At 41.6% G+C, this 125,458-nt stretch overlaps 3 protein-coding genes across 4 annotated transcripts in view; all 3 read left to right on the top strand.

Annotated features, from left to right (window-relative positions):
- Positions 1–4,327: 4,327 nt before the first annotated feature.
- Positions 4,328–65,269, top strand: LPGAT1 (lysophosphatidylglycerol acyltransferase 1). Of its 2 annotated transcripts, none has more exons than XM_084203466.1 (9): positions 4,328–4,425; positions 4,741–4,897; positions 5,301–5,568; positions 32,024–32,142; positions 37,240–37,335; positions 39,396–39,669; positions 48,287–48,413; positions 55,715–55,821; positions 59,276–65,269. In XM_084203466.1, exons 3-9 carry the CDS (start codon positions 5,331–5,333, stop codon positions 59,425–59,427), a joined length of 1,113 nt encoding a protein of 370 aa, XP_084059592.1. In that variant the 5' UTR covers positions 4,328–4,425; positions 4,741–4,897; positions 5,301–5,330; the 3' UTR covers positions 59,428–65,269. The 2 variants fall into 2 exon arrangements, with proteins under 2 accessions (XP_084059592.1, XP_084059593.1); XM_084203467.1 differs by having other exon boundaries at positions 4,423–4,554.
- A 27,749-nt stretch (positions 65,270–93,018) lies between these two features.
- Positions 93,019–100,693, top strand: NEK2 (NIMA related kinase 2; the record flags this gene model as incomplete). Its single annotated transcript, XM_084202354.1, has 9 exons — positions 93,019–93,114; positions 93,276–93,502; positions 94,543–94,780; positions 95,452–95,534; positions 95,785–95,911; positions 96,693–96,912; positions 97,859–97,913; positions 97,996–98,069; positions 100,470–100,693. 9 exons carry the CDS (start codon positions 93,019–93,021, stop codon positions 100,691–100,693), a joined length of 1,344 nt encoding a protein of 447 aa, XP_084058480.1.
- An 18,032-nt stretch (positions 100,694–118,725) lies between these two features.
- Positions 118,726–125,458, top strand: part of SLC30A1 (solute carrier family 30 member 1) — a 10,233-nt gene continuing 3,500 nt past the window's right edge. Inside the window, exons 1-2 of the mRNA XM_084203610.1 lie at positions 118,726–119,514; positions 122,910–125,458. The exon at positions 122,910–125,458 is cut by the window's right edge and continues 3,500 nt beyond it. Of these exons, the coding sequence (XP_084059736.1) occupies positions 118,881–119,514; positions 122,910–123,820 (1,545 nt within the window). The 5' untranslated portion in view covers positions 118,726–118,880 and the 3' untranslated portion in view covers positions 123,821–125,458. The remainder of the gene's footprint in view (positions 119,515–122,909) is intronic.

Below are 125,458 nucleotides of genomic sequence, written 5' to 3'. Positions count from 1 at the left end.
CCTGTGCTCTGCATGTTCCCATCTCTGTAGTTCCTCGTGGCAGTTTAGTCTTCTTCCATGTTTTCTATCATGCTCTCTTTTTAAAATAAAATTTTAGATAATTCCCCAAGTAGCCAGTTGTTTTTTTCTGAGAGCCTGGAAGCAGTAGTTGTTTTCTGCTCTGTAGAATTTCAGAGATTTCTCAGAAAATTTATTTTCTTGTCCTTGCTCTCTGTATGACACAGATTATGAGTTGTAAAAGGCCATTTTGTTTTTACTGTTATCAGCACATGAGTGCATCCTCCTTTCTGCTCCAACCATATGGCATTTGCAGCTTCCGTTTGCTGCAAGGAAAGCAAGCAGGGAGAGCTGCTTGAATCTGGTCGTGACAAATGAGCAGCTTTTGATTTGCCAATCTTTGACCCAGACTGAGGTTCAAAAGCATTCCAAAACTTGCTGTTTCCTAACTCCAGAAACCAATCCTTCAGCTGGCTGGCGTTTGCAGCTCCAAGCCTGGATTCCATCATGGCTGTGGCTCGAGGACTGCCTGGATGGCTGCGCTGCCATCTCCTCCTCCGGCTCCGCTCGCAGGCAGCCCTGACGCGACAGCCAAGCTGGAGTGCAAGGATGTGCCACGGAAGGGCAGAGTGTGACAATGACAGCAGCTCAGTCACTTCTGCAAGTGCACCCAGACATGGGACATGTTACCTGTGGGAACTCAGCACATCGTTCTGGATGTCCAGAGCTACCGAGAGAACCCTTGGGGGCTCAGAGGTCCTGGAATGTTGCCAAAAGCACCTGGTGGCTTGACTTTGATCCTTCTAGGGATGTGCCACCTGCATATGAGGATATGAGAATCACTGGGGTTTAAATGGTGTAAAAACAGTATATTTACAAGGTGAAACACAGGTTTTAAGGTTTTGGTACAGGGGGGTTATGGAGACAAGATGGAGGAAATTGGGCCTATGTCATGGTTCTTCTTTCTTCTTCTTGTCATCCACTTTCTGTGTGATGTTGGCACTTTTGGATAGGTTCTTGGTGAAGGTACACTTGCCAACAAGGGTGAAAGGTATTGGGGATAAAAGGTAAATAAGATTTCCATAGTTTTTGTTATAAAAAGACACGACTGCCCCGTGGGCGGTCAGAGTGCCTTTGGCTGCCTTGCTGGTCAGATCCCGGCTGGGCAGAGAGAAAACTTTGTAGATAAGAAATAATAAACAGCCTTGAAGACCAAAAATCAGAGTCCAGCCTCGTCCTTTGGAGCCCGATCTGAACGAACCATCCTACGCGTGTCTGGGCACAGACAGACCACAGCTGGCCCGGACAGGTACCTTCTTCAAAGGCTTTTGAGGGGTTTGTGGCTGACACCTGAGTGGAATCCTGCAGCCAGAGCTCAGGTCCACCCTGTGCAGTAAGCTGGGTGCTCCTCAGGATGATTGTTAAAGCAGCCACACAGAACAGATGTTTGTTCATTGCTGTGTAATATAACAGGTGTTTGTTTATCACTGTGTCACATTCACACCTCTAACATGCCTTCCCTTCTCACTGACAGAAACAAGCCCAGCCTTCTTTTGTGTTTTTGGCCTGTGGGTTTTTATGAAGGTAAGTGGGAGATAACTCCAATATTTATTTATCTGCTCCAGCAATCGTTGACATTGGTTAATGACCTAATTTAACCAATGTTCATATCCGTAGCTACCAGTTAATAACCACATTAAAATGTATTTTTACAATGATCAATAGTGACACCCCTGTCAGTATTTCTGTGATGCTGAAAAGAGGAAGTTATGAGGGGAGTATTCAGTCAAAAAACATGTAAACTTTAGAGAAATAATTAAAAAGGCCATAAAGTGAGAGCTGCTTATATTAATACTTTGCCCTTTTTTTGCATTTATAGTAGTAAAAAGACAAACTATGTATAATGAAATTTCATGAAGCTCAGAGATTGAGGAATGGCTTCCAGAAAATGGAATTTATTTTCTTAAAATCGAAACTAAAAATCACTTGTGATACTTCTGGGCTTCAGAGTTATTGACCTAATAAAAAATCACTGCTTTTAGTTGTCTCCTTCTTTTTGTTTGCAGTAATGGCACACATGTACCTTGGCACTTGAAAGGATTCTTCAGAGGCTCAGACTGGGTGGCACAGCTGGCTGCTCAAGAGCAGTGGGGTTATTTCATTGTGCACACTTCCTGGGAGTGGGCTGTCCACGGGAAGGCCAGGAAATGAGGAATAGGGGTGGGTCTTTGCTAGGAGCTCATTCAGCAGAATGCTAAACCACAGCTTCCTAAGCTCTAAGGCAGTCACTGACAAAGAATGAATGCTTTGTACAGCTGCTTCCCCATGTGCAATTCCTTTCTGCAGGATAAATTGCCTAATTCATTAGTTGTCTAACATCATTTCTGCAGTCCCTCATTGGATGCAGCAGGCTTCGGAATAGTGTTCCAAACTGTGCAGTGGGAATAAAATTAAGATATTTTAAATTTTCTAAAAAATTTATTATAATAAATATTTTTAATCTTGGAATGATACATAAACTAAGCTTTATTTTGCTGTTTGATGTAAAAAGCCCAAAATGTATCCTTAATAATGGCCTAAAAATTGTCCTTTTTCTACCTAAGAATTTTGGAGCAAAATTTTGCTGAGAGTTGTTGCCCAGAGTTGTTTCTATGAGATATATGGGAAAAAAAAAACCCCAAAGCAACATAAAACTCAAGTTCTACTGATGCTGGTAGCACTTCAGAACAGCTCAAGCTGACTGCATAATGATTACTGAGCACAACTGTCAGGTTCAACCTAGGAATAAAAATAACACAGGCAAAAAAACGCCCAGACTTGGAAACACTTATGCAAGATGTGTCCTTTTTGTCCAAAAGGTCAAAAGTTTAGTGTTGTTTTGTTTTGCTCAAATAGAATATGATGGTATTATTTGGTTGTTTGCATTTTTAAGTTCTCAAATTAAATTTATCTGCAATAACAACTTTGTTTGCTTCCTGGAATAGAGGTTGGGATTTAATTTTGTTGATGGTACAGTCATCTCCGAAGCCTCATTGTCTAGGAAACAGTAGACTAGCTTTACACATGGCATGGTTAGTATGTGAAACCGATATGTTTTTCAGTCCACATTTACAATTGGAACAATTTTTTTCCTTTTTCCAGCACAAAAGACCTTCTAGCACATCTCCTTCTTAAGGTGGTTTCAGCTGCTGCTCTTCCTTAAGAACGTGAGCAGAGTTGAAATCACTTGCAAGGCCATTCTGCTCACTGTAAGTGTTTGAACCCTTCAAGTAAGCAGAGGGAACAGCCTGGTCAGGCCAGAGAGAGTTGATGGAAGTCTGGCAGCGCTCTTCCATGGCCTCTTCAGGGGTTACCTCTAGAGAGGACAGGAGCAGACCTGTGTCTCACAGGCACAGCGAACAGACAACTGCATCACCACAAGGGAAGATGCAGTTACACAGAAGGCAAAACATCCTCACCCTGGAGTGCTTTTGTAAAGGTGCAGGCTCTCTGGATGGGGCTGTCAAGTCTCTGCCCTCAGCTGCTTCCGTGCTGGCATCAGCTGCCTCTGTAGGTTGGAGACCATCACAGAGTTGGTTTGGAGGTAGATGATGTTTGTGGCTGCTGGGGAGGGATGAGAGAGAAGGAAGAAGACTGGAGAAGTTGATCTATAAAAAGCACACACAAGGGACTTAGGACTTTAAGGACAAGACGAAGTGCACTGTTGCTGTCTGGGCCCAAAGGGTCTTTCTGGTGGTGCTGAGGGAACCTGTGGAGCGTCCTCTTCTACCTTCCCTGATGGCCCAACTTTACCAAAAAACAAGGGTGAGGGGGAGTCGTGGGGCCGAGCCATGCTGCTCCCTGCTCACAGAACCACAGTTACACGGGATGCACAGGACTGGTTATCCGACCCAGCTCCCTGCCCCGCACAGGACACCCCCAGGAATCACACCATGTGCCTGGGAGTGTTGTCCAAACACTTCTTGAGCTCTGCCAGGCTTGGTGCTGTGACCACTTCCCTGGGGAGCCTGTTCCAGTGCCCGAACACCCTCCGGGTGAAGAACCTTGTCATGATATCCATCTTAAACCTCCCCTGACACAAGTTCAGGCCATTCCCCGGCTCGTCCCGGTGTCGCCCCGCCCGGCTCCGGGATGGGCACAGGGAGCAGCCCCTGCCGGTGCCCCCTCCGCGGAGCGCGGGTGTTCGCGGGCCGGCCCGGGATGCGCTGCGGCATCCGTCCCGGTGTCTGTCTGTCCGTCTGTCTGCGTGTGTGTGCGAGTGAGAGCGGGAGGGTGCGGGGGCTGTGCGCTGCCCGGCGGGGGCGGCGCTCGCTGCAGCGCCAGCCCCGCTCCCGGGCGGTCACGGCGGACGCGGCGGGGGCGGGGAGCGCGGCCCCAGCGCCCGGCATGAACCCGCGGCGGGGGCTCGGAGGCGGCGGCGGTGCCGAGGTACGAACCTCCGCCCCCGGCAGGTGCAGGGTCCTCCCCCCGCCCGCGGCACCGCCTGCCCTAGCGGGGCCGGGGCTCGGCGCGGTCCCGCCCGCGGAGAGCCGAGCCGAGCCGGCAGGGAGGGGAAGGGTAAGCGAGGGGAGGGGAAGGGAACGGAAAGCAAAGCAGAGCAAAGCAGAGCAAAGCAAAGCGTGCCAGGCCCGGCCGCGGGCGCGGGAGAACCGAGGTGAACCCGCGGTCTGCGCCTGCCCGCCCGGCCCGGCGCTCCCGCCTCCCCCGCGCTCACGCCGCCCGCCCCCCTCTCTCCCTCCGCAGGGAGCCGCAGGGCGAGCAGCGCTGCCGCGGCCGGGCCAGCCACCTCCGGGTCCATGAGCCGCCGCCAGCCGCCGCCGCCAGCCCAGACCGCCGCCGCCGCCGGGCCCAGCTCCCCCAGCCCCGCCGCTTCCGCCGCCGCTCCGCCGCCCCGCCGGAGGTGAGTCCCGCGGCCGGGCCGCCGCCGCCCGCTGCCTCCCCGCCCCGCGGGCCCGGGCTCCTGTCAGCCGCGCCGGGGCGGGGGAGAGGCCGCCGGCCGCCGCCGTAGCGCCCGCCGCCTTTCCGGGGAGGGGGAGCTGGAGGGCGGCCGGGAGCACGCGTGTGCGCCCCGCCGGGAGTGCGGGCGGGCGTCCCCCGGAGCCCGGGCACGGAGGCGGCGCCGGCCGGAGGGTCCCGCCGGAGCCTTCGTGCCCCCGGGGCGGGGGTCGCTGCCTGCCCGGGGCCGGGGCCGGGCGGACACCCGCGCCTCGCCCCCTCGGGGAGCGCTCCCCGTGCCGCCGTGTTCTTGCTGTCCCCGCTCGGGGAGCGCTCCCTGTGCCACCTTGCTCTCCCTCTGCCCGCAGGACGGTCCCGCGCCCTCCGCTGTGAAGAGCATGGCCGTGACTCTAGAGCAGGCCCAGAAGCTGGGCTACACCTGCCTGAAAGCACTCCTCAGGTTCGCTTTTATGGTCGCCAATAACCTGGTTGCTATTCCGTCCTACGTCCTTTATTTAATTGTGCTGCAGCCTCTCCGAATATTGGACAGCAAAAGCTTCTGGTATATCGAAGGAGTGTTATTTAAATGGCTTTTAGCTATGGTGGCTTCCTGGGGCTGGTGGGCAGGATACACAGGTAAGAATGTCTTATTAATTTAAAACGTACTAATGTGTTAAAAGACTGTTTTCGTAAGGGGGGTATCTGAACGTAGTAGATACGCAGGATGTTCTTCCTTCAGTTGTCTTACACAGATGTGGTTTTGGGTTTAGATGCTGTGTACTGAAACATTTTTTAAGTTATAGCTAGAAACTTTCTATGTTTTAAGAGGTTTGCAGTCAGTATTTTGTGCTAGTGAAATGGGAAATATGACTTCTCCTTAGTATCTTGATCACATTATTTTTATCACGAAGAAGATACATCTCCTCAGAAGAGAGTTGATTTGTAGTGTGCGTGTAGCTAGTAGAACTAAACTTTTCTTATATTAAGTGTGTGCATCTCTAAATCATCTCCCCTTAGAAACATCAGGAGACGAGGCTAAGAAGTTTGACACGAAGCTCATGTCAGAAGAGTAGTTCTTCTGTTCCTTGCAACAGCGACTGTCTTTTCTGCCATCTCAGAAGGGAGGGAGGCAGAGGGAACCTCTTTCATTCAAGTAGTGATACGGAATATTTCTCAACCCTATGACTCTTCATTTACTGTTAGCAGGGCTAATTACAGTATCTGTAGGGTTTTTCCCTCTGCATGCTTGCTTTGTGGTTATTACTGAACTTGTTTTTGCTCGTTTAGTATTCATAGGCTCATCAAGGTGATGGACTGAACTGAAATATTAAGGAAGGCTCTGGTCTTGTCCTCGAATGCACTGATTTTCATCCTGGCTACTGCACTTCATGCAAAAAAACAGCCATCAGTTCTTTGTGTGAGCTTTGGAAAGGGAAGAAACGAATCTATTGAGCGCAAAGTATGAGCAGCCCTCCTAAAATTCTTTCCTTCTCTTCTGCCCAGGCTGCATCTGCAGGTCTTGTGTAAACAAGAAAAACAAGGAATGGCAGCAGACAGCTCTGGAGTCTGGTCAGACTCCTGATTAGTCAGAAAGTCAGTGTTGGCCCAGACGGAGTCTTGTTAGGCAACGAGAGCTGACGCCTCAGTGCCAGTGTGGCTTTTGGTACCCTGTCCTGTGCCTTTCCGAGATGCACAAAGGTTCTGTGGATACTCTAGGTGAGCTTCCCCTTCTTTTTAAGGACACGGTGGCAGCAGCAGCGAGCTAGACTCTGATCTGTCGGGCTAGAACTGTCGCAGCCTTGCACTGCTTCAAAACTGCCTTGCCTGGTACAGCTCAAGCTTATCCAGAGATGCTGTGTAAAGACCTTTTTATATGTTTGCTCATTAAAAGAAGTCCACATAGTGTTTGCAGTGGCAGGTATGCTTGTAAAAGTCTGCTTTACGTCGTAAAGCACAGAGGCCTTCCAGAAGGAAGGACTTTCAAGGTGTCTTGCGTATTATTAATTGGAAATGGGAAAGTTTACAGCCATAATGGTGATGTTAAAGTCATACAGCTCATGACCCCGAGGATTCACTGTGTGTACTGAATGTGCTGGTTAAAATTCATTGTCCCATGACAACTTTTGAAAGCCATTTCCTCAGGGTAGTTTTACTGCTGACTGCAGAACTGTGTGGTTTCTTTTGCCTATTGCTTGGAAGGTGGTCTTAGCATGATCTGCATAGCCTAGAATCTTCCTGAAGCATCTGTTAGTTGGTATTGCTAATGTATTTTGACAATTTGAAATCACTTGTTTTACAGTCTTGGAATGTCTTAGTATATTTGTTTGAAGTATTTACAGACTGCTATGCAGTAGTGTTTTATAGAGTAGTGTATGGGTAAGGAGGCCCTTCTTTTGCTTTTCACTATGAAGCATGGCTTTTGGGGAGGATTTTGGGCAAATGCTTGTATGAAAGTTTAGTTTAAATGCATTCTATTTGATACAAAGGCGTTAATGTGTTTTATGCTGAAATTATATGAATTAGCAAAACCAGCTTATTTCTTTGTCCTTTCTTTAACCTCATTAGTGCTCTCTTCCACTTGCAGAACAAACCTGGAAAGTGTGTTATTCTGGCTTCAACATATGCAGACAGAGTAATCTGGGTGTCTTTTTGCAGATTAATAGATTTATATAAATTTGCCACTAGGTTCCCTGTTATTTATACAGTATGACATAACTAACTCAGAACTGAAATACTGCTTTATTAGAGCTGCAATGATACGTCTGAAAGACATATTGCTGCAGAATTCTTCTGTTCTAAATTCCAAAAAACTAAGTCAAAGGTAGGCTTCAGTATGTCCTATCTTTGCAAAAGTAAATACAAGACAGTAGATATGCATGGGTTCATTGAAAATATTAAAGTTTTTTTCTTTTGAGTAGCAGAGTAGTTGGTGAAGGTTTTTCTGTTGGTTTGTTTGTCTTTAAGAGGGTAACCAGATAAATAAGTTTACTTGCCTTTTAGTTGGAGGGAGTGGTCTGCTTCAGTTGTGTTGCAAGTATGCTTTAGTTCTTTTGTTTACTTATTTTTTTCCCTTTCCAAGCTTGGGTCATCTCTTGGGTAAGAAGCGACATAAACAATTTGTAATTAACGACTTAAACTCAGCCTGCAGAATAGATTCAGGGCGGACTTTTTTGCTCCCGTAATTTGTGTGTAATGTGTAGGAGAAAGCTCAACACCAAATGAAGAGAATATGGTGAGTGCTAGCTTATCCTTCTGGGCTTTGCTGCTGTTGCATAATTGTTGGTATATTTTATTAAATATAGCTGGAAGAGCTGAGGAAGAGCTCCTGAATCACGTCTGCCCTTCTCTTCCTCACCCCTGTCTAAACATGGGGGTTTTTGTTAGGAACATTGAGGATTTATGATCACAGAAATTACCTGATCTGTGTCTGTATCAGTACCTCTGATCTGTGCTTTTTGATAAATGTAGCTGTTTCTGCTTGCAGATGCACTTGCTATTATGTAAAGAAATAGCATATGACTGGACAAGCACATTAAAGAACGGACTGAAAAAGAAATTGTAAAGGTCACTGTCCTCTCCCTAATCTTTTTCTTCTTAAGATGCAAGTATGAGAGAGAACTTGTGCATAATTGGTTTACTTTGATTTTTAAAGGGCAGAGTATGATAAATATCTGTGTTGTTCTCTTGAGCTCCATAGGGTTTCTTACAAAAATGAAACTGGGTATCTTTTTACGAGGAGTATACAGACAGTCTAGCAATGTTATTTGATTTTTATATGATTTCAGATAGGCCTTCTTATAACTCTCCTAAATCTCCTTATTTAAAGACATTTTTAAATAAATGTTTTGCTCTTGTAGGATCTGTTCATCCAGGGCACTTGGAATTTGCCTGTTAGTATGATTTGAAAGGCACCTTTGAATAATACTTCTGAATATTTTCCTGCATTTGTTGGAAGATGCATTCTAAAAAAAGCAAACTCAAGAGTGCTTGATCCTTTGTTGGCAAGTACCTTTTCCCCCTGTACTATAATTTGTCATTTAATATATGAGTACACCAGACAGCACTAAACAGTGTGGTAGATGGGAGGGAGATGGAGCATATCTGTGGTGGTGAATTTCTGACGATCTTTCGCTCACCTGCAAAACTAGTTTTAAAGCAATCATCTTAGAGATTTCATCTTCTTTGGTCCAGTATTGCAGACCAAGTGTAATATCCATGTAATAAATCACCAAAAATAGGACTGCTAGAGAGAAGCTTGCTTAATTAATTACATACAGATGAACTGTTTTGTTGCCTCTCCTGCAGTCAGCATGCAGGAGTCGGTAGGAGCCTGTGATGGTGTTGTTGCAGAATTGCAATGAGGAGGCTCTGGGACTCAGAGCAATCAGCTGGCAGTGCAGCCCTGACACTGGGGATGCTGATGTTCTGCTCCACGGTGCTCCACGCAGCTCATCCCACTGTAGGGAGCGGTGCTGGTGCCCAGCCTGCGCCTCTGGCTGCGGGTGGGGAGGGGCTGGCAGGGTGAGCATCCTCTGGCTGCAGCAATCAGCTCTTCCCCAAGCACCAGGGCAGAGAAGGCGTGGGCTCTGCAGGCTTGTGTGCACATGGGGAGGGGGTTTCTTCAGAGCTGTGCCTGGAGTATTTAATACTCCAGCAGCAAAGAGGACACCTTGACAAAGCCTTGCGTTTCAGCCTCTCGGTGACACACAGGGCAGTGTTGGATAGCTCAGTGGGCTGTGGGCAGGTGGAAGGGAGTAATACACCTGTTACCACACACTGAAAACTATTAGTGCTGTGACTGTGCTTGCTGGTATAATGATGCAGTGCTTAATTAAAAGTGGACCAGTCCTATGGTGTTACTGTGTCAGCCAGGATGGTGACTAATTTTAAAGAGTGTCTGTAAGAATTGTCAGGTTCTGTCAAGTGAAGAGAATTTCTCTTTCCTTCTCTGTTCAGCCAAGTAAAGAAAAGCTGAGATTGAGATTTTGATTTTTAGTTGTCCGCATCTCTTCTCCTCCCAAGTGATTTAGTTTTTATTGGCTGATTTATACATGTGATTAGAATGAGACCACTCTCTAATTTTTTCAGCAGTCATACCTTTTTTCCTTCTAATGCAAAATCTTGTTTCCGTTTTATCAGTCAACAGCCTTAATTCCTCTAATCGTCTAAGAATGCAAATATTTTTGTCTTCCGGAGCTGTGAAAGATACAGGTGGAGTTGCTGTGACAACACTTCCTTGGTGCAGACAACATGTGCTGTCTGTGCTGCTCCTCGTGACAGGTTGGCCCCTCTCATCGGGCAGGAAGTGCAGCAGAAGCTGAAGGACAGCAGATAACGTAAATTTTTTGTCCCATACAAGGCAGGCAGTGTTATTTCAGGAGACCTGTCTGTGCCTCTAACCCTGCCATTGGTTCTGCTCTCCTCAGTTCCTACAGAGTGATTTTTCACTGGCAGTATTTTGCTTTTGGGTCTGGTCACTACTCTGAGGACTGAGCAGGGAGAGGCACAGGGAAACAACTTCTGGTTTGAGGTCAGGCAGTGTATGAAATGGAGAAGGAAAATGGTTCTTAATAATGTTTTTTTAGAATGTGCAAAAGTACCTGATTTGACTCAGTGGATTTGGGTAGCAGTGTACTGCACATAAACTTCTGGTTTATGCTGGGGGTGTGCGTTGAGTTACCAGGCAGTCTCTGGCTTAAATGAAGCTTTCCTTGATGTGTAGGTTATGCTGAGATCAAGCAGGAATTTGTGCATTCATTATGGTGTTTGTAAGAGGAAGTTTGTGTTTACCTTTGGAGCTGTCTGGATAAGAAAAGGTCAGAGTTGGATGAGTTGGGGACATTGGAGCTGTTTCCACTGCGGCCTCAGAGCAAAGGCCCCTCTCAAAGGCAGCTTTGCGTAAGAGGAGGGAAGGTGTGCAGTGAACTTGGTGTCATCTTCTTTGTGCGTGTCATGTGTCTGTACAGAGTGCTGTACAAAGACCCTTGTCCTTTTCTGATGGCATGAGAAATCACATCAGAAAATCCCCATATCTCCTTTTTGGGGACATAGGTTACAGTTACCATACTTCTTTGTAGTTCATCTAATGCCAGCAAATGTAATCTAATGTGTCAGAAGCAGTAAAGCTTGTAATTCATTTTTCTATTGTATCATTTCACTGTAAAGGGTCATTCCAAAAGATTAGATAATGAAATATTCTCCGAGTTAATTTTTTTTTTTTTTTGGAAAGCTGCTGCCTCCTGGCACAAAGCTTAGAGTAAAAGCTCACACTATTGTTGTTTGTTGCTATTTATGTCCTTTTAAAATTTCTTGTTTGTTTGGGTTTTTTTTTCCTTTTTTCCCCCCTTTTTTTACAGCAGGTTAGTCTCTGTTCCTGTTTCACCTACTCTGGATAATACAAGAACTATTGCAAGCCTACCAAAGCATAGTAAAGATGAAATTATTGATGAGTACCTACACAGAAAGGTGTGATTCTATAATTTGGAGTCCAGCAATGGCTGTGGAATGCTTCTAAATTAGCTCATATGCTCATAGCCAAAGGAAAGTAAAGTTTTAGCAATTCTGGGTTCCGTTCCTCCTTATAGCTGTTTGCTATTTTTAGCATGTGTTTTTATCCCCCCTAATTCATTTGGGCCGTTGTTTTTAGCATATCTATTGACATTAGTCTTCTTACTTTTCCCTTCATTACTGAAGGGTTATGACTAAGAATACCTGAGAGATGTGTCTCTGTTCTCCTTACCTTTTCCTGTTCTTTTCCTTGATGGTAGGCTTTTAGGAACCATGTGAATTTATACAGGAAAGCTTTTGTCCAGCTCTGATTTGGCCAAGCATAATCTTAGAGAGCTAAATACTCTGTTCACAAATTCTTTGCAGTGAATTTTTTTTGCACTTGAACAGTGTCATCATGTGTATTGAAACATGTGAGAAATTATGCCTTTATGTCAAAGATGCGATTTCTCAGTCTCATTTAATGTAACTAAGGCATGGAAGTTTTGGAGATTTTCAAGAAAGCTGGAGGAAAAAAAATTGAATTTTTAATGTGGAGAAGAAAACTCTTTTTCTCTGAAGTTTTGTTCTGGGAAATTACTTTTTTAGAATGAGACTCAAACAGATTAACAGAATACATCACTTTCCCTTTTTCTGTCATGTGTGTGAGAGGGACAGAAAAGTCTTGCCAAAGGTTAGTTTGGCAAGGTTTGAAGGTGCTGAAAAATGGTAGAATTGTGCAACCCTAATTAGACTGGGTAGTTAGTAAATCCTTTATGGGATATAATCGTAGTGCTGTAACTCTGCAGGGTGAACTGAGCCAAAGTACAGCTCCAAGATATGCAATCTGCTGTGTGTGTTGGAGTGGGATGTAAACTCTGCTGCTGGGGATGACGCGCCAGATGCGGGACTGCGTAGGCACGGGATGGCCCTGCTCTTGCAGCCACGCAGCTCACATCATAGTCCAGCCACTTGTGTGTGCACTTACTGAAATAAATAAAGCTCATATATTTGCATTCCCCAAAATGTTCCATGACACCAATGGGGATTCTGTGTATGAGGCTGTTCTGTGTTTTTCCTCTCCTCCCACAAAGCATTTAGAGCAGAGAGTGCCACAGAGGAAAGCCAGTCCCAGCCTTTCAGACTCATCCTACCACTGCTTCAGTTTTATTGGCCAAATATTTAATGATGTGTGGTGGTCTGGATCACAGCCAGCTCTGGCCTCTGCTAAAACTACCCATCCAGCCTTTTTTTTGCTGGGTGACATAGAAGACAGAGTCCCTAACCCAGTTCCTTTTGTGGTTGAGAGAAGGTGCAAACAGCAGAGAGAAAGAGGAAGGAAATGCATCTTTTGATGGCAGCACCAGCTTTAGTGTATTTTTTAAACTGCTGCTTATGGCCTCAATTCAAGAGAGCAGTCCCATGCAGGATAGGGCTTTAGCATGTGAATGTCACTGAAGTAGATTTCTTCATCTTTTCTTACTATTTTCTTAACTGGTTGATGTTGTTTAGACTGGAACAATGCCTTCTGCCAAATTCTTTTAGAGAAGAAAACTAAGCCTAGGGTGAGAGCAGAGGGCTAGGATAAACTGAAAACTAGTTCATAAAGAAATAAGTTCTGGTGGTGGCTCTGGTGCAAGCTCAGCAATGGGGTTTCTCTCAAGTTTTATATGTGTACTATTTGAATTTGTCAGCTACAGAGACAGTTGTAGAAAACTTCAAAAGTACTTAAGCTGCATGAATAGCCAACACAATGCAGAAGTTGTTTGGTGCTGAACAATATAAAGTAATAAACATTTAAGTAAAGTAGCAGTTTAGGAAATAGATGAGTGTTGTGGTGGAGAGCTTAGGGAAAGTTTTGTCCCAGTGAACAACTATACCTTCTGTTAAAAAATTTGTAAAGAATAGAAATGGAGAATAATACTAAAAAAATATCAGTGGTTCACCTTCACAGTTCAGTAGTTTCATCTCAGTTGTTCTAAAGCTATTGAAGAATTAAGGCCTCTCTAAGAGGGTCACCAGCCTCGTTAGTGCAGGCTGAAATCAAACCAGAACTATTTCACTCACAACTGAACTCAAAGCAGAACCAAATTGGACAACTCAGTGATTCTGCTTCCTGGGCAGATTGGAAAAGATTCAATCTCCTTGACTCTGTGTAAAGGAGAAGGTAATTTTTAGTGTCCCCATTAAAAGGTAGAACATTGCAAGTCTATGAGATTTAATGAGACAGTAGTAGCTGGAGGTTATGTTTAATTTTTTCCTTAAATACTTCCATTATACCTTTTCACAAATGCCTTGCCAGATAATGCCAGTGGTGTTACTTCTTTTGATTCATACAACATAACCATAAAACTTCTTGTTTAAATGTTGCAGTTCTGAAGGGTAAGGAATTGTCCTTTTTTAAGGAGTTTATTAGTTCATAGCTTAGAGACTAACCTCAGTTTTGTAATTTAAGTAAAGGAGGAGAGGAAAGATTAATAGCTTTATTACAGCTTCTCACTTGTGTGGACCTAAAAATAGAAGTGGTGTTCTAAGAGCAAGGAGCAGAGCTGCTGCTGCTTGGGAGGACATGGGTTCAGGAAAGTTGACTCTTTAGGACAGTGCCATTAGTGCTTGTGGAATTGGGGCTTTTTTGGTGGCAAAAGGGAGGACTTTTTCTGACTTCTCTTAAAATTTAGTTTAATTTGTTTTCTAGCATCCCATAGTTACGAGCATCTGGAGTTTCTGTGAAAGTCCATAGTGTCTGTGTTTGCTTGCCAGAAATGGGGAAAAAAACCCCCCCATCAATATTAAGAACACATACTTTTGGTTAGTTTAAGCAGCAGTTGTGTTTGAGTGTGGTGTTTAAGGTGGGCCATCGAACACTATTTTAATGTAATTTTATGACTTGGGTATTTATTGCCCATGTAGATAAATGTGACCATGTTTAAGTATAGTTTCCTGATGAGATTAAGCTACTTGTTTAACAGCTATCCTTTCTCTCAGCTCTCCCACACTTCTGATTTGCTTCCTTGCAGATCTGTCTGCAATGACCAGATGGTTCAGATTTCAGGCATAATTGTGTTCTCGTGAGTTCTGTGGAAATTGACAGCTGAGCGGAGGAGAGAGACCTAAGTTTGTGCCTCAGCTGAGGGTGCTGCAGGCAGACTCAGCCATTGTATGTCTTGTTTGACATCTGCTGCTTGTTCAAACAGTGCATCAATGATTCAGGGTTTGCCACAGTGCCAGCATATCTTGTCCATCCCGTTGGGGAGAACGAGGTTAGACGGTGGGTTTTTGGGAAATCAGCATTTGTTACTCCTGCTTCTGCTGCAACACATTAACCTGGCAGTGGCAGATGGTGCTGGAAGCAGCATCCTTTCCTGTGGGGTTTAGTACACCTTGCTTATCATAGTATTTTAGATCCAAAAGGCATATGCAGAAAACTCTTTACTCTTAAGATTTGGAAGAAGGCTAACTGGTAAAAGAACTTAATATATTGAGCTTTTAATACCTTCTACTCTGTATTAAACAGAAGTTCATGTAGCCTCCTAAAAAGAGGACTGGAAGGACATCAACCTGACTGAAACTCCATCCTGATTTTGCCTAGGATAGTGTTAATTTTCCTCTTTAAACCACATCAAGATCACAAGAAAGAGCAGTCAGAGTCAAAGAAAAAGTCGTTGTGAATCTGACCGAGGGACATGTAGAAACATGAAGGTCAAGGTATATTTGAATATATTTGGGAAAACCAGGAAGAGAGCAGTGGTGTGGTCTGTAAGCAGCATGAGAGTCTGTCAGGAAGGGTTCTGTACCACTGTTGCACCACTCTTGAAGACATCACATTAGAAGAGTGGCCTCTTGAGTTTTGTACCCTGAACCTGTCCTATTTTGATATGCATAAATATATATAGATGGCCTGGCAAATCTCCAACTCCAATAGCTGCCAGTTTGCTTTCCAAATGCATTCTTCTTTCTTACCCATTTTTATTTCCTGTGGTTGTCTCTGGCATGAATTCAGTTGTTATTGCTCCTGTCAACAGCCTTACTTGGAAATAAATAAAACCATAGCCTGTGTATACATTAATAGAGAATGAAGGACCTGTGAGGTTCAGTTTACATTTATAAAAATGTTTCCAGATGCAGGCATAGTTAATATAAACATCTGTTAAATCTCTTGCATGGAGTGAGTGACATGAAAATGAACAAATGAATAATTTTTGTGTTTGGAACTCTTCTGTTTGTATTATCAAACCTAATACTTTGGTCTTCTAATGCAGTAACAGAGGAAGGGAATGGGACAACAGCAGGGTCTTTGCCTAGGTAATTCTGTTGTCTTGGTCAACACATCTCAAAACACTCAAGATCATTTGATGCCTGTCTTGGGCTTCTCAAATTTGATGTGATTTCTGCAGGCTGGAGGAGCGCTTCTCTTCCTCCTCTCTTTCAAAAAATACTGAAACATACCTTTTTTCCCCCTTTGTTGCTCACCTTCTCTGATTTAACATCCTACTGAACTTTAAAAGCTAAAATACAGGGCTGAGTTCATGTAACCATGAGTGGTGTCACTGTGTGTCACTCTCGGAAGGCAAAGGGTTGTTCTGGGTGGCTGCTGTGGGAAGGAACCCTAGGAGGTGGCCTCCTCCTTTCTTTTCCAGTCCCAATACCACCCTTTCCTGATACTTTGCAAGAACTGTGTGGTAAATCTGGCTGTCTGGTCACTCATTGGGTTTGAGCTGAGGCATTTTCTTTGAGCAAAATATGGAGGATTTGGTTGGGTAGGTAGAATTCTATGTTTGAATGGTACTGACCAAAGTTCTTACTCTGTAGGAGTGCTAGACTTCTGTAGCCTAATTTAAAAAAAATTTTTTTTTGCCTAGTTTTCTTTTTGTTTGAAGAAAAAGTCATTTGTAAGACTTCTGGCAAGAGTTTCAGGAGTAGAATAAGCCAAGGCACTAGTAGCCACATGTCATAAGAAGGTGCATTCAAAATGCTTACAGTGTCCATTCCTACCCACGGACTTAAAAATATTCTCATTAATCATTTCATTGTAAAGCAGAAGTTTGAGAATCATCATATCTTCTTTCATTTGTGGCACCCTTCTGTATTTGAAATGGAAAAGCTTATTTCCACAGTCTCTTTCACAGCTCTGTTGTTCAGCCTCTTTATGGGTGCTCTCTAGATAAACTGCTCTGCACTGAAGAAGTTTTTAACAACAGTCTGTTTTGTTTTTTTTTTTTTTTGTTCCCCAACATTCTTCTGCTGTCATTTTCACCGTTCTAAATCTATTGAAACTTTTTTTAATTTGAGCTGTGGAATTCTTCTTTAATGTAAGGAGTGAAAAGAGAGAGAAAAAGAGAAGCCTCAATTACTGTCATTGCAGTAGCATATTTCACAAATTGAGCCTGAGTATTTCATTGAAAAGTGCATCCAGTCCTGGTCTGTGCACCGAGGATGAAGGATAGGTGTTGGAATCATCCACGCAGAATGTTTCAGTAAATTTGTTTCTAGGGATCAACCATTTTACGTTGCTAAAAAGTACTGCTGAAGTACTTCTAAGTAGTGTCTGTTGGCCACAAATCCAAGGTACTTCTTGCAGTTGTCAGCAGGTGTAAGAGGATTATTTGTTTTGTAATAGTAACATATGCCAGAGAGCTAAACTTTTGGTAAAATTAGGAACTGTAAACTTTCTGCTGCTGCTTTCAGATACATCAGCTAGAATAATATAATGAGAGGGGCTATTTTTTCCTGCTAATTGCTTGATTTGTGATGGCCTGACTCTGCCATCAAAGGTATTACTTCTGATGTTATGATGGGCTTCTCCTTACTGTTAACCTGAATCCTGGCCACACACTTAAAAGTCGCTGAACTGGTATAGGATAACCTGGGGCAAATTTAATAAGAGGTTTTGTTCTCTTGAATCATTTGTTGTGTCATACCAACAAAAGTAATAATTAAGCTTCCAGCTAGAATTGGTATCATACACATTCCAGCATGCTTTTCAAACTTACTGTGGCCTCTTGTTTTAATAATGAAATTTGCATAAACAGAAACATAAAACGAAATATAGGAATTTGCTATTGTATTTATTTGTATCATTAGCTTCTAATTGGTTTATGATTAAATTATTTCATTAAATTTGTGGTAACTGAACATCATTTCCCCCAGCCTTTATAAAATCCATTATTTGGAAAAAATTACCCTGGTATCTAACAAGTCCAAGGGACAGTCTTTTCACAGTTCATGTTACAGCTTCCTTGTTGTAAAGACTGTTATTTTTAGATGAGAAGTTTTTTTAAGTCCTTGAAACATAACGAAGGAAACATTTAACACTTCTTTTAAAAGGTTTATCCTTTTTTCTTGCATCTGAATCCACTTATTTTGTGATGCTTTGCAGGCCTTTCATTTCAAAGTGTGCCCCTCCACGCTGCAGGTTGAGCACGTCCAGTGCCTGGGTGTGCTCTGTGGTGTATGGCCACACTATCCGCTGGAGCTGGAGGATGGCACAGAGCTGTGTGGGTGGAGAGGAGAGTAATGCTGCAGCTGTTGATTAGCAGCCAGTTTTATGGCTTGAGGATATTGATTTTCAGATTATGCTACATCTGCATTCTCAGTGTTCTTGTGATCATTCATGTGCTCAGTAGCCATTTTTGTTGTCCAGACTCGACTAAGTTGAAAAGATTTAAATGGTCAATATCCTTCAAGTGGAGACAAGCTCCTCAGTTCTGAGGTCACTGTGAAGAGACAACAAATAAATGCAGGGAAGAGCCTTTTGCCTTTCCCATGTTGTCTGTTTAACCAAGGTAATCTAAAAGGAAAGGGTTTTCCTGGCGCTGCTTCTGTGTGGTGATTGTTTGTACTGAACAGTGAGCTGGGCTGAAAAACATCGGCTGTATGACAAGGCATCATCATGTCTTCTTGTGGTAACGTAGGCAAGAACTGAAGAATATGAAGAGGTAACTGCAAGGTGTCATCTTGGTTTAGGTAAACAGAAGGTGATGATCAGAGCTAGGATATAGGGGTGGTCTTACCACAGGTAGAATCTTGACTTCCACTAATAGTATTGTTTTCTTGACTTGAACTTTCAGCCAGTGATTAAAGTCATGCAATTTGTTTCCCTGAGGAGGAAAAGCAGATTAAGACCTGCTTTTGTTTGTTTGTATTTAATCAATATGACTTATTTAAAGGATTTATGAAGTACCATGTTTTTCTGAGCCCAGCTTGATTTGAACACTGAGAAAATGGTTTCCTTTCTTAGTAGTATAATTAGTTTTTTTTTTAATGTAGTTTATATTTTGAAAAGCATGGTCTTAGTTCTTCACTGTTGTCACTCTGGCAGCTTTTCTTGCTGTGTATCCTTTTGCTGTAACCCTTCCCTGCATCTGATCCCAGTGGTGCAGTTCAGAGCTAAGCAGGTGAGTGCTTGGGGCTGATCAGGTCTTTTCACCATGCTATTAATGAGAGTTTCTCTGTAGGGAGAGATGAATGCAGACTCTCACTTGGAGTTCAGGCAAGTTCCATGTCTTGTATAAAGAAAAAGCAGTGTTTGCTCACTTCCAGTCTGATTGCAGTTTTCTGGTTCCTGTGTTTCATAAACCTCAAGGCACTTCAGAGATTTTCATGGGTACCAGAAAACCCTCGATGAGTTACCTCTCTAACTATTATGTAAGTGCTCTAGAATAGCTGTGTTTTATCAGTTTCCTATGAGAAATTGGGTTGCAAGAAAGGAGAAAGGAGTGACAGTTTCCTGCATTCTGCATGCATTTTACCTCAAAGAGCCTCTTGGGTAGTGCTCTGAAACGTTTGTAGTCCCAAATCATACAGTAATTTAAAACTTTCAGTGAAAAATGTGAATGAGGCTTACAACAAGTGTCTTTTCATTGCTGGCCGCCCTCTCCAGTCCCCCATGCAGGATGTAATAACTACATTTGGCTGAGTTCACCTGCTGTCCCCAGAAAGACTTGGGATAGCATGGCCTTGGGATATTTGTTGGAAAACCGCTGCATATGTCATGTCATTTCTGCAGGTATGTTTTTTGGGGAAAACATCTAAAAGCTTCAAGATGCCCTGGTTTCCTTGTTATTATCTTGGAAGCTCGCAATCTGCAAATCTTAAAAGGAGAGGAACTGGCCCTCTCTTCCTGGGCAGGTTCATTGCTATCTGCCACCAGTTACTTGCTCTTTAAAGCCCTGCTTTTAACTGGGCTTACTGGAGGATCTGGCCTAAGTGAGAGCAGAATTTTCTGTATGGCTGGAACTGCGGCTTTCCAAATACCTCAGCACTTCTTTTTTTTTCCTTCCCCCTAAAGAGTAAAACAGCAATTTTGCAGAACTTTGTAGTGGTAGAGCTTGCTCCTTCTTAAGTAGCAATGAAAATTTTGTGCAGTCTTTATCAGGATTTGATTTTGAGCACCTCAGCAGTTATGAGTGAATATACTTAAAGTTTCTGTAATAAATTCTTTCAAGTCTTATGTATTGCTCTCAGAAGCAACCAGGACTTGAATCTGTCCACTTCAAAAGCAGAAAAATCTAGTATGGATTCCATCCACCTATTTACCTATCTATGATAATACATGATTCTTATCTTTATTTCTTTATAGCCATCAGACTCTGCTCATGTTTTATTTTCTTTTTGGAACAGCATTACAGATTTTTCTCCAATGATTTATTTAAAGCCTTGTTTTTGCCTTGCAAGTGCATATTTTTTCAGTGAGTCTTCATCCAGTTTCCCCATTATTTACATTATTCTGGACTACACAGTGCAGGCCCTGTTTCTGTCATAGAGAGAAGAAAATTTGAGCCTAAACAGCGTGCACCTCTGCAGAAACAGCTGATCAGTTGAATGGGAGCTGTGGGAGTGCTGTCTTCCTGTACAGTGACTTGTTGATTATTAGTTTTGGCCAGCTTCTTCTAGGCTGGCCAGTTTACATCAGGATTTTCAGAGTGAACAGCTGAGGTTGCAAAGAAGGTTTCAGCCTTTCCCCCACTTTGAAAGACAGACTTCTCTGTCTGGAGAAGACAGACCTGCAATTTCACAAGTTATTTGTTCTGCATAGACCATTATCCTCATGGCATTTTTCACACATTTGGGTTGGATAGACTGCTTTTTAATGTTGATGACACAATCTGAGATGATCCCTTTGCTCTAGAGCCAAAAACCTTGGCTCTCTTTTCTGGGCATTGTCTCCCCCAGACCCTGACTGGGTTTTGTCTGCCTGCTTTAGCCCTGTATCTATTAGCTTTTTAAGGCTGTGTGATGTGTTAGGTGTACTTTCTGAGCCACCTTAGCAGTTGAGGCAAGTGCAGTACCTTATGAATGAGTCTTTTTGGCATCATGGGGAGTTTCAAATATGGGAAGACAAGCAGCAGGATCAGATTAGTAATGCATACCATTGCTAGTGACTCAAAAGGAAACCGTAGTAATGGTACTGTAGTTTTTGGTACTGCCTCTGGGTAATTTCTGCTGTCTAGTCAGTTGCTTCTGCAGAGACAGCTCAGGTTATTGCTGGGATGCAGTACTTTAACTGTGACAGGGGGTGTGCTTTCAGACTGCTCTCTTTGAGAGAAATTTTTTTCTTTGATTTGCTTTCCCCAAACAAATCAAAGCCCACTAAAAATTAAGCAGCTGTCCCTCCCTAAGTAGTGGCTCTATAACTCTGTGACACATGGCTACAAAAATTTTGTACCAAGGATGTTAAACTTTATTTTGTACATCAGCCTACAAAAAAGAGTGGGGAGGATGCAGTTTTTTCGCATGTTCTAAACACGTTCTTTAAAAGAACAAAACTCTACACTTGCTATGCTTTAGAGACCACAACGTGCCTAACAAGTTTGTTTCAGAAAGAAATTCACAGCAATTTTGAAGGTAACCTGGGTGACTCTACCTGATTGTGCTTTTCTTGTTGGGCCAACCAGACTTGCCCAGCAGGTCTTCTAGCGTGGCAAACCACTTTTCTGTAAGGATTCATCCTGGTTCAGCTGGTGCTTGCTGCCCCATCATGCAATCTTCTGATAGCCCTGATTGTGCTGGCTTGCCCCTTCTAGTTTTGTTTTTTTTCCACCAGCACAGACTGTGCATATGATGTTGCTGTGACTCTCTTCTGCTTCTCAAGTATAAGGGCAACTTAGGTAACTATTTTAGATAAATATCTAAGTAGATAAAGATAATGCAGGAAATAATTGGTCTTTCCACTTTACATGTTGGGGTTTTTTGTTTACTTGTTTTGTGTTTTTTTACTTGTTTACTTCCCACTTTGTTGTTGGGGTTTTTTGTTTACTCTTAAGTTTTGTGTTTGAGTAGGTGTCACTAGCTATATCTGAGTATTAAATAGGAATTTGAGTATCTTGCTGTTCCAGTAACTTAAAGTAGTTCAGTTTCAGTCTCGCTGCTTTCATGTTTGTCATGCAGACAAAACAGTCTCTATAGAGGAGTTCACTTTTCCATACTATAGCTAAAGAGAAAAATATCTAAACTAAGATCTTCAGATGAAGATATCAAGACTTCCTAGCAGTGAACACAATGGCTTATTCTGAATGGCTAAAATGCATTGTTGCCTCAAGCTCCTGGGGCTGGTCCCACTTTTTTTCCTGAGTTTGATTCATCTGGGATCATCATACTCTGCTTCTTTCATATTAAGATTTGAGCTGTCTTTCAGATTTATGTCTTTGCTGCAGTTCTGCAGCAGTAAGACAGAAAAACGTTGCCAGTTTTTATTTGCAATATGTGCTTTGTGATTGTAAAGGCTGGTCCTTCTCATGCTGCAGGATGAAGTTGTAGGTTTTGTTGTAGCTGCACATATCTACTAAGAGAGACTTCTGTTAACACTGTGTTTTTCCTCCTGGTACCAGGCTGTTAGAATTGTTTAGGTTGGAAAGGGCTTCTGAGGATCATTTAGCTCAAAGCCAGGTTAGTTGCACAGGTTGCACAAGTTCATGTCCTGTCAGGGTTTGAACACCCCCAGGAATGGACATTTCACAACCTCATTGTGCAACCTGGAAACTTACTGTAGTAAAGATGCTTTGGTGGTGTGGTGGTTGTGGGGTTTTTTTTGCCTTGTGTTGAAGTGGGGTATCCTATATTTTTTTATTTGTCCCTATTACCTCTCAACCTGTAACTGGACACTGCAGGGAAGAGTTTGGATAAGTCATCTTTACACTTCTCTGGGCCTCTATCAGGTACTGACACATGGGTATGATTTTCCCTCTGAAGCCTTTTGTTCTTCAGGGTGAACAGTCCCAGCTCCCTCAGCCTCTCCTCCTATAAAAGATGCTCTAGTCCCTTCATCATCTCAGTGGCTCTTTGTTGTGGTTTAGCCCCAGCCACCCCCCAAGCACCACACAGCTGCTGGATTGCTCCCCTGCTAGCAGGATCTGCAGAGAATTGAAAGTGAGAAAACCCATGGGTTTTCTGCAAAGGCAGTTTAATGGGGAAAGCAAAAGCTGGGCACACAAGCAAAGCAAAGCAAGGAAGTCTTTCTCCAGTTCCCCGTGGCAGCTGGGTGTTGAGCCATCCCTGGGAAAGCAGGGCTCCATCACACAAGAGTTTGCTGGGGAAGACAGGCTCCATCACTCCAAACATTCTGCTTCTTCCCTCTTCCCCCCACTTCATATACTGAGCATGAAGTCATATGGTATTTTCTGACCTGAACCCAGGAGGGAACAAGTTCTGTACTCATGCAGCAGATGGGTAATTTTTATAAGGTAACAGTAGTTTTTAAAGGGAAAATAAAGAGAAAAGTGCCATAGCACTTACATTCCTGTCAGTGTTTGCTGAGTCAGACCCTGTTTGTCAGCTCTGTTCCTGCTTGCTTAGTGGCACAGCAGTGGTGATGGGGCAGATGAGTATGGGTAAAGTACTATAGCAACCTGCTGGGTTCAAGTTATTAAAAATACAGAGCCTCAGCCAAATGCTATTTACTTGAAAGGGTGATAAGGGTAACAATAATAGGAAACTGTATTTGTAGCATATTTTCCTTACCCAGCGGCACTGGTATGTTTTTTTACCAGAGAAAACCAACACTCTTTCCTTCTCTCTTGGCCCTCTGTAGTACTTAACCTTTTGCAAAAAAGCGTGCTGGGAATGTTGTAGTGATGTTGTATTACAGAATTGCTGCTTTCAAAGTAACTTTTCTTTTTAATTCTAGAAAAGCCAGGCTGTTTTTCATAAAGCAGCCTTACAGATAGAGTTTTCTTTGTGATTAGGGTTTGGTTTGCATTGTAACCATAGTTAAATTACTGTCGTTTCAATATACAGTATACTGAAAAGGACTTCTTAGAAGTCAACTTAGGGTAGTCCAACATCAAATTTGCCTCTTGTTAAAAGCAGACATCAGTGTTACAGGTGAAACCCTGAAATTTTGACTCTTGCATTTTAAAACAATGGAAAAGTATTGTGTGGATTCAGTATTTAAAGTCACATGCTTAATTGGTGAGAATCCTTTTTCACTTGTAAAAATTATTCCTGTGGATAAAGAGACCAAAATACAGGACCCACAGCCTTGTCTGACAACAGGTCTAGTTAAGTAAGTGCTGACCTTTGTGATGGGAGGTAGTCTGTGGTGTTTCCATCATCTTCTTTGACCTTGGACTTGAATCACAAAGTGTAGAATGGTAAAAAGAAATTGTATGTCTTCGCTGTCTCTTAAAATTTTCAAATCCATACTCTCTGTTTAAGGAGGAATAAAGCATCTCTGGACCAAAATTCCATGGGACATTTTTTTCATACCATAGGTCTTGTGATCAGTGATTTTCAAATAAGGTTACTTCCATTGTGCAGTCTTAGTAAGGTGCAGGTCTTCTCTTTGCACTATGTAACAACTTAGCTGAGATCCTTCTATTCAGAACCTCATTGATATTTGATTTATGAAAATATGATTCTTTGCTTCCATCACTTACGGCATTACAGCTTTTCGGTCATCCCCAGCGTTTAGAGGCTTTTGACCAGGAAAAGGCAAAAGTTCACCTTTAGCTTACATCCTTTGTTTGGTTTATGGTAATCTTAAAGACAATCCTGTAAATTTTTTCTTTATTTCATGTTGGAAATAGACTTTTTTGAACGTAGGTTGACATTATTTCTTTCCACACTATAGCTGGGAATGACAAAAATGGTACAGGATATCAGCTTTGCACATAACCTGAAGTGGTGGCAGTTAATCTGAACATCTGCCTTTTTAGGACCTTGGTGACAGTGTGCTTCTAACTAGGTAATTTTTTGTGTGCGTACTTTTAAACTCGTCAGCTTTATTTTCTACTTTCAGGCCTGATTGTTTGATTGCAGTATCCCTTAATAACCTTTACTTGTGCTGATTTTTTAGTTTGAAATATTCTTTAATGGTGAGAAAACTTGCTAGACTACTCCACTGTTTTGCTTCTCCTTCTAGACTTCAAACAAACTATTTTTTTTCTCCTGGCCATTATACCATCTGCAATATGTCAGGTATTAAAGCTTTAGGATATTAGTTCGTGAATGCTGTGATGTTCTTCTGAGTGGTTAATGTATTTTATCTGTCACTGGGGAGGAATGTGCTGTTCAGCTCACTGCTTCTGCGAGTGCTGTGACTCATGAGCGCGAGGTGCTTCAAAAGGATTTCAGCACTCCATCTCCTTCTTCAGTCTTGCAGTTGCTTTTCTAAGAATAGAAGCAGCAAAACAGACAGCGGAGTTCCTTCTCAGCTGCTACAGTTCATTACTACTGTAGTCGTGAAAGCTGACATCAATCTTCACATCTCACAGTTCCTGTTTACCTGTGGGGCTACAAACACTGACTTGTACTGCTCCTTGGAAGCAGGCACCACCACCTACAGCTGGGCTTCCAATTTCGATGATCAGAACTATGAGATGTGGGACTTGGGTGCCTCTACATGTCAGGCAGTGTTGTGGGAGCAGCACGAAATAACTGAGACCTCCAGAACATGTGGAGGGTATGTCCAGTGCAAGACGTGTTCTTGTGATATAAGATATATTGGAGCTCTTCCTTAAATATCTGCTGGAGTCATAGCTTGTGTATTCTGACGGGATCTTTTAATTTTAAAAGTTTTCTCATCATATAAACTGCTTTCCTAATACAACTATGAAATGCTGAAGCTCTTGAAATGGTATTGCCAGTGCATAAGTCAGTGGAAGAAGTTTGCTTCCTTGAAGGTGAGCTAAGGTTTTGCTGATTATTGATTCTCATTCACATATAGGTAAAAGGAGCCCTCTCTTCAGCCACAAGCGTCATCTCTTGTGCCAGTGAATTATAGAACTCAAGTAAACTGTACCCTTGAGGTCTTGAATGTGCACTCCAGGAAAATTAAGTCAATCTTCAAAAGCAGTCATTGCTAGAGCCTATTTCCAAAAGGAACTGCTGTGCTTTAGGAAAAACCTGGTTCTTGGGTTGGTCAGAAAGGTGACAGAGCCAGGGCATCTCTGTTGTAGTTGTCTCCTGTTTTTAACACTTCTGACTGTTGGTTAATTGAATAAGAGGGTGTGTTGACTTAAGGGATAAATATTGTGATTACTGAAGTGTTCTTGTCTACAAAGCAGATCTGACTTTAAACTGCAGGAGGAGGGAACAGAAGCTAAGAAGAACAGAGAGCAAAAAGAAATTTGTGTTGTTTCGTACAATGAAGCATAGAGGTGTGCAGAATGGTTGGTCACAAAAAACCAAAGACTAGGACATCTTAAACCCAGCCTTGGCTTATTAACATATATTGTAAGAATAACCTCACTTTATTTGCAGCCTTCCCTTCTCCAGCTGCTGTTCCTACTCTGAATTTTCTATTTCAAGTGTTTTCTTCATTGAAATAAAGGGGAAAATTGTCAATGCAGTCAGTTTATCATCATAAAAATCTGAATCAAGTTATCTGTAAAGGATGCTCTTTTTGTTAGCAAAATGTGGTTTGAGATTGCGTGTTTACAACCTGAAGGTACTGTGGTAGCCTTGAAATCAACAAAACTTCTGTTAGGAAGGGTACATTCTTTAATAGAAGAAGGACAGTATATGAAGAGAAGCCATGTTGAATGAGATATGATATTGTATTTATGTTCTTTTCTTCCTTTTCTGTGCTGTATTTTTATTCATCATCTGTACCTCTTTTGTGTTATTAAAAACAAGATGTGAAGTCTTCCTTGGCAGTAGGAATTTTGGAAGGAATGGGTGGGATAAGAGGAGCTGTTTTTCTCTTTCAAGTAGTATATGTCTGATTTTATGTAGGTGTTTTTAAATATATTCTGACTCTAAAATATGTGCTCAATAAGTGTAAAGGATTAACTGTATGATAATTAGCTTAGTCCATTTTTTGTTGTCCTTTTTTTCACTGTAGACAACCATTCTCAGAGATAAATACCTTAACCTTTTTGGGAAGGTTAAAAAACATCTAAGTAGTATTTAACCTTTGGCATCACTTCTGGGATTTCATAATGCCAGCTATCAAAGAATCCCATCTATTAAGGAGAGACAAATGAGTTGAACAACTGTACATGTTTCCTCCAGTTGAAACATGCTTTGACGAGTCGTTTGTGAATAACAGTAAAGCAGGATTGCAACTTGCCAGACATAAATGCTTGACTAAGAGGGGAAATGTTTAAAACGCAGACACCTGATTGTCAGGCATTAGTCACTGCTCAATACATAACAATAACATTCTTTCTGGATAGCAAGGTGGCTTTTGAGGAAGACTGTTCCTCAGTAATGCTGTTTGTTTGTTGCTGAAGGTTTCCAAGCCATCTAACTAAAGGTGGTTCTGTTCAGTTCTAACAGTTGCCAGTCTGCAGCTTTGGGAACAAGTTTGCATGAAGTCTTGTGGCATGGATGCAAGTGATCAGAAGGGAAAATAAACTATGGATGGCTCTAAAAAGGCAGGGTCCTGTACCTGGGGAGGAATAACCCTGTGCACCAGCAGCACAGTCTGGGAGCTGACCTGCTGGAAAGCCGCTCTGTGAGAATGACCTGGAAGTCCTGGTGGACAGCAAGCTGTCTGTGAGCCAGCAGCACCTTGTGCCAAGAAGGACAGCGGTGTCCTGGGGTGCACTGGGGAGAGCATTGCCAGCAGGCTGAGGGTGGTGACCCTGCCCCTCAGTTCTGCTCTAGTGAGGCCACATCTGGAGTGCTGTGTATGGCTCTGGGCTCCTCAGTACGAGAGAGACATGGAGCTGCTGCGGCTGGTCCAGTGGAGGTCTGCAAAGATGATGCAGGGACTGGAGCATCTCTCTTAGGAGGAAAAGATGAGAGAAGTGACTGAGAGGGGACCTCATCAATCAGATTCTTAGGTGTCTGAAGGGAGATGTCAGAGGATGGGCCAGGCTCTGCTCAGTGGTGCCAGCCAATAGGACAAGGATGATGTGCAGAAACTGATGCATAGGAATTTCCACTTGAATATGAGGAAAAATTTCTTTACTGTGCAGTGACCAAGCACTGGAATAGGTTGTCCAGAGAGGCTGTGGAGAGTCTTCCTCCCTGGCGATATTCAAGAACTGGGTGGATGCAATCCTGTGCCATGTGCTCTGGGATGGCCTGCTAGAGCAGGGAGGCTGGGCTGCGTGAGTCACTGTGGTGCCTTCCAACCTTACCCATTCTGTGGAAAGTTCTGGAGTGAAAGTTCTTGACTTCTCGCAGTTTCTAGAGAAAGTTGTAAATATTGTGTGGACTCAAGTCTAAGTAGCAAATAAAGTGGATATCCAAATCAATTACATGTTTACATATATTGTAACTTTTAGGTGATTTCTGTTTCAGTAGTTGTGATTAGAATGCTAAAGGTGACTTCCCTGACCTTGCTGTAAAATGTCGGTCTTTAAAACTCAGTGCTTTTGGAAATAATAAATTAGGACTTAAGTTGTTATGAGGCCAAGGAGATCTATGCCAATTCTTAGGGGACACTGCAGTGAAACTATGGACTATAACAAAGAAGAGATGCTGAAAGTTTCAGAGCATTTTTTAAGTTTTAAAATACAGTATGTAGAATGAAGTTCATATTAATGTCTGGGCAGTTGCATAAATCAGTAGAGTGCCATTCTTCCAGGTATATTCAAAACTATAAAATAAATCTAGTGAATGGTTACTTAGGTTAGTAGTCCTTTGCTCAGCCTCGTGACATACTGTACATGAAGTGCTTGAATATTTATTCATAGCATCACTTGAATGCAGGCAGTTACATTAAGGACATGATTACAAAGTTGCCAAGTGTTCTGAGAACTTGCAATAACTAGTAAAAGTTCAGTAAAAATATGGAAAAAATTGTATTACTTTTGTTCTCTTCTTGGAGCTCTATAAGGATTAGCTCATAAAAAGCTAAGTCTGCAGCTCATTAAATGAAATATTTTCTTGACGTTGTACATCTTGCACTTCTTTTTATGAGAGAAGGATAAATATATCTGTCCTGGGGCTCATGTAATTGCAAGTAGATTTGTCTTCATCCTTTTCTAGTGAAGCCTTTTGCTCACAATCTGAAGTCGTAAGTGAAGTCTCTCTTTAAGCTAAATCACTTCTGTCTTGCCACATTAAAATGATTTCCTGCTCTTTACTCCCTTTATGTTATTTTACTATGTTAAACTGCATTTGTAGAAATCTAACTATTGTCAGGCTGTAGACACAGAACTGCTGTCTTAAAAAAATGTGCTCTGGCAATAGAAAGAAGCTGTGAGGGAAAGTTTGCTGGATCTCAGGACCCCAAGTAACAAATATTTGCCTTTGAGCTGTTTTTTGTCTTCTTACAGTGGAGCAAAGCAGTGTTGGTTCTGCTGCCATGCAGCTGAGGTTTTGATTTCAATGTTTCCAGCTGCAGTGGAGGAATGTAATAGTGCAAGTATTTCTTAAAGCAAAAGGTTCTCCTTTGTGTGGGGAGAAGACTGAAGACAAGCATTTATTCCCCTCATTGAATTTAAAGGGAACTTAAAATTCTAGAGATTTGAGAGTTTTTCTTCTTTATAAAACTGTAGTAGTGGCAGTGGTTTTTCTGCACCCTTCGTGGTTTGCTGTTCTCTTTTCAATCCTGAAATGCTCTGTGAAGGACTTGGACAAAGTGATTCTGTTCTCCTTGCTAATCAGGCCAATCAATTGACCATAAAGCGTTATTAAGCACAAGAGACAGCCTGCTTGCCTGAGGAGGAGGGACAGAGGGGAAGAAGCGAGAGGAAGGCCAGCTGGTACCCTGGGATTTAATAACCCACTACCTGTCGGCTGAGCTCTTGGCTTGGCTGCTTGATAGGTGTAATGAGTGGAGTAAACCAGTCTGAAAAATTAAATCAAACTTCATTTTTCTTCACCTTGTGTTTGGAGGGGGATCACAGAGCTCACCTTTTTCTTACTTAACAGCTGAAACCTGTTAGTGCATTGTGAACTGCTTGTTTGTTTCATGCCCTCTTGTATTTAACAACAGTAAGTGAAATAGGTAATGAGAGGTTTTTTCCTCTGTATTTCTTTGACTGGGCCTATCTGAAAGTTTCAAAGTCAGACATTTGTCTTCACCTAGAATGTTAAGTGTACCTTTTTATAGCAAATTGAGCTTCATAAGTTCTTCTCTTTAGTTGTTTCCAACTGTATGCTGCTTCTCATGGCTTGTGATTTTCAGTCATGACCTTCATTTTAATCCATTGTGAAGTTAGATTTCTGAATCATTTTTGAAGAGCTTCATTTTAAACTGTTCTGCAATTTAAATTATTAGTATTAAATTGCTGTGTTCCAGGGAAATATTTATAGTAAAGAAATGCATTTATTTTCTCTGAGTGATCTAGAAATAAAATAGTTTTATTTGGAAGCGATTAGCTACTTGTGAGAAATGTGATTTTGTAGATACTTGATATATTTAGTACTTAGTTTTTATTACTTTTAGAAAGCCACAGTTCAGTAAGACTATTGTATATTGGCTGCTTAATAGAAACACTGAAGTAATAATTTCAAAGTCAGTATGTGGTTGATTCATTTCCCTTTAAAACAATTCTCATTTCATCTTAATTTCTTGCTCTGTGGGATACTGCCATGGTGAGATATGTGAAACACTTGCTGAGGAAGGTGCATGTCAGCTAGGCTGCCACAGGCAAGCATTTTCCAAGGTTCATGGAGGGAGAGAGGACATCAGAGGGAGTGTGCACAGAGTGGGGAGGAGGGATAAAGGGGCTCTTCCAAGTTCATGGTGAGAAAAATAAGGAAAGATCTGTGTTTAGCTTTCCCAGGGAAAGGAAAGGAGATTGAACATGATGGAATGAATAGTCCTCTTCACTCTCATGTCTCTAGCCTGATTTTATCTACCAAATACAGCATTTTATTTTTTTATTTTGTGTTCAAGTCTCAATTCAGTACTAATTTTGGGTCTGTTAGGAAGTATTAAAGTGGCAATTTTTGAAAGTGTGATACTAATTGATTTCTTCAAGGACAGGGAAGCTATCATGTATTATTGCTTCTTGTCTTAAGTGCATAGTCTATTACCTTTGCATCAGTTAAGCCATCTATTAAAAGACAGTGAAGTAATTAGCCTGTGGTGAGAGTTTTTCACTGCCTGAAGAACTTTTAACAGTACAAAAGAGTCAGTAGTGCAGGTGAAATATTCTGTTTGTTGTCAGAACTGAAAATAATAGCCAGTAGGAACCACTGAAGGTACAGAACAAACACAGAAGTTTTGTCCTACATGCACGGGCAATGTATCTTATTTTTCTTTTGGAACTTCATAGAGCTCCCCTGCCTGTCTCCATCCTTTCCCTTAACCCTGCACTGCAGTGTCCATTATTGCAGTGTCCATCCCTCTCACTGAAGAAGGACAGACTGCATTCACCTGTCTCTTTGACCCAGAGGCAGCATTAGACATATTCTGGTCTTTATTTTACAGCACACGTTTCCTAGTTTCCCACCCTGTGTTCTTTGGGGGGCAGTCTTCTCTTTCTCCACTTACTTACTTCATGATGATGGAACTATCAATTTTAACCCTTCTTCCTTATCTCAGCATGGTTTTGATAGTCAGTGTAAGTGTTGGATGATAATCAACTGGATCTTCCTCCTGACATCATTCTTGCCACTGGAGCATTTGGTCTCTAAAGTATTAACTAATAGATTCTGTCATCTGAGCAGCATTTTCTGAACCCACTTCCTTGCCTTCAGCTAACTTGTTTAGATCTGAATGAATGAGTTTGTTTAACGTAGCATTGTAAACCTAATGATCCAAATACAGAGCTTTTGTTTTGCTTTTACTGGAGTAGAACAAAAATAGTGAGTGTAGAAATGAAAAAAACTTGCTAAGTTTAAAAAAAAACAAACAAGCCCAGCCAGCAAAACCCACAGCTGACAATATAATTTTCTTTTTAATCTAATGAGGTGAGATAGATGAATATGAAAGCTGGGTCAAAAAGCTTATGTAATTTTCAGACCCTAAATATAGAATGGTGTAATGACACAAAATGATCAATCTCTGTGCACATGTTCTGGTCGAGTATTTTTGTTTTGTTCTTATTCTGCACATGCAGTTTCAAACTAAGCTGGATACCCCCTGCTTGGAAAAACAGTCTTGCTAATATTCCTGCCTTATGCTATGTGCCAATATAAATTGACACGTAGCATGTAGGTTTCTTTATGATTATAGTCTGGGTGTGGGGTCGTTTTGTTGATAGAAAAATTTCCATGTTCTCATTGTTAAATTTACTTTTTTTTTTTTTTTTTTTAATAGTAGTGGAATGGGGTGATGATGTTAAAGCAGTGTCAGAAGATGAAGCCATGGTGCTGGTGAACCACCAAGCGACGGGTGACGTCTGCACTCTGATGATGTGCCTTCAGGATAAAGGCACGGTAGGCTACAGCCGGGGCAGGGGGTGGCTGCTGGGGGTGCTGGCTTCCCTGCTCACATCCCTGTGCAGCCCTCATGGCTCACCTGGGGCCCTTAACCCACCAGGTCATCTCAGGAGGGAGCTTTTGGTTTGGATTTGGTCCAGTGTGACGGCCAGGAGCTTGGAGCAGGTATAGACCCTGAAGGTTGTCTTTGGAGAAGGTGAGCTGTGAGCTGAGTCACTGTGCATCCAGTCAAGGTTAAGGCAGAGGGAAGCAGATCTCATCACAAGTAATCGTGTACTTGACTTTTTCCTCTCACCTCGTGCCTTTGTGCAACTCAAGCCAAGTTTGCTCTGACCAGCACAGGTCTAGCTTCTTGCTTATGACTACTCCAGCATGGAATTTTTCTCAAAGCTAGAGCAAGCCGTGTATGGGATTTTGGTAGGATGAGGGCATGCCCAAGTTAAGCTACCTAGCTAAGGTCAAAATTGCTTGAGGTCTTATTTCACAAGCCCTTAAGGATTTCTTGGTGAGAAGTGTGACTAATGTTAATTATTGCATGCATTGCTGTTCAGAAAATTCATATCTAAGGAGTGGAAACCAGAGTATAGGATCTAAACAGAAGATCAAATTTATGTACAAATCAGGAAGGAAGGGCATGTGTGCTTGATTAGGCTACAAAGGGTAGGAGGCATACCTGTCAAGCTGAAAAAATGCATTAGCTATATCTGTCTTAGTGTTGTCTTCTTTCTTAAGTGTCTTAGTGTTGCTTCCTTCATCATACCCTGAAGAAACAAGGAAACAAGAACTGTTTTTTGTTGCACCTGCACAATTTGTACTTGGCACTGTTTCTCTTAGTGCAAATTAATATAGTTAAGGCTACACTTCTTTATCAATGATTTACCATTTTTTTAAAGTTTTCTAGATTTTGCTTATTACAGTAAAGTTGACTAAAAAAAAACCCAAACCTATAAATTAAGAAGCTTTTTAAACAACCCCACCTCACAAAGTATGAAAATGGTACTCAAGATAGACCAGAGACCTTTTTTTCTTTCTACTCTAGTCTAGAGCAGGCTGTTGTAAAATACTTTTGATTGTTTTCATTTCTTTTAGCATTGAGGGAATTTGATATCTATGGTATTCTGTGCTGTACCCAAATGAGTAGAATGACAGAATAAAGTCTTTATTTTCCTTTAGATTGTACAGAGGACAATCTTGTGGTAAAGATATGACTGTGAGGGTGTAGTCCTGTGGATATGTATGGCATATGATCTTAACCACTGGTTTATAGATATAAATCTAAGTCATGCTTATCCCATTTGACACCACAGCTTAAGTGTTTCAGTTGAGACAAAGTCTCAGTGAATGTAGGAGATGCTAAAAATGAAGGAAGGCGTTGAGATCACAAATAATCTTCACCATGGAAATTATTAGGTTTGCATGTTTTCAGAAAAGCAGAAAATCCCTAAAATCACTATTTTTTCCCTTAAGTAGTTGCAGTCATTGCTCTTGGAATGTGCATGCCCACAGCTTAGTATGGCTTTGATGTTTTTAGCTAAAAAAGAAAACAATATGAGCTTCAATACATGTTTAAAATACAACATAAATAGTACAAGTGGCTGAAATAATGAGAAAGATCAGGATAGTTTATGTTTGCTAGAACTTGCTGGATCAGGTGCTTTTAAATAGCATGCTTCATATTTCTAAAGAGAATTGTCTTTACTTAGTGTGACTGTGAAAGTACTGGAGGGAAAAAAAAATAAACCTACCTGTCCAGAAACAATCATTGTACAGTATGCAAATGCCTAAATTAGTCAGCTTTCCTTCAAGCCAGTTTAAACTTAACATGGAGTCCTTCACAAGCTTGATACTGATCTATCAGCAAGATTGTAATTTTCAAGAATTTTTTTTTTTGTTTAGGAGTGTTAAGCTTATGCTAGTCCGGAACTTCTTTTCCTTGCTTTTACCAGCCAGTACAGACCAAAACCAGATGTAATCTGCAAGCACTGACAGTTTAATGCTGCTTTAAAATAAATGTTCATGCAAGACATCAGAAGTGTTCAATTTAAAGTTCTGGATTTTTCTATGCAGTGAGGCAAACTCATGAGACAGTCTTGTAACTTGACAGTGTTTCCCAAGGGTGGTGTCAGGATCCATGATGGTAATTTTTTCCAGTGTTTTATAAATCCTTATATACCAATGAGAGTGTAACCTATCTAAGTAAATTTAATTTCACAAAGCAGTAAGATAAAATACATGTGCTGAGATATTTCTGGTTTTTTAGATTCAGTTACATGACTAAGAAAAAAATGATCTCTCGTTAGAGAAGTGGAACTTCAGCTAAAAATTAGAATTTTAGTGGAAGGACTGAATTGGCATTGTTTGATTAATACATTATACCATAAAATAAGCCAAACAGCAAAATTTCAGGTGAACCAGAAGTGACCTAATTACACTTTATTATTAAAGTTTGAGAAATTATTCCAATTTCTTTGTGAAAGTAAGAGTTTAAAAAATTCAGTAAGTAAGTTGTGTTCTCATAAATATTGAAGGTTGTGTTTAACACAAAGAAGTAGGTTAAAATGCTGCTATTACTGCTTTCTGACTGGATTAGGACTGATAAATGTGGGGTTTTTTCTGATTTGGAGCAGAAAGCGGTGCCGGGAAGGGTGTAGTGGGGACAGAATCACAGAATTTCTAGGTTGGAAGGGACCTTTAGAAGTGCAGCCTGCAGTGGTTTTGCATGCAGATTTCAAGTTGTGCTTTCTCAGGTTTCATTGTTAAGTTACAGGTGCTTGAAAGACGAAAGTCAGTCTGTCCAGGTTGCTTTGTTATGAAATCTGTGTAGACTGAAGTGGGTCTGTGAAGAGAAGGCACCTAGATTTTTTTTTTTAATATAGTTGGTAAAAGCTCCTTCTAGCTTCTGAACTTAATTAACCAGGAAGCATGAAGGAAAAAGGACCTGAAGTGGTATCCAAAAGTTCTTTGAAGCCATCAATAACTATTAATTTGTGTTCAGAATACTTCTAAATGTCTTTGTTTAAGCCTCCTTGAAATGTAAGTGATAAGTGTTGCTTTATTCCTGAGGATACTAAGTACAGGAGTCACTCCATAGAAGAGTTACCAACAAAATTTTGCAGTATCCTCTATTCTGCCCTTGCTAGCAGAATAAAATGAATATCCATTAATGTCATTTGCCTTTTGACTGCAAACAAGACAGCTCTGTCCTATTCTTTGAACTGCTTTTTGATTTGGTATGTTAGTACGTGTATATATTATTTCATGCATAAAAATACTTTCTCTTTGTACTTCTTACCATTGCCTAGGCTTACAGGCAGATTTATGATCACTGGGCTCTGAAGTTTGTCTCTTTGTAGCCCACACACTGCAGATTGTGTGTGTCTCAGTTGTCATTTGGTGTCACTTATCTTTGACAAAATCTCATCACTCCTCAGAAAGATTGGGGAAGCTCAGGGATGCTACTTAGGTGCCACAGAGCTTCTAAAACAAGGTGAGATGGACTTCACTTTGAAGAGCAGTGATCAACTTGCAGGATAAATCTACCATTATCTAAAGAAAAAGACAGCATCAAGTGGTATGATAGGGGAGAAGCAGTAGCACTGCTGGGCAAGAGTTCCTCATCCAGGATTACCATGGAACATCTGGGACCAGTGTTGACTCCTCCAAAAGACAGGTTTTCTTTCCAGCAAAGCAGAGTATTAAGCTTGCTTATCTCCTCCAGTAAAATAGTTTATGTTGGTTTAACTTCTGCTTGGTACAATAGAAGGTAGTTGTCAAAATGCCAAAGTAGTAGATGAACTCTGGCAGGCCTGAGTACTGCTGCAGGCTAAGTCATCATTAGTGAAATTTTGGTGGTGTTTTTATCAAAGGATGTGGTTCCCTACACCAGCCTGTCCCCTTTGGGTGATGCATGGGCATGAGCTTATTGTAGTGCCTTGATGAGCAGTAACACCTCTGGGTGATGCTTTTTTGACTCTTGTCCTTAGGGCACACCCTTCCTTCCTGGCTTTTTTGCTTAAAGATTTTTCGTTTACTGAAATGGAAAGAATGTTAATGTCTGCAGAGAAGAATTTGGCTTTAAGATCCTCACTTTAGGTTAACACCGGCCTGGAGATCATTGTAGCATAAACGATTTCACCAATATTAGTCTCAAGTAAGACATGGAATCTAGGAGCTAATTTTTCTTTTGTCACTCACAAATACATTGTGTGCCTTTGGTCCTTTGGATGTGTAGCATCTAGTAAGGAATACCACTGGCAGACAGGAAGGGATAGTAGAGTGTTCTCTTTATTTCTTAGGCTGCTTTCTCCTGTGGTTGCCTCAAAGTGTGTGAGAAACATGCAAAGCAGAATGTGCTTGCATTATCATATGACCACCAGAGAAATGTCATAGTCCTTCATATTCTTTCTTGATAGTGGTAAATGGAAGAGTACAGTCTCACATGACTTCAGGTTCACTGAACTTGTGTCAGTTGTGATGTGGCCTCATAACCCAGGGAAGAGAAAAGGCAGCCTAGCCTATGACTGGGAACCTGTAAGAGACACTGGGTTTTCCAGTGTTGGGGAGCCACTTCCTACCTCTCTCAAAAACTACATGCAGGAGAGATAGAACAAAAAAACCTTGTGAGAAAAGAAGCTTTTCCCTTCTGTTGTTTACTTTGTTGGGAGTAATTCTCCTATTTTAAATCTCAAAGGACTGAACAGGTAAAGTAGCTGCTTTCACTGTTCTGTAAGAAGCGATGGTCAAGTGAATCGATCTGCTCAACCTTGCTGGTTTTGCTTTCCCACTGTGCTGCTTGACTGAGACTAGCAGCAGGCTTTGGTTAAATTCTCAGGGACACAAGTGGCTGCTCTGCTGTGGCTAATACTGTAGAACTGTATATTACGTAACAAAAAGGCAGCTCTTTAATCCTACTCTCGAGGGAGAAGAATAGCACCTGTGCTGTTTTATATTTTGGGCAGAAAGGACCTTATTCTATTTATTTGCTCGTTTTATTGCTGTTGTAAGAGTGACAAGAATGTGACCAGTATATACATCATTCATCATTCTCTGCACTTGATAATTCACTGATTTTTAAAACTGATTTTTACTTTTCAGGTTGTCCGTCAGATGATGTGGCTGATGGACCATATTTTTAAGTACACAAACTTTGGCATTGTCTCTCTAATCCATGGAGACTTCTTTATAAGACAGGTAAATGGAAACACATAATACTGCTTTGATTTATCCTTATATTGGCAACATCATGGTGTTATGGGACTTACTTAATCACCTTGTGGTTGGTTTGCACGATGAAATAGCTTTGCTGTGAAGTTTATATTTGAGGAGGTCTTTGTTCTGAAGCTACTTTATTTTCCAAGCTGTTTTTATTATTTGCATAGACAGAAATGATGATGGAATCCAGTTGTGAAGGGAGCCTATTAGGAGAGAGGTGTGCAAGCAAAATACATGGGCAGTTCTTTTTATCTCTGTTTCTGAGCACACCTCTCATGTTTCCTTAGTGACCTTGAAGCCATGCAGAGAGTCTGTCTCGTTAGGTCACTCTTCTGGCTGCAAAGTTTCAAATTAGGAAAGGCAGGACTGTCCCTTTTGATGGTGACATAGCAGTGGATCAATTTACGGTGGTGATGGACCTGTGTAAATCGTAATTAATTGGTTCTTGAAGGTTAATTATTATTTGAGCATTAGGAAAGATTGTCTGTTGAGCTCAACATCTGAAATATTAATGAATGAGACCTTCAGATTATTTCACACAGCTTGGGTAAGGTTTTTTGTTGTTTGGTGGCTGTTGATCAAACTGCACTCTCCAAGTAGAAACTCAGGAAGCCGATAATAAGCATGAACCTGTTTCCAGTTACATGAACTGCAATATCCATCATACATGTTTCTTTCCTCTCCTTATTCCTTTGTCTGGACATAAAATGTGTAGAGAGCCAGAGAGAATTAATGAATTTTCACATTGCAGAGAAGAAGTTAATTTACTCAGAATGAAATAAAGAAATACCTAATCAGAGCAGTACACAGCTGAAGTGAGATTCACTAGCACTAGAGGCATAGTTAGAAAACAAAGGTCTCTAGAGGCACACAGCTGTGTATTGTGAGAGGATGGATGGATGGAAGGAACAGGGTTGGATGCTTTGTAAAATATAAATCTGTTCCAATAGGTAGAATTTACAATATGCACGCTTTGAGGTACGCAAACCTTGTTAGTTACAATTTCTGAGTGTGGGGCTGCAATTAGAGTCACAAAACCAAACCATCACTGAGCTGCAAAAACTAAGGCTTTTCCTCAGTTTTGTAATGTGGCTGACATAGACAACATCACAGATACTATGATGTCATTGTGAGTCTAAAGATAAGCCAGTTAATGTTTCTAGGCTGTTAGCCTTTGGGTGTGGCAAAATACTTCATTTGAGTGAGTAATGGTCCTTTGCCTAGCTCTAGTAATATTTGGATGGTTATTGTTCACTGCTCTTTTCTTAACTGCTGTGCTATCCTGGAGTCCTGTGATCTGATAAGAAAGGACTGGCTTAACTAAGGACTTTTATTGCTTTATAATTGCATTAATATAAGCAGGTAGAGCCTTTTCCTTCCCTCTCTTGCTAAGTTGGAAGTAATTGCAATGGGGAGACTTAAATGTAGGAGAAGCACTTTCACAAAACTCACTTTTAGTAAAATACTGTCTTTCATTCAACCCCACGCATTCCCTCTTCCTTCCTCTAACCAAAAAACCCAACTAACCACAAAACAGTGCAATGTTTGTGGCAGTTTTGTTGACATTTCAGGGAATTAAAATCACCTCTGCTGAGGAGAGCTTTAATTTTGCCCTCCTGTGTCTTTTGAGTGATTTGACAAGGTCAATTTGAAACACTCAAAAATGCTAATTAATGTAAAGAGATTCCTCTGAAAATTTGGATAGCTTGGTGCATGCAGAGATGGGAAAAGGAAAGATTGTTCCTGAAGATATTTGTGCAGTAATTAAGGCAGTATCTTACTGTTCTTAAATGAAGTTGTCCTAATGCACCGAAGAGGAGCAATGAGCATGAGTGCAGTCTGTGGTTGTGCTGTGCTAACCCAGCTGAGGCCTGGTCTATAGGCTCCAGCAGGTGCTCCAAGGAGAACATTGCCTTTCATTGTCTCAGGGGCTTATTTTTAGCTCTGAAAAGAGAGGAAGCCTTAGAAGTATAATAATTATGTCTGATGTTTATCTCTTTTAAGCAATCATTTTATTTAGATAATGTTTATCCTTACAGGGGAGAGCACACCGTGACCAGCAGCTTGTGTTACTCAAAGATCATCTAGAAAAATATTACAGGAGCCGCAATAGGAAATGGATTGTTTTATTTCCAGAGGGTGGCTTTCTTAGGAAAAGAAGAGAAACAAGCCAGGCATTTGCCAAGAAAAACAATTTGCCATTTCTCAAGCATGTCACCCTGCCAAGAATTGGGGCAACACAAGTAATTCTGAAGACGCTTGTAGCGCCACAAGAAAATGGAATTCCATCAGGTGGAGATGCTGTGAGAAAAGGTAAAGATCACTTCACTCTATGGGTATTAAGCAAATTAAATGTCAGAGACTTGAGTTGAAAAAACATTGCATAGAATTGCTCTCTTAAAATATCAAATACATTGTAAAAATGTTTTCATAATTAGTTTTAGTCCTGCTGACTTTATTTTTGATATTGAGACCAAAAAAAAAAACCACCTTAGTTTTAATTTGATTTAGTTTGTGGTATGGCTGCATGAGTGCTTGGCTTGGCTCACAGGATGGGTGAAGCAGATACTGGAATAGGCACCCAGAGTGAGCAAGAAGGTGATCTACTCTTCAGGTAAGATTGAAGGTTTGCAGTGGTTTGTGACAGCCTGGAACTATAGTAAAAGTATTTCTGGAATATGCTAGCTGTGCTCATATTTTTATTCCAGGCTTTAGAAGTTTCTTTGTATCCACTGCTGTTTACTTCATTCCTCTTCTTGAACTGTTTTCCACTGAATTCAGGTTCTTCTGTTGTGTACAGATCTTTGTGTTGCCTGTCCCCATTGTTGCTGGAGTTAACTGTCACTGGTCACTAGATCTGAAGGATTGTTTTGGCTGTCATGTCAGAAGAGTTATGAGGGAGTAAGAATATTCCTGCAGCATTATTATTCTGGGATGCCTGAGCTATAGGAGAGGGTGTATATATACATACTGGGATATAAATAATGCCTGTAGTTCTGGGACGTGGTGCTTTAGTGTCTTGGTTTTTAAAATTAACTTCTTGGCATGTTCAAGAGCAGGGTTAGATCTTTCTTAACTCCCATCGATTTCTGTTACTTATTATAGAAACAGTGGTTTGGGGGTTGTGGTAGATTCTTATTGATGGGTGGGACTGGTGTTTCACAGCCAAATTTTGATAATCATTTAGCAATTTGAAATGAAGATCCTTACTAATGAAGCCACATAGGCAAAAGCTTTGGATTATTTTCTGTCTGAAGTTCAACTCTCAGGGTTAGCAAGAACCCTTGTACAGAAATTGCTTCCACATTTTCAGTTTTGAAGTTATATTGTCAACACAGGAAATAAATTGGGATTATGTTCTTGGAGAGGTGAAGGTATGATTTAAAATGAGCTGAAAAATCAAGCTGTGGAATGCACCTGAGTGTTTCCTGACAGGCTACATTCAGAAAAGAAAGGCTGAAGAAAGCTCTTGTCATAAAATATCTTGGGTTTAAAAGAGAGAAACTGAATACCCTGGTCCTTGTTAAAAAGTTGGGGTTTTTCTGAGGAGAAAAGTTTGCACTGTTCCTGTTCTATTTATTTCTGTCTTAAAAAGGTATGGAGAGGAAGAAGTTCCCCAAATTAATTAGAAGTTGTCTGGTTCTGGCAGGAGGTCAAAAGTGCTTGTCAAATAGCAATTTTATATTTTCCTGTTCTTAGGTTGCTACCAACTTAGCTGAACGTCAAATTTGGCTTTCTTTTTTTCCCTCTTTGAGTGGCATCATTCAGACTCTGGAGAAATGAGCATTTGATAGTAGTGGACCTAACTTGGTTGTAAAATAAAGGAATTCTCTCAGAAATAAAATGGAACCACATTGTCCATTCTACTCAAGAAAAGATAATTGGACAAAAATAGGAATGAAATGCGTGGGTTTAGCTGTCACTCTTTCATAGTAATAGACTTGAAAACATACTAAAAGGGATGAAAAAGAAAAGTGAAAGTAAATTTTATATGCTAGGGAAAAGTAGGATTTGATACATAGTGACACTGGGATATTTTATGTCCTCTCTTCTTTTAAGCTCACAAAAATATTTCCAGCATTGTAAAACTTCCCTTTCAGAGATGTATGAAATATTAGTTCTTGATTGTATCTTGTATAAAAGATTCTTCCTCTCATCTGTTGCTTTCTGAATGCTTTTATTGGTCTCTTACCATGTCAGAAAATGTTTGTTCAATTGAACAAAATATAGTTCTGTAAATTGCTATGGGTATATTATAAAGTTAGAAGTCTGACAAAGTTAGTGGATATCTTTACTTTTAATCTCTTCTATCTTTTCCCTTTTTTTAATTGCATGAAAACCCCACGTCAGTGAAATCAAGCTTCCTTCGTATTGAGGTGGCCATTGTTGAGCTGTGGGTGCTAGAGCCAGGTGTAGTGCATAGAGTAAAGGTTTTGCCCAGTGGCTGGCATAGAGACTGCCTGTAAACCTTTTGTACATTATAACTCTTCTCCTTTGCTTGGGAAGTGGTTTCTTTATCAGAAGCATCACACTTGAACTTCATGGTTTGCTGGACACATTTTTCATCTGCAGCACTTCTTGTGCTCTATTACTGTCTTAACAGTGTTCCTGGAGTCCTGGGTTGCCAAATTATTTAGCCTATTATAATAAGCTTTCTACTCCATCATTTATTATTCTCCCTGTGCTTTTGTTTCCACCAAGCTTTATACTCATGGTAATTCACCTTCCTCTCCCACATGATTTTAGTTCAATTGGTTTATAGATTAAGAGTTTTCTTCATCAAAAATTATGTCCCCTTCCTGTTGAGTTTCCTTGGTAGCTATTTTAATGTTGAGTCATGATACCCAATTCTGTTCTTGACTGCTGTCATTTTATTAGTATTAATTCATTTTAAATGATCCTTGTAGCTTTTATACTGTTGTAAATTTGATACTATTCTATTTTCTCAGCTGGAGAGATGTGTAAAACTGAAAATAGAAAATATGACAGAGGAAACTATAATAAAAGGTGGTTTGTCCTTAATGTACTGCTGTCACAGTTTGACACAAACCAAGTCAGATACAGTTGTTTGTTTGTGTCACACCCCAGCTCCTCAGCCCGGCTGGCTTTTGTATGCCACATGTCACCAAAGCTGTGGCCTTCAAGTTGTAGTTCAAGAATTGGGCTAATTGTAACTCAGTGCTACATCATCTGTCCTGTTCTAAGGTCTCTAATCTGATTTATGGCATCCCTTTGGTAGAGGTGGGTTTATGTTGAGAAGTACAAGGTTCAGTAACCTCCCCAAAAATTCATTCATCTTAATTATGATCTTAATATCCAATCTCCTCTTCAATTTATTTTTATGCTGGTAATGAACTTCTCACAGTTTAGGAGCTGATTCTTCCCCTGTAAAGTGACAGGAAGAGCAAATGTTCCTGAGCTAGACAATTAATACTGTTTGATAATTCTTGTACCTAAAATGATCAGTTCTTTATCAGGGGCTTTTCCAGGACAAGAAGCCTCTATTGTGTTAATTTTTTCTTCTTAACAGTTTTCTTTCATGTTTAAAAACCCAAGTACCAATCTTCATCAGAGTGAATTTTAACTTATTTCTGGTAAATACCAAATTAAGTTGCTGAAATGCTTATTGCTTTTGCTGCCTTTTGAAACTCTTGTTTAGTTTAACAAAATTATGTAATTGTGTTCCTAAATTAATAGAAGGATGGAAAAAGAAAGGAAAGGTAGTGCAGTAATTTGATAGCATGACCACTGTTGAAGCTGAATAATGTAGCAGAGGATGTAGGTAAGTGATGTCTGTCCCTGAAAAGAGAGTTTAAGGTACTTCTGATGTGTGATGAAAGCCTCCAGATGGGCCAGCACTGCTGCCAGCACCTGCATTCCAGAAGAAGGTTTTAGTGCAGAATAGAAAATAGGCAGTATAAAAACACTTGTGAGCAGCCATCATCACCCTAACCCAGCAGTGACCCAGGTGTGTGTTCACAGGGGTATTTTACAATTTTTTTGATTTTTTTTTAGCACAACACTTAGTCTTTGACGTGGTTGCAAATACGCTATTTTTCTTCAGTTGATAAGAATTGATTTTGTGAGTTTCAGAACTATCAAAATGTTCTAAATGCCAAAAGCTGACGATTCAAAGGAGTTTGGAGCTGTTGTTCTTCAAAGATGCACATTCCAGAGCTTGTTTTTGATGAAACTTGCTCTAGTGTGTTTTTTAAAGTCTGTTTTATTTTACCATGCAGCAATTTTTTGTCTGATAAGAGGTTACTATGAGCTTAGTTAGAGCCATACTGAAATCTTACCTTGTTGTTTTCAAATGCTGCGGAGTACATTCAGTTCTGACGCTGTTTCTCTCTGAGAAATTAAATTTTCACTTCTGCAGGGCTGTAAATTGAACTTCATAATTGATTTTTTTTAAAAGTCAAACTTTTTCATTCACTGTTAGCTGAGGAATGTGACTTGAATAACATGTGAGAAAGCTTTTGATTGTTGTTTTTTCTTTCCCCTGGAAAAAAGAATTCTTGTTTTGTTCCAGGTGGTTTGTTGCATCAAAATCTTGGAATGATGCATCATATGTTCAGTCTGAGAGTTAATCTTTGGAGAAAAAAGTTAATTCTGGGGTCAGTGATCCAGTTGATCACCCAAGGACAAGTAGAGAACAAGGGACAAGTTACAAGAATGGATTGCTGTGCAGGGAGAGCCAACAGCCTCTTTGTCTGCATTCACAGTGGTGCAAGTGTTCAGGAAACCACACCTGAATACTGGTGGATGCTAACAAATACTTTCTTTTCCAAGTGCAGGCTGCAGTCCTCAGGTCCACACTTGGCTGGTGCATTCTTTCCACAATGAATCCAGTCTGGCAGTGTGACACCATCCAGAGCTCAGCTGGAGGCAAGCTTTCCTCCTGAAATCTGTCTGTGATTTATTCTTTACCTCAGTGGCACTAAAACCATCTTCTGGAATGTGGGTGCTGGCAGCAGTGCTGGCCCATCTGTCCCGTCTGCTGGTGGGTTTGAGGGGCTCTGTACATCATCTGATCTGGTGTTCAGCATGAGTTGACCCCAGGAAATAGCAGCCCCAGAGAGGACAAAGAGGGGAAATGAAGAGAACCTCTGAACCCTCATAAATTTGTGATTGTAGACAGTCAAGTTGTCAGAGAATGACAGCTTGAGTGCAGTGAAGACTCTGATGATGAGTTGCTTCTAAGTAGGTAGGGAGCAACTTAATACCCATGAATCCATAGTGAAGAAAATAGTTGGGAAGATTTGCCTCTGCTAATGATTTGGAAAAAAGCCCAAAACCCTGAACAGCAAACAAGTTAGGAAGCTGTTTAAATTTTACTTTTGATTTTTTTTGGTCTAGGCCAGAAAGCTGCTGTTCCATGTGATTGGTCAGTTTTGTCTTAGCACTCATAAGGCAAGTATGTCCCATTAACACTAGGGTACCTCACTGCAGCGTGGTTTGGGTGCTGTTGTGGAGGGCAGGTGCCTCTGGGCATGTTCAGGAGGTTTATGTGCTCTTTTAAAAGAATCAGACTGTTAACATTTTCAAGCAGTTTGAAAAATCCATATCTTCCACTTGTGCTGGAAGTGGCAAGCAGACTGACACCACAGCAGAAAAACCAGTGCTTGGAGAGATCAGCTGAAGTGTGGTCTCTGCAGCAGCTTCTTCTGCTGAAGCCTCTGACAGTCAGGCTGCCCAGTCTTTCAGCAAGTACTAGAAATGAAAGATAAGAATGTCTTTGAGTGGTAGGCAGAAAGTTGGAAGAGTTTGGCTGTCAGAAAGGTGTGGCTGAGTTGGCCAAGCCAAGCTGGGTGAGAGGAGTTCTTTAGGAGTTCTTTAGGTATATGCAGCTCCCTGATTTCTCAGGTAGAAATGCCAGACCTGAGATTCACACCATGTTATAACTAATGCAGCAGGCTTTGGTTTGAGCTCCTGTTAATGTGCTCCATTTAAGAAATAATAGGGCTTATTCTTGGTCAGAGATCTGCTTACACCTGAAAGCAGCATCCTTGGAGATATTTAGGTACCACTCCTTTGTGTTTTGTGCAGTTGTCAGTTTCTTTTCCAGTTTCAGGATCTGTCAGAGTTCCTGGGCTTTAAAATAAATTTGCTTATGGGCAGGTTGCAATACAGTATAACCCTCCCCCCACAAAAAAAAATTACAAGATGTATTTCAAAATTAATTTTCCTAAATCCTTGGTGATGTAGGTTTTTTTGGCAGTCATATATCTTGGATGATTATGTAAGGCTTATTTTAAACCAGAGCATGCACAAATACTGTGATTTGAGAGCACGTGGAGGTAGCTGCACTAACACCTGCTTGCTCTAAAAGGAGGTCTGTAGAGGCTGATGTTGCTGTCAGAACTTTTTTTTCCTGGCCTGGGGTTTCTGGTGGGCTGTTTTTATCCCTCACCCTGCCCTGAAAAGGGTTGGAGGTGAGTTTGGAGCTGGACTGAAGAATCCAGTGCTACCGCAGCTCTCTCCACAAAAGCAGAAGGTAGGAAATCAGCACAGCAGAGAACTGCAGGAGTCTTTCCTTAATGAAGTGCAAACCATTATCCTCTGAAAGAACAGCTTTAAATATAGCTAATTATTGAATAAATTATTTTGAAACACTTTACTGTAAATAATTAGAAAATGTGCCCATATTCGTCTGGCACTTTTTCACTGCAATTAATGATCTTTGTTGCTTACTCACTTAGGCAATTTAACTTTGGCAATTTACTTGCCTTTATCCATTCTTGCTTTACATCTGGGAAAATAATAACTTGAATGACTTTGTTTCAAAATCTATTTCTAAATTAATACTTCTGTTGATTTAATATTAATTTCATATTGGCTCTTCTCTGATTCATTGCTACTTTTAAAATGAAGCACTCTGTAGTTAGTGCTTTTCTTAAGAGAGACTTGACAAGCACTCTGTCATGATGCTGGCAAGTCTGCAGCCTCCAGTTCTCATTTCATGTGTCTGTCAGGGCTCTAAAATACTGTATTTCCAGGAGGTAACACTGAATGTTTCAGCATGACCTATGCAGTTTGCCCTGGGTCAAGTTTTGGAATAGTGTGCTGCTAAGAACTCATAATCTAAATTTTAGGAAATGCTGTCTAGCCCTGTTGGAGTAGTGCATTTGTAATGAAGCAGTACAATTCCACTGATGAGCAGACACCAAGAAAACACTGTCTGCTTGTTAAAATAATTGATAGATACATGTGATAGCATTGCTGTAATTTTCACACTTAATTAAATTAAATGCAAATGAAATGAAATTAAATTAAATGCAGGTAGAAACTCGCAAGCCAGTCCTTGCATGCACATTCCAGCTGGAGTCAGTAACTGTGGCTGTCAGGGTGCTGCTCTGACTCAGTGCTGCACATTTCTGCAGGTGTGAGGTAGGTCTGTAAAATAAAATGAGAGTGGCTGCTCTGGGCAAGGCCACACGTCTAGCCCAGCATCTTGTCCATGTCTCCAGGTGGATTACAGAATGACAACACAGCAGACAAGCATCAAACTTCTCCCACATATTCTCCAAGCTTCTGACAGTTTCCTGTGTGGTGGGTTTCCCAAGCCAGGTGGGGATTCCTGCCTGGTTAGTTAACCCTCCATGGTTATTCAGTTCCCTCTTGATTCCAGCTCCTGCATCCTTACACCCTTTAGCTAGAAATTCCCAAAATTTTTTTCCCCCCCCTCTGCACAGAGAATCATTTTTCTGTTTGCTATGAAAACTTTTCCTCTAGGCTGAATTTTGAATGTCTGTTCTTGTATTGGGAAGGATGGTGAACAGTCAATCCCCATACATGTTCTTGGTGCTGACAATGTTCTTGTCAACCTCTGGTACATTTCTTTTGTAGACTTCTCAGCTGCAGGCTTGAAGAGTATTTTACTTTGTACTAAAAGCTAACACTTCTTACTTGCTCTTGCCTATGGGTGGCTGTTTCTGATTTTTAAATTCTTGGAGATACTGCCTGGTGATGTGTTGTGAGCATGTTTTACTGGTGTGTCAAGCAGTGAGCATTACTCTGCTGGCCTGGGCATAATGTGACCTCAAACACAAGACAGCTCCATAACAGAGAGAAAATTCACAGGCTAAACTCAAAGTGCCATCTTGGCAATGTGGCCTTCCTTCTTGGTTTGCTCTACAGATCTGCTGCTCTCCCTCTTAGCAGACCTGTGAATTGAAGACGTGCCAGAGAGGGGTCATTGATTTATGACCTGGACTGCTGCTGGTTTTAACTTATATTCAGATTTAATAGAGTCATGGAATATTCTTAGTTGGAAGGGACCCACAGATTTGATTGTCTTTACTCATCTTAATAGCAAATATTTTCACCTCCTTTGATCCTTTTTTCAGTTTATAAGTGAGCTGAGCAGCATATGAGCATGTACTGGTGTCAGCCTCTCCTGGAACCCTGTGGGTGCAGTATCTTCCCCACTGTGAAAACTGAGCAGCTTCTGTTCCTTGCTTTCTTGCCCTGAGTGCACCCTGAAAGTGATGCTTTTCTTCTTCATCCCACAACTCACATTTTTAAGAACCTTTGAGGGATCTGAATGGCTGCTGCTCCATCAGTGATCTTTTAGAAAGGCACAGGTGCACATGTGCTTGAAGTGCAGACCAAGAAGGTTGGATGTTTATTTTGGGATTTTTCCTTTTGGTGAATGGGGGGAAGCACCTGACCTTGGGGCCAAGATGTCCTGTGACTGTACTCAAACCTGGTGAGTAAACTTGTTCTTTGTACCACAGTATCTAAGGACAGCAGAAATAACCATGAAATAAAATCTAGGTCCAGCTGAAGTTTGTAAAGGTGTTTCTGTGCCTGTAATGAAATCTGGATTTGATTTTTGGTGGTCTTATTTGTGCCTCATACATCATGAAGTGATATAAAAATTGCATAACTCTCAAATAAGTGATATGGAATTTTCTTTTTTTCCTAGAGTGCAAATCCAAAGGCCTCCAGTGGGTGATAGATACAACCATTGCATATCCCAAAGCTGAACCCATAGACATCCAAACCTGGATTCTGGGCTACCGACAGCCAGCAGTGACACATGTACATTACAGGTAGGAAATGAAGCTGCTCCTCCTGCACTGAGCTCAAGTATTCACTAATCACTTGTGTCCTTTCAGGATAGGGGAAATCAGGAGCAGTGGGAGTGGTTTTTTTTTGTCTCACACAGGTGGGCAACTCATATTATTCAAACACAGTACTTTTTTTTTTTTTTAAAGTTTAGTGACTATTCTGTATCTTAGGACAGACATTTAAGTTTTGGACTCATGTCCTGTGGTTGAATGGAGTTTTGAGGAATATATCTGAAGGCTAGGTCATCTTTTTCACTTTAGTGTTAAGGTGCTGGTAAACCTAACTTGAATTTTTAAAATTTTGGTTTTTAGTAATGACAACTAAAAACAGTTAAAAATTACTGTTGTTAAGTAAACAGATTTCCTAACAAAATATTCTATTTAACTTTCTGACAAAGAAATGCCAGCTTTTTCACTCAAAGAATACTTTAAGTAGTTGAGCAAAGCAACTGGAAAAAGCAGCTTGAAAAAGTTGCAACTCTCATTGACAGCTGGGATGGGAGACTATTGAAACTTTTCTCCTCAGCAGTTCTTTGTCTGAAGAAGACCTAAACTGATGGAGAGAAGTTGAATTTTGCTTTTAGTTTACAGTGAATTCCAAGTCACTCCAGGAGTATGTTAACACTTTTCCTATACTAAGAAAGTTGTTGCATTTTATCCCAAAATCACAATATTTTGTCTTGCTCCTTCTGGATGGTTTGGAGTGCTTTTTTTACAGAAAGCTTTCAAGTATTCTTGTGTGGATCCCCTGGGTGGCAGTTCAAGTGGGAATGACCTTCACCATCATCACTGCTGTGTCAGTGCTGTGTGATGCAGAGTACAGGAGCTCCTTTCCACAGCCGTGTTTAAATCTGTCCTTACTTTTTATAGAAAGCTGCCTTCCAAGTTCCCTGAAGGTGAACATACTAATTTATAGTATGTTCATATACAACCCTCATTTATATAAGATAGCATTTTATCTGTTGTCCTTTATTCAGGTCACCTTAGTACTCCCTCAGATCTCTGATATAATTGCAAGTTGAATGTATTTAGAATTCTTCTGAAAAGTAGTTCCAAAAATACATTCTTTGAAAACAACAGTAAGTTAACGTAAGTTGAATTCATTTCCCGCTTCTAAATGTATATTGAGACCTATTTTTGATCACAAGCATAAATATGATACAGCCTTTTTTGCATTTAACTTGAATGTTTAAGTTCTTGTAGTACTGAAATTCTAAGAAAAATAGAATTCTTTGGGGGGGAGTGGGGGTGGGGTGGGGGGGTGGGGAGTGTAAGTTTGTTATTTTCTTCCAGAGGGTCTAAGTCACTGGGTTAGACAGGGGCAAGCCTCTCTGTTTCACTACTTTCTGTGTGTTTTTAATAACCTCTGTTTGTCATGGCTGACCTTGTAATAACAGTTGAAATGTGTCCCAAATGGAAAGCTGTGCATTATCTCTCCCTGGCCAAGCACAGGGTGTGGGGCTCTGAAATGAACCCAGAGTGTCTTGGGTTTGCCTGGGGCTCATTCTGTCTTCCAGTCCTGGTGGTTCTTGAGGCACATGGCCCCTGCACTCTGAGGTGGGTGCAATTGGGCACATGGATGTCCTCTGAAATTTTCTTTAAATGTACATCAAGTCTGTCTGCATTGGTGTTATACTTTCCGGCATTTAGTGCAAAATCTTGCTCATTTTTTGTAATTTGGAATGTCTTGGGAGATAACATTGGAAATAAATTTTGAGGGTAATTTTGAAATAACTGGAAAGAGAGCACAATAGTTTCTCATGTAGTTTCTTTCAACTGAGTTATAGGGGGCAAAAAAGCACCCCTTTGGAAAAAGCGAAGAATAGTTTTGTCCAAATGCCATCTGTGTTGTATGGAAGAAGAATCAGGATTTAAACATGCTTATTCCCTTTTAGAGTAGTCCAGAGCGAGGTATTGATGTATGACAGCAGTGGGGAAAAAAGGAACATTTTCTGTGCCTCTCAAACTGGAGCAGAAGAGACTGCAGAGCTGCTTTTGTTCTGGTGGCTCAGTCAGTCCCTTCTGCTGTGCCCCTGGATCACCACCTGTCTCTTTCTGCCTTACAGACTTTAAAATCTGGTGGTTGCCTTTTCTCATAGCCTGGGCCTTTGCTGCAGGATTATTTCTTTTTCATCCTGCTCAGGGAGCAACAGAAGAGAACACAACAAGAAGCCTTATGTTATAATTTTTTGGTGCTTTTCTAGCTGATGGAAGTGGCAGAGAAGGCTTGGTTTAATCCAGTAATCTTTTTTTTTTTTGAAAGCTCAATTTTGATAATGAGTTGAACCTTGCTTTTCAAACTTCTATTTTCAGTACAAATGACACAATTTTCAGAAGTTCATAATTAGGCTAAGCTGTGGCCTGATTTTCCTCAGAATGTCAAAAGAAACCTCCCTAGGAAAAAGAACAATTACCACATTTGGATCTATAAACAACAGGTGTGAGAACTTTACCCATGTATTGAATAGCTTTTTGACCCTGACTGACTTTTCTCATAACTTACTGGAAAGTGCTGCAAAACTCAGTTTGCTATCTAAAATACAATATTCAAGGAAAATACCTAATGAACTTCCTCCAGGCCAAATGGCCCTGGGATTTTGTGGGAGATGTCAATCCCTCTGGTGCAAAGCATGTCAAACTAGAGGCACCACTATAAGACCTGCCTTGTAATGAGTCTGATGGAAAGGTTTGTTTGCTCTTCTCAAATAGTTTAGGTTTATGCTTGGCTCATTGTGTGGTGTGTGTTGCCTGTAAATCCAGACTCACTACAATTCCACTCAGCAGAAAGAAGCTGAGTGGTTTGGTGACCATGTAGCAAGGCCATGGACTGGCTGCCATTCTCAGCTCCCACCATTTCTGTGCCGTGAGTAGAGTTTGGGGTTTGTTTCTTTTCTTTTTACACCAGGCACTTGTTTAGTTTGATTGGTTTGGTGTTTCTTAGCTGAACACCAAGTTTCCTCAGCAATAATTTTTTGTGTGCTGCAGTTCTGTTGGCAGAACCTGAGACTTGCAAATATGAAACACCCTGGCTGTGAAGGTGGCTCGGTGCTTAGCATCTCCTCAGTCAGGGATGGTTTGAGGCTGGGTTTTTTGCCTTGGTTTCCCTGCAGGGTTATGCCCTTGGATGCTCACATCCCACTGTGGGGCCGTGTGACAGTGACTGTCTGCAGCAGCCCTGACGTCAGAGCCAGCCTGAGTCAGCTCTGACGCAGGGCTGGCCGTGCATGGAAGTGTCACACAGGCTGCTCCCAGCTCTGCCGCCTTTCTTCCCCACACCAGCTTTTGTGCCGTGCCACTGCTGAAACCAGCTTTCAGCTGCTGAGGGAGTTCTATTTTTGAGTCTGCATTGATACAGATTTATTGAAATAAGCCAAGCTCCGAGCTATAAATAAGATGAAATGCATTGTGGTTGCTGAATGAATGTTGCAGAAGGGCATCCCGTTTGGCAGTGTATTTTAATGTACTTTTATACACAAGTAACTTATTTTTGGTCATGTCTGACATCTACCAACAGCCTCCACTGTCCTGGATTTATTTAGAGCCATTGAAGGAGCAAATATCATGACTTATATGGAGTAGCAAGTAATACAGGACTTCAGGGTAGGACAGGTGATAAAAGGCAGGTAGTACTTAAAGTGGTAGCCATAAATTTCAGAATTTAAGTACAGAATCAGCGGTTGTTTCTCCAGGAAGGACAAATTGAAAGAGATAAGTGTTTCTAAATATGCAATATTTCTGAAAATCCTTTGTGTCTTCTGAGAAACAGCCTATCAGTAGCTAATTCTCCACAATTCTCACATATACGAGCATGTCTTTGGCAGTTAGATCTCCTGGGTTTTAAAATCCTTTTTTTTTTTCCCCTGGACTGTCACTTATTCTAATATAATCTGGTTTGGGACATGGACACAAATCTGTGTAACAGTTTAAGAAGTGGCCATCCCTCAGTCAGGTACCAGACTGTCCCTGCAGCTGCTGTCACCTCGCAGCTGTCAGTAGGCACCTCCAGCTGCAGGGTTATGCTTCATTACTGGAAAAAGATTCTTTGCAGATTCCCATGGAAATGTGTCTTTACTTCCACCACCACTTTTCACTTCCCAGGGTGCAGCCTATGCTGCCACTGCTTTTAGCCCCTTTCCCACTTTTCCTGGGGACAGAAAATCAGCTGTTCCTGTAATAGAAAGCAAAAAAATGTATTTCCATTCTGCTTGAATTTTCTGGTCAGTTTCTTATCCAGTCCTATTAAATTCCTTTTTTTGCCACACCAGAAATAAAGATGCTCTTATTTTAGTGAATGTGAAGTTAGTTTTTCCCAAAAGCTGGAAAGATCCAAGTGCCCAGGAGAGACTCCAGGAGCTTCAGATGTTATATGTTGACCTTAATCCTTGCCTTGGCAGTTCTGTGCAATGGTATTTTATTCCCCTGAGGAGGTGAGCAAACTGTTTGCTTCTAATGGCATTACTGATCCTGCATACCCAAAGGTGGGGTAGAGCCAAGGTGATGCTCATGCCTGTTTACATATCTCACTGAAAACAAGGAACTTTTTTCTGCATCCTTTAACACTGGACCTGGCAGATGCCAGCATCCAGTGGTTGGGGATGACCCTGCTCCTGTCAGAGCAGTGGCTCTGTGCTGTTGTTTTGGATTGCCTGTGTGGGGAGTTTTGTAACAGTAGACTTGTTCACTCACCTTCCTGAACCCAGTCTCCTTCAAGAGAGTGTTCTTGTAAAACACAGATGCCAGCTGAGCCATCTGATGGGCAGAGAACCATGGCATTAGCAGTATGTTCAGTTTAAATATAGGGGGGGTTTAGCTTTGCCTTATTGAGTACAGAAAGGGCTTCTTTCCAGAGTTTGAGGATTTTTTTAAAAATATTTAATCTCTAATTTAGATCAGTCATTAGTAAGAATGTTCTGCTGGTAAAAATAACTCTGGATAATCTAAAAATACATTTGAAAATGCTTCTAAATTCACGAGCACTTACCTTTGCTGAGTTGTGGTAGTCAGTGTAGCATTACTGGAAAACCAGTTGTTTTTCAGTCTGGGTGTAGCAGTGGCTGCTTCTCAGACTTCAAAGCAGCAGAGTTTATCTCCAGAGATTCAAGCATTCTGGCAGCATTATTGATCCACACAAGAGCCTGGATGGATTCAAGCAGGGAAGTGGTGTGCAGTGGTTCCATTAGTCTCTCACAGTGCTGGTATCACCTGTGCTGCTTCACTGCTCCATTAAAGTGCCAGCTCAGAAATTGTTTTTAACAGGTGTCTTGCAAGATCCTGTGTTGTTTCCAGATTAGGAGGAATGTTCTTGACAAAACAGAGTTGTTATCCATTAGGTCAGGGAGAAGTGAAGGCAGAGGTGAAGAATATCTTACAGTCTACAATGGAGACTGCTTGTGAAGCCAGGTAACCCTACACTTCTGTCCTGAGGCAACACACGTTCTCTTAGTCGTGAACCCTCTTAAAACCTGTGTAAGCAAGCACCTGTCCTTTAAAAATACTCTGTGAAACACAATATTCAGTTGCTGAGCCTTTTATCTCTTTGCAGCAGATGAGCAGAAGAGAGTAAAAATAGTGCTTGGCAGCCCAGTTGTGTTTGGGGACACAGAGTAAGTCTTTCTTAGTGTTCTGCCCTCAACAAAATGGTCCTTGCTCTGTGGGTGTGTTTTTTACTTGCTGCTAGGTGGTTTAATTTTAACCTGCTGTACAGCATCTGGGCTTCAAGATAAAATAGTTCTTTATTGTTTGTCTTTGTTCCTGATATGCAGACTGAAAACTTGAGCTGATTACTGAAGCACCGTTTCATAACATTTGTCTTTGGGCAAAGACTTTCCTTCAAACTCTGTTTTATCTGAGATAACAGTTGCTAATTTCTGGTTACCAAGACTGGCTTTACTGGTGCATAAAGAACTCCACAGTGCCAGGAGGGCGTAGGTAGAGTTACTCCAAAGGCTACAGAGATAACTGAGTTCATGTTGATACCATAGTGTGTAAATAAAGTCGTCCATCTCCTTATATTGAAGTTGTCTCTGTATGCCAGAGCACTGTGATTTGTAATTCACTCCTTAGAGCAATGCTTGCTGCTTGACTCCCCCACTTCCAGCTTATTTTTGTCCATGCATCAGACTGAAAGGAGAAAGGACAAATGACAAATGAACAAAGCTGGCAAAGATGTTGAAAACTGTAACAGCAACAAAAGCATTCTTCAGAAGTGCCTTATTTTCTTATTCTGATGTTCCCAGATGATCGTGGTGTTACTTCCAATTCTTGGCAGTATGATTAGTTGAGAAAGACTGTTGAAAATGAGATGAAAATTCACTAATGAAAACAGAAGCATGGTGTAAATGAGAAGCTAAGTGGGAGGGAGCTCACCTGGAAAGAGAAATCTCCAGTAAAGGCCTTGCATTTCAGAGTGGGAATTTTTCAGGTCAGCCTGATACACAAATCTCTCCTGCACTGGCCTTCCAGTACAGCACAGTGGATGTCTGAGTTCCTGTATATATCAAAAGGCACTGAGGGCCTGCTAAGGAGGTTTCACAGTTACTGTAAGATTGGAAATACTGTTTTGAAATAATTTAGTGTGGTATGGTGGGTTATGTGGGAGTTTCAGGGTGTGTGTACCACAGTGAATTCTGCTCTGGGTGTCTGTTTTTCTAAGCCACCTAATATTCAGCATAGAAGTACCAAAATACTAGCAATTCTCCCGTTGGTGTTTTTAAAAGAGAGCAGCAATATTGAGTACAGGGTCAGTTTTCATTGTAAAATGTGCCTTGTAAATTTCAGAGAAAGCTGCCAGCATCCTTTGAAAAGCACAGAGGGCTTGTTTTCTGGGAAGTGGAAGAGCTGTTGGTGCTTAGTGATGTCATTATGTTCCTTCTGCCTGCTGAATTGTTTCTTCAAAACTGCGAATTAACTTTCTCATTTTTTTATTTCTTTCATTCCACTTGGTTTGTATTCTTTTTAGAGAATAGTAATATAGTGTGGTGGTATTCTATTAAAAAAAGAACAAATCAGTGCCTTAGTAGTTTTTATCCAAAGCTGTAGTACAGCACTTGGTGGAGACTGATGCCAGTGCCTTCTGTGTGGTTCTGGATGGCAGCCTGGAGTTTCCCACTCTTGTACCCTTAATGCCTCTGTGATCTGTGAGTTGGAGAGAGTGCAAATCATGCAGTTAGATTTATACAAAAGTCTTCTTCTCTCTGTTTTGAGATAGGCTGGGGCAGAAGAGTTTTGTTCTCCACATGCAGAGTACATTTGTTAGGTTTAATTTGTGTTTGTTTCTTTGATAGGATTTTTCCAGTGAAAGATGTCCCTGCAGAGCCTGAAGCTCTCACAAACTGGCTGTATCAACGATTCATTGAAAAGGAGAACCTGTTGACACATTTCTATGAAACAGGTAGGATGTTAACCTAGCAAAGAGAACTGTGCTTTGCTAATGACTTTCCTTACAAGGATCTCTAAATGGTTTAAGAATGTGTAAGCATCCTTCACATGCGTACAGGAGATACAATTATTGCTATTATTACTGTTTTTTATGTGGCAAAAAGTATGATTAAAAAATGATCTAGGAAGGGTAAATTACCTGGGCAACACTACAAGTAGAGTAGCATTTGGGAGCTGTCAAAAAAGTAACACACAGTTGAGCTGTGAAACGTGCTGCTATGGGATTTCATGGCAGAGATCCATGACTGAAGTATGATTGGAAGGACCTGTGAGAATTACATGGAACACATTCTCTGGAGCTCTGATCTGCAGCCCTGTGCATCACAGTTGTTGGGATGTGTTCAGTGTCTCAGATCAGCTGAGTTTAGTATTCCTGGATAACTGTGTTAAATGAAGATGCCTCTTCTGTGAGATGATTTATTGCAAAGCCTGCTTTAATTTAGTTTTGAGTACCTAATTTATCAATCCAAGTGCTTAAAGAGATTAATAGAATTCTTTAACAACCCAGAGTTGTATTTCATTTTATGAAATGTTGCTGTCACTCAGCCACCATTGATGGCAGAGTTCAGACTCTGCTATATAAATCACATCCAAATGCATATACTGGACTTTATTAGACAAATAACTTTGTGAAAATCTTTTAAAATACAAGTGTAGCAAATAGATTGTAAAGAATTCTTGGGTATGTGACATTATTTTATGCTGTTGAAATAAGCCTTACCCAGAAAATCTAACTAGTCCAGAATTTCTGAGAGTATAATTAATATAATCAGATTTATTCATTAAAATGCACTTCCAAAATAGCATAATTGGTAATAATTTGCCAGTGCAATCAGTATGAATTAATAAAGACATGTTTTAAATGTAAATGCTGTGACATAGGACCTTATTAGGCATAAATTAGTGTAATTTAAAGTTACTGCCACTTATACTTTTTGAGAACTTGCTTGCATTGCTTTAGTTGGGCTACTGAAAAAGTGCTGCTACAGTTTTTAGAAACCCCTTGGAAAGGTCTGAGGTTGACTCTGAGGGGAGTCCCTGAGGCTGCTTAAGAGCCAGCTTTGTACTCACCTGGCACATGGTCACAAGAGGGTGTGCTTTTAGGACTTAGGGCTGTTTCTGTTATAAATAATCATTATTATTATTATCATTATTATATTATTTTACAATGCACACTGCTTAGGAACTTCTCTCTCTTAATAAAGCTTACTTCAAAAAGCTGGAGTTACATTTAATGCTCCATGAAACTTTAAAAGGTTGCATTGACAAAGCCAAGAATACATTTCTTGGCTTATTTTTATTTGGGAAGAGAAAGAAACAAAGCCCAGAGCACCTTTCTGCATTTTTCTGTATTCTTAAGTGTCAAGAACTTCAGTCATCTGGGAAAACCTGTAATATTAGACCTCTGGAAATCCAAACCAAAAGAAAAGTATGCCTAAAATTTGACATGAAGTTAATCCCAGAATTTTTTACAGGTGCATTTTACACATTTCATTTATAAAATTAGAATAATTTCAAGTTCATAGCTGTAGGTAACAGACTCCTGTTTTAGGCAGTTAGTGGAAAACTTGTATTGGCAAGTTCTTGATTTCTCTGAACTCTTCAGCAAGAAAACCTTGAAGCCCTCAGTGACACAAGTGAGATTGCATTTAGCAGGCCAAAAACACTTGGGGACCAGTTAAGGAAAAAGCCCCAACCATAAGCTAGGAGCAGTTGGAAAAGAGTGATGGTGTACTGAAGTCACTGTGCTCCTCATTCCCTGTGCTCAGAAGCCAGGTGGTGTGAGGTGATGAAAAAAGTAAGGAATGGCTTCCCTAATGCTATGGAAACGCTCTTTGTTGTGCCAGATCAGAAACCTCATCTGGAAATCCTGCATACAAATCCATTCTCCCTGTCAAGGAACACAGATTGAACTGGGAAGAGGGACAGATAATCAGAGCTGAGATTAAGGGAAGGTGGAGTAATTTCTGTGGAGGACAACTAAAAGTACTTGGCTTGTCTCAGCTGGGAAAGGGAAGGGTCAAAGCTGCCTTGGGAGGGAGAGGAGGAGACAGCTCTCTGTACCTACCAGGGAAAAAGAAAAGGTATTTAAAGCAGAGGTCAATGTTGGTACAGAAAAACAAATTGGCCATGGAGGAACAAATCTAGCCTAGAGTGGACAGATAAAAGCTTAGCTGTGAGTTACTGGGGGATTATGAGGTGGCATATCTGCCCAAGTGTGAAATACCTGTCAGGGAGAGGTGGATGGGGCTCATCAAGGATGTTTTTAGGCTTTTTCCTTGTTTACTTTTTTTTTTTTTAATTAAGAGCATTCATGCAGGAAGAAAAGCTTTGTCTCAAATGCTTGATTGCAGTTCCTCCAGTGATTGCAAATGTGAAGCACAGAGATAAGCTGCTGATGGTATCTAATTGCCCAAATTGTGTGGTTCTCAAGATTAAAAATTGACATTGCTGCATCTTTACTCTTTGAATCATTAATTTCATTTTCTTCTGAGAGAAGTTGAGACTCCATAATGCTGCAGCAAGTACATCATCTTCTCTGGTGTATTCAGAGTTTTGTATCCTCGTTCAGGATTAACAGCAGTAAAAGTGCTTTGTGTCATCAAGTCTTTGTGCATCTCAATACAATGTAACACAGATGATTTAATATGCTGATGTAAATATATGCAAATAGTTTGCTTACAGCCATAGAGCTCTCATGTATTCAGGCACATTTAATTAAGTGTTGCAAGTCAGAAAAAGTCAAAGTATGGAAAAACCAAATTTTATTGTCAGATGAATCTCTTCCAGTCTTTCCCATCTAAGCTAGGATTTCAGTAAAGAATTTCTGGCAAACTCCATGGCAAATGATAATGTTTCCTTTGTCAGTATGACTGAGTGTTCAAACAATATGTGGAAACTGTTCTTCAAAGAAGGGGTGTTATGTGTGTATTTACAGTTTCAAGAGGAACCTCAAGAACATATGTGTGTTGCTTCTTCACAGTATACAGTATCACCACCAAACAGCTGTAGAGTTTAATATGGTATCCATTCAATTTGATCATGGAGGTACTAATAAAACTTCAAAAATAACACAAAACTTAGTTGACAGTTGGATCTCTCTGCAAAGGTTGAGTACAGTGATAGCAGCTTCTAAGGAATGCTTTCAGGTTTACACTTAAAGTTTATAAAGAAATCAAAATTGCTCTCATTAATTAAGGAGTTGTGTTTTGGTTTGGGATTTTTTGTTTTCTCGAAGGCTTCTGGAGAATCTTTCATAAATTTGACAGCATTAGAGCATAGAGCAGTACTGAGTTAATTGTGTGCGGGCACCATTGCTGGGACAAGCAGTAAAGAAGCAATAAAGTGGTGCATTAAGGCTGTCATCCCTGTGCAAAGCATTGAATGTGTTTTCTTTTCTCTTGCAGGAGCTTTTCCACCACCCAAGGGTCAGACAAAAGCGATTTCTCGGGAGATGACCCTCAGTAACCTGTGGCTGGTTGCCATACAATCATTTGCATTTTTGTCAGGAGGGATGTGGTACTGCCTCTTTCAGTATTTGTACCATTGCCTATTTTAAAAGTGGAATGGGACCTTGAGGACACAATGGGAATCCAGGCTCTTGCAAATGAGTATCATGTTGTATGTGCAAATGTGAATATTCAAGAGTAAAGGAAAAATACTGGATGGACTTTTACCTCTCTTTGGGGGAATTTTAAACTCCACTAAAAGTGAAGATCAGTAACATAGTGACCTGATGATGTATTATTTTAAGAATTGTCTGTATTTTTAAAAATGTATACTCTCACCCACACTTAAGCAAATTCAGCATTTGGACAAAAGGTGCAATCGTACAACCACCGTAGAAGAATGTCTGTGACAAGAAAGCTTTGTCACCGCAAGTATTTCTTGGCATTGTAGTTAGAGCTCAGAAAATTCAGCAACTTGTCTCTTCAGTAGTGTGTACAGCATTGGTGTGGTAGAGATTCCTCATTTGCACAACGTGTACTTTATTGCAGCTCATTGTGCTGGAGTCAGAGATCCTCAACAGAGCTGGTGGAGGTGTCTTTGTGGCTACGCAGTCAGCAGTTGTTGTAGCAGACACATTGATCTGAACCCAACACCCAAATAAGATCTGGTGTCAGGTCTGTCCTCTGAGGCACTGGTCCTCAAACAAGCATTGCAGCATCACAGTGTGATTAAAAGCTGTCCACGTGGGATGAATCAGCCCATCCCTGCTGTGGTTTTGCCATCAGCTCTCCAAGTTCCATGTGCTACCAGTGTCTCGTGTTATAGGGAAACTTGGAAAATACAAAGTCTCTCAGTTAAATTCCCTTTTTGTTCAGAATGCAGCTAAACCCTCACCATCAGTTTTGAAAATGCACTTTCAAAGGTGAAAAGTCAGTGAAGGAAAGGCATAAAACTTAGGGAACAGAGGGAAGCTTTGTTTGTCACACGTTGGAAGGCAGAGCAATTCTAGCTGTTTCTGAAGGTCTGCTGGTGCTGCTGGTGATTTTTAGCCACCTTTGTATTTTGTATACTGCAGTCCAACCAAGGTGACCTTGGAGTGGTTTATAGAGGCCTTTTTCTCCCCGCTAGTTGCAACAGTGCTAAATATACTTGTGGGAGAGTTTAAATAATTAAATGCCAACCATCTTAATGTTTTGCTAAGGAGTAATAGAAGAAAAATTAGTTTCATAAAAAGAAAAAATAGGTATAATTGCTATCATAAATCTGTAGGAAGATACTACTGAAAAAATAAGTATGGTAAATATTCTGAATAACTACATGGAGGACAGTGTTAATTAGCTCACCACTAAATCTCACTGCTAAAATCTTACTGGAATAAGGATGGTTGAACTGAAGGGCAGATGGGAACAGAAGACACTTTCAGATGTGTAGTGCAGGATCCTTTTGAAAGGATGTCAGTGATGTACAGCCTTACTTCTGGCAGGTCTGGTTGGCATTGTGTTTATGTGATTATGCACAGATTTGCGAGAACGGTTCCTAAAATAAAACTAATCTCTCTAAATACAGGCAGGGTAGCCAGAACTTCAGATGTTGGCATACTGCCTTCTACAGAGTAATTTTGTTGAGAACAAAGTAAGCCCTCAGTAGTTTTGGCTCTGAGCTAGCAATATTGATTCCCCTTCTGTTTCCCTCTGCTGCTACATGAATCACAGGAGGTGGTGTGCAGAATACAAAACCTTGCCAGTGTTCCCTTTCGGGGGGGGGGGGCAAACAGCATACCAAAACACAAGGCAGTGCCAATTTCCCTGGCTTTGTGGAAAAATACTTTGTCAAATACGCCATCCCTGCCCCTCCCCATGCAGCAGTGGTTGCTCAGTGGGGATGGATGCAAAATTACACCACAGTAAGGTCCCCTGAAATGTGTGTTCCCTCCCTGACTCCACAGGCAGCTGGAGGCAAAGTACAGTGGTTGCTAATAGCTTCATGTTTGAGGCAAGATGCTGTTTATAAATGCCATCTCTGCACCTGAATTCTGGTGTAACCATTAAAAAGAGGTAGGTATGCCATGATAGGGAGAGAGTCCGTGGAGTATTTGTTGTTTCATGTTGTTCTTGCTGAAGTTCAGCTGATGGAATGAATGTATTTAATCTGCCGTGTGACAGGGCAGTGTTGGGGCAGCCCAGCACTGTTTTGTATAAGTGGTTATTTCTGCTGCCCATGGGACTGTCTCTTTCAACTCCAAAAGGCAGGTGGCAAGCTACTCACTTGCTGTCCTCCCCCACGTAGTTTGATCAGAATCAGAGCGATGCCCAGAGTACAGCTCATTTTATTTTGAGCTAGGACAGACTGGACTGATGCAAAAAGGGAAGTTTATATAAGCAGAATGCACAGCAGTTACTCACAACAGGAGGTTGTTCCTTATAGACCCTGTGAACTCCATGTAAGAGCATCTTGTTTTGTCAAATGCAGTATTTTTATTTTCCCAGTGGGTTGCAGTCAATAGCAAGTGTTCACGTGCTGCCTCAAGAAATTAGCACTGCGCAGTAATGTTTCAGACAAGCGTTTGATTGATCTGGTCCTGTTCATTTTCACTTTGTTCCTCTGTAGTTCTTACTCTTACAAGAAGCTTGTTTCCAAGCACTGGTTGTTGTTTCAGTAGGGTGTGGAAACAGCGTCATGTCCCAGGCTTCTCTCCTGCCTGCACTGGGAAATGTGAAGAGCACCTGACACCACAGCTCCGTACGGCCAAGTTGCTGTGGGTGACGCCAGAATGAAACTGTTGGAAAGCGACTCCAAAGGAGCCTCCCAGCATGATCCTGGATGCTGCTTCATGAAAGATAATGATCAGATAAAATAAATTTTGTCATGAAGGGAAGAATGTAAAATGGATACAATAGGTAGGAAATTCAGTGCTAAAAATACCATGCTGGTCCAGCTGTCTGGAGCTTAGCAGGCAAGTTTGTAAAACACAAATTTCTGTCTGCTGCAGTTCGGTTCTACCTTCTGGCAGTTGGCTGCAGTTGGATGTAATGGGTATTCTGCTGCACCATCCATGGGTTGCCTCCTCTGGAGAGTTCAAAATATGGTTTGACAGAAGCATGAATGAACCATATAGTTGATCACAAACTAATATCACTTTGAATTTATATTAAGGGAAAAATAATGGGAAAATGTGTAAAATTATCAAAAATGAAAAATTCACAGAAAAATTCCAAGTGAAAGCTGTTGCACGCAGAAATGAGGACAGAGCAATTTGAGTGCATTGCAAATAATAGGAATAAAGATGGTTCTCTGCCAAGGTTGCCCACAAAAATCTCCACATTTCTAAGTTGAATTGTTCATAAAGAAGTTAGAGTTGAAGTTGTGTCAGTCCTCACAGTTTAGCTTTGCTGCTCTGTGAATCCCATGATGTGAAGAGCACTTGTCCATCCACCCCAAGCAGTTTCTTCAGTGCCCTGGGGTGAGTGCGCCATCATTTCAGTCTCACTTGGGTTCCACGTGTGGTTCTGTTGAATCTTGCAACAGTGGTGTCTCTTTTTCTTCTTTTTTTTTCCTTTTTTTTTTTTTCTTTTTAAAAGTTGCTGTCACCAGATGTTGAGAAGTGAAATTTCAGTTTCCCTTGATTTCCTGGAAAATTAAAAGCTTCCCTCTCCCTGCTCCCCCAGCGTCACAAATGAGGTGCGTCTTCTTGCAGTAACAATAAAGCGATCACTGTGGTACTGTTCCTTGTTCACTTGGTTTGCAGATGATAGAACTTTTCTTTGTGTGACACTGCCATAAAGTGCTGTTAACTTTCTCACCTGTTTGTACAAGATAGATACCGATCACTGTGTGTGACAGGATTCAACTGCTCCGCTTTGCCTTGACATAAATTTTGGGACCAAAGGTACCTAAAAATGGGATTTCCAAACCACGAGCCCAGGGTTGGATGCATTCTCTTGACAGTCAGCTGAAGATTTTGTGGTGATCTGATACAATCCCACAAAATAATTATACATCTGGGATTCTGTATTTTTTGGAAATAATGGAGCCATATGAAATAAAGGGTTATTTTGCAAAATTGCATATTTGATAGTTTTTAACTTCTTTTAAAAAATACAAAGCAACAATGGGAAGAGCAAAATGGAAACCATACTCTGGTTTAAAATGTCTGCATACATTAGAAATACTTCTGAGCAGCTCTGCTTTTTCTGTAAGGGCTGTAGACTGCCTGGCTGTGATAGAAGTCATTATTGGAAGGATTCTATGCATTTTAAAGTTAGACCTTTTATTTTATCATGAAGTAATGAAGTAATTATTCACTGAAAAACTGTCCTATTAAAATGAGTTAGTTACTTAAAATTACTCCACCATGATGTTCATATTGTATGATGAACAGGAGTTTTTTTTATAGCAGTTATCTTCACCTCCAGTTTTCTCCTTCCTTTCTCTGTTACCTGCATTTTTGTTTCGTGTGATAAATTGGATGTGGAAGCCTGGAGTGACTGTCAGTGGTTTTGTGAAGGGCTGGTGATGTTTGGAATTATTTTGCTGAATTTATTTCATTGGGTAATTTTTTAATAAAATTTTCCAGCAGCCAAGATGTCTTTCAGAAATGTAGATAGATACCAGAAGCAGCATTTCTCTTTCTTTTTCCTGGGCTGAGTTTTTTTGGTTTTGTTTTGGTTTGTTGGGTTTTTTTGGCGGTTGTTTTGTTTTTGTTTTGTTGGGCTTTTTTGTTTTGTTTTTTGTTTCTGTTTGGTTTGGGGTTTCTTGGGTTTTTTTTGTTTTGCTGGGTTTTTTGGGGGTTTTTTTTGGGTTTTTGGTTTTTTGTTTTGTTTTTGGTTTTTTTGGGTTTTTGCTGTGGCAAAAATAGAGTTGATTTTTTTTCAAGACTATTTCATATGCTTCTGGTCCTACATAATTGAGAAAATTTTCTTTGATGGTTGTATTTATTGTGCTTATAACTAATGGATACACAACCTTTACTGTGCTTACCATAAACACAACAAATAGTAAATTAACTCTTGGTTCACTGTACAACTGCAGTGTTAATTTGTGATAGATAAGATTGTTTATTAGGAAGGACACAGAGACAAATGTTTCAGTGCCAGAAGTGGCAAGAGGAGGAGAGGGGAAGTAGGGGAGAGGGAGAGAGGGGACAGCAGCTTCTGCAGCCCTCACTCGCTGCAGCACCCGTTAGAAGCTGTGTCAGTGCTCAGCTGCAGAATTCCTCTGCAAGTCACTGTAGTAGCAATGAGTCTTCTTAAAGTTTCTGAGAGCGTGCCAAGAGCAGAACCTGAGCCCCCTTGACCCTGGTTTGCCTCCTAGAAGGACGTGACTGCAGCCTTGTTGGGAGAAAGGCTGTTGTCATTGTGAGATCCATAGTTTTAAAGAGGGATCTGGTTTAAGCAACTCCAGCTGGGCAGAGCAATGCCAGGTGGGACAGCCCCACCTGTTCTGCAGCCCTGCCACCTCTTGGTGGCGGTGGCTCTTGGCTCCTCTCACCTCTGGAGTTCACTGCTGGGGCCCAGTCCTGCAATGTCTAATGAAGGGAAAAGGAACTCCTTAGAGCATCGTGAGGCATCTCGCACAATTTCCCAAACAGCGCCATAGTTGTAGTGATGTCTACCTCTTTGTTTCCCATCTGGGTTTTGTCTTGTTTTTCTGTGTGGTGTTTTTCTGTGTGGGGTGGGGGGAATTGGGGAGTGGGAGGGAAAACTTGAAATCTGAATATTAAGACACTGGTGGGGTATCCAGTGCTTACCAGCCGTGTTGTCATATTGAAAAAGCCATTGTTTTTAATTCCTGCCTAGTATGAAATGTTTGTTTTTAAAAAATCCTTCCTGCTGGAAAGAAAAATGTATTTTTAAAAAGAAAAAACATCCCTCTTGGCTATAAGAATGTCAGCTGTATGAGTTGTGACCATATCATGACATGCTGATCAGATAATAAATTTTTATCTCTCAGGACTCTGTTGTCATTTTTGCTGTTCTTGTAACTGTCAGCTTTTCTGAAAGATGCTCTTCATTTTTAAAGACCACTAACTTCAGCAGAAACAGCAAATAAAAAAGGTGTGGGAATGTCATGAGTGCCTACTCTGGTTTACAAAAAAACCCAACATTTTTGTCTTGATTTAACCAAAAAAAAAAAAATCATCCTTTGAAAAATAATGAAAGGCTACAGGTAAAAAACCAGGCACCTGAGGTGGTCAGGTGTTACATGCTGCAGTTACTTTGATCTCAAAGGCAAAGAAAAGGTATCTCCTGGGGGAGAAAAAAGAGGTTTTCTGGTCAGTACCTTTCTATAGCTAGAATCTGTTAACTTAAATTTCCCATATGTCCTTGGGCTCTCTGTGGAATAAGGAAGGAGTCTGTTGGGTTGGTTGTCCTTTCTAATGTCAATCTGGTTTTGTACCAGGTTTTACTAAGACTTCTCCATGGGCTTGGAGAAGTGGTGCATCAGGAATTTCAGAGCAGCTAGTGCTGGGATCTGGTGCAGCTGAAAAAGGCTGCCAATATTTTTGCTTAAAAATAAATCATCAAGTTTGTTGCAAATGTGTAAGTATTAAAGGCTGCTAAGAACAGATAGGTACTGGATTAAAGGTGGCAAGGAGCTCATGGGATGGTGGCATGCAGATTTTTAAGTTTACCTTAGGAAACTGGAAGTTCCAAAAAAGTGTATATTGTGAAAGGGATCAATAAGATGAAACTGTGTCTATACAAAGAGTAAGTGATAAGGTAACCTCAGTAGAGCTCTTCTGTGTGTGGCTTTGGGAAAAAACAACATTGGTCTTGCTCAATAGAACTACAAGACTAAATCAGATGGCAAATGTGGCTCATTATTATATACCACAATAGAGTTGGTGTTTTATAATCTCACTTGAGAACCTGAAGGAGAAAAATGAAAAGGTCAATTTATACTGAATTACTTTTGAAGAGGAGATTTTTTTCATTTGCAGTTAGCTAGTATAATTCTGCAGATCTGTTCAATTGTGTACAATATTTTCATCAATTATATTAAATGAACCACTTTTTAGTACTGATTTGTTATTAATGAGGACCAGTTGCTGAATGGTCCGAGTCACTTAGTGCAGTGTATGGTGGATGCTGAGCAAAAGGAAGGTCATCTAGCCACTAGGAACAGATGTCTTCCAGGAAGAGAAATTAACCCAGAAAACACAAGAGTTGAGAAATTCTGGCAACTGAGGGCTGCATCTGGATTCCTGCTGTAAATACATAAAAGTAAAAAAAAGGGAAGATTTGACCCTTTGAGCAGATAGACCAAGTAGGAGCTGAGGGTGGTAGGATTTCCCTCTGCAACGTTAGTGAGACCGTATATTGGATATTGGCTCAAAGTGGCAAGGCAAGACAGAAAAGAAGAGCCTGTCAGTGTTTTCCCCTAAAGTGAATCTCTTGGGTTTCTACTACTCCTGTGCTTTTGGCAACACTGAAGATGCTTCTGATACTGTTCTTGTGTTCCCTTCTCTCTGCATTTCTCTTAGGCAGACACACTGGGTCTTCCTCATCAGCAAGGATTTTAAGGGGAGAAACCCAGAGCTGTTAGATAGGGGCTGTGCTGCACTTCTGCCTTAAAGTGCACAAGATGTCAGAAAGATGCCTGATAAAAAGACAGGAGAAAAAGCTCCCTTTGCTGGATGAGACTAATTTTCCTGCAATGAAAATGCCAAACTTAGAATCTGTTAGAACAGAACTAATGGTTTGGTTTGCTTTTTGGTTTTGGGTTTGGTTTGGTTTTTTGCCACTGCTCTGACTAAATACTCTCTTGCAGCTGGCAAAACCAGTGGAACATTTTATGTGCAATGCTCTCCTCTGTTACACCATGGCCAAATAATTTACAGGACCTTGCCGACAAGCAATTTTAAGAGCCTTCAGAGCTGAACCTTGTGTCCTGTGAGGTGGGTGGGGTTGCTTTTTCAGGAGATTCCTTATCCAAAGCTGATGACAAAAACAGACGTGAATAATATTTAACATTTAGTAGTCTTAAAACTAAGCTCTGTTAATTGCCCACAGGCCTGCAATAATATTTGCTGAAGCAATGTTGCTTAGGTAGCACTGGATTAATTTCTGTCAAAAAAATTCTCTCCCATTTCTGTTTATTCCAATATTAAGTGTTGATTCCACTGTCAATTAAGGCAGTAACTGATGGGTTTTCTTACTCCAGCCATTCCCCATGGGAAATACTCACAAGATGCAGTTTGATATTCCATGTTTGTACCACAGCTGATCCCTAAAGTTCAGAACAGGCAGCTAAGGATTTGCTAAGTGGGCAGAAGCGCCTGTAGGTGAGAACAGTCACCAAAGGTTGCCTCTTGACACCTGCTCCTGTGAGGCCTTTACCCAAGGCTCTCTGTTTGCTGAGAGAAGGATCTAGGTTGATTTTTAGCATTAATCATTGAATAAGCCTTACACACATGAAATGAAGCTGTACCAACACAACCCCTAAAAGACCCCAGGCAGAGACAATTAAAGCTACAAAGGTAATCTGCAAAGTCTTAGAGAAAGAAGGAAGTCTTGTCTGCTTAGCTTATCCAAGGGTTAAGTAAAATACCACTTTGCTATGTACAAGTACACAGCAGGTGCTGTCAGTCATGGACTCCAGGATGGAAAAAAAAAAAGGCTGAGGAGGCAGCAGTTCCATGCACAATATAATGAGCTGAGCTCAGAATGAGGAAGGGAAAGCCACAGCTTGGGCATGTTTTCAGTTCTCCATCCTTCAAGTCCTGAAATCAGAACTGCTGCCTTAAATGTTTTATTACAGAGCTGAAATAGAAGAAGTTACTGTTTAGCCTAATTACAGAGGGAGGTTGTGACCTACATTATGCAGGTAACAAGACTAAATAATTCATGGGCTTTGGCCCAAACGTCTGTGAAGCTTAGAATTTTATTAGCAGCTGGATGGCAAATTCTTCTTTATGCTTTACCTTCTCAATGCAACATTTCTGTTTTCTGCACCAGGCTTACAAATCCCAATTCTGCAAGAAATAGCAATAAATACAATCCTAATTTTTCAGATTAATCATTAAAATATCTTCCTTTCTTATATAAGCACAGATGCATAGAGAGCTGCATAGAGAATCAGGCCCCAGATATGTCTGAGCCATTATCCTCACACCCAGAAGTGCCTCAGAGAAAATTGTAAGGATCCCTGGAGTGGAAAAGCAACAAATAACCTTGCAATATATAGGAATTTTCTTCCTAATCCTTCCACTAGAAGTTGGTTTATGTCCTGGCCCGCTGAAGTTTACATCCCTCTTTTGTTTTACTTTCAGTTTACCTCCTTCCTGTCAGGGTTTGTTGGTTTAGTTTTTGGTTTTATTTTGTTGACCTGATGATTTTTGAGCTTGGGAAGGTTAATGAGTCCTGCAGGCCACTTGGAAATGCTTTCAGAAGTGCACTTTTTTCAGAAAAAGTTTCATTCTTTATAAATCTTCTGGGTTTGCATTGGTTCTTCCTTTCCTCTTGTGTTACGAGAGATTTAAAAGAAAAAACCAAACCCTGATGTAGTTTTTTCCCTCTGCCTTTCCTGCTTTTATATCCTCTGTCAGTCTACCACGACTGAGTATTTCTCTGAACTATTTAAATTTCTGTTCTCATTGTGGTAGATCCATCACCTGCATAGTTAAGTTCCTTCTGCTTTTTATTACAACATTCAGAGAATTGATTGTCCGATCGGTATAATTTATTTAAATACTTATCCATACAGCTTGATGGTGAGAGGATTAGATTGATTAATGAATTAGTAATTTCCTGACTCCAGTGACACATATAAATCAAACAACACATAAGTCAGCAGCTACAGAACAAAAATTTGCTGCCAACAGTTTTTAATTCCCTACACAAAAATGCCCACATTTAATTTTATTGCATAGTGAAGGCTAAAAAGATAAAGCTGTTCCCTAAGGTGAAGTGAGAACAGGGAAGTTGCTTCCTTCATATTAATGTCTTTCTTTTAAAAATTACAAAAAAAACCCAAAACAGTCAAATGAGGTCAAGTTTAATAAGCTTGTTCTGCTATCTCCCTGAAATTTTTGAAATGCCAGGAGCTGTTCCAGAAACCAACAAACTGCTAACCTGAACCAGAGCCACTGATCAAGAGCACTTTGGGGAGCTGCCCTGTCTCCTAAAGGGTCAATGAAAGGTTGGCCCCTGATTTTTATTTGTGAATTTCTAATTTGTTATATGAAAATAAATACAAAAATATTCAATGAAGCCAAATGATAAGGATGTGGAGAAACTCCATACAGGCTCCTGACCTTTATTTTCTGGTTTGCATTACTCTCTGCAGCACTTTGTTGTGTAAGGAGGTATTATATATCCTGGGTATGTTAATGCAGGCAGCACAGCCAACCTGGGTGTATTAAGGGTAGAAATCACAAGGTCAGAAGTGCCAGTTGTACTAATTAGTGCAATCCTGACTAAGAACAGTTACATGACTTTATTTTTAATGAGCACAAGGATTATGGGAATTTAGATAGAACAATAATCTATTTTTATCTGGTATTTTGTAAGCTCAGAAGATGAATCAGGAATAAGCTGCATAGTAAGACAGGCCAGAGCTGCAGCTAAGTTATCAAAACTGCAGGAACAAAAATTCCTTCCTTAGAGCACTCCATGGAAGTCTCCAGGTTAGGGCAATAATTCTTACTTGGTACCAAAAGTATGTGTTACAGTGACAAGGTGAAGTACAAGCATGGCACCCACCTCAGAAGTTAGTATGACAAAAGTTGTTAGTTGTGTGTTTAACACCTTGGTGTCTGCAAGTCAGGAGGAAGAGAAAATACATCTTGCTAGTGGTTAATCATACTTAATTTTTCTAAATGCTGCATCATCCACTATTGAAGCCTAAGAAGGCTAAAATTGTTAAAAGGGAAAAAAAAAACCAGCAAAAAGGAGCTCTTGGGATGGGGTTTCCATAAGGAGTAGGAGTTGACTTACATGCTTATGTAAAATACATGTTCTCTGTATGCAAAGTCTCTGCACTGGGATTTGCTTATTCTTTCCTGCCTTGTGCACTGGCTGCTGGTAGTTAAACATCAAAGGTGGGGTCTCCTTCTTACCAGGAAGGCATCTGCATTGCTGCAAAGCTGGAGGCAAGCAAAACCAAATCAGTGGGAAAGTCAAAACAACTTTCTACATCTTGGGAGATGGGAAAGGGAACACAGGACATTTAAAGGATCATTAAATCAGAAAAGGATGGGGATAGAAAGCCAGCTTGTTTCTCCCACTGGCCTCTCTCTAAATGCAGCCTGGCCTGGAACCTGCAACCCACTCATGTTAAGTGGGTAGGCACTTAAGTGCATTTGCACTTTGTCTGCTTTACACCTGCCCTTGAAAGTGTCCAGGATTGGGTTCAGAAAAGTAAAGTTGACTCTTTCTCCTGTCCTTCCAAACCATAGTAAAACTCTTCATGCTTTTTGCCACTGCATTTATCTCCACCTGAACAAAGTGTATTTTTATGATGACCAGATCTCATGAGTATACTATCTCCTTGGATATGTAATTCAACAAACTGACACACTCTGGTAGGTCTCTATATTCCAGCACATTTTCCAGAGAACTGAAAAGATAATGAAGTGCACCCCACTACCCTACATGAGCTTTTTGAATCATTTGAAATAAAAACATTGCTGTGGACAAAATATTTTCTGGAGATTCACCTTAACTGGGGAGGTAGGGTGAGCCACGGTATCCTGTTGGAATTTGTATTAACAGCTGATAATTTAGAATTTTTCAGATAGCACATAGAACAGGATTTTTCCTGTATCAGAATTTAGCATTAATGTCAGAAAACTTAACTTTAGATTCTGATTTAAACTGTGCTGCTCTTAGTTAAGTAAATTCCCATGGTACTAAAAATCACCAGGTGATTTAACTTTTGGATTGCTATTTCATGCCCAGGATCCTGTTTTAGGTTGAAAAGAAGTTAAAGAACACCTGAAGAAACTAAAGTTTAATGTAAAGGATAAAATTAATGTTTCAGCTTGTACAAGGCTTTGGGCTGTTCACTTTTTTTGTTCTTTGAAGTTTAAGGATTTGCCACAAACAATTGCACATGCCATCCTGTCTTGACCTTGGGCAAAGCCCAGTTTCCTTAATATGATAAATCTCTGCTGAACACATCCCAAATGCAAAATCCTTCCAGAAATTATCTGCCACAGCTAGAGAGAAACGTGCTGTTGCTATCTAACTTCTGCTTGAAGGCTGGAGAACATTTATCAAAGAACATCCCATAGTCACCAGCTGCACCTGGATTGCTCAGTGCCTTTTTGTCTGGTAGTGCAGCCTGACAGTGTTACCTGTCCTGCTGTGGTGCTGTAGAGGCTCAGCTACTCCAGTCCTTCAGGACACTATCTTTCTTCCAAGTTGCATCACCAGTGGAAGTTTCCAGTACTGAAATGTTATGAGTCCTTCATCCCCTCCAAAAGGAGATATATAAATAAGAGGATTATTACATCTGTGCTGAGATTTTTGGACCCCACTTGTTTGTTATATAAGATCTGTCAAACTGGTTTTCTCAAACTGATTTTTCAAACTCAGTTTTCTCAGGTGATGCAGCAGGTTACCAATCATGCTGCATCCCCCTGATCCCTGGCAGGTATCAGGTGTTTGATAAACTGACTATCAAAGAGATTAAATAGGAAGGCCTGGGCTTCTGTGGCATTGGCTTAGCATTGGTACCACTTCCTGGGCTGTGCTGGCCCAAGTAGGAATTTCTTAGTCCAAGATCTGTGGAAGCATGAGCTTCTGCTCAAGCAGTGACTGAGATATTTTACAATAAATGCTTTAGCTAAATAGCCAGTGAGATGCTGCTCTCTTCTCAGCCTTACTTTCTTCCTGTTCACCTGTTGTCCCAGAGCTGGGTAAGAACTCTGCTGACAACATTCCATCTGGATTTTTAGCTGAGTAATGGCTCACACTTAAACCTCAAATGATGAGAAAGCTCACTTACTTATCTCTCAGGACTGCACCCTAAAACACAGAAAATAAAGAGGCTGGAAGGTGCTTCTATTCAGCTGAGGCACAGACCTACAAGAAAGACTTAAAAAGATATTTAAAAATTGAAACTTGCTTTAACATTTAGACAAAAGTGGAAAGAAAAGGCAGTAAGTGCATATGTGTCAGAATCAAAAAGAGAAGTGGTATTTTTAATGATAAGTAGACAAGGGATGAAAGGGATGCACTACATTTTTGCACCGTACTAGAAAGTCTTTTCTTCCAGCTTTATAAAACATGAATTCTTATCTTTTTATGGGAGGGAGTGAATTACAAAGTAAATGCCTGAGGCTGCAGCTGGACCAGATGATTGCCTCACTGAGGTGAGATATGCTGTGGAAGAGAACTGCTCAAGCACAATCTCTCAAACCCAGCCACATTGACATTGCTGGTACTGTTCAAAACACAGCCTGCAGTCAGTTCCCAGTGCTGCAGGCAATCCATGACAAGCAGCCTCTGGAGCTACCTCCTCATAGCAGTGTCTCTCCTGTCTGCAGTACTGGCTCTCCCAGGCTTCCCAAGGTGGGAAGGATGGCCCCACTGGGGGTCTTGATTCATGGTCATTTCCTGATTTATTTGCAGCAGATGCAGAACTTGCTTCCTACACTTCTCAGTTTCTCTGCTAGTGGTGACCACTACATTAAAAAGTGTAGGTGGCTGTTCTGCCTTCAGATATTCCATATAGAGGGTGGCTTATTGATTTGGACAGGCTTTGATTTCAGTCTGTGTGAACACACCAGGCCAAGAACCAAGGCAGCAGAGGCAGCTGACTAATAGTGCTCGTTAGATCTCACGGCACCAGGAGGTTTCCAGACAGAGCAAGAGGAGGGAGAGGAAAGTTCAGTGAAAGAAACAGACTTTAGGATGAGGGTCTGGTGAGCTCACCACTGAAGACGAACTTATGGGACAAGTACTCAGCATTCACCCTGATGGGGGTTGGTGGTAAATTTAGCAGCAATTAAATGCCCCACCTTGCACTCTTCTGAACCGTTCCTCATTAGGGGACTCAGTATTTTTATTACAATTACAATCTCTTCCTGCCTTTTATTCTTTTCTGATATAAGCACCTTGCTTCTAGGCTGTTCTTTCCAGAAAGCTGAAGAATTACTTGGCTGAAGCAATATTTTGAATGTTAGACATAGGAAGCAGCTTTGTAGAAGTAATTATCATAGAACCATTAAGGCTGGAAAAGATCTTGTGTACTTGCATACAGGCTTGCCATGGTTTAGTTAATTGGCTCAGGCATGCGCAAGCACATTTATTTAGCTTCCTCCTAGGTTTCCAAGTGCACCAGTTGTAGTGTTGTAAGCACTGCCATGAACTGGAGCTGCTGTGTAGCTCTGCGTGTAGGCCAATTTCCCCCTTTTCCCCCCTAAATCCATTGCTGCAGGAGTAGCACCCTGAGTTCAGAATTTTTATAATGGTGAAATAGCCTGTTCTGACAAATTGTGGCAAGCTTTGAAAACAGATTAGCACAACCAAGCAGAGATGACTTCGTTCTTGCTTTCAGGAAGAATGAGAACAATGTCTTGGAAACCCAGGCTACCTGCTCCTGGGATCCATTTCCATGGGGGTGCTGGCTCATCCCTCTGATGCAATGTGTTAACAGGGACATTGATCCCTCTAAGCATATGCCTCTTGTCCTTGTTGACAAATGCTCACCAATAGATGCTGTGGGTGATGCATCATTATGTAATTGTGCTTGTGGTGCAGACATTGAACCTCCCGTGACATTACAGATCCTGTATTAAAGACAGAAGCAGCTTTACCCTAAGTATTATTGCTGATGGGAACAGACCTAAACACAGACAGATGCACTGCTACTACATGCAATGTTAGGCAACTGTGACATTAATAATTTTCATTTTAAAAGCTGTGTCTTGTTTAATTTGTTCATAGAAAGAACCCAAATATTTGGGTTCTGAAGATTTTGTAGATTAACCTTTGTGGTGTATAGAGTTGGTATTAGAGAACTCTAAGATGTACATTAAGAAACATATTTTGACCTTGACTACTCGAGCTTTGATTATTCAACCCTTCCAGTTATTATAAAAAGGGTCAGGTCCTCTTGTGTCTACTAATTAAAATTAAAAGCTAAAATGTTCCAAATTTGTCTGAAACCTCAAAACAAATTTAGTGTACCAGCAGAGAGAAAGAGATTAAAAATACGGGAAGGGGGGAGGGGGAAGAAAATGAATGTTCCAATCCATCAGAATGCTATTGATTTTGACACTGAAATGTTGGAGACCGTTTCAGTATTTTAAGCAACACATGAAGCCTTGTGGTCTCTCTACTAGACTGGCCTTGGAAAAGCACTCGAAGGCCTTCCCCTCTGGCCTACTAAGTCACTTTGTGGCCCTGTGCTTTTGTGTTCTGCACTAAATAGCACTGACACAAACTTTAGGCCCACCCAAACCAAAGCTAGCTATTTTCTGTCAGCACAATATGCTAAATTAGCTTGTGGTGGGATCAAAGAGACACCAGATTCTGTGGTTCTGTCTAAAGTGAAACTACAGAGGTTAAGTAATGGGTCAGCATTTCCCACTGGATGTGACCAACATGACTTTCACCTCAGAAACACAGGACTAACAACTCCATTTCAAATGAGGTTTAAATTGGGGTCCTGCACCTTGTGGTATGTCTTCTAAGTTTCCTCCTTTCTTCTGGATGTCCCATGCAACCGCAAACTGTCCTCAGATCATCTAATCACAGAGACCTTATTTGCAGCCAAAATTACAATTGATTTTACTTTATCACTTCAGTACACTAGCACTATTCAAACAATGAATACTAGAGGACATTGCTATTTTTCACAGGCAGTTGAATCACAGACAGCAGCAATCTTCATCTGAATTTTTCATTTAAAAAATTGAACCTTTCATGGAGCTGACTAAGCTGTCTGTGTGAGCCACCAGGAGACAGGATTGATGGGTATCACAGGGACTGTGCAAAGTCAGTGATCTGAACCACTGAGAAGCACAGAGCACATGGTCACTCCCTTACTGAAGATACTGAGTTAAAGCTATCAGTTTAGAACTGTGCAGTCCAGAATATCTTAAACAAGAATTCAGAGCCAGCTCTCGTTACATAGGAGTCACATTATTATGTAGTATGTTTTTCCATTAAAGACATTAGGGAAGGTCTTTTGGGAAAAGAACTGTATTTTCTGGACTGAATAATAAAAGTCTCCTCATCCAATTTTGACTGAGTCATATCCATGTAGTTGCAATATAGTTGGTGTCCTTACAGCTGTGAGCTTTTCTGGGTGCTCCTGTTAGCTTAGGTAAAACCACACTCAAATAAAAAACTGAGCCTCCCAATGACCTTGCTAGTGCTAATGCTGTAAGAACAAATGCAAGATACTTTAATACTCCTAACAGAGTAATATGTATTAAAATAACTATTTGGACCGACTGCAGTTAGCCAGGCCAAAGAACAGGAAGCTGCTTCTCTTATTACCTACACATCTTTCTTCAGCCTGTGACTTAATGGAATACTGATCTTAAGGCCAATGGAATACTGATCTGAATTCCATTGTAAAAGGGACAGCTTTAGGATTAGGCTCAATACTTTAAATTTTCAAGGCATTAGAAATGTCTGTAATAAACTACCCATACGTGACATTTTCCCTTATGAAATTTTAGACAAAATTACAGTCTCTAATCACTCTATCCTACTAGGAGTTTTCAATAAAATATGCTATAAGAATTATCCCCAAACCAAGAGGTTTGAAAATCCATAATGATTATATTAAGATGCAAGATTGTTAAATGCTTATCTAGAACATGAAAAAGGATTTAACCCTATCGTGACAACATATGGAAATTATCTTTAAAACATGAAAATGCCCTAAGCTGATTGTATTGCACTGTATTGCCATAAAACAGAGGGTTGTCTGGGAGTCATTTCCATCCCACACATGAGGGGTGGGAGAAACATCCCCAGTTTCCTAAAAGGAGAAGATTTTTGTGGTTGATTAATCTGTTGTTACTCTGCCTCACAGATTTCAGGCATACTGGCCATCCTCGGCTTCTTTTAAATCCTGCAAGTGTGATCCTAAGAGGGATTTTTACTTAAAAAAATAAAAGCTACATAGAGGGCAGAGTCTCCAGCTTAATAACCCCCATGAGAGGAAAAAAGTGGGCAGAATACAGGCATTTTATTTAACCTGGTCCGCTGGCCAGTCTGTAATGTCTGTGGTGACTGCAGTGTGTGCTCTCCATCCCCAGTGGGTGTTGCAGGGAACATACAGCAGAGCTGCTATTAAGGCAGGAGGAAGCAGCGTTCAGGAGACAAAGAACTCAAATATGCAGGAATCCAGCATTGCCTGGTTCTGTCACTCATAGAACAGCTTGTGAGGATTTATCTTCTACACTTCTTTGAGGAATAATTCTTGGCTTATGCAATAAATTACTACAGGATAAATGTATGAGAATATTAATAATGAAAGCATCTTGCTCTTCTATGCTGCAGCTTATCAAAAGATCAAAATCTTGATCATTACCTGTCTCCTGAGAAGTTGGTAGCAGAGCTCATTTCATTCCAGAGAAGCAGAAGTGACACACAGCCCCTGTGCCTGCCTTGCCCATGGCCACACAGGAAACCAGCAGGGAGGGTTTTAGTAAAAACAAACCACCCCATTTTTATCAGCAGCATGTGGGATAACTTGATGTTCCTGTTGTCTGTGTTTAAAGCACAGGAAGAACTTACTTGACTGTATTCTGTTTGAGTCTACTGAGATGTTTGCTACCTGGAACTGGCAAACATTATTAGATTAGTCCAAGTAGGCGGTGTTGTTATTCTTGTAGAAATTACATTTACAGAACTCTCCTGGAATCATCTTGTTTCCTGAAGTTTTCCAAGTATCATACTGATAAAAAGCACAAAACTGATTGTTATACATGATATCTTCTTATGATAGTTGCTGTGGTACAGGGCTAGTTACTAAAAAAAGCCTACACCAGCTATTCAGAGTGAAGTCAGAGATGAGGCTCCTATTGACTTGAATGGAGCTGAGACTTTGTGTTAATACCTTAGTAGAACATTAAGTTCTGATTTTACAAATTTAGCTGTTGAGACATTAAAAGTTGAGGAAATTTCTTTCATCAGCTGGATAGGAACCTGTCCTTGCTTTCAATGCCTATCCTCACACATCTTGGCATTTTTGCCATGTTTGGATTTCTTCAGTGACCACTCCAGCATCTGTCCTTAGCCTGGCTCTCCACAAGCAGGGCACAAACTCATTATGTCCAGCAGGTTGGGATCAAGGAGAGGCCATGTACTAGTCACTGGCAGTGAGCCTGGAGCAGCTCTGTGCCGTGCTTCCTGTGGGTAAGTGCCGCAGCCTGGGGGCAATGCAGCCCTCTGCTGAGCAGGATGGATATCCGGCATGGCAGGAGCCAAGCTCCCACAAGGCAGGTTGGAATCACATTTCATTTGAGAAATGGAAAGAGAAGTCCAAGGGAAGTGAAGTGGTTTTGAGTGCAGTATAAAGAGATTGCTGCTGAGTTTTTTTCAACCTATGCCATTCATTTTTTCAGGACTTTGCCCTCATTCTCAGAGTTGCAAGACCCAAATTACAATGTGGGTGTTAATACATCAAATCATTGCAGACAGGGAGAGGAACCACTCTGATATTGTGTAGTGATTGCAGCCAGTTGTGTCTGGTTTTATAATTATATTGGCCTCAGTGCTATTCATTCTGCACTGATACCTGTGTTGGAAAGAAAGGAACTGCACATATTGTAAATTAAACCTGCACTGTTTTTTCTAGTCATGTACCCAGAATGCATCCTTCCACCGCCAGTTTCTTTTGGGCATTTTAATTAGAAAGAGAGCCAGAAAGAGAATAATGAGCATTTTTGCCAAAGATATTCTATGATTTTAGCAAGGTGTTGGACCACCCAAGCTCCAAAAATTCATTCCAACCAAAATTAGTTTATGATTCTAGGCCTGACTCCTGTTTAGAAGGAATTGCCCCTTACCATGTACCTGTGTGCGTTATATACTTTAAAGCCCCTTGCTGATGGGGCTGTTTTATACCTCCAAGCTGCAGCTGCTTTATCAAAAGAAGCTAAGTCCAAAGTTGCTGCTGTTCCTGGACAGCAGGGTATATGTGTATACATTAGGGCTGTCTGCTGCTCAGAGATTCCAAAACTTGGTGGGGGGCCTGTGGGGTATGTGTGAAATGAGGACAGGATGACAATGTTCATAGCAGAAATACCTCACAGTAATAGTTGTCAACTCCATTACTGTCAAATTAATTCTGAATTGTTGCCCATCATACACTGGTTAGCTTGAAGGCAGTGAAATGGTGGCTTTGCCTCCATGGCAGAAATAAGAGTAGCTCAGCCCTCCGAGGAGCCTTGCAAAGTGGCAAAGGAAATGTCAAACATCATTTGGTCAGAGAGCATTTTTAAAATCCTCCAAGGAAGAGTTCTTGTTTAATACACTTTATCTCCACTACATATATGAAACAGAGGGAGCTCTTTATATTAGGAAGTCTCAGCTTTCAGACAAAGCTGGGGATATTTGGAGTTGAGGCTACGTTTGGATTGAGACAATGTAATTTGATTTTACAGGTCAAATCTGCACCTCCAAGCAGCTAAACTTCTGACTTGAGAGCAGCAAAGAACAGTAGATGGAAAACCAGAGTGATATTCAGCACAAGCAGGCTCAGTTTCTAGATCAACAATTAACTTGGCATGTGACACTAGGCAGGTCCATGGCATTATCAGTACTCCTCCTCTAATCTGGTACAGTGAGAATCAGTGTAGCAGACCTTCCAGTCCAATCCAACTATCTCAATATTTGAACTCTTAGGCAATATCTCCACATGTTTACACACTCTGGTAACTGAGATTGCATGACAATGAGTGTTAAGGACCTGAATAAATTAAAGATTATCTATTTAGATGCCTAGTTAGAATTTAAATCCCAAAAGAAGTTTGTTTCTACCTTTGTAGTGCATGTACTCTGTCTAGAGAAAGGTAAAGATAAGGACAGGCTGAAAACAAGGGAAACTGATCCCTCAGTGGACCTGAATAATTCCCTGGATGCCTTCCTGTCGAGTTGCTGGCTCATTTAAGGTTTTTTCCTTCCCTCACAAGAAAAGATCTACAGGTGCTTTTTTTGAATCTCCAGGCTTACCAAATTGAAATTTTGTGGAAACACATTGAGAAAGACAAGGAAGGTGCAGTGCAAGTCTGTGTCTGTGAGCCAGGTAGAGATCTTGAGAAAGAAGCTGAGGGTGCTGAATGCGACACTCTTGTCTAGGAAACACAATGAAGCTGAGTGCTACCAGACCTGTACATTAATTCCAGAACTATCCTAGATGTATGGAGTGTGAAATAATGACCAGGCCTTCTGATCTGTTACTGATGAGAATGCTGCTGGTACAGAGAGAATTAAATGTTTAAGAGTCGTATACTTGGGGTAATTACACAAAATCTGGATTATTCTCTGGGGTCAAGCAACTGCTGTTGTTACTTAGGGCTTCACAGACTAGTGGTCATTCTCCATCTTGAAAAGTGACCTTAAAATTACAGTCAAAAAGGAACTTAGAAATTACAATGACAGTCTGCACTAATTACTCTGTGTACAAGTATTTTGCTACCCATGCATTCTGTGTGCCAGGCTAACAACAGTGCAAGGTCCCAGCAGGTGCTGGTGAGAAAGCAGGTGTAACTGGTGGGGTAATCTCAAGGAGAGAACAACCCCTGTTGCAAACTCCTCTGGCAGGGACATTACAGACGCGACAGATTTTGCCTTCTCCCTTGCTTTCTTCCCTGGGCTCACAGCGGTGGCCGTGTGGCTCCCTGTGGCCAGAGGGAGAATTGCTTTTCCTGAGCAATCCCAGTGAAGATTTTATTTGTTGGGTCACTTTGACATAATTCTAGGAGGTGGCATTGTAACGTTTGACTTTTAAATGCTTCAGTCTTATCCATATAAAGCTCTGGAGCGTGACTAATTAATACAATAATCACCTCTTGCAGAGAACACATTAACTCCCTGAACTCTCAGGACTTACAGGATCAGAGGGAATACTGGAAGTTGCTGAGAAATTGAATTAGCAGATTCTCAGGATGGCAGCCAGTAAGGGGCTTCATGCACTCATGTGTGCTGAGGGATGAGCACCATGCCCCAGGGACATGGGGCAAAGCTGCTGTCTTTACTTGGATTACACCATGTGGGTGCTTCCCTGAGGACAAAAGGGAATGAGTTCCAGAGAGCTCTGGAGCCCTGTATTTATTCAAACTAATATTCTGTGAATCAAATGATCTAATTAGCTAAACATGCATTTGACCACAAAAATGTTATGTTATTTTTAGCTGACATTGCAAACCTACATCAGGGTTGCATCTTTTTCTCACTGAAACTCTGCATTTATTTTCTACAAAATTCCCTTATTCCTTCTGCTTTAATTCATCAGTGATCTGAGTGACTGCTCTTGAATTTTGATTCTCAGAGCTTGTTATGCCTCTTCATCCTTTTTATTGATGAGATAAGCTTCTAACAGAAAGATAGACAGAAGTCATCAGGGTGTTGGAAATGAGTTTTACCCAACAATACAAGTAATGTTTTCTTTCTGTTTTTAAATAGAAAAGGGGAGGGCAATTACAGATCAGTGTGATCCATAAAATTCTTTCCAATCTGGATTTTTATTATACATTTCCAGGCTTCAAGGTAAATTCACGATGATACTGAAATCACCAAGATGGAAGCAAAATAGTCACAGATTCTGAGCTTCAGCCCCTCCAAAACTGAATGAAGTACCACAGAAATCAGATTTCGCATTCAGAAAGAGCAGCTCTCCATGGTTTGAAGCATTTATTTGTCACATACCACAATAATTGTTATCACCCTAATTTTGCAGACTTGGGGGCTGTGGACTGCCTGAGGTGTCAGCAGCCATTACCCTAAACTGTCTCATGTATACTGTAGCTACTCACAATGTATCACCCTCTTGTGTAGCATCACTGTAACATTTTGTCTCTTTCTCTCTTTCCAGAAGGATGGTAGCAATCTGGAAGGAAAAAAAAAACATAATCAAAAGCTGCACAGATGGTTGTGTAACAGCTGATAGGTAGCTGCATTTGCTGATGAGTATTTTGGAGGTGGCAGACAGCAAGGGCAATGAAGAAATACTGCTAGCAGTTAAAGGGACTCTGCCAGCCACGAAATAATCCTGATAAAAGAAATACTTGGCAATTTTTCCAGCAATAAGACTATTTAAATGGGAAGAAATTAAATTCCCCCAAGGACAGGGACTTTCTTTCTTTCTTTCTCTCTCTCTTTCTTTCTTTCTTTCTTTCTTTCTTTCTTTCTTTCTTTCTTTCTTTCTTTCTTTCTTTCTTTCTTTCTTTCTTTCTTTCTTTCTTTCTTTCTTTCTTTCTTTCTTTCTTTCTTTCTTTCTTTTTCCTTCCTTCCTTCCTTCCTTCCTTCCTTCCTTCCTTCCTTCCTTCCTTCCTTCCTTCCTTCCTTCCTTCCTTCCTTCCTTCCTTCCTTCCTTCCTTCCTTCCTTCCTTCCTTCCTTCCTTCCTTCCTTCCTTCCTTCCTTCCTTCCTTCCCACCCTCTCTTTCCCTCATTTTGAAGACTATTTTAAACTGTGCTTTGGAGAAGTTTCCAGAAATTACTATCCTGGAAATGGAAATGTCTTGGGTGTCTTGCAAAAGCATTTTGCTGTGCCCCGCTCTTTCTTGTGAGAAAGAGCTTGGGTTGTGACAATAACCACAGATCCCATCAAGTCAATGTCTGATGGAGTGCCAGTCATGCAAACTGCAGAAGGGGCCTACAGTGCAGTTTGTCTGACTCAGGAAGGAGATCTGCGGATCCTTTAGGAAAAGCCTTGGCAAGCACCATGAGACCAAAACCATCAGCAAGTGGTTTTCTTACCCCAGAGTGCTGCTGGCTCAAGGCACAGTCAGCCAGACCAGAACTGCTTTTCATGTTTCCCACTCATCCTTAGCAGTGGGTTTGGAATGTGGTGTAACAATCAGACACAATTCTGACATAATGCTCTCTCAAACATTAAGCCCTGAATGACGAGGACTGGTGTTGGTTTAGGCTGTTGTGTTAGGAACTCATCCTCACTCAAAATTCAGGGTCATTCCTGATGCATTTAGCCTCTTTAGGGCTAGCCCCTTTAGTCCTGCTCATTTTATAGGTGCCCTTGCCTTGTTTCAGGGTCCACTCTGTGCACAGACAAGTGAAGCATAGCTAAAACCTGTAACTGAGTTCTGTTCCTGTTGAGCATTTTCCTTAAGCACTCTGAGCTGCCTTTAATTTCTGATAGTGCAGTCCAGCCTTTCCAGGAAAGCCTGACAAAAGATAGCTAAATAAAAATATAGAACTACCCTCTATTGCAGTGACTTTTTTACCCTCCATGAGCTGTCACCGGACTGAGGGCAAATAATCCAACCGACAGGTAATTCCCCTGGAAAATCCTGAGTAGAGATCTTCCATGCAGCAGGTTCTCCCTCTGGGTCCAGATATTTCCAGGCAGCTTTTGACATTTTCTCTTGCTGGATTTGCTGAGTGCCAGAATAAGTCCCCTTTGAACATGACAAGAACAGCTTCAGTGACCTGTAAAATCATAATCTGTTTCTTCTCTTCCACTTGGAAGATCAGCCTTGAACTTCCTGTGCTGCCACCAGCAGCTGAGTCTCAGTGCTTGGCAGGTTGTGACAGGCACCATGGCACAGTGCTGTGACCTCAGTGCTGAGCCTGCCTGGTGCCTATGGCTTCACAGGAATTGTAGAAGTTCCCCATCTCTGATCACAGGTGTCCTAGCTCACTCACTGAAGCATCCTGAGCCTGCTTTCCCAGTCCCAGCCTCACACCTCTCCTCTGCAGTGAGGGTAATGTGTGTCTAGTCAGCACATCAGTGTGGGCTCTGTGAGGGGATAAATCAGGCTGTGCTATAGGATGGCATTCAGGATCATGGGTGAAATACAGAAAAGGCAAATACACTGTGACTATTGGAGACTCCGTCAGTAAAGGGCTGTGCTAGATTTAAGAAACAGCCTAAAAAATTATATATATGAAAATATTATATGTAAGTATGTATGTATATACTTCTGGTTTTGAAATTCCCTTCTCAAGGTATTTCTATATGAACAAAATGTGAAGCAAAGGACAAGCTTTCATAACCATATTGGCTGTACCAGTCCTGCAATTGCTGGCTCCCTGCTTTTTCCTATTAACCTGAATGTATTGCGCCTGCCTTTCCATAATAAGTTCCACTCAGCTGGTGCTGCCTAGGCAAGAGGTCATATTGATGTCATTAAGTGTCTTCCTGGAAGCCTCTTACAGAAATAAAGCTTAAAAACTGTGAAAAAAAAGAAGTAAGGTGGCCTTGCTCTTTAAATACTTAGGTCTACCCACAGTGTTTGTTCATTGTTTCAAATCAGGACAGCTGAAAATATCTAAACATATAGGAGCATGAAAGCAAAATTTGCTAAAATGTATCTGTCAAGTGGAAATGTTTTAGAGGCATAGATGGGTCCTGCCTTACAGAAGGGATGTGATGAGGCAGTGAGTTCCTTAAAGAGTTAGATGCCCTTCCCTTCTATTATTTCCATTGATGACAATATCCCTACAAGCCTCACTGCCCACCTTTTGCTTGCTCATAAAGTTTAAACCACACCTGAAACAGGTATTCTACTTGTAATAGATAAGTACCATTTTCTCTTCTCCTTTTGCTACTAAGTATGCAAAATTTAGGACTGATGAGGACTAAACTCTGCTGTTGTCCAAACACAATAGGAATAGGGATCACACTGTGTCTCTACTGACAGCTGTTTTTTAGAAAATATATGACCAGTTCTTGGGCTGAGAGATGGCAGTTATCCTTTGTGAAGAGAAATATGTTTCATTTGATGCTCTCTTCTGGTGTGTGCAGGTAGCACAGGTTGTAAGATATTTTATGTTCTGCTTCACAGCATCCTCCCTTGAAGGCAGTGGATGTGGAACTTTGAAAGTTAGATTACAGATAGGCTACCACATAGAATAAGCCAAGCCATGGTCTTCATAAGCAATATGTGGTGGCCAACTATTTCCATTTCTGCTGACAAATCTTTATGCCTCATTACACAGAGAAGGTAGACGTGACCATTAAAGATCACCAGAGCACTTCCCTTAAAGACGAGAATTTCCAGTTGCTCTCCATTAAGACTAAGAGATGAAAGTATTAACATATTCTTATAATCCTTATTCTTAATATTGGTGAGTGATTTCAAAATTCCTGAAACAACACTTTTAGATAACTTTACAATAAGAGGAGAGGATCTTGCTGTCTTTCTGTCTGTCTCCTCTTGTGCAGCCTCTTTCATTGCGGTTATTTGGGAACACTTCCCATCTTCAGGTAAATCAGGACTAGAACGGTGTCTTGTAAAGTTTGGTCTGCTTTGTATCAAAGATTTTGGAAAATTGCACCAAAAGGAGCTGGAACTCTCCTCCACTGTTATTTAATGGCCATACATAAATTACAGATTGTGTTTCTGTAGCTTGCCGTACTTCAGAGACACTTTTTGCTGAGTCTAACAGTACATGCTGTCATTTCAATGGCAAAAAGAATAATGGTATTGATGTGATTTGGGCTTGATGTGGTATCTCTAGATCAGGCTTTAAAATTTGTGCCTGAGGTTCTTCTTGAAGAGAATGAGAGATTTCACAAATGGATGCTCTGTCCTCTGCTTAGCATGAGTTAGTGAGAAGCCTCATGGCAGAAAGTGCTTTCCAGCTGAGGTATCATTGCTCTGAGCACTAAAGTTTGCTGTAGTAGACAATCATAAGAACACAGCTGAATTTATTGTAGAAGGAAATGTGAAATTCAAATGAATGTGTGTCATGAGAGAAAGGCAAAGACGGAGATGGATTAAAAACAAACTAACTTTGAATTAACTGCTGCTTCTCCAATGATTATATTCTCCTAGGAATAACCTACTCATCTCAGCACTACAGGCTTGATTTTGTAGAAAGGAAACACAAAATCACATTACTTACATGTCAATCACTCAACTCTAAGGTGCTTTTTAACCTTCCTAAATATTAAAAAAAGCAGTGAATTTTGCCTCCATAACTGCAGAGTTTCTACCACTTAACTTACCAAAACAAATGTAAAAAAGATAAGTTCAGTGAACCTCTGTTTAGGATCATGAAAATTAAACTTTGTGAATTTTTTATCTAGTAAAAATGAATAAATTGAAAAATAAAATTACATTTCCTCCTCATCTAGGCTGTACCTTCTGCATTTATGATGCATGCATCTAGATGTAATCACATAATTCTAGAACTCTAACCAAGAATAATTAGAAATAATTATATCAATTTTCAACTAGTCATTTGAATAATTAATTGCATATATAGGATTAATGAGGCCTTCTGCAGAAGCAAATTGTAAATCAAATTTTTTCCTTTGCTTTATCTGATGAGTGGGGATTTTTTTATTTGTTTTTTCACTTACGGTTTTAGGGATTTTTACCACATCCAGCATTGTGGTGTGATAAAGATGGGACTGGTCTTCTGACCCAGAAAGTCTCTTAGTATCTTAAAAACAAGAAAGTTTTAGAAACCCAGGGTCATGAAAAAGGTTTTGAGATAGAGAAATCCTGGTTAACTGTGAAGCAGCTTTAAAAGCAGCAAATATAGGTGCAGAAGTGAAAGTCTCCTTGATTCTCAGAAGCTACAGCTCTTCTGTGAAGGGTCTGAACTTACTGATGTACTGATTGGCTCATTTGCCATAGTCTCCAACTTTGCCCCAAGATCCTATGCACCACTTTAAGACTTCCTAGACAGCTGTCATTGTCAAACAACTCCCTCAGAAAGCATAAAAAAATTTTAAAAATATATTTTTTGACAAAGACACCAGCAAAATAGAATCAGAACTATTGTGTCACTGTGGTAGGAAGGCTTCCTGAGTTCACACAGATTGAAGGTGGCTCAGAGAGGGGCAAGCTGCCCCATTCCTCTTGCAGGTGACTGGAAGCCTTGTGAGTATCAGCACTGTTAAAGCACTTCAGTTTCTCTTCCCAGCAGACACAGGGATGCACACTTGGTGCCACTGCCACCAGCTCGTGCAGGGGACATACTTTTTGCTCTGTTCATCAGAGGTGCCAAGGCCCCTTTGGGGATTTCACCTGAGAGAGCAGGGAATGTATCCGAGAGCTCTGACCAAATGTCCCTGTACTGATGGTGTTGAACTTGTGGCTTGGAGCTCGATGTGACTCACCCAAACAATCCTGTCAGAATCACACAACAGTTTGAGTTGGAAGTGGGGCTTAAAGATCATCCAGTTCCAACCCTACTGACATGGGCAGGGACACCTTTCACTAGATCAAGTCGCTCAGAGCTCCATCCTTCCTGGCCTTGAACACTTCCAGGGATGGGGCATCCACAGTTTTTCTGAGCAACCTGCGCCAGTGCCTTACCACTGCCAGAGTACGGAATTTCTTCCCAACAGCTAATCTAAACCTGACTTCTTTCAGTTTAAAGCCACTTCCCCTTGTCCTGTCCCTATATTTCGTCAGTCCCTGAGTTTAAGAGAGAATCACTTGTGTCACAGATCTCAAGGTCCTCAACATTACAACATTCACATACATTAAAATGTCATTATTTATACACTTTAAAAAAAAATCTGTAAGAAATCCTTTCTTCTCCCACCTCAAAACTCACTGACTGCAAAGTAGAACCTCAGACTTCAGAAATAAGCAGCCCAGATTTCCCTGTGACTTCGAGTCCATGGATATAAATCTTGGGCACCTGAAGAGGTCTCACGATCTGATTGTCATGATTGTGGCTTACCCTTTCTCAAGTGCAAGGCAAGGCAAGGCAGATTCTTGCAGGGCTCCTCTGTCTCCTTTGTGGACACTGGCTTTCACAGCCCGGTTTTCTGCACACTACTGAGGCACATGACAGATTTTTGATTTAACAACATTTTGGTTTAGGAAACCCACAGAGTTTTAGTGGATTTAATGCAGTGTAAGTGCTTCATTTACTATGTACTTTCCTGAAAACATAGGTTGTCAACATAAAAATGCTAGAAAGCTTTCTTTCATTTTTTGTTCCTCCTACTCTTGTAATTTTCTCTTTTATTTATAAAGCCTTCCACTGATGCATACAACAGTTTATTTGGAAGCTTAATAACAGAAACAGCACAGTGGAAAAGACTCTTCAACTAGAGGATTCTGAGAGGCAGAAGAGAGTAACAGAAGGATGAATATCAGTCTTTGTTTAGTGGAAACAAAACCCTGATGACAGTCTCCCTGACACTGCTCTGCCACTTGTGGAAGCAAGGAGAATAGTCCTTAGCTAAGTACGCATTTTTGTTAAAATGTAAAAGGCAAAATACTGCGCATAGTGCATAAAATGTCAGTGATTTTCCCAAGCTGCCAAATTCCTAACATTTCCCTGGCTACAACCTACCTCAGAATTTTGGTGACAGGTTAATCAGCACAGCATTTCAAATTTTCAAAAAATATTTCACAATCTCAAGCCACTTTTTTTTTTTCCCAATAATTTTTTATGACAGTATTTTCAACTTCATCATCGTGTGATTGAGAACATCATGATAGGCCTCTTGCCCCCAGGATGGTTGTTTGAGCTCCCAGCAAAGGTAGGTGACTACATCTGCCATCAGCTCCTATGTGTGCCAGCTGTTCCCAGGAGTTCTACACACTACCTCACTGCCTTGGGACCATCCCTTCCAAGTGTACAGAAAGGTGCTGCATTCAGGGAAAGCTGGAGCTGCTCCACATTTTGCAGGTGTGATGACCTGGGAGAGAACCTGGAAGAGATTCTGCCATCATTGCTCATGATGAAACTTTAATGTGAATTCTGTGCATTTTTCTCCCACAGGAGATACAAGGCAGGGAAGAATCTTATTATTGGGATTATATCATGGGTTTGTAGATATTGGGAGTTAGAGAAATAGTGACTGACCTGATAATGAAAATATCTGTGACAATAATGGTGCACAGAACTCTGGTGGTGGTTGAAAAACTTTTTAAAAATATATTGAAAAATTTGAAAAACTTTCTCCCATTATATCTGAAGGACTATAAGCACAAATAAATTCATGGAAAAACATTTGAGACTGGCTGTTCCATAATAAGAAACTCTAATATTGTTGCTTAAAAAAAACCCTAAGCAGTTTTACTTCCTTACTGTATCACTTAAAGCAAAACATTTACTTACTGTATCGATTATAGCATTTTTTGGGCATTTTGAGAGCTCCTAGATATGAATTTTAATTTGGAAAGCTTCCCTTTCAAAAGAGGATAAATTGAGGCACAGATCCTAAACTTGTCTGCTTTCCTAGGAATGACTTTGTAAGCAAACCAACAGAAATAATGGATTATCATACTGGAATCCTTCCTTAGAGACAATCCTAATACTTTAAATTTTGACTTATTAAGGATTTAAGAAGACTCCGTAATTTCACTTCTGAAGTTCTCTACACATCAAATAATGAGTCTTTAAATCAGTTTAAATTGTGGTCTTAAAGATAATTCAAGCACTTTCTGTTCTTAAGGTTAATGAATACTATTTTGAAAATTAGCATATATATGAAGACATACATAACATATAGGGCTATTAGTTTCATTACAAGAAAGAGAGTAAGTAATTACATACTTTCAAAGTGTCCAGCTGTGCACTGTATTTAAATATTACTTTACGGAACATAAGGAATAGTTAATAAAAAAACTGGAGTTAGTAGAATTCATATGCTCCCCTCTCTGAATGCAAAAATGTCTTTTCTCCTCAGTCTCCTCCTCATGGCTTCCCATCCTCTTAGCTTGTCAAGTTTACAGTCCTTTGTGCAAAGACTTGACCTGCTGCTGAATTTAAATCATGGGGGTTTATGTTTTCCCATCTGAAGGGTTTCTAATGCAAAACCTTCAAGGTTTTGCTGCAACAAACTCCCTCACTGGAGCTTGCCTTGCTGCACACATTGCTCTTGGAGTCCCAGTTGCCTTTGGATCCAGGCATTACAGAAGATGAAAAATAGCATGGTCTCAAGTACTAGAATAAATGCTGCTCAATTTTGTTCCTTTGCTGTCCTGTCCATAGCTGTATTGTGCAGAATTTCTTCAATGAACATGGTTTTTGTTTCCCTCACAAAGCAATAGAGGGAAATTTTATCGTCTGGCACCTTTTAGAGTGTTTCTCTCGAATATGCCAATATTTTATATGTTTTTGTTGATCCTGCAGATGATTTTTGTTGTTAAAGTCAGTAAATATAACCTTACCAAAAATTATGTCATCTGTGTACAAGAGTCCTGGGTAAATGTAAAATATCTGGGCATGGACAGAGATGAGAGAAAGTGAGGGGGGAAAACCCCCTCATAAAGATAAGTAAGGACATGCATAAGTAAGGACATGCATAAAGATAAGTAAAGACAAATGCAACTGAATGCTAAAAACCCCAAACTACTTCTGTGGCGAAAATGAACTCAAATAAAACACTCATTGTCTCAGTCCCTCCAGTATTTATAAGTCCTCTTGTAGTCACGTAAAAATATTTCTAAGACCTCTTACCTATCTAATATTGAAAACTCAACTCCTCCTTTTTTTGCTAGAAGACTTCAGCACATTTCTGAGATCCTGGACTATGACTTTACATGTCTTTCACCTCTTTGAAAAGAAAAAAATCAATGTTTTTCTCAGCTGTTTTTCCTAATTTTTTTTAAAGTGCATTTATTTTTCATTATTAATAATTTTTATGGTTTCATTTTCAGTACTTTTCCTATTGAGCTTATTTTCACTTTCTGAACCTGTGAAATCTTCTCAGATTTCACAGGTTCAAAACAAAACAAAAAAAAAGCTGCCAGAAACATAACTTAATTTCCTTCAGTACTTTACCACAAGTTTTTTGCTATCAATCTGTATAATTATATTGTGTTGGACTTTCACAGCAAAGTGTTACACATTTATTTTTACCTATTTCCAAGTTCAAAAAAGAAAGTATCTTTAGAGAAATATCAAATGGTCTACCATACTATATATTTTGTCAGATAACTGGGTCCTGGAATAAGAGAAAATGTACTCCCTTGCAGCACAAAGGACAGATGTCATCAAAACTGAAGAACTTTGTGGGCAACTATCAAAGACTACTTTAATTTTGTTTAAGGTTTGGGAAATAATTTTTGAAATTTTATGTTAAAAAATAAAAAAAAGCAGAATATAATATTAGAAGTAACATTATAAATATATTATTGAGAACTATTTGGTGGCTTTTGAGAGCCTGAAGTCAGCACATGTATTTTCAGGACTAGAAATCTGAGAGTTGCTCCTGAACTAGAGAGACCAGAATTGAAAATACATGACAAAAGAGGCCCCCATTTCAGACTTGATACATAGTTTTGGAATTTATTCATGTCTGGGTTCACTTGTCCATATATAAAAGGAAAAAAAAATCTTATTTTTATAAGGTGAAAATCAGAAAGAAAGAAAATGGAGGGCCTGTCAAAAATTTTAATAACCACTTTTAGAAATACATTTTTCTCAAAATTAGCCAGCCCTTAATAAGTATAATAAAAAGTAAAATGACTCTGCTGCTGCCTTTTGAAGCATGACATTTTGACATTTCTCTGATTCAAACCAACATTTCTAAAGAAACTTTTTAGATAGTGGCTAGACAAAACACAGTATTGAAATCCTACTCTATTTCTTTTGAAACATAAATAGAAAGGCTCCGATTGATACCAGAGGGAATGCACAATGACCTTTTGCTAATTTGAACGTACAGAAGTTGGAAATGGAGATATTTGAAACCCATAATAAAGCTTAGAGCTTAAATAATACATTCTGTACTGCTTGTCATTTTTATTGTGCAATGCCATAATTTATTCACTATGCTTATGGTTCATGTGAGGATTTTCTTTCAAGGTAATTGAAATCAGTAATAAACATGAACCCTTTAGATGAACCTGTTACTCATTAATTACAAAGCCAAAATATCTTTACACTGTAGAATTCATTTGCTCATTTTTTCCTGTAATGACCATACATTCTCTACAGATGGAAGTCTATACAATTTTTATAATGTACAGCAGGAGTTTTTGTGCCTCCTGATGATAAAAGTAAAGGTTTTGGTTTTTCTAAAGACTAATAGAATAATATTTCATAAATATTCAGTCATAGCATGACACCTACTCAAACCTACTTCAAAGCTGAAAGAAAATTGGGAAATAATTGTGACCCCTTGGAGATGCAAAATGAGGAACTACTCAGTCCTGTTGCTGAATTTCTAGGTCAGGACATACAACTGTTCCCTTTCACACCTGATTCAGGAAACGTGTCCCTGCCCGTGGCAGGGAGCTGGAATAAGATGATCTTCAGGGTTCCTTCCAGCCCAGGCCATGATGATTCTATTTATTACAAGTATGTTACAAGGCTTTGCTGAATGAGTTCCTGTTCCAGTCACAGCTACTGCCACATGGAGAGAGATTAAATTGCATCCAGAACTGCACCTTGGTATCGTTCCTTATCATAAATGATGCCAGAAAATACACTACATTCTTCTTAAAATGTATATAATGCCATTAGTAGATCGTGGCATTACTCAGGGCCATTTAATGTAACCACAGTACTTCCTGGCTCAACGTTTGGATAGGGACCCACAGTTTGCATTTTCCAAATGTTACATTTTAAGCAATTCTTTGGTTCTTTTCAGCAGGTGGTTTGTGTGTGATGTAGCATGGCTGTTCATATGTGGTGGGACAGGAGAGCTGCCATGATTTTGGTAGTTATTCATGAGTGATTTTTTTAAGAAATTTTCCACGCTGGTTTTAAAGGGCGATTTTTACAGAAGATGCTGAGTTGGAAGGGACCCACAACGATCTTTGAGTGCAACTCCTGGCCGTGCACAGGACAACCCAAAAGTCACACCATGTGCCTGACAGCTTTGCCCAAACACATCTTGGGCACCATCAGGCTGGTGCTGTGACCACTTTCCCTAGGAGCCTGTTCCAGTGGCCAGTTGGAACCCCCTGGGTGAGGAATCTTTTTCTAATACCCAGCCTAAACCTGCCCTGACACAGCTTCAGGCCATTCCCTCAGGTCCTGTCACTGGCACCACAGAGCAGAGATCCCTGCCTGCCCCTCCTCTTCCCCTCACGAAGAAGCTGTAGACCACAATAAATCCAGACTAGATCTACATTATTTTAAACAGCTTAAGATTTTTTTCAGCATTTCTGAATAGTGAAATTATCTATCATTATCTATCCAACAGATGTAAGCATTTTAGGAAAGCTGATTTTTAATGGATATTTTTAATGGATAGAACCCACCCTTTCCTGCGAGCTATGAATAAGTGACTTATTGATACCTGCAGGCCCGGTGATTTGTCTAATCAGGAAGAAGGAATGAAAAGAAAGGAAAGGGAAGAAAAAGGAAAAGTGAGAAAGTCGGGCAAAGACAGGGAAGCAGAAGCAAAGCAGCCGAGGGCGTCTCCCTCAGCCGCGGGGCGGGGCCTAGGGGGCGGCCTGGCCCCGCCCCGGTCTCGCGATGGGCGCTGGCCCCGCCCCCGGCGGTAACGGCCGTACCCGTCGGGCCTCGCGGGCGCTGTTTACGGCGGCGCAGCCAATGGGCGGGCGGGGCGCGCGGGCGGCGCGGCCAATGGGCGGGCGGGGCGGTGCGTTTGAACGTCGCGGCGCGAGCGCAGGGGCCCGCGCGGCCCGGCGCGGTCCGTGCGCTCCCCGCCATGCCCGGCCGCCCCGACGACTACGAGGTGCTGCTCACCATCGGCGCCGGCTCCTACGGGAAGTGCCGCAAGGTGCGCCGCAAGGCCGACGGCAAGGTGAGGAGGAGGCGGAAGCGGCGGCGGCGCGGCTTTGCCGCTGCCGTGCGTCCCCGCCCGGTGCTGGCGGCTCTCCGCGACGCGCGGAGCGAGCGGCTCTGGCAGCCGCGCGGGCCCGGCCGCCGTCCCGGTCACTCCCCAGGGTGTTTCTGCCTCCGCAGATCTTGGTATGGAAGGAACTGGACTATGGCGCGATGACGGAGTCGGAGAAGCAGATGCTCGTGTCGGAGGTGAACTTGCTGAGGGAGCTGCGGCACCCGAACATCGTGCGCTACTACGATCGAATCATCGACAGGAGCAGCACCACCCTGTACATTATCATGGAGTACTGCGACGGGGGAGACCTGGCCAGCCTGATCGCCAAGTGCGCCAAAGAAAGGCAGGTGGAGTGTGCACGGGGCGTCTTTGGAGGGTCTGGCACGGGTCTTGGGCAGCCCGGAGAGAAGGGAAACTTACTTTGTAACTTCTGAGCAGTTTCGGGTTTAAACCTTTGGACCCAACAACTCCTCTCAAATGTGAAAGGTTTTGTACAAAGTTACAGCAGCGATGGGAGCTGTCCTGTTGACTACATCACCGGATTGGATGTTGGTGCTGAAGTAGTAAGAAACCTCGAGCTGTCCTGTGAGGCAGAAGCTGTTGAGGGGTTTCTGGCTATGAATGGGGTTAAGAACATAAACCAGGAGGTTACAGCTCTTTTTTTGACAGGCAGCATGGTCTTCCCCATGAGTAAAGCTCCTGGGACTCTGGGGTTTATGAGAACACCAAAGTGTGTGGAAGGGAGGAGTGATTTTGAATCCAGTGTGAAAAGCTATTTTATCTGCCTATATGTAAAGCTTGGAGAGACATCAAGTTGATAAGTCTTCACCTTGGTCTAATCTTAGACTTAGCATCCTACTTAAGTAGAGTGTCGGTTTTTACATCCTTAGGTCAAACCTAAGGATGATACCACCTCTTTGTGAGGATAGTCTAAAATAGTTCTGCAGCTGCCTGCCAGCATCAGTGTTTTCATTTAAGGAAGTTTGTATTGAAAAATCAGCCGTGTTTTGGCTATTACTGAATGTTGCTCTTTATTAACAAGCGACAACATATTGTTATCTTAAGTGATCAAAGGGACAGATCTCATGACGAAAGTATCAAATTGATGTTTGTAAGTAGTGAAAATGCTATGTGTTTGTTAGATGGTTTGGGGGAGGAAGGAAATACTGCAGGTATTCTGCAATGAAAGCTTCAATGTCATCTAACGTATTTGCGGTGATTTAAAAAAAATCGGCTTTAAAGGGAGAATATGTAGAGGTCTGTTGCTGATAGTGCTTATTTGAGTGGCATTTTATGATAGTACTATGAAAAAAGTTATGGAACTGAGTGTCAGTGACTAATTAAACTGATGTGTGTTCAGAAAATCCATTAAACAATGTGTTCATTTTCCAGGCATTTCTTGGATGAAAGCTTTGTTCTCAGAGTGCTGACTCAGTTAACGCTGGCCTTGAAGGAGTGTCACAGACGGAGTGATGGTGCCGTCACTGTGCACCGGGACCTGAAACCAGCAAATGTCTTTCTAGATGGCAAACAGAATGTGAAACTTGGAGATTTTGGACTGGCTAGGATATTGCACCATGAAACCAGCTTTGCCACAACGTTTGTTGGCACTCCATATTACATGTCTCCAGTAAGACCTCCCTTCTATAAATTATCTTCCCTGTTGTCCCTCCAAGGTGTGCTGTGTTGGTCTCAGAGTCCATGAATATTTGGGAGGTTTTAATGAAGCCTTATTGGTCTTAAATGCAGGTGACTTTTTTCATAAAGTATGTGTGTTCTGGAGACAAGGTTATTCTGCAGTTATTTTCATCTTTCTTCCCCACACAATCAACTTCTAATAACAGTTGCTCTTTGCTGTATAAGTTTTGTTATATTCTTGGGACACTAGAGGTGTTGGAGTATATTGTTCCTGAAAAGGAACAGGGAAGTTAAAGAGCTTTTATGCTTCATACTGTTAAGGCAAAGAGCTTATTAAATTACCTCCTAATGGTAGGATTTTAAGTTGTAGTGGAAATGAGCAGGAATGACTTATTTCCCTGATACAAGGCACTTTGTGTGGGAAAGATTAATGTTGACTGAAATAGAGTTGCATCAATTAAAGATTGGTGCAACACTTCAGTCTTCTACAGTGTAGTACTGCCACAAATAGTTCTAGTAAGAGTAGCTTTGGATATTAAGATGGAATATTAGAAGTTGCTCCAGTATATAATAGTTTATTTCAGGTTTCAATAGTAGCTGATTATCCTGCAATAGTGGAACTATGTCTTTGTTAGCAAACCTAAGATTGTTCTCTTTCTTTAGGAACAAATGAACTACTTGTCATACAATGAAAAATCTGACATCTGGTCGCTGGGATGTATTGTGTATGAATTATGTGCTCTCTCGTAAGTATGGTAGTGTAATAACAAATGTGGAAACATAACTGCTAATGTAGGTGTGATTATATTTTGTGTAGATGAAAACTTAAGTTTCAGAGACTAGTCCTAGTTTTTTATTTCTCTATTGGTCTCGATATTAGGTAGTGAAAACAAACCTTGACTGCAGTTTTTTTTCATAGTCTGATACAAGTTTTTTTCCCTGAAAATAAGTCCTGTAAAACTAATGAAGGAATCCAAGAAAAATTTTCTTCTTCAGGCCTCCATTTACAGCTTTCAACCAAAAGGAGCTGGCAGAAAAGATAAGGGAAGGGAGGGTCAGGCGAATACCATATCGTTACTCAGATGAGCTGAATGACCTTCTCAAGGATATGCTGAATGTAAAGGTAAGAACCAATTACTAATTTTTCCACCTATAATTTGAGCTAGTACTGAAATCCTAGTTTTTCTTCTCAATTATGAAACAAACCTACCTGAAGTAGTGGTTGTTATCACCTTGTCACTGGCAGTGTCACTTGTAGAGAAAAGAGGGAGGAGTTTGCTCTGAATCCATCAGAGGCAGCAGCTCAAGTTGTCATGCCAGGGTCACAGGATGCCAAAAGGTGGCCTCAGTATTGGCTTACATGGGATTTCCTGATTGCATGCTTATTGAGGCCTTGTAATTTCAGGGTTAAGATGATGGTTCCAGTGTGTTTAGGAGCTGGAAGGGGCTGTTTATTCTTCATTTTGGGTTGGCTTTATATGGCTAATGTATAGCTTGTTCCCCCACAGCTGGTGTGGAAGTATTGAGAAGAACATGGCAGGGGCAACAAAGCTGTAACAAGCACCCAAGCCTCCAGCAGGCATGGATTGTTCAGCAGAGTGTTAGCTGAGCAATGTGCTGTCAGCTGCCTCTGCAGGCTCACCCACCCCCTTCTGACTCTGCAGAGAGAGGGTCCTTGCGCTGGGAGACAGAGTCTTGCAGCTCTAGATCTGAAGGCTGGTAACAGCCTTCTCCCTTAGCTTTTGTCATTCCACTGTGCTACAGCTTCCCAGTTCCAGTTTTCTCCAATCTCTCCTTCACTTTGTAGCACCTTAGCTATCTTGCTTGGAAATCTCTGGCCTCACTGTTTCTTCTTAGAGATGGAATGTGTTGGTAATGCCTTTCCATTTCCTGATTTCCTTTAGGATTACTGTCGACCTTCTGTTGAAGATATTCTGCGGCACCCCTTGATCGAAGTTGTCGCAACAGAAGAACAAAAACAGACTTCTGAAAGAAAATGCCTCAAACTATGGGAGCCAGAAAGGCTGCAATTCTCAGATGTTGTAGTAAATGAGCTGAAACGAAAGGAGCAACAATTAGAGGAGCGAGAGCAAGCCATTAAAGAAAGAGAACAACGTCTGGAGCGTATGCTATTCCATTTTGGGAAGGGGGTGGCAATGGGATTCTGATTCAGTGGGAGGAAGAAAAAGTAGACAGTTTTCACAACCCTCATTTTAATGCACTAGAATACTGTAGTCCTGCATTCACCACTAGAATTGTCTAAAGACCAAACCAAGAATGCTAGAGGCATACTCTGCTAGCTTCTTTTTTAAGTTACTAAGATAGAATTGGTAGTTTGGATATGGAAATCTGGTTTGTGAAAATTATTAAACATGAGTGGTAGTTAGGAAACTATACAGAAACGTAGGGTCTGCACTGTGCAGTGTAGGTTGCTTTTTCACCTACCATGTAAGTAAACATTGCTTATTCTAACATGTAACCTAAGGTGAATCTCATGCTAGAAAAAAATCTTTGAGTAAATGGTCAACTGCTTTTATAAAAGCTGCTCCCCACATATAGTTTACCTGTGAGTCTATAGATGGCTGGTCCTCAAGTGTTGGTGTTTCCTCCACATGAAATATCTCTGCATATACAGTAGGCTCTGCAATACAGTTTTTAACCACATGTATTTTTTTATCTGAGCCTGAATAACAGCTGCTGCTATTGTAAGTAGGCTGTTAAATCATAGCTGAATTATGATATCTGGTATATAAATATTTAAACCTGGTGTCATGTGTGCCATGAGTTAATGTGCAGAATAGAAAGTTGCTGTCTCTTTGTTGTTGCAGACGCGTCAGAGTTTGGGACAGAAGCATGCCTGGCATTTCAGAGTACTTGTCAGTGCTTTATTAGTGCATTGATAAAGGTGTATCTACACAGCAGTTTCCTTTGTTTAGAGCCATAGAATCAGAAGTGTGGGTGCACCTGACTGGCTATTACTGCTGTCTTTCCCTGTAAGAGAAGCCCACCATGCACAGTCACTCTAACTGTTACATGTTCACGCTGCATACTACCATGTTTCTGCTTCCAGAGAGAGAACGGGAGCTCAGTGTTCGGGAGAGACTGGCAGAGGACAAACTTGCTAGGTATCTTACTAACCTATAATAGTCTATATTAGAAGCTCTACAGTCTTACAACAAAAAACCTAAACTTCTCTTCCCAAACCAGAGCTGAAAGCCTGCTGAAGAGGTGCAGTCTCCAGAAACAGCAGCAGCAGGAGGTAACGTGCGCGGAAGGTCCAGGTATGCAAATACTCAAGAAGGCGCTTGCACGGGTCGATGTAGTCTGGTGTGAGCAGAAGAAAGTCCTTGGTGCTCAGCATGCTCGGCACAGTCCCCTTGGGCCAAGGCAAAGCCCACTTATGGCTGCAAGGTTGAGAAGAGACTTTTGATTTTCTGCTTTGCAAAAGGACTTAATGAGTGATGCTCAACCGTAAGCCTGAGTTAGCACTGTTTGCACTGAAGTTTTGTGCTGTCTGAGAAATCAGGTTGTTGTGGTGACCCAAACCTTTCTCAGAGTTGCACTTATTTTATGTATGGATGTCTTTTTACTGACCTTCTAGTTAATTTAAATAAAATTGCACATGTCTAATAAATTCAGTTTTCATTAAATTTCCAAAAGCTTCAACATGGGAAATATGTGTTGCAAGGGACCCAGCTGTGACTGGTGGGTGCATCATATAAACTATGAAGAATACACACTGCTATTATAGAAAGCAAAACGCATATTTGAAAATGTGCTAAGACACTTCCTGACTAACCTCTAGTTCAATCTGTTTTATAGTAGTATTTTATACTCACTTTGCCCTTGGTTGTTCATTCTTTGTTATCATAAGGGTATAATCTGTTAATTGCTCCCATCTTTTATTATTAAAAATAATATTCAAGTATCTAAATGCCTTTTTAAATATTGGTAGGGATAGTGAAGGGCTGGGTCAGAAGTAGAACTCTAGAACAAAGATGTGTGAACACTCTTTAACATGCAGTAACACTCTCTTCATTTAGTTTTGGTCTGATAAAGCAAGATAAGCATGTCACTGCCTCCAAAGCAAATAAAACTGAAGTAGCTTTTTTTTTTTTTCAAGAAATGCCTATCAGAGCAGAAAAGGACACAAGTAAAATGCCCCTAGAATGTGCGCGCTCCTTGAGCTGTGTCTAACATTTCTGTCAACTTTGGGAATTCCACCCGTCTCTCAACATCTTGTCTGACATCAGCACATTAAAGAATTTGAGAACAAACTTGCTTTTGGCTTTCTGATGTTGCATCTAAAACTGGATGACTGAAGGCAAATGAGCTTCAGCTCTTACTTCTGTTCTCTTCTGCATTTCCCACCCCTTTACATGATAGTTTGACCTTACCAGGCATATTAGTTTTTGAGGATAGGCAAAACCTGTTTGGGTGGTTAATACCTTGAGCTCGATAATGCAGCAAAGTGAACATAGGTATTACAAAACTGACCAAATTTTGCAATATCTGTAGAGCATGTGATTTGCTACTCTTCCATTTCATTCTGTGGTGCTCTTGTAACACTGTTTCTAAAATTATGCCTATTCCCATTCAAATGGACCAAGTGTTTCTCCAATAGTGGTACTAAGATTGCTTGCTTGTTTTCAGTTGCTCAAATATTGCTGTGCGTTTCATAACTGGATTGCATCTCACACATCTCTTAGATCCCTAATTTCTCCTAGAAGTCCATTGGGTGGTTCACTTGACAATAAAATAGATTACCAAAAATCCTGGTTTTTAAGATTGTGTCCTAGACACTGCCCTATTTTTACAGGGATGTTCTGATTCTTAGTGAACCATTTAATGTTGAAACAGATCTGACTTACACTAATGAAGCTAAAAAATGCCGAAATATTTACTGGCTTTTAAAATTCTTTCTTGCTCTTTTGTGCTTTTTGCTTCTTTGCTGTAGCCTCATAAATTGAAAATTAAGGCTTCAGTGTTGAGATTAGAATAGTTGATTGAATAAAAATCACACCTTAAGTTGGGCCTTGTGAAGTTGGCTCTTATGTGAGGCAACTCTGCTGTTATATAATAGTTTTTGATGGCAGTTTTTCTGCTCGAGTCATTAACTGCATTTTTATGGGGCATGCTATAGGATATGCTATGAAAATTCCTGTTCTGAAGGCTGCAGTGAAAGTAACTTGTTAATTTTTAATTCACCTAAACTCATTACTCATCAAGTCAGAGCCTAATTCGTACCCCAGTGACTTAATACAAGGATAGAGTTGGAACAATGTGGTGAAGTACAAAGACCACTGGCCAGGTTGAGTCTTCCCCTGCTGTGAAGCAAAGACAAGTTTTTTTCAGTAACTGAAAATTCATTCTGCATTTTCTTTTGGAACTGGCTTTTGTTACTGTGTATTTAATTCCTGTCCTTCAGAAGAAACGTCTTCTTTCCTTAATCAACTAATCTTTCCTTAGGTATTGGGAGGTGCACCCTAAAAACTACTATGGCATGTATCTTTTTACCATGATCATTTAAAAGGCTTGTTTTCAATATTTTTCCTCAAAAAATAGAAAATGATTGTTGCTATTAACAGAGATACATTTAATTAGATGACAAATTGGGCATCAGGGTTAAAAGCAATAAATGCTGGAAGATGCACTAATGCAGTACTTTTTGATTTCTTAAGATAACGCAGTCCTGCCTCCCCTTTCTGCAACCAAGAAGAGCTCACACACTGATGGAAGTGAAGAGAAAGCTGTACCTCATAATATGGAAAACAATTTCCTTTCCAAAGGGAAAAGCTCTGATCTCAAAAGGCGTCTCTATGCTGCAAATCTACGGGCTCAAGCACTGGCTGAACTGGAAAAAAACTATCAACTAAAGAGCAGACAAATCTTGGGCATGCGTTGAAACTGTAACATATATTTATCTTTGAAAGGAAGATTAAATGTATAGGCAGATACTTGTGCCTCCCTCTCTTAAGCTAGAACCTACTGAAAAGTTATTTTAACAGTTTTACAAACTCTTAGTTTATGACAGGTAGTTTATGATAAATGCATAAGATGCTATATGATAAAAATAGGTACTTTTGATACCAAATAAAACAAACTGAATTAATTGTATTATTAAAGAAAAATATTTTGGTCCTCCTGTTTACCATACTTTACTCTTCTGAAAAGATAAAGAATGAATATATATAAATTATTTGTTTAAAATCTGATGTGAAAAACTTTTCAGGTGAAAAATGTACAGAGATTTACAGTCTGTAGGTTAAATTGTTGTATGTAATGCACAGTTGTTGATAAAGGAAGTATTGATATTCTGTGTATGTGGGAAAACAGTGCCTTCTTTTCTGCACTTGTAAATATCTTTTTAACAAAAGAGCACAAAGATTTTGTGCATCTCTTCCTACTAAGTAAGAGCTCTATCAAAGCAGGTTACTTTTAATTTTATGTTTTGACTAATGTGTGGGATGGGTCAGAATAACATAAGTTCTGAGTTTATGTTCTTTTCTGCCTGAGCATCTGAATGCCTTGTCCATCTCCTACAAGGCCTGTGCCAGGGCAGAGCATTTGAAATAGCACGTTCTTTGCCTTGCCTTGAAACTGTGTTATAAACTGATCCCCTGAGACTGCTGTCCAGGATGGGACAGCATCCAGCGTATTAGCATCTGGGTTTTGGGGTGGGGCAGTTGTCCTTTAAATAGTAAATCCTTCTTTTCTTGCATAACTTGTGTAACCCAACAACAGATCTGCTCTAGCAGATTCTTAACAACCCAGCAGAACTTAACATTTGCTTGCAGAGTGATTGCTGTTTTCACCACAACCTGTGCTTAAAAGAATTAGACATTACTATTTTGTTTGCTAATCTTAAACTACCAACATTTTGGTGGTCATTTCCTAGGAGTAGGTGTGGTGGGAATGTGCCATGTGGATCAATGCAGCTTTCCTCTGCATTCTTTCATATTTCTGAAGCTTCTCACATGTATGTGGAGGGTAAATCCCTGCTTTGTCACCATGTTTGCACACTCAGGTTTTTCTGTTCTGTGCCTGAATCACTGCATTGCGCTGCAATACAGTTCTGGCCTTCATGTGGATCTTTATGGCTTAACCCATAAATCATTAAAGGGTAAGATACAGTGGTGTCAGTACAATTGGAAAAAATACAAAGGATTCAAGAATGTTTTGAATGGAAAGGAGGAAAACGTAGCCAAAAAAAAGAATACTGATTCATGAAAACCATATTCATAGAGTCACAGAATGGTTTGAGTTGGAAGGGACCTTACATTACAGACCATCTGGTTCCAACCTCACAGCCACGGACATGGACACTTCACTAGACCAGGTTGCTCAGAACTCCATCCAGCCTGGCCTTGAACATGCCAGGGCGCATCCAGGAAACATCGATAATTTCTCTGGGCAATCTGTTCCAGTGCCTCACCACCCTCACAGCAAAGAACTTCTTCCTAGAATCTAGTCTAAACCTACTCTCCATTAAAAGCCATTCCCCCTTGTCTTGTCACAACATGCTCTTGTGAACAGACTGTCATCTTGTAGGCTCTGTCCAGGTATGGGAAGGCCACAGTTAGGTCACCCCAAAGCCCTCTCTAGGCTGAACAATCCCAATATTCTTAATCTTTCCACATAGGGGAGGTGCTCCATCCCTCTAACCTTGTGAAAGGGCTGGCGTTTACAAATGCTTTGCTTTTAACACAAGCAAGGTAAGAAAATGGTTGGACAGCATTTTTTTTTCTCTTGGGACACACGTTTCTGTTTTTAAAAGTAAAATGCCTTGAGAGAGCACTGTCTGTGGCGTTCCTCTTCCTTTAATACTCTAGTAACCTCAAGATGGCACTGTTGCCTTGTCATTTATAAGAATATCCTCTATCATACATACATTCAAAATCTAATATCTTATTTACATTTATTTTTACCTGGTTTGTTCTAAGCACGTTGTTGCAAGACGCCGACTTTCTTTGGCTACGGATGCTTTAGTACTTGCTGGTGCAATTAATGATAATTATCTCTGATTTGCCATTTTGCATCTTTGATGCATGCATTATAAAAATAGCTGAATCAAAGTCCTGGTTCACAACTACACTGTTTGAATCCAAAATGCTACAGTGTGCAAACTGTATCAATCACAGTGGCAGTAATAAATGAGAACAGCTTAGGTTACAACTGTAGCATTAAGCTGTTTAACTGTATTCATTACAACATCTTCTTGAAGTATTATCACTCTAATATGATAAATGCAGTATTTCTTGAGGTTTTTGAAATAAGAACTTCCTAGCAGTACATGTCAAACATAGCAAAAGGCATCTTGGAGATGGTCTTCATTCTCTCAGGATTTTTGCTTTGGAATACTGAAATTCACGCTTTCCTACAAGGGTGTTATTGTTTTTCCAATAGAACGTGTGTAGCATTGGAATCACACTCAGGATGCAATTTTCAAACATATTCAGGAAATAGAACATTCACAAATAGAACATTTATAGGAATGGTGACTGCTTATAGAGTGCTTCCAAAACATTGCCATCATGCTGATGGATGTACTAATGTCTTAGGGAAGGGAAGTGTGTACATATGGATATGGTACAGCTTAAGCCTTACAGGATGATAATAACGGTGTACACTGTGGAATGTTGTGAGAGAAATTAATTACTGTTTAATAGAGGAATTTTAATAATATGATTAGTTGTGAGCACCTCTGAAATTGCAGAAGTTTTATATGCATAGAAACATCAAGGATAGCCGGAAGGGGAAGTTGCATCATCTTTGAAAAATACCATCTAGTCTCCTGGTTTTCAACAGTTATGCCCTGTCCCCTCTGCAGCCAGTTGAACAGCACTTAAACAGTGGGAAGGTGCTGGCCAGCTGGGCAGATAAGAAATTTAATAAAAATCAGACATAAATAAAGAGGACCATTAAGCTTCTTTGTAAAAGTGGGAGATGCCAGTTCTGAGCCTCTGTCTCTTTGGTCCCTGTGGCAAATGTGGCCTCTGTACCCTAGAAGTGTCTTCTCTACAGTGGTAAATCTGCATTTCTCCACCTGTGGCTGTTGCTCATCACCCATTTCAACAAAGGGATGTGGAAAACATGTGGAGGGACCACAATGCCATCAGGGGAGCTGATGCTGTACCAGAGATCCAGTACCACCCCCCCACCCCCCCCAGGGTGTTAATAGAGTCTAGGTGTAATAGTATATAAAACTTCTCAAAACCACTATCTGACAGCCAGAACACACTGTTCTCTGTCATGTTCTCCACATCCAAAGAAAGTTGTAAAACATCAGTAGCAGCATGTCCAGGTTTTCACCCAGCTTTAGTGGTTATTGCTTAGGGTTGATGGTTTAGCCTTCAGTGTTTGCCACAGATTGTGAGGAGTTTATGGCTCACAGGGTATCCCTGTGGTCCAGGGCCTGTGGTTTATTGATCCCTGTGCTCTCACACCTCCTGCTTTTTTGTTTAAGATTCATAGCCTATGTTTAGTGTTTAGTATAATTTACTAGAGTAAATTATAAACTCCTGAAAGATACAATTCTCAAATTCTACCCCTGAAGTAAGACTTGTGATCTTCTTTCTTCACTGCACAGGATTCATCTCTCTGTGGTCTGTGTTGATTGATACTGGGACTCCTCTTAGTTTAGCTAATGAATTCCACAGAATGGATCAGACACCAGTGAAGGAAGGTGGTTGGGTGGGGTGGTGTCAGGTGTCATGCCAGGGTCGGCATTTCTCTTCATGAGGAGCTCCTGGGGACAGAAAGGAGAGGCAAGAAGAGACTTCCCTATCTCCCACAATCCCCTTCTTCCTCCAGTATCCATTTTCCTATCAATACACACTATTGTTTATTTCATCACTTTCATTCCACAGGGCACTAAGCATTCCAAACTGAGCCTTGCCAGAGTCCAGCTCTGCCGGGCCATTTTGCAGGGGCCTACAGGTGGAAGATGAACAATTTGGGCAGGGGTTGAGCTGAAATGGCATTTTGCCACTTCTGATTTCCTCCCAGCTTTCACAGGAGCCGAGACCTCAGTCCCTACAACCCACTTGCTTTTCACATTCACATGTGTGCCTGGGTGGCATTTCAGAATCACTTAAGTGGCTGCTGCAGTTTGAAACAGGGGCTGCTGTTTCCTTCTTTGGGTTGCCTAACCCCCTCCTAAAAGCTGGTGAGCAAGGACACAAAAAGATTGCCTTTTCATGGAGGAAAGGGACCAAAAGCATAAAGTTTATTTTTAACCACAAATAAAGTGTTTCATCCTCACAAAAAGTGTTTTCTCCTGACCCCCTTCCTTCAAACTCACAGGCTGAGTGATGATGTTTTGATGTGGTGAGGTGCTGGCACTCCAGGGAGATGAAGAGAAGAAAGAAACTGCTGGCCAGTGGAAAAAACTCCTGTCTACCCTCTCCCAGTGTCCCCAGTGCCCCCAGTGCTCAGGCCACACTGGGGCTGCTCAGAGTTGCATGCAAGCATCCTAATCGATTCTACATTTTGGAGAAGAGCAGGATGGAGGAATATGTGCCACCTTCTCCAGAGATGCAAGCGTGGGATGCTTGTGTGCCACCTTGCACCCTCCCACACTGTTACTTGCTCTGTGCCATGAAGCCAGGTACCCGCACTGAGATTCCTGTGGCATGAAGAACAGCCAGCCCTGGATGATGCCCTCTTTGTTGTGACAGGAAGGTCCCCGCAGACCACGCCATAGAGCAGGATGTCCAGGGACTGGACCACCCGCGAGTGGCCGTGGTAGCAGTGGAAGCAGATCCGCTCTGGAGGGCTGTAGTACTTCGGCATTCCTGCAGGACACAGGCAGAGTTCGTCAAGTGCATGCTGCTCCCTCTCGGACCCTCCTTTGTTCGGGCATCCCTGGGGATGTGAGGGCACACCCACTCCCTCCTCACCAGCACCTGTCTCTTGTTTACAAGCTTCGGGTTGTGAAAGAAAGCTAGTGGTGCTGGAAGAGAACGGCTGAGTAGGGAAAACCCTGAGTAGGGAAAACACTCCTCTTACCCCCTACACCTGTGCTGGCCAAGAAAAATATCATAGGCCAAAGCTGGAAAAGGGAGTAGAACAGCCCAAATCCTGAAAACAAGAACGGAATCCCTGCTCCTGCAGGACATCCCAGAAATCCTGAGTGCACTCTGGATGTTCCATCACAAGCACAAAGCCCACGGGGAGCTCGAACCTCCCCACGAGGCTCATGACGGCCGCAGAAGTCACAGGAGGACACCGTGAGGAGCAGCACCGGTTCCAGGGGAGGGGGAAACCGCGATGCCATCAGCGGGGCTGAAGCTGCCCCGGGGGTCCGGATCCACCCCCCACCCTCCAAAGGAAATGCCCCCCGTGTCCCGCTGCCCGGCCCTGCAGTGCTCGGCACTCACCGGGCCCGGATGCTCCCCGGTGACCCCGCAGCGTCCCGGGGAGAGCCCGGCAGAGCCGCGACCGCGGCGGGAGCCCAGCGGCGGGGAGAGCATCGGAGGGATGGGCGGGATAACGAGAGGAGAGGAGGCAGAAAACCGCTCGGGAGAGTCACTGCTCCTGCTGCTGATGCTGCAGATGCTCTATTGGTCACATGCTTTTCTAAAAATTCTTGGTTTTTCAGTTTATATTCAGTTTATATTCCGCATTATTACCGTGATTTGCAGCGTTTGCACGAGCCTTGCCATATTTGCATTGCCTTAGTCGCATGCAAGACTCGCTGTCAGGGAGATTGATTCTAAAGCTTTTCTGCAGGTCCTGCCCCTGCATCCCTTACCGAGCTGTTTCTCCACATCTTCAGCTTGGGAAATTCACAACTTTATCAAAAAAAACCCAACACATACCGAACAAAAACCCCAAAACCAACCAACCAAACAAAACCAACCCAAACACAAACCAAAAAACCCAACCAAGCAAAAAAGAGCCACCTCCCGCCCCCCTCAAACCCCCCACTTTTAGAAAGTGGCATTGAAGAAATTAACTATGCTGCAGTGAACTGCTTTGAGATCTGTATACACTGAATGACGCTATGTAACTCCTTCTGGTTAGTAGGGGATAAGATGCACTGTATGTAAACAATTGGTACAAAGTTGGAGAAAGACTGTGCATGTTTTGCATGGATTTATTATTGTCATTATTATAAAAACGTACTATCAAATATGCTGCCAACTTCAGTCCTAATCCAGTATCCCACAATATCGGGCTGTAAATCAATATTTTTTAGTGATCTTACAGTAGAATCACCAATTGTTCTCTTACAGAAAATCAGAGGCATCGACAAGGAAGGCACTGAAGAACATTGAGTGTTTGCAGGGGTGAGGACAGTTTTCAGTATATGCAGACACAGAATTGTCTCCTACTCTCCTTGTTAGTAACCAAACACAGGACAATGATCATCTTCCCCCATTTACAGGCTAATTCTCCCTGGTGACTCAGCCTGGAAGAATAGGAGCTGCTCCCTTCTTTAACGACAGGAGGGCTCCTTCCAATGCTGTAAATGCTCCTGTGCTGTGCCAGCTCCAGCAGTGCTGAGGAACGGGACATGAGCCCAGCCTCACACCGCATGTCCCCACATGCATTAACACCCACAAAGGGTCCCTTCCTGTCCTTGGCAAGTAATAAGTAATAATAAATGCATGAAATAAGCATGAACATAATATATAATACATATTATTGTATTTTGTGAATAAATATATAACATTTACATGCAGACATTAAAATACAAAATATAACACCTAATAGATACATGTATGTAATGTAAATATATAATATAACAAAGCATTAAATAAATGCATGTATTAGACATTTCTCAGCCTGGGAGTTATTCTAAGGAAATTCCTATTTAGGCCTTGCATGAGCTGGCAGTGAGTTTTTGGTCTGTTTTAAGTATGTAGCTAGAAGAAACAACCCCAAGCTGATATATTGTCTTTGCACAGCTGTTGGGTCCCTCTCAACACACCAACAAAGGCCACAAGGTGAACGGAAAATGGCCCTGTGGCAACATCCAACCTTTTAATTTTGTTACTTAGATTAAGCCCAGTAACTGATGGGAGGAAATCCACCCTGAATTAGCAGGATGAGCCTGTTTGTCTGCGCACTCAGTGCTCTGCTTTCTCACCTAGGTTGCCCAGAGTAGCATTGCTCTTGCTGATGTGTTTCATGAAGTGATTACTTCTTCAAGAAAGAGGAAGGATAATTTTAGGTAATTTAACCTAGATTACTGAGAAGGTATCAAAAGACTATATTTGATATGTTTGCCATTTTAAAAATCTTGTCTAAGCTAATTGTCCCTTGTTATGGGAGGGAGAGTGCTTGTTGCAACAATGGTAGTTTATTTACAGGTACTTAGGGTTTCACTGTAATTTCCCTGTGATGGTAGAAGCATTAACCCTAATTCAGCATAATTGGAAGCAAAAGATTTCCATGTAACTGCCTTTTCAAGGCATGTGTTATAATTGGGAATTCTAATTTAGTACCCATTTCACTATTATATTCTCCTCTGTGAATTACAGAGAAACTTTTGATAAAAATTTGGTCTAAACGTCATAATAAAAAGCCCATTGACCTCATCAGTTGTTTATTAGGGTCATCTCTTTGCAGTGTATTATTTCTGGATTTTTGCTTATATTGATCCTCATTAACGCTTTATTTATCTGCTTCTGAAACATTTCCAGTGTGTGGACCTGAGTGATTGGGGCTGCTCTTGCCAGAAGACACCAGCAGCCAGGGGATAGCCAGACTGCAGGGCTGAGATGCTGAGGAATGAGAAAACCTGAAACCTTTCCATCACTGCTGGATGGATTTCAAGAAGACAGTACACAGTTTAAGCAGGAGTTCCTGACGTGAGAATCTCTGAGTCAGGGTTTAAAGTTATGTCAAAGCCACAGCTCCTAATGATCAGCCTTTGAGCAATAATTTCAGAGCCCGCCCTCGAGATTTTCTTTAAGTTTTCTTTCATCTCCCTTAGAGCATCTGCAAAGGATGGAGAATTCCTAAGAAAACCTATCCTTTTCCACAAAATATAAATCCTACTAAGAACTACTGTAGTAAAAGCCGTTGACAAATGCATTTCCCCCATCCCCTGCTGGTAAGTCCTTTAAGTTTGAGGCATGAGTGACATCAGAAGAATGACAGCGTGGGGGCTGCACAGCTCTGGGAGACATCTGCCATGCCTCAGACACTGATGAACTGAGGTTTGCAAACTACCAAGGAAAGCTGCTGCATAGGAAAAACGAGGACAAGATTATTGGGTTTTGTCCTTGGCTGGTAAATGCAGGAGGAGTTCTGGCCCTGTGGGAGCGATTGATGCTATTGTGGCCTGGGCTGTGCACAAAGTCCTGCCCTTTTGATTTAGAGTGTTTATTTGTTTCCAAATCTCTTTCCCCACCATCCCTCATTTCTACTCTCTCTGGGGATGATTCAGTGGAGTAAAACCACATGAGTATAACACCCATCCAGCAAAAACACTTGAGGACACACTTTAAACTGAGCAAGTGTTTTATTACTTCCTGAAGAAGAATGTTTTTACAAAGTGATACCCTTATGTTTATTACAAATAATACGTCTTATAAACAAATCCTTTTAACTAAAGGGAAACCTGTAACAACTGCCCCTGTTGCCCAGCAATCAAAGAGGCTGGCAGAAGGAACCAAGAACTTTAGAATTAATAGAAATTACTAATTCTGACTGCCAATTCTGACTACTTGCTTTTGATTCTCTTTTCCCTCTTGCTCTCTTTGTTCCTTCTTGTCTGTCTGCTCCATTTCCTTTGCATTTTTCAGTCACACTGTTGCTTTTTTTTTTACTGAAACAAACAAAACCCAGAAAATTACATTGTTTGTTTGACCACTGTGCTGAGAACTCTTTAGAGGACTGAGGAACTCTGTTCACTGAAACCATCAGGGTAAATAGATAGCAGCAAAGAAATAAGTGTGTTCAACTCAGGCCAGTATTTACCTTAGGTGTCTGCATATTCTTTTGATGTGAAAGGAGTATTGTGCTCTCCTAGGTGCTTTGCCACAGTAGCATTTCTCCAGCAGTAAAACTGAGAAAGCAGGTTTAATCATTAGCTGGTTTGCACCTTGGTGGCTTCAAAAGGCTGTGTGGAGACCTTGCAGATCACGGCCCTCAGGCACACCCAAAGGCTGCACAGGCAGTCTTGAAAGGAAGAGCTGGAGGTGACCATTCCCTGTGCAAGGCTCCAGCTGTCCCAGATAAACACTCGTGCAGGAGTGAGGAGGGGGAGCCGGCAGCAGTGCTGCAGGTGGGAGGGTCCCCAAGCAGATGTGCTATCCTGCCTGCCCAGAGGGTTCCCTCGCTGCCTGAAGCAGATAAAACAGAAACTGGGCTGCCTCCAAGTCCGGGGTTACACTGGGGCCTGGCAGTCAGAGGGCACAGCACAGCTCCTGTAACTGGTTGTTCCCTGCCTTGGGGAGGCTGAGCACTGGGATTTGGCTGCCAGAGATCCACATCCATACGCTGGGATCTGTGTCACCATCCCGACCAGCACAGGCAGGCTGTGTGACACACTTACAGCAGGTCAGAGAGAGTAAGGAGGCCAGGAGGACTGAGAAGGTCAGGAGGATGCTGTGGTATCTGGGGCTAGGATGAATCACCTCAGCAGAGGGAAGGCTCACTCATGCTACACGCCCTGGTAGGAAGTGCTGGGCTCTTGCTGCCCTGGCTGCTGGATTGGGCCAGAGCCGCCATGTAGGACGATGGCAAATTATAATGATGGCTTTATTAAATTACAGCGATCAAGCAGCTCCTCCTCTCCCTCCTGTAACACTTGCAGCCTACACAGTGCCTGTGTGTTGCCATACAGAAGATCTCAGGAGCAGCCACTCGTGCACACCCAAATCCTTGTTCACCCACGCAGTGTCCTAGAGGGCAATCCACTGGAATGGCTGTCTCCCACGGAGGACTGGGTCAGCCCAGCCTGTTACAACTCCTTGGGGATATATGAACATACAAACACTATTGGATGACTTTCTGTGCTTATAGGCTGTAACCAAGTCTCCATGAAACATTTTTCCTATTTAGGATTAGATACAAAGGTTTTGGATATAATTATCAACAACACAGAAACATTGAAGACCAATTTGAAAAAGATTTCCTAATTTATTGATTTTTAACAGTTAGTGTCTGTAAGTGTTATGATATTGCCTGTGGTGATTTTATAGCACTACAGTGCTATAAAATGCATACACTGGAGCTTGAACAACACTGGCATGCTATACTACTTCTCCTCAAATATATATTTTACTTATTTATACATTTCCTTTTTTACAACAAGAATATCTTTCTGTAGCAGAATTCTCAAGAAAGAGATAGGTCCTGGTTTATTTAATTGGTAAGGACACAAAGTTTGTCTACTTTATGTGGCTAATAAAAAACTGAATAAGCATATTCTTAGAACTTTAGTTGGCACTGTTCAGGATCCTAAGGTTATACACAGTTTAACGGCAGCTTTTTACACAAGAGCTTGACAAATGACAAGAAAAAAGACCTTTAGCCCCACAGTTAACTAACCAGATAATATACATTGTTAGTCAATAAGGGAGATGGAACACGTATTTCACAAACAGATTACTTAGAAACTTGACTGACAAGTCCTTCCTGGGACAGCCACTGTAACTTATGGATTTAATAACTGCTTTGTCATCTCAGCAGTGATGGAAATGGGTTCCCCCCCATTGGCTCTGCAGCTACTGTAGAACATCATTTAATCCACCCATGCCAATCTGAACTCTTATTTCCCCAAACCTTAAGACAGCAACATCTGGCTAGGTATAAAGAAGGTTAACACAAATAAAGCTTGCAAGAAGCAATGCTCACAGTCACTATTTTGCTCTGCAAATAGCCATTGCCAATAAACTCTATAGAATTAGCTTGTAAGATCTGGATGAAGGTGTTTTCAAAACTCATGCCCCAAGTGAGGCTCCTCCATGTTTAATCACCTACATAAATGACCTGCTTTCCAAAAGCATCCACCCCTTATGTTTGCTTCTGAGGGAACTGTCAGCTGCCCAGGACTGATTAAATCAAAACACCTCTGTTGTGCCCGTGAATTTTAATTTGGAGACCCAGGCTTGAACATAACATTTCTAGCATATTGGTATAGCCATTGGTATTGGCAGGACAGGCCACCCAATTCTACTCTTCCTGCTGGCATTACTCAGTTTGTGTCATTAAAGAACTCACTTAACTCATGCTCTTTAATGTAAGAATAAGGAAGATCCTTGTTTTATAGTGGGCAAAACTAACGGTGGGGGCAGGAGTCACTTCATTAACCACTGACCTAATCTCCAAGCAATTCACACCAGGCTTTCTTTATAATCCAGGGCAGAAATGCGCACTCTAAGGATGGAATTCTTCTGATCAAGTACACAGCATTGTAGGAGGAGATAAACCATGTTGCAAACTCCACTGACAAAGCTGATTAGATCTCTGCTGACTCTAACAGGAGACTGGTGATCACAAGATGTTTGTGTATCAGCTACCAATTCCCAAACATGAATCCCTCCCTTCTTGTCCAGTTGAGGCTGTGGTTTCATGACCAGCATCAGTGGATGCCAGTACATGGTCACACACTTTTCGCTGCCTCAATCACATGGTCCTGTGTGTCAGCTCTAGCAATCCTGCTGCCTAGGTAAATAAGATTAGCTTGCTGAACTGACTGAAAAGCAATGAAGATGAAAAGGAATTTGGCTTTTGGTTGCACTGGCAGGCAAGGCTGATGCCCCTCATGGGCATGCCCTAATTGCTAGATCTGAGGCCTGGTTGGGAGCAGAAATATAGTTTCTGAAAGGGATTTGCAGTGGCCCTATTTAGCACCACCTTTTAGTTAAACCAGCTTAAGTTGAGAACAAAATGGCCTCTGTAGAAGGCAGTCTGGAAAATTAATAGATGCAGTTACAGAACATAAACTTAACATGTCTATGTTTACTGCCTTGGGATATGATTTGACAAACATCAAATATAATTGATCCTTAAAAAGAGGCCTTCATGTCTCCATTCTTATGTGAAGGCCAAGTGGTGTCTGGGGAAAGCAGCAGTGTCCAGCAGGTCTCAGAGTTGGGATTGCAGCACATTCCAATTCAAAGCATCAGTATTTACTGTGTAACAGGCCAATTCATCCACCTAAATCTGACACAGTAAATATCTAATACATCAATGGTAAAATGATGAGTATGCTATAGTTCAGCCACTTGAATGACTTTATACCCTTTGTGTCAGGACAGACGGCTGCAGCTCTTGCCTGGTGTGTGCTGTGGCAGCAGGAGCACACAGCAGGCAGCCTGGTGTGTGGCTAGGTGAGCTGGCTGGGAACACCAGCAGTACCTGGGCTGCCCTCCAGATCAGACCTGCTGGCGCCAGGTCAGAGCAGGAGCCTGTCAGGGGTGCTGGGCAGGGCCCCAAGCCTGAGCATGCCCTGCACATCCTGTGCCACCAGGCTCAGTGCCATGCTGCAGGCAGGCCTGCCTCGCACAGCACAAATGATAGGATGTGCCGTATCCTGTGCTCATGGCTGTTCCAGGAAGCAGCCTGTAAACTCTGCATATACACAGCCAGGGGGATGGCTTCCTTTCCAATCTGCCTGGGGATCTTCCTCTTCTGGAAACATGTTCTTACACAGCCTAGCTCGGTCGCTGCGACTGAGCTCTTTGCACAGTGTGCCCTTGATGTCACTGAGCTCCCAGGAGACACCATAGCTCGGTTCCTCAGGGCAAAATGTGCCACCAAAGGGCATTGCTTCTTTGCAGCACTACATGGAGGTGCTCTGCAGCCTCCCACAACTCAGAGCTGCATTTGTTGAACTAGTTTTGAACTGCCTTTTCCAATGCCAGTACATGCACGTTTACGAGTTCCTACAGTATTAACTGTTCCTGCAGGGACTTACCTCAAAGGACCTGAGTGATCTTCTTCCAACAAGAGACCATCTAGAGATCCTTCACCAATGAAATCCAGCATCCTACTGAGACCAAGGAAATTCCTGCCCCCAATTAACCAGCTCAGGCACCAGAAAGTATTGAGAGCTCTCTGAAAGGACCTGATACTGTAAATAGGTGTAGCAGGCACCCCTGTGATTAGCACATCTCTCTCTCAGTGTCTGTCCTCAGCAACTATCCATTGATTCCTTGATACTCATTACCACGGCTCCAGGAGAATTGGCTTGTTCTCATGTTCTTCCTAAAGATAATAAAAGGCAGAGCATAACAATATGATTCATTAAAAATGCCATAAGAAGGACAGTGATTTATTTCAGTAATAATTAAAAATATTATGAACCAATCAGATGCAAAGACATATTTTCATTCCATATTTACAGAATTTTCCAATCCCTCTTGAGTCATTGTTACTCTTTCCACCAGAGAGCCACACTGTGTGCAAAAGTGAGTAACACCACAAGTTCTCCTGCCTTTTTTCCTTTAATGATTAATATGGTGGTGATTTTTCTACTTGGATCCACTCAAGCACTGGCTGAACAAGGCATTAGCTCTAACTAATACCTTATCAGTATTAATTTCACAGCTGATTTGAGCAACTATTTTGCCTGCCTACTTGTGGATTTTAGGAAAATACTATTTGTGGATTTTAGGAAAATAATATTTGTGGATTTTAGGAAAATACTAATATCATAAGGACTATCAATACTAGTATCATGAGCTTTAAAAATTGGTAATCAAAGCAGCCAGGAAATGCTCTTTAGTCCACCAAAAAGGGCACACCTGTTCATTAGAAATAATTACAGACTTACCATACAGTTAATTGTGCCCAAAGTTCTGGAGCATTTGCAGGATACTGAATGCCACTGAATCAAGTGAGCAGCTTGAAAGTAAAAATGCAAAATAAAGATCAAAACTGGACATAAGAGAGGCATATTTTAAAAAACAGCTGTTTCTTCATTAGGGAGAAAATGTTTCAGAAGCAAAAAAAAGAGTTTTTAATCTGCTTTGCAAGGTTCAGAAGAAGTATAGTGGATGACATACTGATCACCTTAACTTGCCTGGAGTTCTGCCACCGACTTCCAAAGAGCCCAGATTTCACAGACATAGTAATCAGGTAGAAGAAGAAGAAATCATTTTGTAGAGCAAGGTGTCCTTCATTTCCTATCTCAGTGCAAATTACTGCCACAGTCTTTCTTCACAGGTCACAAACAAAAGCATGCAAGCACACCTTAACTTGCCTCTGTTCAAAGAAGGCCTTTTAATTAACTGCAAACACATGTCTAAGTCCTTTCCTTGACAAAGCTGCTTTCCTGAATCAGTGCATAACAGTGAATCCAACCTAGAGCTAGTGAACAGTAACACGCACTTTTCATTTGTGTTGTTTTTCATTCCAAGGAACAACCTTTTTTATGCAGGTATCTGGACAGTGAGTGCTTCTGTTGGCTGTGGTGAGGCCGACTGCATCTAATTTGAAGAAACCTTGTAAGGACAGCTACCAGAGAGAGAGACACACTGCCTGTGAGAAACACAGCCTAAAATGAACGCTGACAGCCTTGAAGTGGAACAGACAGATGGAGACATGTTTGCCACAGTCCCACAAAGCCCTCATTAAAAGCCGACAGGTCTGATGACTGCACAGAAAAGGGAAGAGTTAGGTGTTAAAAGGAGGCAGTGTGCTCTGTAATATGTGACTGCATCGGTGGTTTCTAGGCAGGGTTTCACCTTTTCCAAGTGGAAAGGCACAGAGTGATGCAGAGCCCTCAGTGGTGGAGATCTCTCCACTGGCAACTCTGCACAGAAATTCAAAGGGAAAAAGCAGTGGCTTTATTTACTCAGCAAACATGCTGATTAACAGCACAACTGCCAGCCAAAGTCCTGTTCTTCACACAGGGCTCGGCTGGCTCAGGAGAGCCCAGCAGGACTCGGTACAAAACGTTTTGATGCAGGACAGGTGACAAGCAGCAGCTCTCTGTTCAGACTTGTCACCTGGCTCTGGGAGGATGGGGGGAGGGGAAAAGAAGTTGTGTGCCAGATGTCCACAGCTACTTCTCTCCACAGAGCACAGAGCTTTTATGGTAAGTAAACAGATTTTAGATGGGTCCTTCCACATCTGTGGGCCGGAAACTGAGCCGAGAAAGAATTCTTTGAGTCATGAACAATGCCTGGAAGCCTAAAAAAAAAACCCAACAAAAAATCCAGAGTCCTCCCTACTCTGAAGACAAAGTATTCTCCCTAAAAGCATAAGCAGGGACATTGTGTCTCCAGTGAAACACCATTTATGGTTTCATTAGGTACCTGTATCAGTCACTTTCCCATTAATCTTAAAATTGATGATGGTGCCAGATGGACAGCCCTAAGTTTAGGAACTATCCCTGTTCCTCTTGGCTGCTGGTGCATGGTAATACAATAGAAAAGCCTGGAAACAGCAGCATACAGTCCACTAGTTTACAAGAAAGAGTGTGGGGAAGAGGTAGCAGTGTGAACTCTTGTGTGGTCCAGCTGCCAGTCCCTGCCTGGCACATCCAGCAATGAGACTGGGCTGCCACAGGGGATCATTCATCAAAGTCCCTGTGTTTGAAGCCTACAGAGACAACAGTGGCTGGGTCAAAACTGTATGCCCAGCCCTATTCATCAGGGAGAAGTGGAAGGCCTCAGGAACCATTTTTTTTCCCTGCCTGGGAAGAAACCACGCCCTCCCATTCTCCTGGGGTATATTGTCCATGTCTTGTGGCTTTTGGCCCCAAGTAGAATTAAGCATTCAGCATGGTATAACAGGACAAAAAGCTATCCCTGGACATGGCTAAGGATCAACAGGATGCCATCCTCTAATGGAAGGCTGCAGTACGCTGACCAGTGGGTGGAGCAGATCAGGAGGTCTCCTGGTGGAGGGACGTTAAAAGGAACACAAATGGATCAGGACATCATTTGCATACTATGAAAGGAGTCCAAAAAGTCCTAACTCCCCTCCTTAAATCAGGCAAAGCTCTTGACACAGTTTATAATTAAGTTATTCATCAGGGTTCTACTGAGATTGATATCCTGTTTATTTCTCTCAGGAGGGGACTGAATACTTTTAATCAAGAAAATGATGGCACCCCAGTGGCAACCAACTAAAACCCAGTTTCACTAATTCCTGGAGCTGAGCCAATGAGAGACACCAAACTTGCTGTCCTCCCTTCCTTCCTACCTAAATTCCACTGGATTAATAGCAATCCCTGTAAAATGATGACCCACTTCACCTGCAGGAATTAAAAGAGCTTTGAGCTGTACCAGTTTCTTTGACCCATATATCCTAATTTTGGACAATTCTTCCTTGTTAACTAATGGCCTTGTGTGGGAGTGAGGACGACACAACACGGGCATGTTGCGTTTCCATGCAATCACTGTTCAGCTTCCCGGTTATTTACTTCTCAGTAAGTGACGTCAGGGCATACGGGAAGCCAGGCAGGTGAGGAGAATGTTACAGCAATCTAATTGCTGACTCTCTTTACAATGGCCATTAAAGAGCTCTGGGTGGGCCGCTACCGCTACGTCCAGCGCATAGCACACCTAGATTTTGACACAAGAAGCAGAATTTTACTCTCCCAGAAAACAGGATTCAGGATGACAGGTCAGCACAGCAGTGCCCTAGCCAGCTGTGCCATGTGAGGAAGGTTACGCAAAGGTGAGGGAAGGGCACACATGGATAACAATGTGGTATCCAGCTGTGGGCTCATGGGAGTGCAGCCGAGCACAGGGGAAGCCTGTCCTGCATCACTGCTCTCAATTATTCTCTTTGATACCGCTCTCCTTGTGGACATGTGAGTACCTTCTGTCATTTTACTGCCCAAATGAAGTCAGGAACCTTTGCACGGAGCCTGAATCACAATCCCTTTGAAATCTCCAAGCATAGGAAGAACATTTTGCATTCTGGCTAGCTCTCCCCTCTCGGGGCAGCAGTTCTCCCCCTGCCTCGCTGGGCCCACACACAGCTACACCCCACAGCCGCAGAGCCAGCGCTGCTGCCTCCTCTCACCTTCTGCCCATGGAGTACTCTTCCACACTCCTTCTCTTGCTGCCGTGTTTCTTGGCTCCCTAGAACACAGTGGGCAAAGTAAGAGGTCAGCTCTGCCTTTTTGTAACTTTGGTGTTTTTTGTTTTTTTTTTTAAATTTTGTGGTTACACTTCTGTGGTTTTTCCAGATGTCTCAAAACACTTGCCTACCTTTTCCTAACTACAAGCCTAACAAACACTGTCCAGGAGCTGACCTTTTAGCATTTACATATTTTCCCCAATATTATTATTATAGAACAATTATTATAAAATTTATTAATTAGTAGGTAACATTTTAGCAATTATTATATAGTTATTTTATTAATATGCTACCATATTATACAGCCTTTCTAAACTTCAAGCAAAACTTTTCTTCTCTTCCAAGATTTTTAGGCGCCCATCAGTTATTAGATCGCGTCCGCACATATCTTCCTGCCCTCAGCGGCAGGACCAGGAAAAGACTTAAACAGAGACACCCCCCCAAAAATTCACCGAAAAAGCGCAAACCCCACCCGAAATCCCTGCTCAGGACGCGTGACGTCACAGCGCCCCTCACGCCGGGCCCCGCCCCCGCGGCCCGCAGGGGGAGCCCCGCCCCCAGGCGCGCGCCGGGCAGGGGCCGTGTGAAGCGCACCTTTTGCACGAGTCCCGCTCGCCGCGGGCGGGGCCTGCGGGGGCGGGGCGGGAGGGGAAAGCCGGCGGCTTGAGCCAATGGGGATCCGTCGTTCCCCAGCGCGTCACGCGTGGCCCCGCCCACTCCCCCGTTTCAGGCGCGGGCGGACGGAACGGGGAGGCCGCGGCTCGCTGGGCGTTACTGGGCGGGGGCGGGGCCCCGCTGTCGCGAGGGCGCGAGGGCCAATGGCGAGCGGGGCCGGGCGCGGGGGCGGGAGGGCACGGCCGGGCGGGCGGGGCGCGTCGGCCAATGGGGCGCGGGCGGGGGCGTGGCCGAGGCGGCGCTCGGGTTCCGTGTGAAAAGAGTGAGGGGGCTCGGGTGCAAAGTTTGCTCGCCCGGCGCCTGCGGAGGGAGCGGCGGCGGCGGCGGCGCGGGGGGAGCGGAGCGGAGCGGCCGCCCGAGCGCTCGGGGCCCCGACCGCCCGCCGCGCTCCTCGCGCCCCCGCCGGGGTAGCCGCGATGTGCGGGGGGATGGCGGCGCACGGTCCGGGCGGGCCGCGGTGCTGGCAGAACCGGCGGGCGCGGCTGCTGTGCATGCTGGCGCTCACCTTCCTGTTCTTCGTGGTGGAGGTGGCGGTGAGCCGGGTCACGTCGTCGCTGGCCATGCTCTCCGACTCCTTCCACATGCTCTCCGACGTGATGGCCTTGGTCGTGGCGCTGGTGGCCGTGCGCTTCGCCCAGCGCACCCGCGCCACCAAGAAGAACACGTTCGGGTGGGTGCGGGCCGAGGTGATGGGCGCCCTCGTCAACGCCGTGTTCCTCACCGCCCTCTGCTTCACCATCCTGCTGGAGGCCATCGAGCGCTTCACGGAGCCCCACGAGATCCAGCAGCCGCTGGTGGTCATCGCCGTGGGGGTGGCGGGGCTCATCATCAACCTGCTGGGGCTCTGCCTCTTCAACCACCACGGCGTCGGGGGCCACGGGCACGCCCACGGCCACGGGCACTCGCACGGCGGCCGGCAGCAGCACCCCCGCTGCGGCCCCAAGCCCGAGCAGCCGCCCGGGGACGGCGAGGCTGCGCTGAACCGCGACGAGACCAGCACCTTGGTGGAGAACTCCAGCAGCTCCAACGGAGTCAGCCAGGAGAAGCTGGGTAAGCCCCGCTGCCCCATTCACGCGTAGAAAAGCGGGAGGGGTCCTTTCCCCGACTAGGGCGGTGGCCTCCTGGTCCCACTTGGTGCGGGCTCTGTCAGGACTCTGTGAGGACCATCTGTCCCCACTCCTGGGAAAGAGGCGAGAAACTTTCTTGGCAGCTCTTGGGGCACATGGCTGTTGCACCTCTTCCTCACGCCTTTCCTTCAGATGCCCTAAGCTGCATGTCTTGCAGACCGGTCAGAGTGTAAAAGAGTCTTAGGATAAAGCAGTTTGCCCTGGGAAAAAAGTTGGTTCTGCAAGGGAAGGCACATGACAAACGTTTCTTGCCTAGTGACACGAGCTGTCACAAGACGCTCTCCTAATGCCATCCGAACTGGCTACACATCAAATGGAGCGCGGCTCAGTGCCTCGGTCCCAGCGGCTGGATTGCTCCATTGGGTCGGTTATCAGCTACCTGGAAGCTACTCTCCATCTAAACCAAAGATACCGACGTGTATTCCACTGCAATAACGTTGTGCTTCTTCATAGCATCGGTATTAATAGGAAGAAGTATTGGAAATTGCCAGTCAGAACTGTGGAAGCTGGAATGTGGAGCATGCTGGTGTTAGGGCACATGTGTGGTGTCTTGGAATAATTTTTGTTTAGCTTTCTAAAGCATGTGCCTTCCCACTGACCTGCATACGTTTAAAATCTTCCCTTCCCAATTGTGGTTAAACAGTAGGGTAGGAATGGGTGGGAATTTCTAGGGTTACTTTTTTAGTGGATCCACAAGCCTGGATAGTTGATTTTGAAGCTGCTTGGACAAAGCCAAGTATTGCGTGCTAGCGGAGTGAAAGCTGTGTGTGATTGCCACTTCTCTGTTCCTAGGGCATCCTTGTCATCAGAAGGAACGGACTTCAGGCTTTGGAACCAATTTCTCTCCTTCAGCTTCAGGGTGACATCAGCAGACCACTGTTTTAGTTTAAAGGGAGCTTTAATTGATCGGAATGAACTTTGCTACAGTTTCAGGTTTTCTGTGATCAGAGGTTCCAATGCACATTTGAGAAACTCAGTTTCTGTTTTTCTGACTCCATGTTGGCTTTGGAAAGACAGGTTTTTCAAGAGGATAGGAAAGTTCCTCTGAATACACTACACCATCTTCTTGACCATGCAATAAGCTCTTAATGTTGGTTTAGTTCCAGCAAAGGTGGCCTAATAATTAGTTTCAGACAATGTAAAATTCCCTTAACCCTTAGTCTCATACATATCTTGGCTTGGGAATGATTTTTTAATGGTGAAAGTTGTGCTTTTAGCCAAGTTTTGGACTAGTTAGAGAAAAAAGTTATAGCATGGATTAAAATGCATATTATTGTGAGCTAACTTGTCTGGAATGTCTCATGGATGTGCTTCTGGCAATAACAAATAATTTGTTGTGGGTGTTTACGTGGTAATAGGACATAATTTTGGTCACAGTGAAACTTTGAAATAAGTTTGTATTTCCTTCATTGCCCTGTCATGATTATGTAATGGATGGAGCTACTCATAGTTTGCCTGTGAAAAAGTTGCAGGTAGAGGTGATTGGAGGCTTGGGAGAAGATATAAGATGTAGAGATGATGACAAAGGTGGTCCTGTGCCTTCACTGGAAATCACAGAGTGGAGTAGTCCTGGTTTCCTAAGGTGGAAGTGAAAAGTAGGCATAGCCTTAGGGGCTAGTCCTGCACAGGCATTTCTATGGATGCACTTTGTGCAAAATAATCAGGGTTTTGTTACATTTCAATTAACATATTTCAAATGGACATGTTTTAACCATTTGCCATTAAAAAAAAGGTTAGTTCCAAGTTAGTTCAAGAGCTTTCTGGAACTATGTTTGCTGTTACCCGCTCATATAGATACCTGTACTGACTTTTCAGATCTCCATTATTCCAAGTACTTGGTACAAAGTAGAGCATTCCTCTTTCCTTGCTCTTATTGTGGACCTTGAGGTCTGAACTCTGTAACCTGAGATATTTCCCTCTAATGTATTTACTTCTCTGGAAAGTTACAGGTCCCATGTTCCATAACTCCTAGGGGTACTGTGGAAAATGTAGCTGGAGCTTCAGGGCAGAAATGTACTGGATGAGGTAATGAGCTGGGGCTTGGAACTGAGCCTTGGTAGGAGCCCACTCCCTCTTCAGAGAGGAGAGGACTTGAGCACACTGCAATTGCAGAATCACAGCCACAAGGGCAGAACAGCAGAAGCTGCGCGTCTTGTTAATGTTTACAAAGCTCTAAACTCAATAACCTCAGGAGCAGTAAGAGCTCCTTGTTTCAGTTTGTTGGGCCAGGGGCCAGTGCCTGTTGCTTTTCTTTACCACTGGAAGTAGCCAAAGAAGAACTTCTGATGAAAAGCAGGAGGTTAATCATGTACAGTTCTCTCCAATTTGAACATTGGAAGATTGTTTTCTTTCAGAAAGGATTCTTCTTTGTAATGATGTGTGTGTTTATTCCCATGTAGCTGGTTAGCTGTGTTGGAGCGATAAATATTGCAGACAGTTGTGGCAAAGGAGAGCACTAAAATGTTAATTTATGTACAGTCCACGACATAGGACTTTGGACATCAGAAGCTGTATGTCACTCAACAGCTATATGTTACTTGCATAAAAAATATAATTTTGCTATTTATTAATTTATTCTGAAATATAAATAACAGTAGTTCATATCCTCACAGTTTCAATGATAATTTAGACAGTCCTATAGTCAATTCTGCTGGTAAATTCTGTGTTTCAGACCTAAAATTTCAGCTGATTGTATCTAATGGCCCTGCTAACTCCATGCACCATCTTGGAAGAACTTCCTTTTCCTTGAATGCAGAAGCCTCTTGAAAAGGCATTGGTAAACCTGAAAAGAAGCTACTACACAGCTGTATCACACAGCTTTTGAGCTTCTAGCTTCAAATTTTAATATGAAATAGCAATGCAGTCCTACAGTTAAAGATGGATTTTAGCAATGTGATCAGTCTATTGGTGTTTCAAAAGAAGGAGCAAATGTACTTAACTAAGCTACTTAAATCAGCTTTTTTACATACCCTCTGTAACTGCATTTTGTTTAGGAAAGAAGCAGTGAATAGGCAAATGGTTATACAGCTGGAAAGGTGAAAGTAGTTTTTCAGTACAGTAATTAAAATGCGGTCATCTTCATTCTGTGCCACTCTGTCTTTAATCTCCATGTAGAAACAGTTGCCTTCTAGATTATTTAGATCACTTATTGGGAAAACTGAGTTTTCCTCAGCCAGAGAAGATGTTGCTAAGTGTGTGGGTTGAGTTGCTTTTCAGTTTCATACTCAATGTGCCATGCTTGGAAATGATTTTATAAGGAATTACAGTACCATGTTGTATTATAGCTTGTGCCTAACTGTTTTATTGTTTTCTTGTCAGGTGATGTGAAAGATGACATGAGTGACGTACAAGTGAATGGGAATGCTGGCCATTATCCTCTGGATGAAGAGGAAGTTGAAGAAGACTCTAGTGCACAACTTAACATGCGTGGAGTTTTTCTGCATGTTTTTGGAGATGCCTTAGGTTCAGTAATTGTGGTAGTAAATGCCTTGCTCTTCTATGGCTTGTGGAATCCATGCCCTGAAGATGGGCCTTGCTATAATCCATGTGTCAATGATCATTGCATGGAAAATAATACTTTATTCCGAGCACTTGGCAGCACTAACCTGTCAGAGCAAGAGAGCATTACAGTGGCTGGTCCTTGCTGGTTGCTATATTTAGATCCTGTCCTCTGTTTGATTATGGTCTGTATACTCCTTTACACAACTTATCCGTTACTTAGGGAGTCAGCCCTCATCCTTCTACAGACTGTTCCCAAACAAATAGACGTCCATTCTTTGAACTCAAAGTTGCGTACCCTCGAAGGAGTCGAAGCAATCCATGAATTACACATTTGGCAGCTAGCAGGCAGCAGGATCATTGGCACTGCTCACATCAAGTGTCCTGACCCTTCCACGTACATGATGGTGGCCAAGCGCATCAAAGAGATCTTTCATGACGAAGGGATTCATGCGACTACCATTCAGCCCGAGTTTGCCAGCGTTGGCTCTGAGTCAGGGAGAGGGAAATGCGAGTTTCCTTGCAGGACTCAGTGTGCTTTGAAGCAGTGTTGCGGAGCAGGAGAAGATAGTACTGCAAAGAAGACAGAAAAATCGTCGTCACTTAGTATTTCTTGTTCAGAAGTTGTCATTGAATTTCCGAAAACGAGGAGGACTAAGTCAGAGGGCATCCCTTCAGTGAAGCTAGAGGCGAACACCGATCAAAATGAGCAGTTTGAGTCATCTTTGTAACCCCCTGAAGGGTGCTACCTGAGTTGTGGAGACTTTGTCAACAGCTGTGTTGCAAGAGGAAGAGACAGACGTTTGAGATGCAATTTTGCCAAATAGTGTAATTGCTGAAGTCCTTGTTCTTGTCATATTGCTAAATATAGAATGCTTGTTTTAAAGAATATAATGTCACTGTCATGATACAATGCGTTTGTGTTGACTTTGTTTGATTGAGACAGACAGAAAGTGCATCCATCTGTAACACTTCAAAAAACCAGTTTCAACATTTCAGCAGAGACACTTTTTGCTGTGCTTCAAATTAAGACACTTTTTTCCAGTGAAAAGGTTTTTGAGGGATAAGCATGTAGGAACTCAATTTGTGTTACAGATTTCTTGGACTTACTTTTTCCTTTAATATTTGATTTGTAGATACCTTAATATATTGTTTATTTAGAAGCCCTAAGAAAACCAAAGTTCATAGAACATTTTTAAAGATATAACTACTAAAAACTGGAAACCACTTTGCAGTTTCACATATTTTCTTAAAGCTATCTAATAATAATAAAAATTGTGAAGGCTTTTCTAGTGAATTTATCGCACAGCATATTTTAAAGACAACATCATGTGATTGTCAGAAATTGTCCCCTCTTCTTCTGGTAAGGTAGCTAGGTAATTGAAAACAACAGATGTGAAAGGGTTTTTTTCTGTCAGAATGGCAGTTCAAGCTACTGTATACTGCTCTGTGATCCAGACATGAGACTGGTTGATAAAGTAACACAGACTTCTATGTTTTATGGATTTTCTGCTGTTTTCTCTTACTTCCAAGTTGTGTCCAGTCATGAAAGTCTTTGAGGTTTAAGGAACCCTTAACTCAACAGTGCTATGAATAAATATTTAGCTGATGCTGAATTTACTAAGATAAAATAATTAGTTCAGTCAATAAGTGCTCTCTTGGGGAAGGTCTGCCAAGCACTGACAGTATAATTCCTGCTTTCAAGCACAGATAGCAGCTCCCCAAAAATATTGGTGCATTTTGCTTCTAGCTGAGTGTGTCTGTAAACACTCGCAGTGACTTCAGTTCTGGTCCCCCACCATGTCCTCAGGAGCCCTCCACTGACTTTTGAGGAAGTGGTGCAGGGATCACTGTATTTCACACTTCGAGATGCTTATGTATCATATAATTTCACTTACTCAGTATCTGAATCTATGGTTTAAAATCTTGACTCAGTTAATTGACAACTGGCTCTAAAGAAGCTGTTATGGTGTGCTGCCAACTTACACCTTAGGAAAGGAGAAACTGCTCTGTGGACTCTGTGAATTTGGCAGAGATGAGATGAGAGTTGAAAGATAGAACACACAAGAAATCTAATCTAAAACCCTGGCCCTTTTGATCCACTCTCATGTCATGTACGGGAACTAATGTCTTGTGATTAACGGATTGCTCCTGTGTGCAAAACTGGAAAACTACTCAGATCTTCCATTCTTTGCTCTATGACTCTGGACACGATAAACACTTTGCCTCAGTTTCCCTGTCTTCAAATGGGGATAATACCTACCTCACAGGGGTGTTGTGAGGCTTAACTATTGTGTGAAGAGCTCTGAGATCTGTTACTGGAAGGCACTGGAAAGAGGATAAGATACTAGATTACCTGGCATTTACTA

Source organism: Fringilla coelebs (genome assembly GCF_963513975.1).
Source record: "Fringilla coelebs genome assembly, chromosome: 3".
Taxonomy (NCBI): Eukaryota; Metazoa; Chordata; class Aves; order Passeriformes; family Fringillidae; genus Fringilla; species Fringilla coelebs.
The sequence above is the reverse complement of the archived record's forward strand: the minus strand, read 5'-3'. Positions and strand labels throughout refer to the sequence as shown.

Coding starts and splice junctions, on each gene's coding strand:
- LPGAT1 (XM_084203466.1), top strand. CDS start 5,331: ATGGCCGTGACTCTAGAGCAGGCCCAGAAGCTGGGCTACACCTGCCTG. Junction 5,569..32,023: donor CTGGTGGGCAGGATACACAG/GTAAGAATGTCT, acceptor TTTTTTTAATAG/TAGTGGAATGGGGTGATGAT. Junction 37,336..39,395: donor GAGACTTCTTTATAAGACAG/GTAAATGGAAAC, acceptor TTATCCTTACAG/GGGAGAGCACACCGTGACCA.